This window comes from Ricinus communis, chromosome 7, assembly GCF_019578655.1.
Source record: "Ricinus communis isolate WT05 ecotype wild-type chromosome 7, ASM1957865v1, whole genome shotgun sequence".
NCBI lineage: Eukaryota > Viridiplantae > Streptophyta > Magnoliopsida > Malpighiales > Euphorbiaceae > Ricinus > Ricinus communis.
In genome coordinates, this window is record NC_063262.1 from 26737432 (window position 1) to 26859923 (window position 122492).

General features: G+C 33.3%; 19 protein-coding genes and 1 long non-coding RNA gene across 40 annotated transcripts; 10 read left to right on the forward strand and 10 right to left on the reverse strand.

The window, feature by feature from the left end:
* The first annotated feature begins 6875 nt into the window (after window positions 1-6875).
* Window positions 6876-11508, forward strand: LOC8282586 (polygalacturonase At1g48100). The gene is made up of 7 exons (XM_002525315.4): window positions 6876-7484; window positions 8388-8519; window positions 8741-8968; window positions 9054-9098; window positions 9189-9396; window positions 10087-10277; window positions 10814-11508. Exons 1-7 carry the CDS (start codon window positions 7122-7124, stop codon window positions 11204-11206), a joined length of 1560 nt encoding a protein of 519 aa, XP_002525361.1. The 5' UTR covers window positions 6876-7121; the 3' UTR covers window positions 11207-11508.
* LOC112535770 lies at window positions 8213-12365 on the reverse strand. Of its 2 annotated transcripts, none has more exons than XR_007216645.1 (3): window positions 12234-12365; window positions 8977-9895; window positions 8213-8900 (listed from the first exon to the last, which is right to left on the reverse strand). It is a non-coding gene; the product is annotated as an uncharacterized LOC112535770 (long non-coding RNA). The 2 variants fall into 2 exon arrangements; XR_003079850.2 differs by having other exon boundaries at window positions 8977-9919.
* Window positions 12366-12632: 267 nt separating this feature from the next.
* LOC8282587 (1,4-dihydroxy-2-naphthoyl-CoA synthase, peroxisomal) lies at window positions 12633-15261 on the forward strand. The gene is made up of 9 exons (XM_002525316.4): window positions 12633-12893; window positions 13013-13135; window positions 13302-13403; window positions 13666-13704; window positions 13906-14004; window positions 14230-14277; window positions 14449-14544; window positions 14659-14781; window positions 14882-15261. The coding sequence occupies exons 1-9, from the start codon at window positions 12633-12635 to the stop codon at window positions 14996-14998; spliced, it is 1008 nt and encodes a 335-aa protein (XP_002525362.1). The 3' UTR covers window positions 14999-15261.
* A 622-nt stretch (window positions 15262-15883) lies between these two features.
* On the forward strand, window positions 15884-25426 carry LOC8282588 (phosphatidylinositol 3-kinase, root isoform). 3 transcript variants are annotated; one of them, XR_007216643.1, is made up of 19 exons: window positions 15884-16193; window positions 16316-16412; window positions 16502-16598; window positions 17045-17203; window positions 17295-17504; window positions 18399-18577; window positions 19602-19749; window positions 20010-20105; window positions 20477-20612; window positions 20715-20833; window positions 21448-21642; window positions 21801-21971; window positions 22207-22344; window positions 22968-23122; window positions 23572-23715; window positions 23868-24015; window positions 24097-24280; window positions 24471-24565; window positions 25119-25426. XR_007216643.1 is itself a non-coding variant. In XM_002525317.4 (18 exons), exons 1-17 carry the CDS (start codon window positions 16082-16084, stop codon window positions 24232-24234), a joined length of 2442 nt encoding a protein of 813 aa, XP_002525363.1. In that variant the 5' UTR covers window positions 15884-16081; the 3' UTR covers window positions 24235-24280; window positions 24471-25426. The 3 variants fall into 3 exon arrangements, 1 of the variants encoding a protein (XP_002525363.1); XR_007216644.1 differs by having other exon boundaries at window positions 16132-16193; window positions 17113-17203; XM_002525317.4 differs by having other exon boundaries at window positions 24471-25426.
* Window positions 25427-30770: 5344 nt separating this feature from the next.
* LOC8282589 (galactinol synthase 1) lies at window positions 30771-33669 on the forward strand. Its single transcript, XM_002525318.4, has 4 exons — window positions 30771-31247; window positions 31939-32259; window positions 32974-33108; window positions 33214-33669. The coding sequence occupies exons 1-4, from the start codon at window positions 30921-30923 to the stop codon at window positions 33436-33438; spliced, it is 1008 nt and encodes a 335-aa protein (XP_002525364.1). The 5' UTR covers window positions 30771-30920; the 3' UTR covers window positions 33439-33669.
* On the reverse strand, window positions 33506-39504 carry LOC8282590 (type 2 DNA topoisomerase 6 subunit B-like). Of its 2 annotated transcripts, none has more exons than XM_015723141.3 (12): window positions 39177-39504; window positions 38963-39071; window positions 38738-38821; window positions 38633-38659; window positions 38422-38530; window positions 38256-38331; window positions 37909-37929; window positions 37083-37279; window positions 36008-36149; window positions 35185-35375; window positions 34930-35059; window positions 33506-34676 (listed from the first exon to the last, which is right to left on the reverse strand). In XM_015723141.3, the coding sequence occupies exons 1-12, from the start codon at window positions 39204-39206 to the stop codon at window positions 34359-34361; spliced, it is 1434 nt and encodes a 477-aa protein (XP_015578627.1). In that variant the 5' UTR covers window positions 39207-39504; the 3' UTR covers window positions 33506-34358. The 2 variants fall into 2 exon arrangements, with proteins under 2 accessions (XP_015578627.1, XP_048233168.1); XM_048377211.1 differs by having other exon boundaries at window positions 34359-34609.
* Window positions 39505-41649: 2145 nt separating this feature from the next.
* Window positions 41650-47099, forward strand: LOC8282591 (pantothenate kinase 1). The gene is made up of 11 exons (XM_002525320.4): window positions 41650-41882; window positions 41998-42099; window positions 42385-42600; window positions 43183-43229; window positions 43691-43807; window positions 44452-44571; window positions 44683-44777; window positions 44871-44964; window positions 45149-45280; window positions 46009-46121; window positions 46605-47099. The coding sequence occupies exons 2-11, from the start codon at window positions 42012-42014 to the stop codon at window positions 46825-46827; spliced, it is 1245 nt and encodes a 414-aa protein (XP_002525366.1). The 5' UTR covers window positions 41650-41882; window positions 41998-42011; the 3' UTR covers window positions 46828-47099.
* Window positions 47100-47248: 149 nt separating this feature from the next.
* On the reverse strand, window positions 47249-50939 carry LOC8282592. Its single transcript, XM_002525321.4, has 6 exons — window positions 50690-50939; window positions 49779-49910; window positions 49549-49701; window positions 49063-49185; window positions 48648-48791; window positions 47249-47862 (listed from the first exon to the last, which is right to left on the reverse strand). The coding sequence occupies exons 2-6, from the start codon at window positions 49902-49904 to the stop codon at window positions 47419-47421; spliced, it is 990 nt and encodes a 329-aa protein (XP_002525367.1). The 5' UTR covers window positions 49905-49910; window positions 50690-50939; the 3' UTR covers window positions 47249-47418.
* A 939-nt stretch (window positions 50940-51878) lies between these two features.
* On the reverse strand, window positions 51879-58164 carry LOC8282593. The gene is given in 10 exon segments (XM_048376954.1): window positions 51879-52724; window positions 52863-53342; window positions 53431-53910; window positions 54200-54337; window positions 54777-54786; window positions 54892-54950; window positions 55319-55987; window positions 56168-56647; window positions 56754-57233; window positions 57841-58164. Coding segments are annotated over 10 exon segments (3522 nt in total). The 5' UTR covers window positions 57934-58164; the 3' UTR covers window positions 51879-52091.
* Window positions 58165-60825: 2661 nt separating this feature from the next.
* Window positions 60826-62082, reverse strand: LOC8282595 (glucan endo-1,3-beta-glucosidase-like). 2 transcript variants are annotated; one of them, XM_015723144.2, is made up of 2 exons: window positions 61954-62082; window positions 60826-61849 (listed from the first exon to the last, which is right to left on the reverse strand). In XM_015723144.2, exons 1-2 carry the CDS (start codon window positions 62030-62032, stop codon window positions 61329-61331), a joined length of 600 nt encoding a protein of 199 aa, XP_015578630.2. In that variant the 5' UTR covers window positions 62033-62082; the 3' UTR covers window positions 60826-61328. The 2 variants fall into 2 exon arrangements, with proteins under 2 accessions (XP_015578630.2, XP_048233110.1); XM_048377153.1 differs by having other exon boundaries at window positions 60826-61852; window positions 61954-62079.
* LOC125370654 (glucan endo-1,3-beta-glucosidase, acidic-like) lies at window positions 60889-61239 on the reverse strand. The gene has a single exon (XM_048376955.1). It carries the CDS (start codon window positions 61237-61239, stop codon window positions 60889-60891), a length of 351 nt encoding a protein of 116 aa, XP_048232912.1.
* A 4550-nt stretch (window positions 62083-66632) lies between the features above and the next one.
* Window positions 66633-67636, forward strand: LOC8282596. 2 transcript variants are annotated; one of them, XM_015723140.3, is made up of 2 exons: window positions 66633-66985; window positions 67028-67636. In XM_015723140.3, the coding sequence occupies exons 1-2, from the start codon at window positions 66856-66858 to the stop codon at window positions 67387-67389; spliced, it is 492 nt and encodes a 163-aa protein (XP_015578626.1). In that variant the 5' UTR covers window positions 66633-66855; the 3' UTR covers window positions 67390-67636. The 2 variants fall into 2 exon arrangements, with proteins under 2 accessions (XP_015578626.1, XP_025014259.1); XM_025158491.2 differs by having other exon boundaries at window positions 66636-67636.
* A 1910-nt stretch (window positions 67637-69546) lies between these two features.
* On the forward strand, window positions 69547-72859 carry LOC8282597 (transcription factor bHLH90). Of its 4 annotated transcripts, none has more exons than XM_048376322.1 (9): window positions 69547-69743; window positions 69881-70077; window positions 70155-70331; window positions 70442-70526; window positions 70803-70871; window positions 70968-71513; window positions 71615-71848; window positions 71963-72139; window positions 72234-72428. In XM_048376322.1, the coding sequence occupies exons 2-9, from the start codon at window positions 69962-69964 to the stop codon at window positions 72249-72251; spliced, it is 1422 nt and encodes a 473-aa protein (XP_048232279.1). In that variant the 5' UTR covers window positions 69547-69743; window positions 69881-69961; the 3' UTR covers window positions 72252-72428. The 4 variants fall into 4 exon arrangements, with proteins under 4 accessions (XP_048232279.1, XP_048232278.1, XP_048232277.1 ...); XM_048376321.1 differs by lacking the exon at window positions 72234-72428 and adding an exon at window positions 72435-72859 and having other exon boundaries at window positions 69553-69743; window positions 69969-70077; XM_048376320.1 differs by lacking the exon at window positions 72234-72428 and adding an exon at window positions 72435-72859 and having other exon boundaries at window positions 69554-69743.
* A 100-nt stretch (window positions 72860-72959) lies between these two features.
* On the reverse strand, window positions 72960-77726 carry LOC8282598 (proline-rich receptor-like protein kinase PERK13). 2 transcript variants are annotated; one of them, XM_015723111.3, is made up of 9 exons: window positions 75782-77726; window positions 75183-75638; window positions 75000-75080; window positions 74741-74811; window positions 74531-74607; window positions 74184-74331; window positions 73844-74005; window positions 73464-73743; window positions 72960-73284 (listed from the first exon to the last, which is right to left on the reverse strand). In XM_015723111.3, the coding sequence occupies exons 1-9, from the start codon at window positions 76650-76652 to the stop codon at window positions 73277-73279; spliced, it is 2154 nt and encodes a 717-aa protein (XP_015578597.1). In that variant the 5' UTR covers window positions 76653-77726; the 3' UTR covers window positions 72960-73276. The 2 variants fall into 2 exon arrangements, with proteins under 2 accessions (XP_015578597.1, XP_002525373.1); XM_002525327.4 differs by having other exon boundaries at window positions 72960-73743.
* A 2099-nt stretch (window positions 77727-79825) lies between these two features.
* Window positions 79826-82678, forward strand: LOC8282599 (probable inactive poly [ADP-ribose] polymerase SRO2). 3 transcript variants are annotated; one of them, XR_001535658.3, is made up of 6 exons: window positions 79826-80126; window positions 80377-80843; window positions 80982-81220; window positions 81337-81473; window positions 81603-81794; window positions 82396-82678. XR_001535658.3 is itself a non-coding variant. In XM_015723135.3 (6 exons), exons 1-6 carry the CDS (start codon window positions 80094-80096, stop codon window positions 82432-82434), a joined length of 1011 nt encoding a protein of 336 aa, XP_015578621.1. In that variant the 5' UTR covers window positions 79828-80093; the 3' UTR covers window positions 82435-82678. The 3 variants fall into 3 exon arrangements, 2 of the variants coding, with proteins under 2 accessions (XP_015578621.1, XP_015578622.1); XM_015723135.3 differs by having other exon boundaries at window positions 79828-80126; window positions 81603-81698; XM_015723136.3 differs by having other exon boundaries at window positions 79829-80130; window positions 81603-81698.
* Window positions 82679-88689: 6011 nt separating this feature from the next.
* On the forward strand, window positions 88690-90005 carry LOC8282600 (histone H3.v1). Its single transcript, XM_002525329.4, has one exon. It carries the CDS (start codon window positions 89017-89019, stop codon window positions 89830-89832), a length of 816 nt encoding a protein of 271 aa, XP_002525375.2. The 5' UTR covers window positions 88690-89016; the 3' UTR covers window positions 89833-90005.
* A 1270-nt stretch (window positions 90006-91275) lies between these two features.
* LOC8282601 (AMSH-like ubiquitin thioesterase 2) lies at window positions 91276-100445 on the reverse strand. 6 transcript variants are annotated; one of them, XM_015723115.3, is made up of 9 exons: window positions 100108-100445; window positions 99875-100009; window positions 98882-99167; window positions 98566-98655; window positions 98355-98417; window positions 98177-98251; window positions 97973-98035; window positions 91956-92008; window positions 91276-91668 (listed from the first exon to the last, which is right to left on the reverse strand). In XM_015723115.3, exons 3-9 carry the CDS (start codon window positions 99158-99160, stop codon window positions 91494-91496), a joined length of 798 nt encoding a protein of 265 aa, XP_015578601.1. In that variant the 5' UTR covers window positions 99161-99167; window positions 99875-100009; window positions 100108-100445; the 3' UTR covers window positions 91276-91493. The 6 variants fall into 6 exon arrangements, with proteins under 6 accessions (XP_015578601.1, XP_015578602.1, XP_015578599.1 ...); XM_015723116.3 differs by having other exon boundaries at window positions 99940-100032; window positions 100108-100444; XM_015723113.3 differs by having other exon boundaries at window positions 99940-100009; window positions 100108-100443.
* Window positions 100446-102190: 1745 nt separating this feature from the next.
* On the forward strand, window positions 102191-111140 carry LOC8282602 (carbonic anhydrase 2). 4 transcript variants are annotated; one of them, XM_015723158.3, is made up of 10 exons: window positions 102191-102347; window positions 103072-103153; window positions 106603-106676; window positions 107012-107152; window positions 107557-107605; window positions 108630-108746; window positions 108926-108979; window positions 109394-109479; window positions 110105-110210; window positions 110700-111140. In XM_015723158.3, exons 2-10 carry the CDS (start codon window positions 103100-103102, stop codon window positions 110862-110864), a joined length of 846 nt encoding a protein of 281 aa, XP_015578644.1. In that variant the 5' UTR covers window positions 102191-102347; window positions 103072-103099; the 3' UTR covers window positions 110865-111140. The 4 variants fall into 4 exon arrangements, with proteins under 4 accessions (XP_015578644.1, XP_002525377.1, XP_015578645.1 ...); XM_002525331.4 differs by having other exon boundaries at window positions 106606-106676; XM_015723159.3 differs by lacking the exons at window positions 102191-102347; window positions 103072-103153 and adding an exon at window positions 106054-106196.
* A 284-nt stretch (window positions 111141-111424) lies between these two features.
* LOC8282603 (transcription factor WER) lies at window positions 111425-113856 on the reverse strand. The gene is made up of 3 exons (XM_025158487.2): window positions 113426-113856; window positions 113126-113255; window positions 111425-112160 (listed from the first exon to the last, which is right to left on the reverse strand). The coding sequence occupies exons 1-3, from the start codon at window positions 113541-113543 to the stop codon at window positions 111821-111823; spliced, it is 588 nt and encodes a 195-aa protein (XP_025014255.1). The 5' UTR covers window positions 113544-113856; the 3' UTR covers window positions 111425-111820.
* A 4564-nt stretch (window positions 113857-118420) lies between these two features.
* On the reverse strand, window positions 118421-121066 carry LOC8282604 (2-methylene-furan-3-one reductase). Its single transcript, XM_002525333.4, has 4 exons — window positions 120581-121066; window positions 120046-120369; window positions 119156-119315; window positions 118421-118809 (listed from the first exon to the last, which is right to left on the reverse strand). Exons 1-4 carry the CDS (start codon window positions 120998-121000, stop codon window positions 118544-118546), a joined length of 1170 nt encoding a protein of 389 aa, XP_002525379.1. The 5' UTR covers window positions 121001-121066; the 3' UTR covers window positions 118421-118543.
* Between the last annotated feature and the right edge of the window lie 1426 nt (window positions 121067-122492).

Sequence of the window (122492 nt, forward strand, 5' to 3'; positions counted from 1 at the left end):
GATATAAGAATATATCCGATGTATATATGAATTTAAAAGAATAAATATAAAAAAAGTACCATGTAATTTTAAGTATATTTTTTTAGACAATAGAGGTATATAGTTATAAATTGTGAGAAAGAAAATTATTTTGCTATTAAAATTTTTCTTTTTTGATTTGTAAGAATTTAGCCATTTTCATTTCGATCATTTTATATTATCATGTTGCTTGTATTTGATAATATAAATTTAAAGTTTAATAACTCCTAACTCCATTATTTGACCGTCAAATCGCAGTTTAAGAAGTTTTCGATTTTATAAGATCGATTTAAGGGTTAAATAATCAAATTAAAAATTGTTAAGCTATAAATTTATATTATCAAACTTGAGCAATATGATAATAATAGCTGATAGGACTGAAGATAACTAAATTTTTGCAAATAATATTTATTTAACGGCGATATATATTTATAATCATATACCTTTTTTTATCTGAAAATAAAAATACATATTTAAAATTATTAATCAGTAAAATATTTAAATAAATAATAATTTGGAAAGAACAAACCCATAAATTCTTCCCTCATGAGCATTCCGAGAAGAGACATTATAATATTTTAAGTAATGGTTTGTAGTGTGAGAATGTTAGTGGTCATGGAATGTATCCAATGTCGCTGGTTTTGCTTAGAAGGGATGGGCAGGAGCTACTAAATCCAAATCCAAATTCATGTTCATGTTCATCTGGTGATGAGGCTATTAATAATGAGTATGACTATTTTTGCCAATAACTATAAGCTGCGCTGCAATGACATGGTATTTGTATGGTGGTGCATGCCCCTGTCAGTGCTGCTGAGGTTGTGCAGTGGTCCACATGAACCAAACCTTTTCATGTATTTTCTCTTGCTTGAAAATATTTATCTCCTCCTCCCATTTCCTTATTAGAAGCAACAATCTGGCAATTGCAGATTTATATCCTTGTAACACTTGTAAATCTGCCCTGTAATTGAGTAATTAATTAGTATATTAGTCCCTTTTTAAAAAAAAAAGAAAAGTTGTTAAATGTTGAGCATATTTGTTATGAATATTATAAATATTCAATTCATAAGTAGAAGTATTAATAAATAACACTCTTTTTTATCTCTAAAATCTTAGCCGTCTCTTCTTTTTTTCTTGTTTTTATCAAAGTTTCATCTTTTGGCCGACCGCCGATATTAATATTTTTAAAAGAAATTTTATAATCCTCCGTTATGAAGGTTTTAAATTTTTTTCTATAAGAGTTTTATAGTAATCCATATAGGGATATTGAATTCTCCCTCTATGAAAGTGGTAAAAAAAAAATAAAATTAAATATATGATATCAAATAATTGGACTCATGAAAAGACATTTACAAAGTCGATATGTGCTTAGCACCGTCAAATGGAGCGTTCTTTACGTAGAATTACAATTTCCTGCTTTGTCAACTTGATTGATAATTGTTACGAGTAGATTTCTTTACTTGTATTTTTTTTATGTTTATTACTATCGTTTATATTATTCATTCTCATTAATGGAATATCCTTTCAAGATGTACTTATTCATTCTTATTAATGAAATATCCATATTTTTTCTCAAAAAAAAAAAACTTTTAAATTTATTCTATCATTCTATCATATAATTACATTTAATTTTTTTTATCTAATATCTAAAGGTAGTCTAATTAATTTAGAACGTGTCTAATACGACCCTTATAAATAATAAAACATATCTCAAAAACTTTAAAAGTAGCATAAATTTATTATATGAATAGAATTTCCGTAAATTTATTCCCTTTTTGTTTTCCTTTCCTTTTTAGTTTTCTCTTATTAAAAGTACCCAACAAACTCCTTTATGTTTGTTGGTTGCGTTAATATTAACAACAATAATTGGAATATGATGTTATTAAAATTGATAAAACATAATTAAGTTACTTGCCAATTGTAAAACCTGTTGCTTTTCTTGTGTTTGTTGCTTTGTTAGCAATAACAATTAACTATGTAACTTGGAATCTAATTAGAAGCTTAGTTCTGACAGAGCACAGTTATTTAGCTAACTATTTAAAAGAGTCTCTGAAAGTACTTAATCGACCCAAATCAATTGTCTCTACATGTGAAAGGAATTGGGATTACTAAAAAAGAAGAAAAATATTAAATAGCTAGTACATTTTTTTTTACTTATTAATAAACGTCAAGAAGATCTATATATATATATATATATATATATATATATATATATATATATATATATATATATATTACTATTGGAGAGAGACATCGTACATAGCAAGCAAATCCAACAAATATTATACTTGTACATACAAAAATGGTGCCCTACACGATAAGTATTTATTATATTATAACTTATACATAAGCTCATCAAAATTTTGCTACTATGATATTCATATATTTTTTATTTATTTATTGGAGGGTAAATGACCCATAGACTGCATAACAGAGAATAATTATCATTTTACACTCGCTATAAAAGTAAAAACCACCTAGTGCAAAATAGAAAACTCAAACTCGAGACTTCTGATTACTATCTTTTTATATCTTATTATACAAATGATAAATTTTAGAAATATTGTTTGATGATGAATAAAAGAAACTTAAATTTAATATTTTTATTAGCTTTATAAATGAGATCAACTAAATCGCTTTCTAATGGTCTCAAATTAATTTTTTTTAAATAGATTTAGTTTATTATATCATTCGTAGATGAGTTGAATTAAATATTGATATGTGATGCATTTGCACTAGTTAATTTATTTAGTATTATTAACCATTTATAAAAATCAATCAATACAAATGTAACACTTAATAAATAATGTCACATATAATTATATAATTATTTTTATTTACACATGACGTGATAAATTGAATCTATCAAAAAAATTATGATATAAAACCTAATAATTATCTGTGCATAGACAGGAAAGCCAAGATTATAGACAGTTTGAAGATTGAAAGTGGAAGGTTGGATGGGAGAAATGGTGGCGCAATCAGTGGGTGAGAATAATAATGGAGGAAGAGAAGCTAATGATACGAAAGCAAAGAAGGATCACAGGAAGAGGACTCAAAGTTCACGAGCATAAATACACAAAAAGACGGCTAAAAGAAGGTCCTACTCACAGCCCTTTTTATCTTTTCCAGAAAAAAGTCTAAATCATACACATATTTGGTTGTCACTAACCCAATAAAGCTATTCCTTCCTATCTTTCTTTTATTTTCTTATATAAATTTTATATTGGAATTTAACCCTTATTCATTTTTATATAAGTTTATACATGTATACAAGAATACCAATATAATAACATCAATTTGTGGCTTTTATGTCCTCAGGTACAGGAGACACCAACAAAAGGATTCTAAATCTTTATTATTATATTATATGGTGCAGACTGTATATATATATATATATATATATATATTCTGACTTACATGGCAGGTAACTCTCATATTGTTAATTCAATTTTATATTTTATATTTTATATTTTCTACTTGTGTGTGTTCTATTCACTAAGTACAGACAGACACCAGAAAAAAAAAAAAGAAAAATTAATTTTCTAACTAACAATTTCAATTTTATTATGTTAAACGATAAGCTAGCAACAGCAGGATTCATTTGAAACAAATTTCTTTTTCTTTTTCTTCAAAAATAAATTCTGTATATGTTAAGGAATGGGGTGTGTGACATCTGTACATACCATACATAAAAGAACAACTTGTAATTAACCAAGATTAAATTAAAAAAAAAAAAAAGAATCAAGAAAGAGTACAGCCAGCTTGTAGTGACAAAACACATACCAGCAAGACTAGGAATATAAAATTATTTGTACATTTAATTTAAAGGGTCTTGTCAGAAAGAATAAATTATGTAAATAATATAGAGATTAATGATCATGAAGAATTGGCATATGCTTGCCATAGGCATCTTCCAGGGTTAAAAACATATATCAATCCAAATTACTGCTGCCTCCGATTGCTCCTGTGTAAATAAAAAAAGAAGAGAAAAAGAGGACATGGAGAAAGTGCAGTGAGGAGAAGGAAAGAAGATTTGTGTGGTTGAGAAACGTTGAAGAGGAGAAAGGGACCAGACCCAAGAGATTAAAATAGTCAAAAGAGACACAGATGGACTTGCAGGGTTATGAAAATGAGGTTCCCAGCATTTGTTTTTTTCTTTTTTTGGGTGACAGACATAAAAGACAGCTACGTGGCACCAACAGAAAACTACCAGAAATTCTGTAGCTCTCAGTAAACCTAACAGAAAATAACCATCACAAACTACAAAGCAAAATAAATGAAAAGAAAAGAAAGCAATAAAAAAAGAGAAACAGTATTCTATGTTAAATAGAAAATGGAACTTGTTGGCAGGCAGTTATTTCTGTTCATGCTTAAAAATCTTCTTCATTTAAAAATATTTTTTAAAATAAAAATAATAAAAAGAAAAGTTCTTCTGTCTGTTACAAATATGGTCGTGTTGGTCATTTTACTTTTTACCTAACAAAAGAGATTTGTTGAAAAAACTTTATGATTCAAAAATTTATTCTAAGTTTGACATGAAATCGGTTTTGCAAATCCAAATTGATGAAAAGGACCACCTACCGGACCGCTTGACCGATAATTGAAAAGAGTTAAATATTTTAATTTATTTTATTTTAATAATTTAATTATTTTATTAACAAAAGAATAACATGGTATATTTTTTTTAAAAATTATTTTTACCATATGTTAAATTTTTTATTTATAAAATAATTAAATTAAAATTAATTGATTGGAACTAGCTAAAATTAAAATTTTATGATTATATTTGATAACTATTTATATTATTATTTTTTAATATATGATAATAATTTAGACTATTCATTATTCGGTTATACTCTTGTAGTTCTTCTTCGAATAGACCCTATAAATGCATAAATCAGAAAGAGAAAGTGTGATACATACTAAAATTAATGAAAAATACAAATATGAAATGATATTTTCTTTTTCCTGTTCTCAGCAGTAACCTTCTGCAGGCACCCATGAAATGATAGCAAATCTGTAGATCCATTATTTGAAATGCAGTTACAGTTTTTGCAGGAGACATGCAGCTTTTCGCCATATTCAAGATTAGCTCTTCCATAAGTAATTATTAATGCAAAATTGTTGCAGACAAGAGAATTAGAACAGCTCCCAGTAGCTATCAGAATCTGACCTTCGAGGAACAAAAGAACGTTTTCCACATCAAACACTCGCATCCCTCAACTTTTTCTTCTTTTTTTTTTTTCTTTTTGAATTTTTCATCAATTGTATTCTTATTCTGATCGAGTCGCTATAGATGATAAAAGGATAAAATTCTTCCAATAGATACGATTTTAAGAATTTAATCTCGTGATCTTTAACTATTATTTCAATAAATATGATTTTATAAATTCGAACTCGTGATTTTAGTCGAGTAGTCTGTATTTTAACTTCCAACTTTTATTTTATGGGTCTCAATGCGATATCTTAAAAGGAAAAGAAGAAAAATAACCTAGATTACACATGTGACTTAAAGTGTAACAAAATTTATGATTATAATTATTTTTATTTTTTTTCCTCCAGCTGTTTTACGTACGAAATTGTGGTTGGTCGGAAACATGGATTCTTGCAGAACTCTATTATTTCAGGAACAGTGTCAATATTCTCCAACCAAAGGAAAACCAGGGGCGCATGGAGTTTTCCTTCTTATAGCCACTGTCAAGTAGTATACACTATATTTGCAATTTGGAGTTATATATCTATTCAATCATTTGCACTTTTGGTTTTCTTTTATTCACACAAATCAAAGATTTGATCTAAGTTTTTCTTTTCTTTAAAAAATGTTCTAATGATTTACATTCAAATATTAATGTAAGTTCTGACAGTCTTAAGAAGAAAAAGAAAAGAAAGAAAGGGCAAGTTGAGCTGAGGCCATATATAGGGATTCTGTTTCAAGGCAGGCTATTACAGTGACTTTTTAAACTCTTTTAATATCTGTGCCTATGGATGAATGGGGAAAGGGGAAGAAGCATTACTGATAGAAAAGAAAAGGGGAAGAGGGAAGCATCTGTATCAGTATCAGTATCATATCATGAAGAAACTAACTGGCAATGAAAGGTTTGTTGGTAGCCATGGCTTCAGTGGTCAAGAAAACTCAAAAACTCAACAAGAACAAAGGACAAAGAACAAAACTCAAGCCCGTGAATGTTGCATGTGATCATAAAAGAGCTGTTATAATCAGTGCCTCTTCTTGACACCTTGTAGACCCACTCACGTGTGCCTTTTTGTCTCTCTCTTTTTCTTTTTCTTTTTTTTTTTAAATAATTTTTTCACATCAAAAATTGAAAATCTTTCATCTAATTGTATTTAATTCATAACATATTATAAAATAAATACCCATTTTAGAGAAGACAGGTACACGTGGACAAGAAATTAATAAATGCCAATATAGCAGGCAGCCTTGTGTACCTAAAATTTTGTATTTTCAATAATTGTCAAATAAATCTATGAATTAAGCTTGAAATACTATAGTTTTCGAGTAAAAGCAAAATGAATGTGTCTTAATTTAGTAGTAAAATGAGACCATTTTCAAAATCCATTTCATAGTTAAAAAACATCACTAAACTGAAAATAAATAAATAAATAAATAAGGGTAATCATGAATTCCTTTTTATGTAAATCCTTGGCTGCATAGATTGATCATAGGTCTATAACATTTTTGTACGAAAAGAAATATTGGGTAGTCACATGTAACAATATATTGACATGTGGCATAAAGGCAGGCATATATTGCTGAAGATAATTTAGTCCCAACCAAAATTCACAGAGAGGATAAGAAGATAATTAAATAGAGAGCCCCAAAGAAAAGAATGGAGAATGAACATTAATGCCTATAGCATTATCAAAAACATTCATAACAATCAATCTTTTTGTTTTTTATTTTATTTTATTTTTTATATGCAATATTTTCATAAGCTTTGGACTGCTCTCTCTATATAAACTCAAGTTTCATTTATTTTTTTGGCAGACTCAAGAATCTTTCTTGTAGCTCAAACACACACTATTCCCTCTCTCTCTCTCTCTCTCTCTCTCTCTCTACTCGGCCAAAAACATACACTAAAAACATGACTGGTGTTAGTCTTAGAAGCCTTACATTCATGTTCTTCATTGCTTTTCTAGTCTGGTCATCAAGTTTTGAGACTTGCATTGCTAGAAGAGGAAGGCACTGGAGGCATGGCAGGGGTACCTCGGCTTCTCTGTATAATAAGAGGAAAGGGAAAAGCCATGGCAGCAGCAGCAACCACCACCAACATAATAAAGGATCAAAACCAAAACCTCCATCTCATAAAGCTCCTCTATTGCCTCCTGCTCCCACGCCACCTAAAGACGATGCACCACCGTCATCAAGCTCACCAATCAAAGGTTCTGCAACCTTCAACGTCCTTAATTTTGGCGCCAAGGGAGATGGAAAGACCGATGATACAAAGGTTAACCTCTGATTACCATACATACATAACGTTAGATGCTTTTAAGTGCTTTCGGTAAGAAAAGAGTTATTGCATGAAACATCAATGTGCTTCCCTTAGCTTGTATGTCTCTCATTGCCACAAATTCGAATTGATGCAATTGCAAGTTCAGTTAAGTTCGTTGCATGTTAACCAAACTGCATTTTTTTTCAAGACTCCAAATTAGTTTTCACGTTTTATCTACTAGAAAATGGCAAGAAAAGCTCCATTCAAACACACTCCTAGCTGGGCAAAGGCCATTGGAAAAAGAATTAATTCTTTCGTTATGACATGTTGCCTTCACATACTGTCTCATTTCACATGCAAACATAATTTTTCTTTTTTTTTTTCATATTCCTCTGAAACATGATTTTTTTTTTCTACTGCAAATTCATGCAATTCACAGATGATGCAATCAATGTCATTTTCAAGCACATTTCCATCCATAAATTATAGCTTTTACATTGGCCATTAACTCAAAACTGCATCATGCTCGCAGCAAAAGAGTAAAATGGCCATAAAAACACTTTTTTTAGATCTCGTGAACCTGAAAGAAAAAAAAAAAATTAGTATATACATGTAGAACTTAGTATAGTATTTTTATAAACCAATTTGATTTCCCCCAGGTTATGAAAACTTACACGTGAAAACAACAAAAGAAAGCTAACAAGTAAAAGGATACAAACAAAAAGACAACAGAAACACAAAACTAACCTAAGGAAGGTGGGCTCCACGCCATATATATATATATATATAGTTAAGACAGTTTGGTCTACGGCCACAACAATAATTGTGTACAGTTTGGAAAAAACCAACACTAACAGTAATTCTTTGTAGATAGTTAATGTTACCCAGTAAAGAATGGTGTGTTATGGTGCATAACAGGCATTTCAAGCCGCATGGGCAGCTGCTTGTAAGGTGGAGGCATCAACAATGCTCGTTCCAGCAGAATATATATTCCTTGTGGGACCTGTTTCTTTCTCTGGTCCATACTGTCAAGCAAACATTGTATTTCAGGTAAAGTGACAAACATTCCCATAAACTAATAAGCAGATGCATTCCAATTTAAGTTGCTCAATATCGGACGCTAAATTGTCCGGCTTGACTACTTATATTTCCTTGCATTCGAGTGATGTTTTATGGAAAAAAAATGAATAGTCCAAGCAACAGATATTCTATACTGAAGAAAATTGCAAATACTGGAAATGAAGTAGGCTGATGAGTTAAGATTTTCTCAGCTGAATGGCAAGATTATTGCTCCAACAAACTCCTACGTCTGGGCTAAAGGTCTTCTATGGTGGATCGAATTCACAAAGCTAAAAGGAATTACAATTCAGGGAACAGGCACCATTGATGGGAGTGGCTCAGTATGGTGGGAAGATTATCCACTGGATGATCCTGAAGATGATGAAACAAAATTAATTATTCCACTAAACAACACAGTACAACAACATCCACCGATGCCGGTAATTACCTTCCTTTGTACTTCAACTACAAGACAACCTTTATTATCCACATCTGATCATGCTTCTTTTCCAAATTGTGTGGCAGGTAAGAAGTGAACTCGGTAAGAAGATGCCAAGCATCAAGCCCACAGTAAGGACCACTGATCAACATTGAATATTTCTATTACAGCTCACAGCCATTCATCCACATAACATGATTGATTTTTTCCTCTTTTCACAGGCACTAAGATTTTATGGAAGTTTCAATGCAACAGTCACGGGCATTACAATTCAAAACAGTCCCCAATGCCACCTCAAGTTCGACAACTGCATTGGAGTTGTGATACATGATATAACCATCTCATCACCTGGTGACAGTCCTAATACAGATGGAATCCATCTACAGAACTCCAAAGATGTGCTAATTCACAGCAGTAATCTTGCTTGCGGTAATTACATTTTTACTCAAAGATAAATAAAATTATAATACCATGCTCAATTAACCAATATAGGCCACACATCAAGCTTCAATCCTGACAAATAAGAGTAAGACCTACAGAGTTTCAGAATAAAAGAAAGGTTCACAAGCTAAACACTACTAGAAAAACTGGTGAATTTTAACGCCACTGTTACAGTTACAGACAGAAAAGGTCACATACTTTTTAGATACCTGGGATAGGATTCTGATAAAACAAGGCACAACCTTATCCTTCCAGTGAACTGTTTCCTCAACCTTTAATAACCACTAGTTATTTGACACGTAGCAGCCAACAATCTCTGACTTTTAAAATACTATAGCCATCAGAAACATGACATGTGTCATACCCTATGTCGCCATTGGGATTAGGTTAGACCCTAAAGACCACAAGTGCACATCTTGTGTTGCACTTATCAAGTTTCCTTTGCTGCCAACCCCTCTCCAATTGTTGTCCTCTTCATGTTTTGGGCCTGACAAGTTTTAGCATAATATAGCTAGCCACACACGTAGAACATGTTAACATGTCAAGTCATACTAGAATAAGCCCCATAAACTAGAAATGACTGCATTAGTATTAGAAGATCATATATTAGATCAATTGTTGAATGATATATAAATTTCACATTCATGCTGAAATATACCAATGCCATAATTTATGCAGGAGACGACTGTGTTTCCATACAAACTGGATGCACAAATGTATACATACACAATGTGAACTGTGGGCCAGGACATGGAATTAGCATCGGTAGTCTGGGACGGGATAATACAAAAGCTTGTGTTTCCAACATCACTGTTCGAGATGTTGTTATGCACAACACAATGACAGGTGTCAGAATTAAGACGTGGCAGGTATGCATACCATCTATGATCCAATTTTATCCACTACCTGTCTAGCCAAATTGACTTTCACTAACCAAAACACCTCCAAAACCAATCACGAGAGTCATGAGACTGACCAAGAATAACATATCATTTAACAAATTAAAAATTTGAGTTGTAAAGTCAACAAAAAAGGTTTCTAACATTAATATTTCATTTCATGTAAGTTCAACATTCTCCAAGCACTCTTTTCTTCACGAGTTTGGAATCTGACGAAGTTTAAAAGAAGAAAATCAAAATTTTTGAGAGTCTTTGAACAATTAAGACTTGAAAATGGATGAATATACCAATTAAGACTTTGAACAAAGTCCAAGCTTTTCAATAGCTCAAAATAATATTTTACATTGCTCCTAAATGTAACGTCTCCAAGTTTATACTTCAAAATTAGTGCTAGACAAACAAATTTAAACATAAAATGTTATAGCTTTAGTAAACGTTACCATAGCATTCTAACTTAACCAAGTATCTAGTAGCACTTTTCATATATTTTTCCAAACACATTGCAGGGTGGATCAGGCTCTGTACAAGGGGTACTATTCTCCAACATTCAAGTTTCTGAGGTTCAACTTCCTATAGTGATTGACCAATTCTACTGTGATAAAAGCACATGCAAAAACCAAACAACAGCTGTGTCTCTATCAGGTATCAACTATGAAAAGATTAGAGGGACGTACACAGTAAAACCTGTACACTTTGCCTGCAGTGACGCCCTACCATGTATAGATGTAAGCCTAACTACAATAGAGCTAAAACCAGTGCAAGCACAATATCACATGTATGATCCTTTCTGTTGGCAAACTTTTGGAGAGTTGAACACTCCTACTACCCCTCCCATTGACTGTCTACAGATTGGTAAGCCATCAAGCAATAGACCTCAGTCCGATCATGATGTATGCTGAGCTTCCCACAGATTACTACGGTGTATTGACTTGTGTGGTTGGCATGATTTTCCAACCCCTATTACACCATTAGCTTATTAGGTAAAGGATTTATATAGTGATTGTTCTTCAGCGTGATTACATATTAGATTCCATTGCGTGGGAGTATACAGGCAGTATTATCAGCAAGAGTTCAATAGTATAGTATAAGGTAGTGTTGTTTGCAATTTGTTTAATTGTGAGAGAGTATACTAAGTTCTTGATTTGTGGATGTGCAATAAATAATGATTCAATGAATATCTATCAATGTTCGCAAATACCAACTGACGTGTATGATTGGAGCAAACTTCATGAACCATCCATAATTAACAAAGCAAGTATATTTTCTTAGCAATCACTGCAAGGGTCGATGAATCTCCTGCGTAATCAAGAAAGTTAACCAAGCTAACAAATTCAGATAACTCTCCGACTAAGTGCATCCATCAATGCATATCAGACACCTCGTTTTTCTATCCATGCCAAATTCAACTAATTTCAAGCTGACCATCACATCCCTCTTTAACCAGGATAAGACCAGTTTTGCCACTAATTAAAGAATGGCAGTAACGGGAAGGAAATATAAGAAAGACTCACTGGAATTGCATAAAAAGTTACTCAAATGGCAAAAATCAATCAGGTACATAAGCTTAATCCAAATTTCACTCACATAATTCATTTTTTCCATTTTGTTAAAGACTAAATAAGAGAAAAGAAGCCAAAGACTAAATAAGAGAAAAGAAGTTCATATCTTCAAGAGAATGCCTTCTATAAACTCCAACTGCACAAAATGCTTTGCAACTGACAAAACTGGATTATTCTCTAAAATAAGTGCAGCCACTTTTAAGAGCTGTTGATCTAACAAGCATAAACTCAACTAATCTGAACTACAAAGAATTCAAACCCCCAGATTTTCGTCAAATTAAACTTGAAGCTAACAATTCAAACATCAGAAAATAAACAGATATCAATTAATCAACAATCATGAAATATACTGCAAAAACTAACTTACAAGAGAACGATAATTTCTTCCTTTCTCTTCACCAATCAATTCCTGCCGACAAGCATACGCCTTTAACTGCATTTTTCCCAAAAGCAGAGATCTTTATTAGCATAAACGATTTTTCTCTTCTTCCCTTCGTTCTTTTAACTGTGCAGTCCAGTCAAACGGAGCCACTTGGTGCCGTTTTCGGTTACTATTTCTTTCCTGAAACGGTGCCGTCTTCTCTTTTCTTTTTCTTTTTGGCCTTTTTCATTCTCTTCTCTGCCTTATCTTATCTAATCCAATTTCAACGTCACTGCTCAAAAGGCAAGCTCAATAAAGAAAGCTACTTTTTGGAATTCAAAGGCAAACCAACAATTAAAAACACCTCTAAACGACTAATACAATAGTCAACACTTCCACATTTCAATGGCAAGACTCTCAGTGAATGAAATGGACGCGTTAGGAAGGAGACTTGCTACTGTTACTAACCATCTAAACCCGGTTGCTCCATCTTCAAATCATAGCCCAATTGATTTATCCAACACTTCATCAATAGACAATTCCTATCATAGAATCCACGGAGAAGTTTCTAATGAACAAGTCATTTGGAAAAATGCTTGTGATGAATATGGGAAAGAATTCACTGACATTATTTATGAGAAAGCAGTTGGTGAAGGGATTGCAAAGGTTTGCCATTTCTGTGTTAATGCTTGAAGGGTATTATCCATTATGCTTAGTTTCGTATAAAAGGAAGTGGACTTTGTATAAAGAAGTTTGATTTCTCTTGTTTTATGTTATTGTTGTAGATTACTATTAATAGGCCTGAGAGAAGAAATGCATTCAGGCCACAAACAGTTAAAGAGATGATTCGTGCATTTAATGATGCTAGGGATGACAGTTCTATTGGGGTTATCATTCTAACTGGAAAGGTAATTTCTTTTTGCTTGTTTTCTAATCACAATATGCTTACTCAACTTCTTTCTTATTTCAGTTCCAATGCCAGTTAAATTTTATGCGTATTTATAGGATTTCTTGATGTTAATTTCTGTGGAGACTTGTGTTTGATCGGTTATTATGAAATAAATTTTGCTGCAGGGAACTAAGGCTTTTTGCAGTGGCGGGGATCAATCATTAAGAACCGCGGATGGTTATGCTGATCCTAATGATATGGGCCGTCTCAATGTTTTGGACTTGCAGGCACTAGTTTTACTCTCCATGTTCTGAACTTGAGTTTAGTCTGTACTTGTAATGGGTATTGCTTGCCCTGTTAGATATGAGCTTCACTACAAAAGGCTATATTTTCATGTTCTTCAATAAATTTCTTTTCCTAAAATGCCTCTTTCATCTCATCCTAAAGCCTCAATGCCGTGTATTAAGAGGTTATCTTAGTTATGTTGTTTTGCACCTGCAATCATTGTCCAGTTATTGTGGTAACTCGATTAGTTGACTAATCTTGCAGGTACAGATTCGGCGTCTTCCCAAGCCAATAATAGCTATGGTATGTACTTGTTACCCTGCACATTAATAGTCTCTTGAGTGCTTGAGATTTTCTGGAAATATTATTGTGAGACTGTTTGATCTTATGCCACATCCTTACTTATCACTATTCACAGTTCCTTAACCAGAAATGCAATTCCTTGAGATAATCACAGTTTTATTTATTTATTTTCAGTACTTTATATAATTCTGTACAAATCAGGTTGCAGGTTATGCTGTTGGAGGGGGTCATGTGTTGCACATGGTCTGTGATCTCACAATTGCAGCAGATAATGCTATATTTGGCCAAACTGGTCCAAAGGTATCTCTCTTACATCCTTCTTTTATCTTGTTATCTTATACTTGTTACAACTTTTCCTGCTAGAGCAAATTAAGCATCCAAGTTTCACCAATATTATTCTTTTCTGGTCACTCTACCTGTTTAGTTCGGTGTTATTTTAGTGTCTGTTTTATTCTTCCTCTTCAGGGACTAATTGCTGTTCCTATTGACATAACTTGTCTTCTTTTTATTTCCATAATATGACAGGTCGGAAGCTTTGATGCTGGTTATGGGAGTTCCATTATGTCCCGTTTGGTAAGTGACTAATCACTTCTTTTGCGATTTTGCTGGGAACTTTCTCCTATTCTACTGCTAGTGTGTCCTTGTCTGGTAAACATATATGCTGTATAAATAGGTGATTTGAGCAGATTCCGTTTGATATTTTCTATTCCATGTAATGCTGGAACATGGATTCTGGTTAAAAAGGTTGGACCGAAAAAGGCAAGGGAGATGTGGTTTCTAGCAAGGTTCTATACAGCGTCTGAAGCAGAGAAAATGGGCCTTGTAAACACAGTTGTACCAGTGAGTTCACCTCTTCTTCCCTCTTAAGGTTCAACAGCAAGTAGTACACCTGTTTTGCCCCAAGCGCCCTGGCAATGCTAACTCTCAATGTTTGTCGTGAATATGTTTCAACAGCTAGAAACTTTGGAGCACGAAACAGTTAAATGGTGTCGACAAATACTAAGGAATAGCCCAACTGCAATTCGTGTACTTAAGTCAGCTCTTAATGCAGTTGATGATGGGCATGCTGGACTCCAGGTTCCTCCAAACCAATTGCCATACGAATCGCATTCTTATTGTCTCATCCTTTTTTTCTTTCTCTTATAACTGCACATATAAACAATATTTTCTCTTGCAGGAACTTGCTGGGAATACCACACTTATATTCTATGGTACTGAGGAAGGCAATGAGGGGAAGACAGCATATATGCAACATAGACGTCCAGATTTCTCAAGATTTCCGCGACGACCTTGAGATGCCTACAATCACTGTCGTGTATATTTCATCATTGCTTGCTGAATGTGAATTTGAAGTAAATTCTGATGTTCTTTCCCTTTGTTGTATTGTTCATATATGCCCTTTTGGCGTCCATCATCTTCCCTTTCAACAATAAAACATGGAATCAAGAGTCTTTGTCATTCTTGCCCGCACTAAATTGTTACTTATGAAATAGATGAGCATTCTATTTTTATGTAGTTATTATGGAAATAATAATGTCTTAGTTGGAGTTATCTTTAGCTTTTCATGTTTTAACCCATGAGCGGATTAATTTTCATGTATCACATTGCGAATATTATATTTCCTTACTTTTATGATCCATTAATATGGTGATGAAAAGACTCGAATTCAAGATCTCTCATTTTCATAAATGAGAATATCAATTAAAATATTTAAACATTTTAGTTTTTAAATTGGCTTTTCTATTTAATTACCAATAACAATTTTACATTTATAACTCAAAAATATAAGTTATTATACTTATTTTAAGCTAAATATTAAGCAACTCTTAAAATTCTTGTGAAAATTTTATTTTATTTAAATAATTTAATACAAAAATTTAAATATTTATTTCATATATTTATAATATTTATAATAAATAAAGATAAAAAAATATATTGAAACTATACATAATAAAAAAAGTTAATAGAAATTTTACTTTAAGCATAGAATATATCTTTAAAATACAACTAATTTATGTTATATTTTAAAGTGATTTTTTTTTGAGTTAATAATATTAATAGTTTTACAAAATATAAATACAAGAAAATTTAACGCTTAATATATTTATATATTTTCTACCATACATCTGGGCCCACATCCACTCACCTACAAAAACAGTTTGTTTTGTCCAGTAATCTGAAAACCTTTATTTTCTATCTCCTCTGTTTTTGTGTTTCTCTATTCCACGCCAGCTCTACTTCTCCTCTCACTCAGCTCTCAAGCTTCGAATTCAAATAACAAATTTCCCTTTTCTGATTACCTGATTCCAAATTCACAAATCCCTATGATTATGCAATTCAATTTTAATTAGTTAGCCAAGATAAACAAAAGACAATCATGAGTGGCAACGAATTTCGATTTTTTTTATCTTGTGATATTAATTTACCCGTAACCTTTCGCGTTGAGAGATTAGAAGGATCTTTGCCTTCTGCTAAATCTGCTGATTCAGGTCTCCGACTCTATTTGTTCAATTTCATGTTTTAATTCAACCTTACATTGACTAAAAAGTTTTCTCCTTTTTATTTTCTTTATCTTATATATATAATTTTTAAAGCTTCGACTGTGCTGCAGGTACTTATTCAACAGCAGAGGAGAGAAAAGCAGAGCTGTACGTTGAGTGTGCATTGTATATTGATGGTGCTCCTTTTGGTCTTCCCATGAGAACAAGGTAATCTTTCACTAAATTAATTGCCCTCTTTCTAAAAATAAAAACTTTGCTTTTGGAATTTATGACAGTTGTTTTCTTTCTATTATTAGGTTGGAGTCTACTGGACCATCTTATTGTTGGAACGAACTGATTACTTTGAGTACTAAGTATCGAGACTTAACTGCCCACTCGCAGCTTGCTGTTACTGTAAGTCTGCGACTCAATTTTTCAAGCCTCTGTTCTTAGGTTTTCTTTCAAGTAAAATATGTGTGATTGTGTGGAATTTGAGTGTGTGTGACGGTGGGGTGGATGTGTAGTGGGAATTCTACTTTATGCAATTCGGAGTTCTGCTTGGGAATCTATCAGATTCTTAGATTTGGTTAAGGAAAAAAAGTGTTTCTTTGTAATGCCGTCAACAATTTTACTGTCTCTTGTTAAGAGTGGATTGAATGCCATTTTGTGAGGTAAAAGATGTGTATTTGAAGCACATTTTATATGTGAGAATAACTGAAGCGCTATCAAATATTGATAAACCATCTCAAAAAGCTATCTTTCTGAATGCATATAGAACATGGGATACCCATGAATTTCTTCTCGTCTTCACATATTCAGGTTTCTGTTGTTATTGATAGTCAATCTACTTGAAAATCTAGGTTTGGGATGTTTCATGTGGGAAAGATGAGGGACTGATTGGTGGGGCTACAATTCTTCTTTTTAACAGCAAGATGCAACTCAAAACAGGCAAGCAAAAGCTAAGGCTTTGGCTAGGAAAAGAGGCTGATGGGTCATTTCCAACGACTACTCCTGGAAAGGTTCTTAATAATAGATGTTTTAAATATGGACATAATATATGTTTTCTTGGATAATTTTTGCCTTAAGTTTACTTGCATGCTTTCAAGATAGGTCCCAAGACATGAGCGGGGAGAGTTGGAGCGTTTAGAAAAGCTTGTGAATAAATATGAGAGGGGACAAATTCCATGTGTAGATTGGCTTGACCGTCTCACATTCAGGGCTATGGATAAAATCAAGGATCGCGATAGCTCTAGAAATGGAAGTTCCCACTTATACTTGGTCATTGATTTCTGTAGCTTTGAACATCGAGTTGTTTTTCAGGTACTGCCCATCTACAGCTATCAGACTACTTTTTGGGCTGACTTTCTTTTTTGGTTTGAATCTGCTTCCATGCCATGATAATGTCTAATTATTATAGAAATCTTGAGCTTTTATCTTATGGATATTTTGATATTTAGCAACAAATAGAAATACACCTCTTTGAATTGGCTATATCTGCGCCTTGCTTAGTTGAGTATTCTGATTTGTGCAATTTGATCTTTACCTCAACTCTATATCATTTGTGCTACAGGCCAGACCTCTGTGCCACTCTTTTAGAAAGTGTCTATTATGGACTACCTGTTCATGGAGGTCATATAATGAAAGCACTCCTTGTTTTAGCTCCCTATTATATATCTACCTCACAGGAATGGTTCTGTTTTCACTTTTTTAGAAAGTGTCTAATATGGACTACCTGTTCATGGAGGTCATATAATGAAAGTACTCCTTGTTTTGGCTCCCTGTTATATATCTATCTCGCAGGGATGGTTCCTTCATGTCTTTGTTAATCCCACACGCTTGTATACATAGTCACTTTCTTAAAGTTGCTGCATTGACAGGCCTATTTGAAACATTGCAATAGCTTCGATTCGCACATTCTATTCTAAATACTGTTGATAGGACAATTTAATAGCTACTTTCACTTGTTTATGAAGCTGTACAAATTGAAGAAATGCAAAGAAACAGGCATATGTTTGACAAGAATTATTCTGTCAGTTTTGTGCTGCTGGTTTTGCCACTTGTATTCATGATTGACACCTAATTTCTCAATGAGGAATATTTCATGGTCTTGAAATTAAATTTTTTGGCCATGCAAGCATGGGAAATTAATATTAATCTTGTGACGGCAGTTGGAAAAAAATGGACATGGTTATTACCTTTTTGTTCAATGTGTAGGAGTCAGGAGCAAATTTCTTATTGCCATCTCCAATAACTTCATCAAATGAACTTGTTATCGTGTGGGACCCAGAACTAGGAAAGATAAATCCCTCTGAGCACAAGCAACTAAAGTTAGCAAGGAGTTTAACTCGTGGTATCATTGACAGGGATCTGAAGCCAAGCTCCAATGAACGAAAGTAAGCTTAATCTACCTTAAAAGATGCAATTGATTTGCTTGTTTAATCTGGTTAGGATCATTTGAAGGTAATTTATTTTTGGTAAATGTATTGGTATACATTGAATTATTAATATGTTGAGCATCTCACTCAGAGATGGCAACAGGTATAGGGTATTTAAGGGACCCAATCCGATCCATGCTTAACAGGAAGGATATGGATATGGTCTAAACGAATTTGGAATGGGTACGGATAGGATACTAATATATTTATATAAATAGCTTTATAATAATAATTTAATCTCATTACTATTGATTTCTTATTTGTTAAGATAATTCTTAAAATTTATTTAATACTATGTACACCCTTGGTTCCACTTTGATAGGCTTTCTTTTTTCCCTTCTTTTTCATCCACTCCAAAATATAGTACACTTTCCTTTTCTGATTGTTACTTTAATAGTTAATTGTCAAAAATACCTTTCGTTAATTGACACAAGTATCATCATCTACTATTAAGTTTCAATCTTCTTTATTTTGATATTGCAGCCTTTGTCAAAAGTCCTACAAGGCTATTTTAGAGAGAAAGTGGCAAAAATTAATTCTATGCACCAAAAAAATTCTAAAATTTCTTAATTTTTATATAAACTCAAAATAGCCTTTCAATGTGCGAATGGAGAAAGTATGTATTTTTTATTAAGGTACAAGTAAGGTATGGGTAGAGCTTATTGGGAGGCATCCTATTTGTTGCTATAACTTACACATTGATAGGGTCTGTGTCCCATACTCTGGTGCCTTGACAGAAACAGTTGGATGACGCTGCATTTTGCGGAGGATTCTCATGTGAGAACTCCTGCAGTCTAATAGCTGGACTATTATTTAATTGTGACATAACTAATCAAACTTTAATTTTTCAGTGGGTTTTAACGTGTAGTCATGGATTGATTTGATCATTTGTACCGTATATATTTTCTTAAATATTGATCTTTTCAGCAGTTGTTTTTCTTAAGTTGGAGGTTTATCATTTTAGCTTCTTGTTGTTTATAAGGTCAATACAGAGAATTCTAAAATACCCACCAACAAGGACTTTGAATGGAGATGAGAGACAGCTTCTATGGAAATTCCGTTTCTCATTGATGTCTGAGAAGAGGGCCCTCACAAAATTTCTTCGCTGTGTTGAATGGAGTGATGTTCAGGTCAGCATTCTTCTATTTTTGGTCCTGTCTATTGTTATTCCCAACTTCATGAAAATCACACAGGTTGGAATAACGTATTGGTGTCAATATTTTGTGCTAGCTATTGATTCAGTAGTTGGCTTGGATTAATGATCATATTAGGACCTTCTGATCTTAAAAGAAACAGAATATGCTTTTATCTGCCTATTATTTTATTTTTTTTATGCTGCTAGTGAATGAGAAATAGATCTTTGAAGATTGTTGTCGTGATGCATTTGCAGGAAGCAAAACAGGCACTAGATATGATGGGTAGGTGGGAAATGATAGATGTCTGTGATGCTCTGGAACTTCTATCGCCTGTTTTTGAAAGTGAAGAGGTGGGTGTTAGTCTTCTTTTCCTTGCAGATGGTCTTGGATCATGGTGTTCTAGGGAAATTTCTTTGGGCATATTATTCAAAACTCTGCAAAATTATCCTTTGTAGGTTTTTTATTGGGGGGGGCGGGCCATAACTAGATGATGACCTTTGAAACCTTAAAAATAATTCAAGAGGTTGTATAAAAGAACACACATTAATTATCGCACTGTCACTCTTCGTTGTGGTTCATAAAGGCTTAGCATGCACAACATATCCTAGAGAAGGAAATTGTGAATTTGAAGATTAACCTGGCCTAGCCTCATTTCAATTATATGTAGAATTATAGATTTATCCTGTCATTGATTATTGGTGATTGGAACTTTGGATAACAGGTTCGTGCATATGCTGTCAGTGTTCTTGAAAGAGCTGATGATGAAGAGCTGCAGTGTTACTTACTTCAACTGGTTCAAGCTCTTCGGTTTGAGCGCTCTGATAAATCTCGCCTTTCCCAGTTCCTTGTCCAACGATGTATTTAAGATGCTGGAAATTCAAATATGATGCTTATGCTATATTGTAATTACTATGCAGTTAGTTTGCTGCTGGAGCTGAGACTGTTCTTGTCTTTGACAGCATTAAATAACATTGAGTTGGCTAGCTTTCTTCGTTGGTATGTCGCAGTGGAGCTTTATGATGCATATGCCAAAAGCTTTCGTTCTACCTACGAGATCCTGCAAGAGAATATGATGAAGGTGCGAGTCCTTATGTGTTTAGTAACCATTTCTGCAATTTAATTTCCAAAATATACATTGTCATTAGCCACTAATTCTGATAGATTATTCAGGATATTTTCCTTTTTATCTAATTTATATCAATTGCAACTTATGACATCTTTTGGGATTGAAATTTATTACTATTTGATAGATCCAGAGAATGCTTAGATATGGCTTAATTTCCTTGAAAATTATGATATATCATAAAAATTACACATGCTAATGGAAGTGCTATCCATAAACAGTCGTTGAATGTATATGTATTCTTTCACTAGTAAAGCAAAAACAGAAGTCACAGTATATTAGTTTCTATTACTTATAGGAACTGCTTAAAGATTTCGAGATTTAAAGTCTAGCAAGTATAGCAGGTAACATTGGAGTCTATCTTTCCTGCTGGAACTTCAAAAAATAAAAAAGCATTTGGCTGCACGGAATGTCTGTTAGGAAGAAGATAAAGCAAATTGAGGTGACAACTGGTGCTAGCTTATAATAAATCTACCATATAAAGCAGTTAAATAATGAACTACAGATGTCAATATTACTGATTTTGAATTGTGTCTGTCACTTTGGTAATTATATGTACTTCATCACAGTTGCCAGGTGGTCCAAATGGAGAAGAAGATGGATTCAAGTTATGGCAGAGTTTGGTGCGTCAGACAGAATTGACAGCCCAGTTGTGCTCTATAATGAGAGATGTAAGAAATGTGCGAGGTAATACTCAGAAAAAGATTGAAAAGCTTAGACAACTTCTTTCTGGTCTTCTCAGCGAGCTTACCTATTTTGAGGAGGTATGTGTTGAATTGCAAATTACTTTCTTCATTGATCACAATTCCTATTAAGCTTCTGAAGCCTCTTGTCATTTTATTCTAGTGCCTTTTAAACTGCAGATGGCCGCTGAAATTTATTTATTATTTGCAAGTAATCTGTTGTTCTGCTATATTTTCAGCCAATACGATCTCCCCTCGCTCCTGGTGTCCTCATCACTGGGATTGTACCATCAGAGTCATCAATATTCAAGAGTGCACTGCATCCATTGCGTCTGACTTTCCGAACACAAAGTGGCGGAACTTGCAAAGTCATATTTAAGAAGGGTGATGATATTCGGCAAGATCAACTGGTAAATGCTTAGCACTAGCTAAGAAATCTTAACAAGGCACTAAATCTGATCTCTCTCAAGTTTAATTCTTCTCTCTCTTTAACATCCCCTCCCCACCCACCCACCCATACACACACAAACACATGCAAGCATGCTTATATCCACATGCGTATATTTGAGGAAGAATAGTGGGAAAGGGTGTTGAGAGTTCAAAGGCCTTGCTATTTCTGAAATACTTACCTATATGGTCTTATAGGTTGTTCAAATGGTATCCCTAATGGATCGGCTACTTAAGTTGGAAAACCTTGATCTGCATTTGACTCCATATAAGGTGCTTGCTACTGGACAAGATGAAGGCATGCTCGAATTTGTACCATCACGATCACTGGCTCAGGTATTTATCCTCCAACAGGTGCTACTTTTGATGTCTAATGCAGTCATTGCGTGTAATTTCCTTCTTCTGCGAATTAATTGAGTTCAGAAGCACCCATATTATCCACATGCGCAAAAGATTTACCACATAGTAAAGTGGAGCTATAGCATAGTAAATTCATATTGATATACATGCAGGCTATTCTCCTCTTCATGCCTTAACTGTTGCTTACAGGTAAGTTTTAAGAAATTTGTTGGATTGCAACCATTGATTTTTGCTTTGCCTTTCACACGATTGCCTATTGGCTTGTAAACTGTTACTTGGATCTCTTATGACAGTGGACATGTAACTTCTGTGAGTAGTGTTGAGATCATTATATTTACTTCAATTAGGTCTACAGCATGTCCAGGAACCAAAGGAAGAGACAGGGTCTTAATGTTTTTCAAGATGCTTTACAAACAGACCCATTGGTTACTTTATTTCTTCCATTGTGCTTGCTGAAAATAGAGGGCTTTTTAATTTGTTTGCCTAGTGTTCTTTATTCATGTTCGCCAATGTGGATTAGTTATCAGAAATGGAGCCATAGATGTGGTGAAGAAACTGATTTGCTACATGTTAATAAGATGTGTTCCTCTGAAATCCAGATTCTCTCTGAGCATCGCAGCATTACAAGCTATTTGCAGAAGTTCCATCCTGATGACCACGGGCCATTTGGGATTACAGCTACCTGTCTTGAAACTTTTATAAAAAGCTGTGCTGGCTATTCCGTCATCACTTACATACTGGGCATTGGAGACAGGTAATCATTTTCTGAGGTACATTAAAATTTCTATATTCTGGGGCTATGTGAAATTTCAGATGAATTAAGAATCTTTAATTAACAGTTCAAAGTGCAAAGGGCAATGCCTTGTTGAGGTGCAAACTTGATATACAGATCACCTGTAGTGAAGTCTTAATTGGGAGAAAAAAGAAATGCTCAGTTCTTTTCACAATATATGAAACATAATATCCTTTTTTTTTTCTCCTCCCTTTCAATGTTTCGTTTATTTGTTTGTGCCATTAATGTTCATATGAGATCTGAAACTTCTTGATTATATGCTATTGGTATTGTGATATTTGTGAAAGTTCTACTATCGATGTTCAAACTTGGAATACAATATTCATTCTAGTGCCTTAAATTCCTTGTAACTGCTAAATGTCTCAATCAGATATAGAAGTTTTGGGGTGCTAATTTGTTTTGCTCTGCAGACACCTTGACAACCTTCTACTTAGGGATGATGGGCGTCTTTTCCATGTTGATTTTGGTTTTATTCTTGGCCGAGATCCTAAGCCATTTCCACCACCAATGAAGTTGTGCAAGGAAATGGTTGAGGCAATGGGTGGTGCAGAAAGGTGTTTTCCTTTTACCTATTTTTGGAATTCCTTTTCTTTTGTTAACTTTGATGTCCAGCTTGCTGGATAAGACAAATGGATTTATGACATGACTAAGAGTAGGTTCAAATTGGTAAATTTTTAATTGGTTTTTCCTACTTTTCCTTCCGCAGCCAATATTATACTAGGTTCAAATCATATTGTTGTGAGGCGTACAACATTCTTCGAAAATCTAGTAACCTAATTTTGAATCTTTTCCATCTGATGGCTGGTTCGAATATTCCTGACATAGCTACTGATCCTGAAAAGAGCATTCTGAAGGTAACCCTTTTTACAAGTATAATCTGTGATTCATCCAGGATTACATTAATCTTCTTGTGTTTCCTCTGCTGATGCTTGCAGCTTCAAGAGAAGTTTCGATTGGATTTGGATGATGAGGCTGCAATACACTTTTTCCAGGATCTCATCAATGAGAGTGTCAGTGCACTTTTCCCTCAAATGGTTGAGACAATTCATCGTTGGGCTCAGTACTGGCGCTAACGTCAGAAATAAATTAGGTTTTACCCAAAACTTTGTAAATATATAGGTAATGGTTTCGTTCTCTGTACCTCATCCTGTTTGCCTGGTTGCTTTGTTTGAGTTCTAAAATCATGTTTGCAGAAGATGAAACTGACTCCTTTCGTTGTAAAAGTTCAATTAAAATTAATTCATGAGTGGAGCCTGTGATGCTCTATCTGCATGTGTGTTTCTGTAAATAAATGTTCGTCACTTTGCAGGGAGTATCTAGAACCAGAATGCAGCTCTTCAACGTCTCCTTACTGACATAAGTGACAAAGTAGAAAAAGACAACTCCTCGACAGTGATGACTTGGGTATCATGTCAATCTTTGTCTCTCAATTCACTGCATACAGTGCTATATTCTGATGGGTGTTTGAATTCCTTAATTGTTTTATTCGTCGGTGCGGTTTCCAACTCTACCATTCTCACAGTGTGCTTGCTGAAATTGACAAAAATAGAAGGGCTTTAATTGTTTATATCTGCTACTTGTTGGTCTGATCTAAAGAATTATGTTAGCGACTTGATACCTAGTGATCTGAGGGAGGAAATTCGTATGATAAATGATAGGAGAAAGCAGATTTATATGCTTTAGGAACATATGTATGTATATGTATTGCTTATCTGCTGCTTGTTTTTATATCATTGCTCCTAAAATCTGCACTTTCAATCTCTGAGCCAGTTCCTGTTTTTCCCCTACCAAGAGGTTGTTTATTGACCGACCTGAAGAGTGAAATAGTAGGGAATTCTTGCTTTGTGGCAGCAGAGGGATCAGATGTTTTATATTTCTACATAAACATAGTATCTGTGAAGTAGTGTTGTTGTTTATCAAACATGTAACTTGTTATCATTTTTTCTTGTGTCACAAGCCTGGTTGTCAGTTTCAAGGATGGAAGATCCTTGACCAAATGAAGTCTGTTCCAGATGGAGGTGGAGACAAACAACTGTGTATATTGTTTTTTCTTCTTTTGGCCTAACATAAATTAAATCAAATTCTAGCATATTATCATCACCTTTCCTTGTACCATCATATCATTCTTTTAGGGACCAATTAGATATCATTCCTTTCTTCCTTTTTTTTTTTTTTTTTCCAATTTTTCTTTTGTATGTGAAGTTGATATATGACTAAATTAAGATATTTTTTTATTAGTTACAAAGCAATTCTATATTTCCAGAAGTATAAATATTTCTGTATTTCTAAGGAGATTCTTGGGTGAAAAACTTGCCCTAATATTGTAGCAATTTGTTTTTTGTTTTAAGCAAAACAAGTTTGAATTTGGACAGCCTAGTAGCTGGTATATAAAATTAACATTTCCTTTTCATTTTTGTAAAGGAAGAGTTTCCAAGCCTCTTTCCTAGTCAAATCAAATGTTCCTCGCATGATAGAGAGACGTGGCCATGGACAGTTTTAGATGCGCTGTCCAAACCAAAACTGGACCAGTCAATTTAGAAGCCTGCCCTTAATCAATTGTTCGATTTATCCGGAAATTAATTCAAAAATTAAAAATGAAGACGATATTAATTTTCAGTTTCTTTTGATATCTAATCCCATTGTTTAAAAAAAAAAAAAAAAAAAAAGTATGGTACTGTGATTTTGTTCGAAAATTATGTAATACATTTATTTTTTTGCATAACAATACACATTACGATTATAAAAGTTATAAAATATTATAGTTTAATTTCTATTAATTTTTAAAGTTTCAATTTCCTTTTTAATATTTAAATCTGAGTCAAACTGAAACTGCAGTGAACCTGACCCATCTCTAAATGAACCGTAAAACAGCGATTTCAAGCCAGTTCAGAGCCTTGATCATGTCTATTCCAATATCATTGAGGGGGAATCGGGCCCAGCAGAAGCAAGAGAAGGGGCAAAATAAAAGAAAAGAAAAGAAAAGCAGATTTGTCTCCCCCCTGCAGCTCCTGGCATAGAGTAGAGAGTGGACCACCCATCACCACCACTTGCATTTGCATGACTGAGGCTTCACTTAACAAAAACTACTTGGGTGATAGATAGCCACCTGACAAGTATACTCACTCTCTATGTGTCTCAATATTCTCCTTCAGTAATTACATTAGAAAATCTTCCTTGGATCCTTACCCTTTAATTTTGAGGAAGGCAGCAACAAGATTCTTATTTCAGTAAAGGAGGCAACAATGTGCAAGTGCTCCTTTGGCAAGAGATTTGCATAAAGACAAATTATCAATCTCGTAACACCTTTTCATATAAATATGCAACAACCCAAAAAGAATAAAGAAAACCCAAGTAATATTGTTTTTGTTTAGCTGTTGGATGCAGGAAGAAGAACTAATTAGTTCTTAAATTTTCTATTTCAATTATAATTAATTAAGCATATGATATGAGCATGTCAGAGTTATTAAATCTAATCTAATGCGCCCTCACAAGAAAACAAGTATGATGTGGATGCTGCAATATAACTTTAGGTTGTGTGGTTGGCTATGATTTTGTGAGAGTAGACACTCAAATATGAGAAGGGTTCCCAGCCATGACAAGGCTCCAAAAAACCAGTCAGCCTCAGTTTTTAAGGTATTTGTGGCTGAAGCTGCCCTTGCTTTTTCCCCATTCCGTCTCATCAGCTTTATTATTATTAGCTTCTTCCTCAAAATTCTCTGGATCTTCAAAGCATCTACAGGCGCTGCTGTCCCATCATTTTTATTTTTTGTATTTTCTCCATGTGTTATTTCTGGATTTTGCGATAATGGTGCTTCATTTTCAGGCTATTCCTCTCGAAATCTATATAAAAAAAAAAAAAAAAAATTAACTTATCATTTCTAATCTTTACAAGTAAGCATTTTATTCAACTATTTATGATTTATACTTCACTTCATAAGTTTAAGATTTAAGTTCAAATTTAAGCCTTGATTAGTAAATTCTTGTTTAAAAATCTTGAAACTGCTAAAAAAATTATATATATATATATGTAATTCTTTGAAATTTTTTAAAATCCAGTCATGAAATCTAAATATTAAATATATATTGGACTTATTTTCTTGAATTAAAAATGCAAAATACTTTAAAATTTAAATGATAGAATCCACATTCCTTGCATTTCATTCTTATAGATCATTATTTACTATCCAGTCAGAGATATTAAAAGCAAAATGAAAAAGGTTGAAAGACTAACAATTATAGTCATTTTCTTATATGATATGTTTCCTTCTTCTTTTTTTATTTTGTATTTAAAATTAATATACTTATGTCAAAAAAATACTAATTCATATTAGATGAGTCATTTCAGATTTTAGCTTTTTCCTTTAGTATTTTATTTACCTGAAGAAATAAAATTATATGAATACAGTTAGAATCAAAATAAATAAAGATATTAAAACATTGACAGAATCAAAAAGTTAAACTAACACTAAATGAACAAGAAATCATGATTAAAAAAATAAAGAAGAAATGAAATTTAAAAAAAAAAAATGAATATCATGTGATGGGTTTACCCATTCCAAAAGGATACGGATTGGACGATGATAATTAAATACATAAATATTGTTTAAGTGAAAGTAAAATTTTGTTATATATATAGATGTTGGATAATCTTGAAGTAAGCTTTTGATTTGGTCTAGTTTTAAGGTGACCAAAAATATATATAATAATGTTCAGATGGGGCATATCTTATGATATGATTATGAACTCACGTAATAGTAAGTAGGCTTCACTTATAATAATAATAATAATTATTATTATTATTATTATTATAATTTATTAATTATTATATTATTATTTTGTTTTTGTATATGCACATGTCATAACAGTGATGTTGCTTTCTTTGAGTATTTTCTTGGAGTTATTTTATAGCCCCACTTAAAAATATAATCAAAGATAGTTTTGGGATCCATTAAATATCTTTACATTTAAGTTATTTTATAGCTCCACTTAAAAATATAATTAATAATAGTTTTAGGATCTTTTACATCGTGTGTGGTTGAAATTTATAAATTTCATTTATAAATTTAAAGTTTATGTATTTTAAATAAAATTAAAATTAATTTAGAATTTCATAGAAAACTAAATTTTTATAAAATTGATTAAAGCTAAACTAAATTTTTATACATTAAATTAATATATTTTATAATATTAAAATATCTCTTTCAACTTTATTATTTATATTCATTTTTTCACGCATAGTTTTCTCTTGAAATAAAATAAAATTCTTAATAAATTTCAACTATAATATTAAATCATATTGGACGTATTCAATCTAACCATCATCAGTCGGTCACAGCTTTAGTCACAAATTATTATAGTATTCAGTATTCAGTATTCAATATTATCCAATTATGTACTTGAGAAAATGAAGCATCATTTAGCTGATAAACAAATTAATGCGTTCTAGAATTTTCTATAGTTGCTTTTTGAAACCTTTTGCTTAATTACTCTTTAATTAATCACTATTCAACTCTATCTATCATTTTACTTTTGTTGGGTTGAATATAATAAGATCTTGAGAATACTATATGTTATCACTTGTTTGCTATTCAGAAGATTTTTCCTTAAGTTCAACCTAGTAGCATGATAGTACAAACTCAATCTTTCCCTATACTAAACAGACATTCCTTTTAATTAAAATAGATTCTTTTAGAGATACTATATATATATAAAAATATATACTTAATCAAATCTGTCCCGGTTCGGGAAAAAATATTTTTCGGAAAACTAATACTTTATATATTTCAGCGTTTGGTGCATTTAGAGATTCATTAATAAAAAATAATATATTTTTTTATCAAATGGAAAACTAAGCAATTTTTAAGAAAAATTACTTCCAATATAATTTGGAAGACTTATCAAAATAGAAAAAAAAAAAAAAAAAAACTTATATAGAAGTAATGAGTGAATTAGGATAGCTATGATTTGTACAAGAAATGAAATTACAAGTTTTGAAAGGATAACTTGTATAGATAATGATTCTAGGCTTGAAGAGGAACAAATCTGAACATGGTGATATGAGGTTTAGAAGCATTGGTTTGGTACTCTTTACAAAAGTAATGGAAACATGCAAAGCAAAATCCCATGATCAATGGAATGGATATTATGCTGTGGAGCCATTCAAAATAACATATTCTATGGAAAATAGGCACAGTCGAAAGCCCAAATGATAAAAAGTTGACACTCTCCATTGATGCTTCTTTCTTTTCACCTCAAATCTACTTGTGCTTTGATTTTTCTTTTTTCTCTTTTAATTTTCTTGAACATGATTTTTATTTATATGCATATCACTATTTTTGTTGGTTTTAGTAACCCAAAACATTTTAGAGACAAAGACATATTCTTGTACTTTCAACCAAATCATAACTTTGTTCTCCTAAATTTCTTATTTTTAAAGTGTATACATAATGAAGTCTATCTTTATATACATTTCAGTGCATGAGAGAAAATAACAGAAAAAAAAAAAAAAAGAGGAAAATGTTTGTGGAAAAGAGAGATATATATAACAATTGAATAATATATGAAATTAATATAGCAAAGTTAAATAAAATGAGAATGCTGTCGTCCAGGACCAATTTTAGTATTAAAATTAATATATTAGGGTCTAATTGAATATGAAGTTTGTTTGTATTATCCCATTATGAATTAATATGTTTCTTTGTATCTTTACTTAGCCTTCATTTTAATAAAAAGAAAAACCATAAAACTAGTATCTTTTTTCAAAGGAATTAAGAATATAATAAAATTTATTCTTTTGAAATTAATTCTAAAATTTGATTATCGCTCATTATTTATTTATATATGACCCCTAAAAAAAATGGTGCTACTTCAGCAAAATAAAAAAAAATAAAAAAAAAGGTAAACTTCTTATGATTAAAAAAAATTAAAATTTAATAATAGAAAAGATTAACTAAAGTTAGAATATGATACCATTTTGAAGCATACAATAATTACAGAATTACAGAATTATAGAAAACTAAGATTAACTTTGAAGCTCAGATACTTATAAATGTAACAAATTAATATCCAAAAATCATGAAGCTCAAATATTTTGAAGATGAATTGATAAATTACATATGCAGCAAGTTGGGAGATTCTAAATTGAGCTAAATTAATAAATCCATCTGCTTCATCATCATAATGCAAGACCTCCAGAAGAACTAGCAGATCATTAATTTGCCTGTATTTTTTTGCCACAAAAAATAAAATATTTCCATTCTTGATTTGGTTTATATATTTCTGGAAGTGATTCCCACTCTGTTTCCTTCACATTAATATCAATTTCTTATACTCTGAAAATAATATGTACTTTAATTGCCATCCCATACTCAAAAAATTGACTGTGACTACCACCCATGTCTAATCTCAGCCGTCCATTTTGTTGATAAGGCTAAATGAATAGTAGCTGCATAAAAAATTATTCATTTTTTATTCAAAATACTCACCACCTTAGACTTAAGAAAAATGATAAAATAGGTTATAAGCTTGAAAATGACCAAAATGAGCATTCATTTGAGTCTCATTTAGCATTCATTTGACATGAATTCACATTTTACTTCTATTTAAGGATGCCAAATGCACCATTGAATCCCTCAGGGAAAATAAAAAGGAGGGTGGTCAGTAAGGTAGCATCCTTAGTGTTGCTGGTTTACTTTCGCATCAAATCCTCAACACCAATTCTTCCTCTAAATCCTCCACTGATCTTTAAAAGCTGTAAAAAATGGCTCCAGGAGTGCCTGTAGATGTATTTTCGGGCAGTGGCAAGGTCTCTGCAGGGTACTCAAAGGGGGCTTATGTGACATTTTTAGCTGGTAATGGAGATTATATAAAAGGTGTGGTTGGATTAGCTAAGGGTTTAAGAAAGGTTAGAAGTGCATACCCTCTTGTTGTTGCAATCTTAGGTGATGTTCCTGAAGAGCATCGTGAAATCCTGAGGTCTCAAGGTTGTATAGTACGTGAGATTGAGCCTATTTATCCACCTGAAAACCAAGTTGAATTTGCCATGGCTTACTATGTCATCAACTACTCCAAGCTCAGGATCTGGAATGTAAGTTTTGCGTTTCCTCATACAAACTGCATATTAATTAATACTTTGCATATAAGCTCTTTTCTTTTTCCAGTTAAACATTTATTCAAATTGAGTTTTGTCTTATAAATCATAACATGAAAGATCATCTCAAGATTTTTTTTTTTTTCTATTAAAAATTTCAGTAATTTTAATATATTAAGAATAGTATTGCCTATATTATGATTTTAAAACATCATTATTAATTATCTAATGTTCAAGGCATATATATATATACATCAATCATTTTCTTCACTCTATTAACTTGTGTCTTAAGTTATTGGTTATGAAGTACTACATGTACCTGGCTTTAATTTCTGTCTCTTACAACACATGCAGCTTTAGATTCCAAACCCACTTTTGTTTTGCAAATAAACTATGTAATCTTCCTTTCCGCCTTATATGTAGGTCCAGTTTAAGGTACATATAAATATGTACATGTTCTTTATTGGAAATTCGTAGTGTGTGTATGGATAAGGAATAAGTTAGATGAGATTCATATGAAACCTAAACCACCTGTAGTGCTAGATGATAAAGGGTCGCCATGCACGTATCACATCCATGAACCAACAGTCATGGATTTTTCAAATTTTAAAATCCAAATCACAAATATGTGGTTTGAAAGATGAATCCTGACGGCTACTTGATTTTTGTGGGTGTGTTCTTGTTACAGTTTTTGGAGTATAGCAAGATGGTTTATTTGGATGCTGATATCCAAGTGTTTGAAAATATAGACCATCTCTTCGACATGCCTGATGGCTACTTATATGCCGCCATGGATTGCTTCTGTGAGAAAACATGGAGCCACTCTCGTCAATATAAGATTGGCTATTGCCAACAGTGCCCAGATAGGGTTCCATGGCCTGCAGATATGGGTTCTCCTCCTCCTTTATATTTCAATGCTGGCATGTTCGTTTTCGAGCCTAGCAGATTGACTTATGAGAACCTTCTTCGCACTCTTGAGATCACCCCTCCAACACCCTTTGCTGAGCAAGTAAGTTTTATTTGACCCTTAAAAGCTAATCACCATCACAAGTTTTCCATTTCATTAATCCAAGACCCCACATAGTTGTAGAGTACCAATTGAATTGCTGAAAATTGGACCTCGGAAATTATGAAGGTGGACACTGTAAGTATACATATAATTGATGAAAGTGTTGATGGTTCTGAAAGCATCAGCAGCTTTGGCACTGTGATCATGATTAGAGTCACTTTATCATCATTACAATCAACAATCAATTTTGGAAAAGAGTAGAAAAAAAAATAAGCATTACTTGTAGACAAAGAATAAACAAATGGAGGAGAAAACAAAGTGAGCATTCATTATAATACCAAAGCTGAAGTAATTAATTTACAAAAATAGTAAATGACATCATTATTTTTATAAACCAAAATAAAGTTTAATAATCAAATTGGAAAAACACCACCTAAAAAGGCATTAGGTGATAGAAAAAAGAAAACCCTAGGACTAATACCTTCAAAAAAAAAAGTCAGAATTACATCAAAATCTTATAATGAACATCAAAACCCGGAAAAGAAAAGAAAAAAAAGGGCATGCAAACAGACCCACAGCATTAAATAAAACAGCAGCAGAAGAGATAATCTCAAACCATATTACCGAGCATCTGTGGTTATTGTTACCCAGTTGCAATCCAACTAGAGGTTTCCAACACTAAGAATTTCTTTTCTTTTTGTGAACAAATGACAGGATTTCTTGAATATGTTTTTCGAGAAGACATATAAGCCGCTTCCTCTGGTTTACAACCTGGTGTTAGCCATGTTATGGCGCCATCCTGAGAACATAGATGTACAAAAGGTCAAGGTTGCCCATTATTGTGCTGCTGTAAGTAGCTTATCTTCTTCCCTTCAATTACTTCTTGGTAAACCAATTGTTTTAGCTAATTCTTGTGTTTCCTCGTTCTTCTTATGGGACAAAAAACAAATATAGGGTTCAAAACCATGGAGGTATACAGGCAAGGAAGCTAACATGGAGAGAGAGGATATCAAGATGCTAGTGGCAAAATGGTGGAATATATACAATGACGAATCACTTGATTTGCAGCCTGCGACTTCAGTAACTACAGCAGAAGAAGAAACCTTCTCAAGAACTTCTATTATGGCTTCCATGCCTGAACCTATCATTTCCTACATCCCTGCACCTTCTGCTGCTTGAAAACTATATTGCCTTAAGAGAATATTTATAAAGTTTGGTGTAATCCTACCCTTTCTACCCTTTTTTGGTAGGCTAATTGCTTGGCCTCTATTTGTCGTGTGGCTTAACTTCACACAAAATACGTATAAAGTGTGGACAAAAGAATGTATAACTTTCACCTGGATCATATAGTTATTCCACTTTTATCCTTGGAGAGACTTCATAAAGTATATAAATACATATTTATCTATAGATTTGCTGTATTTTATTGGCAATTCTAATAACATTGATTTGAGCTTTACATATTCGTTAAAATGTCTCTTCGAAATCTTTCATCATGTTCAGCTCATAAGACGGTGTCTCACGACATTTTTATGATCACATACCCAGAAAGGATAAAAACTGGTGATAGCAATCCAATCCGTACATCGCTTCTTTTTTTAAGGATGTGCAGAAGCATGTATGCAAATGTGAAGTTGTTTTTACTATTCTGTGAGAGCTTCCTGAGGAGGCTAAAGCTGGATCATCATGTTAAAATCATCACAAAACCTAGCCTTGTTGGGTGATCCTTTGGTGACGGATTCCTCAACTGAGCCTCCGGATTTGAAAGAATGCCTCCACAACTTCATGGGACAATAGAGCGATCCATGAAAGTTGACATATTCTATTTCATTTGGTGAAAAAGGTGGAAGATATGAAAGAAAGGGCAAAGGAAAAATAAGAAGTAAAAGTCCTCCTACTTCCGTTTTATGCTATCAAGTAACCATTTTCTTATATCAAAATATTAAATGAGCCACATAATAGAGTAGCTCTTTCCTTCTCATATATTTCTACCCAGAGACCGGACAGGAAAATGAACCTGAAATATATACTATTAAACACATTTGCTAAAGGCTCTCTAACCTCCAATATCCATTTTCGCAAGTATGTATGTATAGATGTTAGTCCAAGTAATTAAATGCATATCCACTTTCATCCTCACCTTCATATTCATTGTCTTGAAAGTTTGAGTTCCAGCAGCAGTCATCTTCAAAAAGAAAAGGTGCCGTTGCCATTTCTTTGCTTCCTCGGGACTTTCTATCATTTGTATCTATAATTGAAATGATCTTCTCCTTAATACAATCTTTAACAATTTCCTGTTCGATCTCTCTGGTTTGCAAACCAAGAAGAGAATAGCATTCTTCTTGGAAATCTGGATCATTGGACAATAAAATGAGTCCCGCAATAGACCTTGCAAAATCAGGGGCATAACTCCGAATCTGAGAATGATGGCAGTTCCAAACTTGAAATCGAGTATGAAGACATAGATCACTAGATAAGAGATGCTTGCAATAGAAATTTCATTAACTGCTAGTCATAGCAATAGAAAGCTTCTCAAATCAGGCCCCTTGAAAATAAAAGCCAGACCATTAAATATTTACTGTTACAATTTTATACTAATTGCATATGATTGTAACCTTTTGTTTTTTTCTTTTCAGAAGTTTTAAAAGAAATTAACAGAGAGAGATTCACCTTGAGGGCATGTTCACTTAGAAGCATTCCAGCATATTTCTCTTTCAAATCATCCAATGCAAGTTTAACTGCTCTTTTCATAAGATAACGATCCGTTCGAGTTTTACGCCTTGCTGATGATATGATGACCTTGGCAAAAGGTCAAGGAAAATACAACATACAACATATAGACAGATGCAAGAAACACGTTGCAGAACCTAGCATAGAACTATCTAAACATATTGAAGGACATATTGCAATAAGAATATAGGATATTGCTTATGGTAGGAGTGGAGAGCGATAGCTATATGAGTATTAGGTGGCAAGTTTTCCCATACTAGCAGGTTGCCTTCTTGATCGCCAACATTCCCCAAAGTCATTCCATAACTTTTCCAATCAATGCTAGACAGAGCATTTAGGAATTGGTTGGAAATTGAACAAGGTTTGAAATCTTCAAAATATAATACCTATAATTGATCATGCAGAAAAAAAAAAAGATGGATTTACAAAGAGTGAAATTACAAAGTTAAAAGCAGTTAAACGTTTGCAGAGATTATCTAAGTATACAAATTTTATCTTGTCCCCAGTGTAGAGTTATATGCACCTAATTGGCCAGCAGAAACCATTCACATTATAGCATTCAATGTCACAACTGCCAATATGCTATTACATTTTAAATTCATACTGCAGACATCCAACCATTAACATTTTTAATTAATACTTATAGAGTCTCAAGGCACAATAAAGACAAATTGCAGTCATATAGACTGTCAGAATCCCTTATCTAAATAACTCATAGCCAGTCATATAATTTGTGCTTAGCTTCCTAATTCATGACTCAGTTTATGGTAAGGAACCAAAGCTAAGGGCTAAAAAAATGAGCCAGAATTAGAAAAATTAGAAAGCTTTGTCACATTTGATTTTCTCTATACTGTGTAGTATTTAAGTACACCAAATCTTATTATTATTGTCTGTCACTCTCTCTTCAAATATGCACCTTCCTTTAGCTGACCATCTTACCAGAATATTTGTGATGACATTCTGTAAAAAGAGAAAGGAAGTCATAAAGAATTTGAAAAGGGAAAAAATTGATATGGACCTCTGTTTTTGAGAAGCATTGACTGAAGCAAGGACAGGTTAGTGCTGACTCGCTTATTATAATAACCACTTCCATTGTCAGTCCTGAACCCCTTTGATTTTCCAGGTTGCATGCCATTCCATTCCCAATCTTGAGTTGCTCTCTAACAAGAAATGGAGAAAGGAAATGAGTCATTTTCAGAATAATTTAAGACCATATAACATGTTCCATAAATTATTGAATCATTTAGCTGCATGATCATGCAATCACTGCGTGTCCAAAGAAATCAATATTGAAACTTCAGTATTAATAACAATCCTACTAAAAGCTAAGGAATCTAATCTGAAAATTCAAAAGGGACAGACAATTTAGTTTCTCGTTTTCATCCAAAATTTTCAACAGTTGTGCTGCAATAGCAATATCTTTTCAGAAATTATGATGACCCTAGAGAAACAGATGTTTACAGAATTTAGATGGCACTACATCTGGAGAGGCTGAAAGTTTTGATAGAGACAGTGATGAATCAATCTGAGCTTGTTTGTATCTACGTATATGACCCTAACATCTCTTAACATCAAATGATCAAAACTGAAAATTCAGGAAGCACTTTAGGTTATCATGGCCTGCTATCATTAGATTTCTAGTTGACCAGTTCTTTTGTAATTTATGCTTCCAAGGCCTAATTAACTGTAATAGTATTTGGAAATAACATTTAGAGTGATAACATGTAATTTGAAAGGGAAAGAAAAGGAGGAGAAGCTCCAACTCAACATATGAAAAGTGATGGCTCTATACACAAAGAAAGATGACCACCTTGAGGTACAGTATTCAGTAACAAGAACTGGCATGCAAACAAACACAGGGCCAGCAATGGCTGATAGTATACGTACACCAAAACTAATTCTATAGCTAGCTCAAGTTACTGAAACGACTCAAGGAAAATGCAAAGTTGCATTTAAATAATGAATCCAGAATAACTCGAAAAAAATTTTAAATGTTTGTTAACTGAGCTGAGCACCATCATACAAACTTCTGAATAAACCTACTGGAATCCAGCTATGAACATCAAACTTGCATGAGTGCAGCACAATCTTACCGAGTTCGAAAGCATGAATTACAATTTTGATTTAATATATTTCCATGCTTTAAAACATAATCTTGAAGGCCAGACATCAAACGCTCATCATTTGAAGTTGAAAGGGGCAAGGGATTGCTCTCATTTGCTAAAAAGACATTCACACGTCGTAATCCAGGGATATCCAAGCATTCAACCACCAGTTCAACTGCAACATTCTGGGGAAAAGAAATGAAGCTGATGGTTCAGTACTTAAGTTACCATAACAGTTTAACAAATTATTCCATGTGCCTAAAGTTGTGGGTAAGAATTAGAACAATGCCATCTTTGTCTAAGGTTGAAATAAGATCAATAGTTCTAGTCAAATAACTGTAAAAGCCTATGTAACTGCATGAAGTGAGATGAAGTTTTTCTTAAAAAACTCGATGGCTCAGATGGGTGCAGGCTTTATGACTCAAATATGCAGAGTTCATGATTGCCCAACATATACTTATGAAACTAATTAAAAGCATAAACCCATAACTGATTATGCCTTTTACCAGCATAACAATCACTGAGACACCAATATTACCATCACTAAATTGAGGCTTGCTTTGGATATTAGAAACAAAGGGAATGAGAAAGTAATATGATTGAATTGACCAAGATTTTAGCTACTTGAGAATTTTAGCACTTGTTATTGCTTCTTTGTATGGTTTCCATGAGCAAATGTAGGCAAACCTTCTTAGCCCACCCCACTGACCCCCCATCCTTTCACCTCTGTTTATGAGCTTGCCTTCTGATTTGACACTGCTTATAAAACAAATCGTCCAAATAAATGAGTATTAGAGTTGCAAGCTTTACTTACAGGGATCTTTAAAATGAGAATCTGCAAAAATAAAAAACAACAAAACAACTCAGTAAATAATGGAAGCATTGAAAGAGTTTTAGCAACCACTTGCTTATATATACAGATCTAGGATTAAAAATCATAAGTTTTGAGCTATGAATAAACTAATCAAGTTATCAAACCCATTCTCCATCCTAGTATTGCAATACATAAGAAATATTGAGCCTTAATATCAACCACTTTCTGTTCTGCTTCTAGCAATGCAAAATGAGAACAATCTAAGCAGCAAAAGCAATTCCCAGACAAAATCAAATAACTAAATTGATATACAGAAGCCACAAAATATTTATAGAGCAACCAACGACCTTTTGAAAGAAGCAAACAATCACTGACTCTAAAACATCAACGCTCTCAACAATGGACAGACATACTTGAGTCCCACTGGAGAAGAAAAAAGAAAAGCAGTTATTTCACATAATAAAATAATTAGAACTCAAAAAACATGATATATATTCAAACAATTAAACATGCCTGAATTCTGAACCATTCTTAGGGTTTGAAGGTAACCGAGTCAATCTTCTACTAGCAATGCTTTCTCTCAAATTTAAAAGATAATTGTATACCTCACTATCACAAATACCTGCATGCAATCTCCATAATAGCAAAATTAAACTATATACTTTAAAAAAAAAAAACTATCTATATATGCTAATACATTTTAAACCAGTAAAATATAACTCACTAGTATTTGTGACAGACAGCAATCCATCTGCATTACGATAAAAAAGAAAAGACAAATTAAAACATATTAGAGTAAAAATGAATCAACTGTGTCTGCTTTGCTTACCCCACTTTTGTGTATCAATGGCTTCTTTGGTACACTTTAGATACTGAAACTCTTCTAAATTGCTTCCAATTCCTGTATCTGAAACTGTACATTTAAAAAAATCAAATGACAATAATCTTTACAATAATAATACCAATAACAATATATAATGTTTTGAAAATATAATGAACAATTAAAAACAGATAATCAGAAACTGAAAGTGTAATTAGATTTAAATAAAATTACTTGAAATTTGAGTAATGGGAGAACCGAGAGGTGGAGGTGATTTGAGACTAACTGAGAGTCTGCAAATATCTTCAGATACACGACATCTTTGAAATGCGCTCGAAATTAACTGCAAGTTTACATTATTAACAAGTAAATAAAATAATAATAATGGCAAATGTAAGAGCGATGATCATAAAGAATTTGGAGGGAAAAATGTGATCGGTGAACTCACGTCCAAACACAGCGAAGAAGAAGCATCCATTTGATTTGAGTTTGATGGTTTGAGAGATAAATTTTGAGGAGCAAATGAAACTCAGAGGATATAATAATCTCCCGCGCTCGCAATTAACCACACAGCATTACACTCTAGAGAAATTAGAAAACGCAACTTTGTACGTGTTTGGGCCTCCATTATTTCTCAAACCTGAATCCGGCCCATTTCTATTCCTTTTTTGTTTTTTAGGAACTTTACACAAATATCTTAAATTAATTAAAAAAATATCATTTTTACTGTATAGATTTTTTTTTTTTAAATATTATTTTTTTAATCTTTTTCAAAAATATAATTCGGTTGTTTTTTGGTTTATTTTACGATTATTTTTCTTATTTTTCTTTAGTTGTTTTTTGATTGTTTTATCAAAAACAACTAAAGAAAAACTATAAAAACAATCGATACCGTATTTTTATATTTTACACAGCAAAAAGAATTTACGCTATATATTTAATAAAAAATCAGAAAACATAATTTTTTTCATTTAAGGCCTTTATTTTACCAAAATCAATTTAAACTGGTAGACATCGAGGGGGAAAGTTCATATTAATACTTTTATGGTCTCCTCGTGCAAAAATAAAATTACTTTTATGATTCCGGAATATAAACTATTTTGTATTTGATATTAATTATATATTTTATGGTTTAAATCTATTTTTTGATGGATAATTTGGATAATGAAAATTTATAAGACCGATATTAAAATAGTGTCATAACTCTAAGAACTATCAAAATGGAGTTCTAATAATTTTCTTTTTAATTCTACAAATAAAATAGATTTCAATGTACTCAACAATAACTAAGGGAGTTTAGGGCACCATTTGATCCATGTCTCATACGTAAGAATGGTTAAGAGATGAGAAAACTTAAATAAATACAGTTATTAAGATTAATACCTGATAAAAGTAAGATTTATAATCGTCCATGTGATATTGAGATCCACGGTTTGATCTTTACTAATATAATTGAAATTTCAGCTTGAAATATTAAAATTCTAATTGCATATCCAAAGTGGAAAAAAGAAAACAAGTTGACATGCATGTGTTTTGCTAGGAATGTCAGTTGGTCAGATGTTTTGAGATATATGATTCTACTGAATTCTAATATGATGAATTTAGATAATAAAAAATAAATTTTAATTTTAATTTTATTATCTGTGAATCGAGTTCGAATTTAAATACGCGAGTATATTAATCGAACCCGGTTATATTATAATTTGTTATATTATATTATATTTTATTATTTAAAATATTATTTTAAAATTTATTAAATTTATTTTTGGATTGTATTAATGTATTTAATATTTAATTTTGAATATTTAAATTTGATTAGTTTATATTTTATATTTTTTACATTAATTCTTTTTAATATATTTTATTATTTAATTATTATAAGCGGATCCGGTAAATGGATATATATTTAATTGTGTGAATATTTGTATAAGCAAGTAGAGTACCAGCTATCCATTAAATATCAATAAATACATTTACTATTATTTAATTTAAATGGATTTTAATCAAATTCGGATAATGTGCAAGTATTTCTATTTAAGTTTGGGACGGGTTCGAGTAATAAAAATAGTTTCTTAAAAGGATTTGAAATAGGTTCAGGTACATATATATTAATCGGGTTCAGGTTCATATATTCTTAAATGGGCAAATACTTTATCCGTTGCCATTTCTATATTTTGCTTTAATTTATGATTCCAACGAAACTTTAATAAGCTGGAGTTTGACTCGATTTAATTTGAAAAAAATATTCGAGCTTTTATAACAAGTTTAAGTTCAGTTCTATTTTGCTAAAAAGATTATTGAGATTGCAATTAGCTCGAGCTTAATAAGTAAAAAATTTATTATTATATTAGACAAACTAAATTTGAGATTGGCTCATTAAATAATTATATAATAAAAAAGTTCAAACGTGTTAAGTATTTTTAATATTTATTATTATTATTATTATTATATGATTATTATAGTTATTATTATTATATAAAAATATATATGCATATTATATAAGTAATATATATATTATATTCTATTTTATTATATATATATATATATATATTTAAAAATAAAATAAATTTAATTTTAAATTTAAATTAATAAATTAATATATTTATAAGTTAAATTGCGATTCAATTGACGTGCTTTGTTTAGAAAGTTATTCGTAAATCAACAAACGAGCAAGCTCATAAATTGATATACTAAATTCTATTGAACTTTAATTTAGTTCTATAAAATTACTAAATTAAAAATTAAAAATTTGAATTCAGCAAGATTAAATTAATAAATAATTTGAAACGAGTTTTTATTAGGCGGAATTCTGAAGAGTCCACTTAGCCATAAAATAGCGATGGGCTAAACATTAGGGCCAAATTGTACTTCTACCCATAATCAACCACAAAAGTGGGAGAAAAACAAAATAAAACACACATGCCAACGCTGCGAAGTCGTCTGCGCACTTTTGCAGAGCAAATAGATGGTTAATAAGTCAAAGGATAAAAGCAAAAACCAAAAAGAAAAAAAACAATAATTCTAAGCGAGACAAAGAAACGAACCTTCTTTCCACGTTCTCTATTCTTTTACTTCTTCTGCAATCAGGAAAGCATTGTTTATTGACAGAAAACTATGTAAACAGCGGATAATATCCGTCCATTTGTATTAGTGGGTAAGTAATGGGTTAGGTGCAAAGTGGAGAGGAAGAGGGTAGTCTCAGTTTCTGGGTGTATTGAATTTCAACTCTTTCTGATAGTTCAAGAACACCCTCTTCATTTTCTTTACAGAATTGTAGAGAAAAATGGATCTAAAAGATATTCGACTTGATCCCAATTCCGAGTCTACCCAATCTATTGGTCAAATATCTCATTTGGCTCTTGATATTGGAGGTGATCTTGTAGCATTCTTTTCTTTCTTCCCTTTTAATTAAAGTTTTTTTCTTTAATTGTCTGGGATTTTGGTTTCTCTAACAACCAATTACTTGCTATGTTCCTTTCTTTCCTCATCTTGAATTGTATGTTTTGATTGCTATGTAACTCTATGTTTCATTAGTTAAAAGTTTAACTCTTCAAGAAACATGCAAGTGAAGTCAATGCATGCTGCAGTTTCTAAATAGGTTCTGATTATTGTTAGAGATTTTGTCTAATCACTTGTTGAAAATTTCTTGCTTTCAGGATCTCTAATCAAGGTGGTTTATCTCTCAAGATATAGTAATAATTCTGCTGATATTGAGGGGGAGAGCTCAAGCTCTGATGATGATACTCTTGTTCTTTCCAATGTTAATGGCGAACATCATATTCTTGAAGGAAGACTTCATTTTGCAAAGTTTGAGACAAGCAAGATAAATGATTGCTTGGAGTTTATTAGTTCCAAGAAACTTCACCTTGGTGGTTTGTATTTTATTCGGTCTTTTGGTTTTTATTTTGCAACTCTAGATGGTATTTTCTCCAACCAATTTACTAACATATTTGGATTGGATCCATTAATGGTTTCTTTTATGGGAGATATTTTTCTGGAGTTTTCTCTTTTGGGGAAAATGATCCTAGCTTGGTAAAGTTTGTGTTTACTTTGAGAACCTGAGTCTGACTATTTTAGGCTCAACCAATCTTTTCAAGGTTGTCCTATGTGTGCTGGTTGGGTTAAAAGCAGATTGTTCTGATTTGTTTTTGGAAGAATAGGCATCAGCAAGCGTACCCATCACATATATTCTCAATTCTTTTGTTATTCATTTTGTGTGGATGATTTATTTGTACATTAGAGAAGCTACAATCGGATTCATCTACCAGTTCTTTTAATAGGAATTATTTCAGTTGTTGATAAGAAGTTACTGAGAACAACTTCGTGAATAAATCATTTTGTGATTGATTCTCATTGGAGTTGATTAATCTTAATGTTGCTTCTTTTTCGCATACTTGTATGCATTTTTGGCTGCTTTTTTTTTTCATTTTTCTTATAAATGAAGATGAACTCAGGTTTCCAGCGTCATGAGAATCCTACCAAGGACAGGAACTTCATTAAGGTATGAGGAATTTTTGTCTGTTGCTATACTGTGACTTTTGAAGAAGCTGAGTTAACTGACTGGCCTGCCTTATTGTAGAAGCTAAACCTTGGTTTTAAAATTCTAGCATGTTGATTGATGAAGAAATGAACCTTTTTTTTTAACTGCTTGTTTTATTTTTCTCTTCTTTTTTGGGCCTAGATTTCCTTCTTTTTGTTTACATAATGTCTTTGAACTCCTCGCTTCATTGCATGCCATATCCAATCTAAACATCATGCTGAACTAATGACAAAAAATCTCACAAATTCTTATATATGTGTCAAGGTTACCTTTAGGTTTTGGTTCTACGGAGGAAGTAGAATTCAAAGTTCTAGAACTTATGCATTGAAGCAGTTATTTTTATGTCGTGAATTTTTTTAGCATATGGTATACACCTTTGAGAAGTATGCAAAGCTAATTAACTAGCTACTACTTTCATGAAGGCCACAGGCGGTGGGGCATACAAGTTCACGGACTTTTTCAAAGAAAAGCTTGGGTTTAGTCTTGACAAGGAAGATGAAATGGATTGCCTTGTGGCAGGAGCAAATTTTTTGCTTAAGGTGAGATCATAAAATCTCATCCATTTGGTATGAGCTAGCTATTTAAATAATGTGTAGTCCTCCTCTTGTGCAGAATAAGGTTCCCCACCTTCTGTAATTTTTTCATGACCCTTCTATATATTTTTATCTTCAAATGTGCATGCATATATATAATTGCGTTTAATTCTCTTGAACTATTGTGTTTTTATTGACTGCTTTCTTTAGAATATTCATCTCATTTTTTGTTAATACTTTATGCAGTTCTCAATGACATATTTCATGTTCACACAATGCGAAATGCTGTGTATTAATTGCTTGGGGAAATGTGACCATTAACTATATAGCCAGTTCCCTAAGCCAAAATCTCTTATCAGATACATGTTTTAGGTGTGAGACTGAATAATATATCTTATGATATTCTTATTTTTATTGTTCATTTTTAACTCTTAAAAAGGAGTTCAGGATATTTCCTCCCAATCATAATTCATGTAATACCTAAAAGAAGTTAATGAAAAAATTATGATGACATAACATGGCAAATACTGCACAGCCATATCGTTCTAATTTTTGTTAAATTTTTCGCGTCTGTGTCTGGAAACAATTAATCATACTATTTTCTTGTTTACCCTACAAATGTTTAACCTGCACTGAATTGTTTTGAGTAGGCAGTTCATCATGAAGCTTACACATACATGGATGGTCAGAAGGAATTTGTGCAGATTGACCACAATGATCTGTACCCCTATCTGCTTGTGAATATAGGATCTGGTGTTAGCATGATCAGGGTACACTTATCGGATTTTTTTAATTTCATTTACAATGATTTGTGTTGTATATTTGAAATCTAAGCATTTTGGTATGTCAAACTGACAGATATCAGATTTGTGGTTACATAGGTGGAAGGAGATGGAAAATTTGAACGAGTTAGTGGAACAAGTGTCGGAGGTGGCACCTTTTGGGGTTTGGGAAAGTTATTAACAAAATGCAAGTGGTAATTTGATTCCTTCCCTCCTCTTTGTCCAATTGATTATCCCCTCATTATCTATTTTCTTGTTGGAGGATGTAAATGAATTTTCTGTCTCAGTTTTGATGAGTTACTGGAGTTAAGTCACCAGGGGAATAACCGAGTGATAGACATGCTTGTCGGGGACATCTATGGCGGAACAGATTACTCAAAGGTCTTTTTGCGTCTTTAGTTTAACGACATAAATTTATGAGATGATGATAGTTTTGGCTTCCCATATTTGTGTTCATTATTTTGAAGTGTTCACTCGGAGCTACAATTTACAACAGCATCCTGCTTTGCTTGTTATTTTCCATCTTATAATCGCTCAACTGAGCATTCATTTGTTATGATGACAGTTTGGTCTTTCATCAACAACTATTGCTTCCAGCTTTGGGAAGGCTGTTTCAGACAATAAAGAGCTGGAAGATTACAAACCTGAAGATGTTGCCCGGTCTCTTCTCAGAATGATTTCCAATAATATTGGGCAGGTAGGTTCACTGGGACATGAATAGAACAGAATGATAATGTTGTCAAAACATAACGTGTGCTTATTTCCGAGTTTTTTCCTGGGAGAACAATGATCAAGTGTTAACATTTATGTTTTTTAAAGATAAAAAGGAATCTTTTTCTTTTTGCCCAACCTAGTCCAGAGTTTGGTTGCCAGTCATTGTCATTCAGTGTTTGTCACTCTCTGTAATGTTTCCGTTGATAAGAGCGAATTAACCTATCTCAGACACTATTATGTTGCGGGAATCCTTTTCAGGTGTGTGTAATTTTGTATTATGAATTTTAGAAATGGGTCCTATCTCCTATACTGGTGTTCCATCACCTTGAGAGAGATGAAGCATAGTCGAGGACTAGAAGCCAAATCCAAAATGCCATATAATGTTTTCTTTTCTAATGCCGTACAGAGCACATTTAGAAACTCACATTCCTTTATGATGTATATATGACTTTACTTGTTGATCTAGCTGCTGAATAAGGAGAGGAATCACTGGTCTGTGTTCTTTTTGTATGCTTGGGTTTACGTGTTTATTGTCTCTTTTCCAGATTTTTTTTTGTTTTAGTCTAAGATTTCTGTTGTTCTTATTTTGCTTTATAAATGCTTCCTCAAGTTGTATTGCCTTTATCTGAGTCAATTTAATTTATTGGGTCGCCTTGGGTTTTTCGTTTTGCATACTGTTTCTCACATCCACTTTTTTCCTTCTGCCTCCAGATATCTTATTTGAATGCACTTCGATTTGGGCTCAAGCGGATCTTTTTTGGAGGTTTTTTTATACAGGGTCATTCTTATACCATGGATACAATTTCTGTTGCTGTTCATTTCTGGTAATTATCTGGAACTGTCTTCCTTGTGTTCACATCTTAATAACTGATATAGTTTTCTTTGGAAAGGAACCTGCTTTATATATCTTTTTATGGAGATAAAGAGAACTGTCGAAATTTATGCTGCGTTTAAGAGTGCTTTCTGTTTGCGGTATTATCAGATCCTGGATTATATCCATCCTCATTGTCATCGATGGAGTTGCTAATAGAATTTAAGAAATATAAACTTGTCACAGAAATCCACTTGTTAGGAAATGAAAACATAAATCATGGTGATCGAGAAGTGAAAGGGGAGGTACAAATAATGGCTAATGAGAAGTTAAACGACATGAAAGATCCTGAAATTCTGATGCGTTCCTTTCCAAACCATCTGGGAGTTTCCCACGTTTCTTGTGTTGTTGCTCTGTTCTTCTTTGGCCGGCTACTCTTATGGCTTTCTGCTAAGATCCGCTTGATTGTTTTTTCCTTTCTTTTTTCCTTTTGAAGGTCTAAAGGTGAGGCAAAAGCAATGTTTTTGCGGCATGAAGGGTTTTTGGGAGCTCTAGGTGCATTCAGGAGCTATGAAAAGCGCAGCCTTGATGATTTCGGGGTTAATAAATCCCTGAAACTCCCAGAAAATGCCTCCTACACCGCAGATTCAAATTTTAACCCACCAAGTGGGGATTTGAAGGATAATGGAAGTATACAATCTAGTGTTTATGCATCTTAGCGCCTGCCGGGGCTTTCATTGTGCTTGGGTCTGGTTAGGAAACTGTTAGTACTCCAGGTTCCAGCACCCTGTGCAGGTCAGAGAAATTTTGTATAATGTGTAGTATAGTTGAAAGCGTGAGGACCAATAATTTGTATTAGAAAGATCATAGATTTGGTAGCGTGGAAGTATCAGCAAAGCATAATACCTAAATTCTTTTCCCTCATAATTCACTTCCACATTGTGTACTGAGATGAACTTTGTATCTTTTGTTTAATAAATTCTATTTCTTACATAAGGGTCCTTTCCATCAATTACGAAATAATAATCCAACTGATGTTCTCTCCTACATATAGTAATGACAGATGCTATACAAAAACTGTCGTAGATGTTCAATTCTAATATGGTGTTCGGTAAGTTAAATCTGATAAAGAAAAAGAAATAAGAAAACATATTATTTGAGCATTTACTCCTCTGAAATGGTTTAACATTTGAAGAGTATTGGAAAAGAATTGCTATTTTCAGATAGATATACATATACGTTTTTGGCAAGCCTTGCTATGAAGTTCCTGCATTACAAGAAAGATATAACAGGAATGCAAAATGAAACACTTAATTAGGTAATTCAGCAGTGAACAGCCTCCTATGATGTCTCTTTGCGATTCTCCGGTGATGGGCCCATCTCTCTTTAATGTCAGATGATTTGTCAATTCTGTACGAGTTTTGAGATGTTTCAGAATCTGCGTTATTATTAAAATCTCCCCTGATTCTGGCAGCCTCAGCAAGCAAATCATTTGCAATCATTTCAGTGGTCCTAGTAGTGATTCCTCGCAAATACCAGGAAATGGGTGGTGGTGGAACTAATGCTGGCTGGATTAACTGCTCCAAGCTCACCTTTGATCCTATCCTTCCTTTGCCTCCAGTACACCAGCAATAGTCTGCCCATGTTTTAGGTTTGAATGGATAGCATATATCTTGATCAATAAACACAGGCTCTACTCTCCAGCATCCTTCAAATTGTTTCATGAACCCGGTTTTCACTTGCTTGAATTTCATCTGTCAAGCAATCATCAGATGTTAGAGAATTGTCATTCCTTTGTAATGAATCTGTCTCTGTTTTTTTACAGCAACTAAGGTTAAAAAAGAAAAAGAAATACAAGAATACCAATATCCAGTCCCTAGATAACACCTTGGCGACACACAACTATAATCATAATACTGAAGAAGCAATGGGCAAAGATGAGAATCTAATGAAAGGAACAGTTTCTTTTATATTATGCATACGCCTATGAGATAATGAAAGCTACATATTACAGTAGAATTAGAAGTAGGGCATTGTAAGGTAGAGGAGCGAATGAGGATTTTAGGCCAACTTAATTTCTGGAAACAAACTCCCAAAAGACTAATTAAAGGAATCAGTTTCCTTGGCATATAGCAGGCCATACGTTCTTGTCACTACTTAAAACAGCTAAGAAGGTTAGACAATTTTTTTTATCTTGAAGTTGTCCAAAATGCACTCAGTACCAGAGGAATAGACCAATGTAACAAGAAGCTTCATAATGTACTAAGTTACTGCCTTCCTACTAGACTTCCTTCCCTCCAAGGCCTCCAGAATGTTTAAAGTAAAGAGCTTATTTGAAGACATGAGGCTAACATACATCCGCGATTAGCTGCCTTCAGGGGATTGAATGGATTGTACACATACTCCACAATCCATATTACTCATAGAAACAATCACAATAGTATGAAGACGAGTATAAAATGGAATTAACACATTCTCCAAAATCCATATTACTCATAGAAACAATCACAATAGTCCAAAGAGAAATATAAATACTTACTGTCAAATCTTTTCTGTTTTGATCAACTAAGACATGCACTGAAATGGTCCCTGACCACCACAGGAATTTCCAAATAGCTGCTTGTTCCAATTCAACCACCTGCCTATGACCTTCATCAAGCAGAACTTCCCTAGATATCACTTCCTGAAAAGACAGTTGTTTTTTACCCTCAAATTAAAATATAATTTTGGTAAAGTGCAAGAATTTTTAGAGTAAGACATAACAGTAAACATGAAAAAAGAATGTCAGATAGAAAAGTTAAAAATAAAAGTAAAAACAATTAAAATAAAACAGAAGTAAAGGAAAAAAATTACGAATTACAAATAGCATATCTAACTTTGACCACCTAAGGAATTCTCCATGAAAAAGCTTACAAATTGAAATGAAAGAATAGAGAATGGAACAGTCAACTTACTTTGATGTTTTTGAAAACTCTGCGATTATCAGGGTCAGTAACAATATTGTACACTGCGTCTGGAGGCAACCCAACATTGAATTTCACATTTAGGTTGCAGAGAGAACCTTTTGGTACACTGACCTGCCAAGATTAACATCAACTCCAAGTACATATTGATCTAACCAACCCCACAAGATTCTATGCAACATTTTTCTCCATCTTATTTCCTTTTCCATCAAGCAAGGAATTATTAAGTAATATAAATATACAATATGTTTCAACTGAGATAAAACCTTCCTTGTGGAAATAATGAAACTGACAAGGTGGCAGAATTTTGAAGAGATGTGACAATGTAGGAAAGTGCCTGAGAGTCTTTGAACAAGATCTCAGTCCTTCTAACCGAAAATGTTGAAATCAACTTGCATTTCAAGCCAATTAGCACCAGCTCTAAAAAAATTTAAATTCTATAAAATAGCACTTTTTCCCTTTTCAAGTCCATCTTACCTTTATTTCTGGAGGCTGATCAATCCAGGAAGGATTTTCTCTCCAAGTTTGAAGTTGCCTATCCAGATCAATCTTTACAGCATCAAATGATCCTCCTTCCATTGTCACTGAGGTTGCTCCTTCATTATCTTTTGCTAATTTCCTGAACTGCGACTGTAACAAGAACTCTCTTTCGTCTCCTAGAATATTTAATATTTTATCATAAATAGTCTTCTAATAAAACGACTAACCTTTAAACAATTTTGAAGCTTGTTTGGTAGCTGCACAAGATCAGAGGGATCAAATGCCTTGCGCCTTCCATTTCTCATGCTATTGGGAGTTCCCATGGCTGTTCTTTTCACATCTGCCTCACTCATTAGAACCTAAAATCAATGCAAACAGAGTTTATTTGATGTTGGATTCTCGCTCCAATGTTAGGTCTGGAATATGCATAGACTTGTTGTAGAACAATAGTCTCCATAAAGTTTCAAACTTTTTGTTAGGGGCAGATGCATTATAGAGGGCAGAAAATACATTTCTAAATCTACTAATACTTACAAGAATCCTAGTTCATTTCTGTTTATGAGAAAAATCAGGTAATAAGCTATGAAAGAACAAAATGTGACAATTGGACTGCAGAACAATAAAATCCCCACTGCATACCAGAAGGTCCAGAACAATAAGTAAACTGTACACCTACTTTTAGGCAAGTGAAACAGTACCTAAAGCCCAGTTTAAGCTCAATCAACTACCCAGTCATCAAAACTTCACACGAATCTTCTGACTTCCAAGAAACTCTAAGTTGAACTAACAGTCTTTAATTACTAGATCAAGAAAGCAAGCAATAAAAAATAACAATCCTCAAACTACATCTTTGAAATCCAATCAACATTTAGAGCTTATATTACAATCCAAGGCGGACAAATTCATAAAAGAAGAAAATGCAAGTCAGAATTTGTAAACACTAACGAATCAAATCAGAGGCAACAAAACTCAAGACTGTAACTTTCAATAGACAGCAATAAGAAAACAGACTTCTTTAAGGATTAAGCTTCTTAAAACAAGAAATGGACCCAGAAAACAAATTAGTGACACGGGTGAGAAAAATCATAGAAATTTTAAAAACGTTAAAGAATAAAAGAGAGAATGGATGCACACTTACAGATAAGATAGGATCAAACTACAAGAGCATCCACTACACAATGGAATTAATTTCCTTGTATTTAAGTTGAACTTTTCTTGTTGAGAATCCAGGGATGGCTATGTTACATGTAAACGCAACAGCAAATCTTGAAATTGCAGGGAAACAAAGCAAACAACATTTGGAAGCCCAAAAAGCTTTTCACTTTTTTTGACCGTCTACTTCAAAACACAAGTCACTGGTTTAGAAGACCAAATCCGACGGTAATCCTGGTATCCGTATTTTACATGTATGTCCTGTATCCGTCCACGTGGAGCACCAAGTTCTTGTTACCAATAATGTAACTCCAGCTCCAATTAGTTGAATAAAAAACTAATAGTAAATAGGCATCTTATATAATTAATTATTAAAATATTATAAAATTAAATTATAAATTACTTTCACGTCAAAGTCTAAGGGAAAAAACATATTTAAAACTTAAATTACTTATTAACATTGAACTTGTTAAATATTTATTTACTATTAATTATTCAGACCATGCAAATATCTCACATGAAATTATAATTTCATGATATATCATCATGCAGATTTTTGTCCTTATAAAGACTGATACAACATCGAAAATCTGATTTATCATCTGTTCAAACCTATCTTATATTATACATTAATAATATTGAACAAAAATAATAAGAAGTATAAATATGCTTAATAACTTTATTTTTCACAAAATGAATTTTATTCTATGATTTCTTTAGCTATTCTGTCCCCATAAATAATCTAAAAACTTCCCATGGGCACAACTAGATTTGTGCGTATTAATTTGATTGTATCGGACTCTGTATTGTGCCTTTCATACAATTTTGATGAGGAATTTTAGTGGGTATCTGCTAGATGGTAGTTCAGGGTTTTGTGTCTTTTTCAAAATGATAATTTGATTTATATGGAGCCATTGTCCCTGGAATCAACAGCTCTGATTTCTGCTATTTTCTAGTTGTTGGATAGCACCACAAAACACCACCGAAGGTGGTAGTCTAGTGATAACATGTGTTTTCACTATGTTAAACAACTTGGGAGGAAAATCCTTTGAAGTATTTATAAATTTTTTTAAAAATTACTTAGGTTATCTTTCTTTAATTTATTTTAAAATTAGTATTTAGATACCATTTTAAATATAACTATAATTCTATAAATATTCTACAAAAAATTTGTATAATCAGGTCAAATAAAAATCACTACTAATGATCGTCCTTTCTTTCTTTTTTTATTTGCGTATTAATTAGACAATCAGAAGAAAAAGAAAAAATAAAAATCACACCACACACAGGAGTATTCGTGTCTAAACGCTTTACAGAAGTAAATTGCAAGCAAATAAAGCAGATATAAACATATATTATAGAGCAAATCCATGCTCAAGTTTTAAGCTTTACGACACATCTCCATCGCAGATCTCTCACTTCTTGACCTTTTCGCCATTTTCCTCTTTCTTTAAAGCACACTTCGGGTGGAGATCAAAGTCACATTTCTTGCAATAGAAGGACCAACCACTCCCCGCCTCCTTGCATCCATCACAGCCATATCCATTTCGTTTCATGCGTACAAGCTCGTGTTCCGGATGAAGTTCGTGCCTCACTTTCTCAGGCCACCCCTTTGCTATTTCTTCCTGTTTATCGTTTAGCTGTTTCAGATGATCTTCATTGAATGGATAAGCATCCGCACCGTAAGCTGTTATGTGTTCTCTAGCTTCTTTGGTTAGTGTCTTGCCAGTTGGACTGATTGCTATTGCTGCAGGGATGCCCTTTATTTTGAACTTCCGTTGCAGGATTGTTTTCCTGTCATCACCGAATGGAAGTGCTAGCCAAGGCATTTCCGTGTAGAATTCGTCGAATGAGGATTGGTCGCGATCACTTGAGATGAAGATTATCTCAAATGCATTGTCTTTGGCCTTGATCTCATGGTATGCTTCGATCAGCTTGGGTAAAAATGCACGACAGGGTGGGCACCATTTAGCTGAGAAATACAGGAGAATGTTCTTTCCGACTAATTCGGACACTGGAACCTAAACAAGCATACCCCACCAGAATTTTTCAGTTTATAGCATCTAAGATAAATTTAGCTTTCCTTCAGTGATACTACCAGGAAGTGTGCGTTTTCAAGTTAAGTTTATGTAGTGGAAGGAAAGGATAAAGATTTTTACCTTGGAACCGCTCTCTTCGATTACGAAATCTTTATCCCCATGAACCAACACAGACTCCAGTGTCTGTGCTTCAAGTCTTGCCTTCTCGATCTCAGCAAGCTCAACAAGCTTCTCTGGTGTAAATGGGTAGGCTTGAATACCATGACCTTCAATAAGTTCAGCTACATTTTTATTCAAAGTCTTCCCATCTTCCCCAATTATGACCAGAGTAGGCAATGCACTGAGCTCAAAGTAGCGTGCTAATCTCTCACGGCTCTTGTCCTCAAATGGCAACGCTAACCAAGGCATTGTTTCAAGACCTTGTTTGAAGTTATTCTCATCATAATCCATAGATATCAGCACTACCTCAAACTTCTCCCCTTTTTCCTTGAGCTTTTTATACACCTCCTCAAGTCTGGGAGTAAAATCAAGGCACAACCTGTGAGAATGCACCGAGAAATATAAACCTACCATTTTCCCTTCAAGCTCAGACACGGGGATCTGCCAATGAAAATAGCAGTTTCTTCAACTATGGTGTTCTATTTATCTAATAACAAAACTAGCAAACATAGAAATGAAAAACATCTACCTTAGTTCCATCTTTTGAAATCAGAAAATCGCGCGAGCTTGAAACCAAGATAGAGCTCAAGGTTTGATTCTTCTTAGCATTCTCTTCTTCCTGTCTAAAGTACTCGACTCTTTCTGGAGTAAAAGGATACCCCTCTGCTCCATACTCCCTGATGAATCTCACACCTTGATCACAAGAGACCTTCCCATCAGCATCAAGAAACACAAGGTTAGGAATTCCTCTCACTTTAAACAAGTCCTTGAGGTGTTTGCAGGTTTCCTGATCAGAAAATGGAATAGCAAGCCATGGCATCTTGGAGAAGTAAGCATCGAAAGACTCAGCATCTCTATCAGAGGAAATGAAGACTACTTCAAAGTCGCCTTTCAGTGAGAGCTCTTCGTAGACTTGCACCAAGTTTGGGGTGAAATGTCGACATGGCCCACACCATGATCCTGAGAAATATAATCCCACAATCTTTCCAACCAAGTTGCTGATCTTAACCTATATACGAACATATATCAGATATTGATCAGACTAATATTATCCCTTGATCTATATCTTTGTTAAAGATGGTAAATCATTATAATTCTCTTTATCTCGCTTGAGTGCATCTACAACTACAACACTTAAGAAGCAAATTTATGAAATTCACAACCAAAACGAACAGAAAAGAAAACATAAACTTTATCAATTGTGTTGTGGGAGTAATTGCAAGCATATTCTAATCAATAAAACAAGAAAAGCATGGAAGATAGTTTCTGTATATCAAACAAAAAAAGAAAGAAAAAACCTGATCACCGTTGCTGCGGATCAGAAAATCCCTGTCATCTGAGGAGAGGAGTGACAAGAGATCATGGGAAACATCAATAACAGGGTCATCAGCCATTTTCTTCCTTCTTCTCTGCAACTCTCTTGTTTTTCTTTGTTTCTGTTACCTGCAGTGACAATAGGTCATATAAGTGAACTTGACTTGAGGAGTTTCTGATTCCCGCAATTGTATTGGCCAAGAAATTACAATGCTATTTCTTTCTTTGATTAATCCGCTGGATTAAATAAATTTATAAACTCAAGACTTGACTGAGAAATCCATGTCTTTCTTTTATTTATTTATTTGTTTTAATCTTTTTCCACAAAGAAAAGACTTTTTGAGTCGAAAACAACAGTTACCAGGACCACAACTTGGCTATTAAAAATAAGTTTATTATTAGATTAGGAAGTCGTAGAGCTTCAATGGCTAATGGAAGAAAGAGTTGGAATGGAGAGTGCCATTCTGTCAATAAGTATAAGCTACCAATCGAGCCAATAGAAACTTTTAACTTATAGAAAGCCCAGCTTTATGTTATTTACATAGATGTTAGAACAGTTACAAGCAGATATCTTTTAAAAGAAAAAAAAAACTATTGTCATTATGACAAAATTCCATTGATGGACAACAAATACCAGGAGGTGACTTTAGGTTCTCTTCTTGAAGCGTTGAGTTACAGAATAATTGAGTGGCAGGTTGAGAACAGAGGCTGATCAAAGAATTTCAAACCATGAACCTGAAAGAGAAGACAGCATAACAGTATCATTTTTCACCCACTGCTCTATTTTGCAGTTCAATTCACTTCTTCAAACCCATAACTGGCTAATACATTTTTCAAAGCGCAAACAAACACATCACTACCATAAACACACATAAAAAAAGAACAAGAGGAATTTTGAACCAGACAATATTACATGGGCATGTAACTACATCGGTAGTAATGTAATAGACATAACTTCATCTAAGAGATGCCTCCGAATACATAAAAGAAGGAAATTCTCAAAGGTCATAACCTTAGGTAAACAAGGAAAAGAAAAAGATCCATATCATTATTTGTATATGATAGCTGGGGGACCTCAGATAAAGGCCATAAATTTCTCATGCTTTATAACAGACCTCCCCATCACAAATCCATCCCTCTTTAGAAACTGCTTCACCATTTTCGTCCTCCTTTCCACCATCTCTGGTTTCTTTGCCTTCTTTCAAAGCACATTTTGGATGAAGATCAAAGTCACACTCTTCACAGTGGAATGACCATATATTTCCTCCTTCATTACACCCATCACATATAAAGTTCATTCGACGAGAAAGCACTAGCTCATGCTCCTCGTGAAGTGCATGATTCACCTTCTCAGGCCACCCCTTTGCCATGTCCTCATATTTTGCTTCTATCTCCTTCAAATGCTCCTCCGTGAACGGATAAGCATCAGCACCATGAAGTGTAACAAGACTTCTAGCTTCTTTGGTGATAGTTCGGCCAGTTGGTCCAAGAGCTATGAGCATAGGTATACCCTGGACCTTGAATTTGCGACTCAATGATGCTTTCCTCACATCTCCAAAGGGAAGTGCCAACCATGGCATTCCTGAAAAGAATTCATCAAAAGAAGCTTGGTCCCTGTCACTAGAGATGAAAATCACTTCAAATGCATCATCCTTAGTCTTGATCTCATGGTATGCTTCGACTAGTTTAGGCAGAAAGGCACGACATGGAGGACACCAATGTGCAGAAAAATATAGCAGGATGTTCTTCCCAACTAGATCAGTGACTGGAATCTGAAACATATGATCATGGTCAGCATTTACAGCAAAGAAATGAAAAGATATGAAAAAGGAAAAAAGGAAGAAAACTTGGGAAATTGAGAACCCCAAACAGGGTGGGGCTATGGGGTAAAAAATAAGTCAAATAAAACATCAGGTCGTACTAGTATAGAGTTGGAAGTATAGAAAGCCTACCTTGGCTCCATCTCTCCCAATGACAAAATTCTGGTCCCCTGATACCAAAACAGATTCCAGAGTTTGAGCTGCTTCTCTTGCTTTCTCCATCTCTGCAAGCTCCGCAAACTTTTCAGGGGTGAAAGGATATGCTTGGACTCCATGTTCTTCAATCGCTTCAGCAACATTAGAATGGAGAGTTTTTCCATCTGGTCCGATAACAACCAGAGTGGGCACAGTTGAGAGCTCAAAGTACCGGACCAACTTCTCACAACCCTTGTCATTGAAAGGAAAGGCTAACCAAGGCATGTTTGCTAAGGATTGCTGGAAAGTTTCTTCTTCATCATCAAGTGATATAAAGACAATCTCAAAGTTCTCTCCCTTTGCCTTCAATTTCTCATAAACTTCAGCAAGTGTAGAAGTGAAATCAACACAAGATGTGTACGAAGATAAAGAGAAGTAGAGTCCTACTGTTTTCCCTTCAAGTTCAGAAACCGATACCTTGCATGTGAAAAAAAGAAAAGAAAATCATGTCAGCTGAAAAACATCTAATAGCAAACTGTAGAAAAGAACATGAGACTGACCAACGGTATGAGCATGAGCTAACCTTCTTCCCATCAGATGCAATTACATAGTCACGAGAACCAAAGACCAAGATAGACCTCAAAGATTGATTTCTTCTAGCTTCTTCTTCTTGACCTTTTAATACTTTGATCCTTTCAGCAGTAAAAGGATAACATTGGACTCCGTACTCCTGAATGATCTCAACACCACTTTCACTCGAAACTTTCCCGTTTTCATCAAGGATCACAAAATGGGGTATCCCCTGGACTTTAAAAATCTCATCCAAGCGATCACGCTTATCTGAATCAGAAAAAGGGATTGCCAGCCATGGCATCTTCGAAAAATACTCTTCGAAAGATTCATCATCTTCGTCGGCTGTTATAAAAACAATCTCGAAGTCACCTTTTGGAGCAAGTTCATTGTAAACCTCCACTAATGTCGGAGTAAAACGCTGACACGGGCCACACCATGATGCTGAAAAGTATAACCCAAGCTTCTTCCCCTTCAAGCTGTCAATCTCTACCTGTAAAATGCATAATTATACGAATGAATGATACCCTTTTCTATCAATCCAATTCCATAATTATAAGACTACTTATTGCTCATTGGCAAGATACTCGATTAATTTGCTCAACTAATCTCAGGGCAGATTATGAAACCAACCCAAAAAACAGACACACAAGCACATGGTTTACAAAAGACCAAGACCGTCAAAACCCAAGACGGATTACACTATGCTAAAATATACAATACAAAGAGGTAACACGACTTTCAAGTGGCTACAAAGTATCAATAATAGAATACTACACCACGTGTGCTAGAGTACTTCTAGTTGCACCTCATATGCAACTTTTAGAATTGCCATCACTCACAGACAAGAGAACAACAATTAATAATCACCCAATAATTCCATTTAATAGTTAAGCTGCCCTTAAACTCTTAAAACCAAAAATAGCTCAAATTTGAGACAACAGTATTTACGACTACAAAGTAATCAAATTTAAGCGAACAGAAACAAATTCAGTTAAAAAAGTCGAACACCCCCCACAAAACAGTAATCAATCATATCTCAAAAACAGTTGCATACCAAAAAGAGAAAAAAAAAAAAAAGAAGAAGAGAAGCAACTAACCTGATCACCATTGTTTCGTATGAGGTAATCCCTGTCAGAAGACGAAAGAAGAGAGACAAAATCATGATAATCACCATTAACCATCTCGGCCATAGTTCAAAGTAAGCAATGAAAATTGGGTACTTGGAAGAACAGCAGTTGGCTTTTAGATTGATAACAATTAGTGGGGACTGTAATATGTATATTTGGGAATTAGTCAGGTGTGGAAGGTTTTGGAAGAAGGACAGAATTGGGTTTTTAGATAATTCGCTTGGCGATTAAGAAAAAGTTGACCATTCAGACCTCTGCGTCAAAACTCCGTGTCTCTCCACGTCATCTTCTTCCCCTTCTGCTTCTTTCTTCTAGAATTTTGGATTATTTTGTATTGATATATATTTTAAAAATTCATTATTTAAAAAAAAAAACGCAAATTGTCTAAAAATTACTTAAATCTATAAACATATGAATAATTCTTTTTATGACAGTCCAAAAATAAAGTATTTACAAGATTAAGCTAACAATCTTTGTAGGGGTAGAATAGGATGATAAGTGGGGAAGGAAAAGAATAACCCAAATGACAAGTATGTACTTTTTCTTTATTATGGCCAAGTTTTGGAAATATGTTGTTGCTTTGGCAATATCCTTCTTGACTTCAGGCTTCAGGATTCAACCAGTCATTTATGCTTCCTCTTTGTTTTGTTAAGAAATAATATAGCAAAAGTACAAGAAAATCAATGTCATATTATAAAATGGTATTAGCTCAGTGTGCCAAATATACTATAGCAAAAGTAGAAAGATGAAGAACAATGAATCATTGTCATATAAAATACCATAAGTTACTGAGATTGTGAAATCCCAAATAATAAGCCATATCTGGCTGCTTGTATTTTTTTTTTTTTTTATTTTTATAATTATGGAGAATATAAATAGTATTAACTTAGCGTTCGAAAATATATTATTTTTTCTTTATCATTTAATACAAGATAAGAGAAATTTTCTTTTCTATAATCTAGCAATAAATTAGTAACTTTAATATTGGTATAAAATTTTTTTATTATAAAAATTATAGTCACATTATTTTTATTAATATTAAAAAATAAATAAAAGTTGCATGATAGACTTAAAACTAAATGTAAAGTACATGATATATTTAATAATCAAGCCAGTAAATGATATATTTGAATCTTATTTGATGAATATTATTTAGAGTTAGTTGTGAGAAATATTAATTACTCGAAATGCATCAACTTAGTAGTTCACCTTCTAAATCCAAAGAGAAAAAAAAAAAAAGAGATTTTTAATATATTAGAAATAGTTTTAGTCAAGATTAATGCAATTAGAAATTTATATTAATGCTAACAAGTAAAAACTTCATTCAACTTATAATTTCTTTTCATATTAATTCGTTTTGTATTTAGTTTTAAAATGTTTTAACCTCATGATTTGATGCGCAAATTGTAGAAGACACTAATGCTTTATGTTACCTATTTTACTCATTGCTTGATACACATTGTGGTTATTTTAATTTATTTTGCTTGATATTCTAATTGGGTATTAATATCTTCACTTTTATTTAGTTAATTTTTTAAATTAATTAAATTTTTCATCAATAATGTACACAGAGAGAATATTTTAGAGATACCGAGACTTTTATAATAATAATAATTATTATTATTAGAATAAAACAAAAGGATTGTTTCTATATTTGAGGTCTAACTCAAATAGCATATGAATATTTGTTTTTAAAAAATAAGAGTTTTTGAATTTAAATAATTTTTCGTGCTAAGTGAATTTTTATCTTTATAATAAATGTAAGAGGATGACTACTTATATTATGTAGTCCATAACATATTGGCTTTCCAATAAATAAGAAAAAGAAAGATGTTATTTCTATGAAAGTTCATGGATACAAAATTCTATTTGACTTGTGTAATACATAATTAAGTTAATTGTATCTTATCTTAATTAATAATGTATGACGTGTCAGTAATATTGACTCAGAAACCACTAATTTTTATGACTAAAAACCAACAACCCATTAACTTTTAATTATCTTGAAATAGATGTGAAAGAATCTAAGTTGACTCCAAAGTCGTTCTCCAGTGTGAACCAATTGACATTTCTGAAGCTGCGTGGGTACACTCTGTTGATCAAAAGTTGCTTGCTTCACGGTGTAGGCAGAGAGTTAATTATTTAAATATGTTTCGAACTTGGAGAATTATAAGGTGTTAAAAAAGAATTATACCTCGTGATTTGACTGACCGACAAATTTATATATATATAAATTTTAAGTTAAATTGATATATATATAGTTTTAAATATTAGCCCATTAAATATATTTCCGAAACACTGTTAATAATTGCTGACGTATATGTAAATAATTTAATTTGTGATCCGTTCTTCTTTATATGCAGAATATTGCAAGAAAAAAAAAAAGACGGATTTCTTTAAACTTAAAACTCTAATTTGTATAATTGAAAGCATTTTCCCCTTGTTTCAAATTAAAATTCTTTGAGGTAATGGTCGCCATTCCGAAACTTCCTTGCTCTGCGTTGGACAAATTGGTGCGACCATTTAGTTTCGTAGAAGGTCAAGAATGTGCTTGCTTTTTGCCAGCAAATTGGGACCATGTACAAGATGGAGTTGATGAGAAGGCGAAGAATTCAATAGCAAGTTCAACAAGACGCTTGCCATTTCAAACAAACAATCAAAAACCAGCCAAGGTATTTGAATTTCTAGCAAAATCAAGTAATGATATACAAACTGAAAGATTCAAGACATTGTACAAATAGGTTCATCTTTGTATTTTGATTTCTTTCTATGTTTGTGGTATTCTGTTTCAATTGTGCATTCTTCTATGATCAATACTTATTTATATAAATTACTATATAAATAAATGAAAAAATTTAAAATAAATTATAATCAAATTAAAATTAAGTGCAAATTTAATGATATTTCGTAATATCTCTTTTATAAAATTAATGACTTTTTTCTCTAGTAAATGCATAATCCAAATACCTTAATTGAGATTATCCAGAAACGGTCCACATCATTCACCTAACAAACTTATCAATGGAAAGTAAGATTATAAACATTGTTACCGTCAAGCCCAAAAATCCCAAAATGCTTCTCATACTCGTTTCCTATTTTCATGTTCTCATCAAAAATATCAAACAAGTATGTCTCTATCTCCTCATTAGGCCATTTTGGTGTTCCAACATTATCCATTACCTTCTTCACCACCTCTTTATTATACACAAATGCATTCTTGATACTCGCCCCTTCTCCACCGTCCGTCGGCCACCCAGTCTCCGTCACGACAACCTTGATTCCGGGGAACCCTTCTTTATCCATTGCATATATAAATGAATCAATACTTGCATCAAAAAGACTAGCATATGTTAACTCGCCGTCATGCATTGTATGATCTTTGCTTTTGAATAATGCATAGTCTAAATTCACATGTTTCAAATTGTTTATGTAGCTTATGTAAGGGTATATATTGACCATCAAAGGTGACCTGCTATCGGAAAGAAATTGAAGAAGAGGAACAATAATGGATTCAAGATAAGGACGAAAGCGGCTGATGATGGAGGATACGAACTAGACAGAACTGAAGCAGCTTGAGGTGATGATAGCTTAATACTACTCTCAAGATTCAGCATTGTTAATGCTTCATAAAGATTCATCATTGCAGGAACTACATAACGTGTGTAGAATGGATTTTTAAGCAAGACTTCATTACCAACAGCAATGTACTTAACTCGGGAAGGAGGAATATGGGCAAAGATATTTGATTGAAGCCAATCAAGAGAGGCTTTAACGTCTGCATCAGCAAGAAACCGGAGATTTTCATTAGGGACACCAACCACTAGGCTGATTCTGCTGCCTGAAAAGGCTTTCAGCGTTTCCGGATCCGCGTCGAAAATGCGTACATTCTTGATGCCATTAGAGTTGAGGAGTTTCACAAACGAGGATGGCGGTGGGAGGTTGTTCGCAACCCGGCCGTAACATACTCCAATAGGTGCAGCTGCTGCAAAAGAAGAAAAATCTTACCTGACCTGACCGCTATAAAAAAAAATGAATAACATTATTGTTTTGTATTATAATGTGATTCTGAAAAGAGATTGATACCTGTCGAACTCGGGAGAACGAAGAGGAGGAAAACAATTGAAAATGGATAGAGAAAGAGATGTTGAATTCTGATGAGCATAATTGGTAACAATCTTGATGATGCATATCTCAGGATCCACAGAAATATTTTAGGAGACTTATACTGAGCACTGTTAAAATGGAGGGTAGACGGTAGGTTTAAAATGTAATGGATAGTAATAAAAAGCAGATAAATTTGAATTTTCTTGGGTAAGATATTGGTTTGCAGTACTAAGTGTGCTTACTATTATAAAATGTTTCTATTAATATGTAGCTGTTAGTGTTACAAGGTGTGTACTTAAACGTTGCCGTCTGGTATGGAGGACGGGAGCTTGTGTCCCCCTTTTAGTTAGCCGGGTCCAAATCAGGAAATATCCATTGCGGTTATGGCTCCATTTTAACAAGTTTTCACCCACCAGTCACCTAAAATAAATCATCACTTTTTGCAAATTTGAGATGGCTATGGTTTTCTTGGAGTGGATGGAAATAAATATTAGGGTTCGTCATGAAATTTATCCATTTTTTAAAGTTTAGCCCAACAAACCCTAAAAATTATATTTTGAATGGTTGTTGTTTTTTTTTTTTTTAATGGTAGCTATGAGATACGACCTTCTCTTTATGGGTCTATTGATACAACTTTTTCCCCCTTAACTTCATCAACATGTGCAATAAATAACACACATATAATAGTGTAAAACTCGAATCTGAATGGCAAGGACGAAAAGAAAAAGAAAAGCAATCCCTATTATATAATACATTTTAATATTGTAAAGGACCAATTAATACAATATGACCAGACCATATGAAAACCAATTTTTTTTTTTTTTTTTTTATGAATCTTCATTGATGAATTAATTACTATTAGAAAGGAGTTCCACAGTGATGCTAAGGATCCTGTATTGCTAATTCAGGCAGGGCTTAATGTATTTTATGTTCTTACTTTCTAAAATATGCTTCTAAAACATTTAAATTAATTAGAGAATAAATGCACAAGGATCTAAAAGCATACTTACAGATCAAATTAGACATTATAAAGTATTCCCTTCAGAAGCAATAGAAGAATTCTACTTTACAGTAGGTACACCCAAAAAATCAATTGCAGAATAAATAGCTTAGCTTGGATGACAAATTTAATACCCTTTTCACATGCTTTATGTTGAAATTAAAAAAAAAATAACTAAACATTCATCAATTTAATGCTTTGTGTCTCAGGTCATAACATGTTCATAAGGTTACGCTTTTGCAAGGATGGATTATTTCCGCCATTGTACAATTCTTTCTTGAACATTAGAAATATTGGAAAGAACAAAGTAATGATTCTTCAATTTTGCCTTAAAAGCATACAAAATTCATGTTAAACACATATTTCATATCTACTTTTTAGATATGTAAGGCTAATGTTAGGTTTTATCTCTCTTGTGTCTGGTTTTGTTGTAGAGTATAAAGGACAAATTGGTTCAAGTTGCACGGTCGATTGCTCACCTTTTTCCCTCTTGTAAGAGTACATCACTTGTTAGCTTCATTGGCCTTTAGTTCTTAATCTTCTAAATACCTACTAGTTATTAAGTTATGTTCTTAATTCTGATTCTGTTCGTTGTCACTTCATTTATACCTTGTATGTTGTATCCATCTAGAACAACCACGGTTTTTGTTTGATCTGGTTATGGGGACCTGCACCTACGACAACAACTGGTATAACATTCATTCAGTAGGTAAAATAGAAACAATTAATGCCACAATGGCAAAGGATCACAAATGGATCGGATTAAATCAAGAAAAAACTCAAGGCACTTCCTCATGTATTTTCTTATTATTTAGAATCTACTATTTTGAAGAATTGGTATAATTTTCAATTAGCTTTAAAGAAAGCAACAAGAAAGAAACTGTACTGTAGTGCTTGCAAGTTTTTCTTGTGCCATTAATAAGAAAAAGGTTTCATTTGAACTGATAAATATCGACAAATTTTCCCTTTGTTAATATGTATAATAGTTCGACTCTTATTTATTGTAGATGAATCCCTCTCCACCTTGCTGCTTGAAAAAAAAGAAATTCCAAGTTCCTCTTGCCAATACTTTAGCTTGCATCCTTCTTCTTCATGATTTCTGTATGGGTTTTATTATTCCCAAAGTGAAAAGGAATTGCAACAGAAAATGGTATATCAATACTTCCTGTTGTCTATAGTTGAATGTATGCATTACTGTAGGTTGTACATCAGTGTTCACTTAGCTGCCTTGGATATACTCCGTTCTTTGATAACTTACTAGAGCTGGTATAGTTGGAGATGATGTTAGACGAGAGTTATGATTTTTGGAATTTGAGTATTCCTCTTACATCTTTCTTGAAAAATTAGTGATAGTTTTCCATCCTTTCTAGCCTTTCAGAATGTTTCATGCACCTGCAAGGCAGACGAGTCCTCTTCAAACCAACTCAGAAATTTTGTTTTTGATTCCATGATCCAGAAAAAAAGGTTAAAAATATTCTATTGACTCATCTTTACCCTCTCAACTCAGAAAATTTTCTGCAGTTTGTAGATGACAAGGAAATTATTAAAGTAAAAAGTTTTAGAAGGCTCATCTAAAAATCTCACTCCAGCACAAATTACCTGAAACATGCTTGTCTTCTTTTCAGGCTTTTTAGAAGCTGCCAAGTTTGAGAGATTGGAGATTTTTGGGCTGTTTAAGAATAGGTTGAGGACAATAGTAGATGCCATAGTTTTGGCAACAAAAATAGATGTCGTCGAAAATAATATTTTGACAATAATAAAATTTTACTACTAAATTCAAAAAATTGACAAAAAAAATTTATTGCTACTAATATTATTCTTTTGGCAGCAATTCAAATTTTGCTGCAAATTACTTACGGCAACATTCTTTCAGCAGCAACATGTCACAACCTTTATAATTGCTGCTATATACTTACAGCGACATTTTTGTAAGTTTAGCAGCAAAAGTTGATGCTGCTAATTTCAGTATTTCTTGTAGTGAATGATGAAAATGATTTAGAGAAGTTTTCTGAATTTTATTAAACATAATCTACATGAATTGCAATGTAAAGCGCATTGATCATTGTAAAACTCTTAAGTTTTAAAAAAAAATTCCTAAACTACCCATAAATACGATGTTGAGCATACATGAATCAATTTTAATACATAGATAAAAGACCGAAAAACTAGTATTTGGTAAGACAATGAAATATGTTAATTGATAATTGTCTCAATAAAACTAATAAAACTTGTTTGGAACTTAACTGTTTCTTACCCTATAAATGGAAATTGCTAATATTGAACAACCTCTGCTAGAAAAGGGATTACAAGTTTAGAACACCATCTCCAATTTTTAAGCTTGGAAATTCTGTCCTTTTGCAGGGTCTCCAAAGACAAAAGCACTTGGATAATAACCTGTTGCTAATTACACTATGGTAAAAACAATTCGTATGATTGTATCAATCATCAAAAGCAACAAGAGTAATCATACTATATCATTTCTTTTCAGAACCCAAGAAAGAAAATATAGGAAAGAGGAAAAAAGAAGAAAATTTGATCAAGCTCTACCGATAATAGCCGAATCCTTCAGTGGGAAAGAGAGGAATAAAGACGAGAAATTTAAACATAGAATGACCCATGAGACAGAAGGTGACCCCATTAACCACATAAACTAGTGCTTGTGAAAACCGATATAAGATTTTGTTTTAACACAAATCCCAACATGGAACCCATATTATGTCTTTCTAAAGTTGCTGCTACACTCCGACTTGGACCAAAAATCCTAACAGAACCTAAAAGCCTTTGGCAACATATTTTTCTTTTAGCTTTTCTTCTTTCATGTTCCATTATAGTTCTGAGCTACACTTCAAACCAAGAAGGCACTTACAATTGCTTTACAATAAAGATTGAATACCATCTGCTAATACCTTCCTTTACTGTGTTCTTTTAAATTATGTAAATTGATCTTGTTAATCAGCCTTCTTGTCTCTTAATCTTTTTAGTATTTTTTATTTAGAAGTCTTTCACTTACAGTTAAATTGATTTAGAATTTTCAAAATGTATATATCGGTTATGCTTTGTGGTTTGAGTAGCTCGATTTAATTCGATCCTTATAATAAGAAAAGTAAAAAGACTAAAAGAAAAGAAATTTTAAATTTTATTTTCTTATAAATTAGCTTAACGTACCTAATAAATTTAAGGAAAAATTATTTTGTATCGAGAGACTAGAGAATTTCTTTAGATATAAAATATTTTGAATTAGAAGAAAAGATATATATGCACCATGCACACAAATCTCACATATAGGCACTTTATAATTTTGAATTGTTAATTTGAACCAAAACATTGAGCAGAAGATGAGATTAGGCCAAAAGCCATATACAAGTGGCCTAAACATGAAATTGTTTACATTCTAATGGGGAATAAAAAATGGAATCATATGCTAACTATCTATTATAAACAATTTTACAATGATTGGTATATATAGAGAGAGAAGCAAGTAGTATATAGAATGATGCTTTTCTCACAAGCCTTTGAGATTGTGTATCTAAAGACTACAAAATCTTACTTTCTCTAATAACAAAGCTATTTGCAAGTGCCTTCTTGTGATGGGTAAAGAACACAAAGAATATCTTTATTAAAGAAAAGTTCTTCTCTTTATTGAATACCAAAAGATACAAACACACATTTAAGTTTGAACAAAAACCTCAATTATACATAACCTCATTAACAGGCAATTTCTTGCTTGTAACATGAGAACTCCACCTTAACTCTCTTTCCCTTATTCTGCACTCAAAGAATTGCACACTGCTCTACTAAATTCAAACTCCGGATCACATTCTCAACCACTTCTTTCTTTCTTAAACCTAGCAAGAAAAAAGAAAGAAAGAAAGCAATTAAGAATGTCTATACAACCCCAACAAGTACAACCACAACCGCAAGAACAACAGCCTGTTGATGTTTATCCAAACACCGTTATGGGGCAGCCGCCACCGGCAGCTTTTCATCACTCTCACTCAAACGGATCATTTGGTACTGTATTTATAGTTCTTGCTGTGATTATTGTAATATCAGCTATTGCTTGCTGCCTTGGCAGGTTTTGCAATAAGCGCAAAGGTCAGGCTCAAGGTCAAGGCCATGGTCAAGGTCAAGGTCAAGGCAAGAAACAAAACAAGAAGCAAACCAATAAGCACAGCCAACCAAACCCTAATTTCAGACCCAAAGAAAGGGGTGAGAAAGGTAGAGAAAGAGAAGGGGATCTTGAATTTGGGTTTGAGAAAGGATTTCCAATAGGCAAGCCTGCAGGTGGAAATGGAGATGGTAGAGGACAGAAGCCCTCTGATCAAAATGGTCATCATATGAATGGGATCAATGGTCACATGAAAGGTGAAAGCTATAGTGTTGATCATGATGGGCAGCTAAAGCATGGTCCATAAGATCATGAGAGGGTCTGGCTTATGTAATTTAGTTCATGCATGTTACTTTTCTGTTGGTTGGGGCTTCTATCAGATTAAGTCTTTTTATTACCTTGTTTTTTTTTTTCTTTTCTTTTTTGGTTCTTGCTTTTCAAGATTTCTATCTCTACATGCAGCTTGAAAGATGTAATTAAACTAGGAGTTGATCATCACTTGTTCTCTCTGTATGAGAATTGAATTACTATGAACATCAAATCATTACCAGATCTTGAGAAAGTCGTGTTTTAACCAGTCATCAAGTAGAGAGGTCTTAGCATCAGTCAGTAGTAGTGATAGTGCAAACCTTATATCATTTCTTTTCTAAAATTCTTTTGTTGTTATTTTTCTGCTCCCGGGGTTAGCTCTTATTCAGCCAAGCCTATATATATATATATATATACCCATATTCTTTCTTTCTTTCTTGAACCCAATAAAAGAGAGACATAAACAAATAAGTATTCGCTGTTTATATTGATAGCAGGGTCTGAAAATCTGACATTGAATATCTGTGATGATAATGGTCCAAAATTTAGATACAATTTATAAAATAAAATAAAATAAAAAACTTCCTTGCAAATCCCAAATGTAAGAAATTAAAAAAAAAGAAAAAGGTTTTAGGTTGCAACTTGGGAAAACGACGAATGACTAAACTATTACATTTCAAGCAATTAAAAGATCTAAATGTTCTCGTGAGCCAATAACTCGTAGCTCAAAACATATACCCTAGCCAAACTTAATAATGCCCTCTATATTTTCACAATGCTATCCAACCCTAATGACTCTCTTATGCGTACGCCCTAGGGACGTAAATGAATCAAATCAAGCCGAATTTTCATAAATTTTGGGTTCGATATAATTTACATGAATTCCGACTGAATTTGAATTTAAAATAATAAATTTAAGTTAAACTTGAGCTTAGTAACAATAGATTTGTTGATATTTTTGAATATTCTACCTGATCGAATTCTAATGAAACGAATTTAAATAATAATATATGAGTTTAGAATTTAATTTTACTACTCGTATTGAGTTCGCATTTGAACTTACGGCTACTCGTTACCCAAATCCGATATGTTAAATCTTATTATATTTTATTTTATCTTTATTATTTAAAAATTCTACTAAGTATATGCTTGAGTTGTATTAATATATTTAATATTTAATGTTGATTATTTATATTTAGTTAGTTTATATTCTGTATTTTTTTTATTAATATATTTTAGAATTTAATTATTATAAACGGGTGCTCATTCTCTAAATATTTATATAAACGGATAAGATACTCATTCTCTATATAAATATGTATAAAATATCTTTAATAGCTATTTAATTTAAACTATTTCTATCCGGATTTAGAATGGATTCAAGTAACAAAAGTGATTTTTTAAATAGATTTAGAACGAATTTAAGTATTTTTTAATCGAGTTCGGATTAAATATTCTTAAAGGCAAGAATTTATCCGATGGAATTTCTACTTGAGCCTAGCTTACAAATATACTGAAAAGAAATAAGTCAATTTATAAACCAAGTATTAGCTTTGGGTTTTTGACACTGGCAATATACTGACTCCCCCTTCTTTCTTTTCATGTTTCTTAGCTTTCTTCTTCTTTATTTCTTTATTTTTTTTCTTAACAAGTTTACTGGGCTTTCCATGCTTTCTTGATTGAGAAAATTTGTTATTTAGAATTCGATTTCTGAAATAATAGAATACATTACGCTTTCACCAAAAGAAAGTTGGGAATATATATATAAAACTGTCTGTTTGTCCTTATGATTGTACTGTACAGTGAAAAGCATACACTTATGCTGTAAGTACCGTGCAAATATTCCTTTTTACCTAATATGCTTCCTTTTCATTTCCCAACTCAAACCCTTTTCAATCAAATCATATTTTCTAAATCTAATTACGAAATAAGCACTTGAATTTCACCCCATACTATTAAAATCCAACTACCTATAACAATATTTCAGAGTTAGCTTAATTAATTCCTATTAACATATAATTAACCTGTTTTTCCTGTCTTCAGATATGACTGGTCAAGTTATGCGCATTGTATTGACTACGGTTTGAGAGTTTGATTAGTGATTAAAACAAGAGAGAGAGAGTGGGGACTGGGAAATGAAAACATTCCATTACACCCAAATGATGATTAGTGATTAAAAAGGTGAAGGTGCAGTTATGGGCTGCTTTCATTAATAAAGGAATATAATAACAGCTTTTAAACCATTAGATGGAAGTTCTGTTAACAACAACAATAATGATGATTTTCTTTGTCAGTCAAATAAAAAACAAAAACTGACTCTGCGCTTCCCTGCCCTCTCTGTCTATTTTGCAGGTATCAGATTCCACACTGTCACAGATTTGCTTACTGATTGGAATGATTCTCTTTTACCCTTCCCTTATTTAATAAAAATAACTGTAACAGAGTTTGTTATCCTTGTTCTCGTAATCGATTTTAATAATTTCTTGTAGAAAAAGCATACAGTTTTTATATGTAAAAGAAGACGAGAAAGTTTGTTTGCATCTGATTTTACAACGTGGGGTGGCTTTGTTATGAAAGGAGGGAACATGAAAGGATTAGAGAGAGCACTGGAATTGCTTAGACCCTTTGTTGACTCTAAAGCTTGGGACTACTCTGTTGTTTGGAAACTGGGTGATGATCCTTCAAGGTGCATTTTCAGTGAACACCCATTTGTTTTCTCAGTTCAGTATTTTGGATTTCTTACATTATTGATCGATTTTGTAGGTATATTGAGTGGATGGGTTGCTGTTGTAGTGGTGGTGGTGGTAAAGTAAAGATGGAAAGAGGAGAAGACAAATATTCTGTTTCTCTTTGTAGAGATGTGTATTTTAAGCATCCAATTAGCACCAAGGCTTGTGAGGCTCTTGCTGGTTACCCTTCTTCTATGCCTTTATATTCTGGGTACTATTTATCTCTCTCTCTCTCAATCCGTTAATTTGTTAATTTTACTATATATTTGGTTTGATGATCTTAAGCTTCTTATCGTAAAATGTGATATGTGGAACTGGAAGCAGGATTCATGGAGAGATGGTAACTTCAACTCAATCAAAATGGATTACCCATGCCAATGCCTCCTCGGATTCTAATTCCTATCCTGTGAGTTCTTCAAATCCTCTCCATTTTTTATCTAATGAATGATTTCAAATGGGTATTTAATTATTTTATGCCATTGGTTGTTGATTTTAGAAACTGAACCTTTCTGATAAAAGAAAAATAGAACTGAAGGCATACAGTAGTTAGAAAGTTTGATGAAAACCATATATGCAGTAGTCTTCATTCTTTGATATGGGCTTGAGATTGGTCATCTATGGAGAATACTGTTTTATAATCCACAGGACTAGCTTAATCTTAAAAAAGACATTAATTTGGCAGGTGCCGATTGGAACTAGAGTTTTGATCCCAGTATTTGGGGGACTTATTGAACTCTTTGCAGCCAGACATGTAAGGCTTACATTCTTGCCATTTTACTAATTTTTCATACTAAGATTAAGGTTATCCACTTCTAGCCGATGAAAGAGCTGCTCATTATTTTCTCAGATTGCAAAGGATCAGAAGATTATAGACTATGTTACAGCCCATTTTAATGTTCTAAAACAAGAGGCTATGATTTCACATGGCTACCCCAGCTTCAGTGAGTGCTGTATTGATACATTTCGTGAGCAGAACTTCCAAAACTTGACTTCTCCAAGCCATTTGCTAGGTTTAATTCCTCGAACACATGTTATTTACCCATTATACCAACCCAATACCCATTCCAGCCTTGAAGGATCTTCCAGTGGTTCCAATCCTTCAAATGAGCATCCACCGTTTGATTCGCATTCTGGTTACTTATTAGAGAATGGACTTCTGAAGCAGACAATTGAAAAGTCCTCTGGGCCTAGAAAGTCAAAGAATGATGAGAACTTAATGAAGCAAAAAGCAGGACTGTTTCTGGACCGTAACAAGAAGAAAATTTCCAAAGCTATCCAGAAGTCTGAAAGAGATAATTTCCCATCGAAGAATCTTGTAACAGAGAGGAATAGAAGAAACAGGATCAAAGATGGGCTTTACACTCTACGTGCTCTAGTCCCCAAGATAACTAAGGTTCAAATAATTCTGTGTCAGATAGTCATTATTTATTTTTTGCTCCACTTCACTGAGCAATTATGTGCTGCCCTTCTAAACTTTTTTCAATTCATGAATAGATGGATATAGCGTCTATTCTTGGAGATGCAATCGAGTACATTGGTGAGTTGCAGAAGGAAAAGAAGAAACTTGAGGATGAGCTCGAGGGCATTGAGGAGGAAGAATGCGAAAAGAGCAATGCACAATTACCTTTGAAGTTGGAGCAATTACATGAAGGCAGAAAACCTCTGCCTCCTGTTGAGATTGACAACAATGAAGATTCCTCTGGTTTTGGCGAAAAAGAAAAGATTGAGGTATAAATTTTTCTCTTGTTTAAGCACATGGATCCTTTATATTACTGCCATATATGTAAATCAAAAGGATGAGCCTTCCTTTTTTTTCTTTTTTTGCTTTTATTATTTTTTCAGGTACAGATAGAAGTAAACCAGATTGGCAAAAGAGAATTCTTGATTAAGCTCTTTTGTGAGAAGAAGCGAGGAGGGTTTGGAAGGTTGATGGACGCTATATATTCATTGGGGCTTCAAGTTGTTGATGCTAATATGACAACATTTAATGGAAAGGTTCTGAACATTCTCAAGGTTGAGGTGAGACTTATATAGTGAATCCTAAAATAATTTTGAATCATTCTGTGGGTCTAGGTTCCCTGGAAGTTATAGTTGATATTTAACACAATATCAGGTGCAACAAGATACATAAGAAACTTACTATGTGAAGACAAGAATGAGATAATTGAGATCCCTCCAATGCAAAAGACTTTCCTGCACCAATCTACCATCCCAGAAAAATGATCCTGCACCTGCAGACACCCTTTCTTCTTTTCTGCTATATTTTTTTGTTGAATTTTTTATCATACATACTAAGTTATCTGTCTTCTGCAAGACAAATATGAAGGACATTCAACCAAAGAAACTAAAGGAATCATTGCTCAAGCTGAGAGGGTAGGCAATTCAGACAGCGGACAGTCCAAACAGCAATGTAGGAGGAGCAGAGAGTACTTCTCTTCCAGAAAATGAAGAGTAAAACTAGGAAAGATGTCGGCTCCTCCATTCATCTAATACAATGGACTTGTAGCAATCTACTCCTACAGTTCTAGATCCATATATAATGTCTAGTTGTAAATGTTAGACAAAAAATCTTGGAGTAGCTGAAACAGAAATTTGTTTCCTCTTCATCTTTGCGTTTCTGAGGGCAGATTTTCCTCAAGAGGGATCTTTGTAAATGACCTTTCTTACTTGACTTTCATTCAAGAAAAAGAAAAAAAGAAGATTACAAAAGACTCATTGCAGAGATACTTTGGAAGTTTATATTCCTCTAATTTTTTCTATCCTATTCAATCTAAGCATTTGATCTTTTTCTGCAGGACGTTCCATTTCTTCACCTGACAACTTTCATATCTTAAACATATATTTCAATAGTTATGTAATAAATAATATGAATTTATAACAAATCAAAAGGAGTGCAAACATTAAAAGGAAAGGAAGACCAAAGAAAAAAAGTGGAAACTAATTTAAATAAATTTTTGCACTTGCTTGAACTTTACATAATTAATCAGTAGCTTTTCACAAGAAATTATATGCACTCAAAACTGAATCCATCTTTGTTCTAGTATCAATTACAATAAGACAATCTGCTGCTGGTTATAGTGACACCACAAGGAAGATAATAAATACATAAATTCTGGAGCAAAACTCACTTTACACTTCACAAGCTCGAAACTCCAGTCATTCGTCTGTGGAAATGAAACAATGTAGTCAAATCTCAGTAGAATAGATTAGAGAAAAGGAGAAAAAGGACCAAGTTTAAATGCAAGTTCTTTCAGTTACAGTCTTCTGTGGTGCTGCTGCATATGTAACATAACATCTGAGCACATCATCCACATTTACATATTCTGGCGGCTGCCTAAGTTACCTTGACCCCCTCCATATCTCTTCTCCCCATCATCTCTCATGGCTTGAGTTTCTAACTCTTCAGTAGTGAAATTCGAAATAGGCGGTCCACGAGATACTTCCCTTGAGGTGTATTCTCCGCTCATTGTGTCGAATTCTGAACTTTCAGCACTGCTAAAAGCCATCCTTCTGAATTTAATAATATCCTGATTGTACTGACCAGAATCATATGCGGTGCTTTGGCCATACTTGACACCATTAGAGATATCACACATGTCATCACTGTCCAATGCTCTCACCACCTGGAAAAGAGAACTGTATTTGTTCATTTTGATCCTCTAACTGTATAGAACCTTGATAATATTGGCTGGAAAAAGAAAATGAAGTTTTTTCAATTATCACCTGCACCATTCTAGGCCGCTTTGGGGCAGAATGGCGGACACAAGCTGCTGCTGTTTCTATCATCCTGATTACTTCACTCTCCACATAATGCTTTTCAAGCCTAAGATCAACTATGTTACTGAGATCACCAGTTTCCATGGCACGAATGAGCTGTGGACGAGCCTGCAATTATCATGTTTGAAAGGATTTAGTTATATCATGACAGACGAGAAAACTAAACAAGCAACTTCTTTGCAGGCACTGTAGCTAGAGAAAAATATTTTGATCTCATTCTTCCTAACACTAAGACTGCGAAAAGAAATGGAATTCTATATATGTTTTGTATAATAATTACTCTTACCCATTCAACCAAACTTTCATCCCCTAATGGTTGTGTTGAATCAACAGGTTTGCGTCCGGTTATAAGCTCTAGAAGTACAACTCCAAATGAATACACATCAGACCTATCTGTCAATTTGCCGCTCGATGCATACTCTGGAGCCAGGTACCTGAAAACCAAATTGGAAATCAAATAAAGAGCCTAATAACTAATGAGTTACTGTCTTATTATTGTTATTATTTCGATCAACGCTAGCTATAGGCCAAAGAACTAGGAAAAGGGCTTGAAAATGTGAAAAATAAGCAAGTCTTAAGCACAAGAGCTTCAGTCTGAATAGAGGTTGGATATCGCATACAATCTAAACCTACCCAAATGTCCCCATGACTCGAGTTGAAACGTGGGTCTGAGTCGTATCATTTAGTCTGGCAAGACCAAAATCCGCAACCTGGAATTAGAGCAGATAACAAATCATGATGCAGGACTTAATATTCGTAGTTACAAAAGCCATATCTTGATCAGTAGCAGGGGAAGATGATGAAATCTATAAAAAGAAGAAGAGAAAAACTGCAAAGTCTTGCCTGTGCTTCAAAGTTGTCATCCAACAGAATGTTTGCTGACTTGATGTCTCTGTGAATAATTTTTGGATTACCTACAAATGGATCATATAAAAAGAAGAATTGAATCAGCTCTCTTGGGTTAGAAATAGTACATTAATTGGATATGCTTTCATCATCCTACAGACAAGTTTACCAATCCGAAGTGCAAGAAAAGAGAGATAATCACTATTAAATTAAAGAACACAACTAAAAGAGATACATAAGAGAATAGAATACTTACAGTCTTCATGTAAATATGCCAAACCCTTTGCAGAACCTATGGCAATTTTGAGTCTTTGAGGCCAATCCAGTACTGGTGTTCCTGGCAGAGATCAGCATTTCACAAGCATATATAAGAACAAACCTTTTAGTGAGCAGATGAAAGAACTAGAATAAATTAAAGAAAAGTAAAAAATCACCTTACCATGCAAATGATGCTCAAGTGTGTTATTTGGAAGAAATTCATAGAGAAGCAAGCGCTCACGGTCACTGATACAGTAACCAACTAAAGAGACCAAATGGCGATGATGAACCCGGCTAATAATCTCAACTTCAGCTTTAAATTCGCGTTCACCCTGTCCGCTTCCTGCCTTAAGCTGCTTGACAGCTACAATTTTCCCATCAGAAGTTTGCCCCTTGAAAACACATCCAAACCCACCTTCACCAACAATGTTGTGACGAGAAAATCCATCTGTCATTTCCATCACCTCTTCATAGCTGAAATGCGTCTTACCACCACCTATCACACCTGACTCTCCATTGAACTGTTGACTCCCCCCAAAGCTATCCGGCGACTGGGAAGGTAATTGTGAACCATAGGAGAAATTCATCGGGCCGGAGAAACCTGCACCATGTGGTGGTTGTCCGTAGTAATAACCATCTGCATCAGAAAAATTAAAATAATGTGGTACTATTATTAGGTTAATAAACCGAGTGCCTGTCTAGCAGTGCAGAAGAGCTCAGCCCGTTTCCCTTAAAAAATTTCCGAAGTTATTAATTGACAAATGGGCACAGATATATTACCTGTTTGCACAGTAAAATTTTTGGGAGGCATGTAATGCGGAGCATAATAGTCATTTTTTTTCTTTCTCTTCTTCAAAACAAAAAACATTGCGACTACTGCAATGAGTACAACACCCGCAACCACTGCACCTGCAACAGCCTTGGTTGATGAACTATCAGACGAATCATTTCCATTTCCAGCTGCGATGGTAGTCGAGTTTCTAAGTCCTGTAGTAGAGGCTGAACTACCAGTCGACGAGCCACCGGAGGCTGATTGTTTTGGTGCTGATGCTGCTCTCGATGGAGTTGTGCTCGAGTTTGATGATATAGGCTGCGTATTGGAAACAGGAGATGATGGAGCGACAGATTCTCTTGTTGGAGGTGGTGATTGTACCCCACCTGCTGCACCAGATGGAGGAACAAACTCAAGAGACGGTGGTGTTGCTTCCGAGTCTGAAGGAGGAGGAGGTGATGATTGGCCCGATACGGGCGGGGATTCATTCTTTGCAGGAGTGGGTGGTGGAGAATGTGGTGTTGCTTTTGGAGAAGGAGATAAGGGTGGTGGCGGTGAGGCTGCAGTACTTGATGAGGGTGGTGGACTACTAGGAGGTGGATCAGAATTTGAAGGTGGTGGTGATGATGGTGGAGGTTCAGATGGAGGTGGAGAGTTTGGTGGAGGAGGTGATTGTCCTGTTGGGGGTGGTGGTGAATTACTATCACTTTCAGCAGGTGGTGGAGCTAATAAAAGGGTTTCAGACAACGGATCAGGTGATGGCGGCGGCGGCGACTTGCCATCATTTGATGGAGGTGAATTGGCCGAAGGAGGTGTATTGATGAGAGGCGGAAGTGGAATAATAAATATAGAACTCGGCGACTCCGCCGAGCCTGACATTTCCTTTACAAGACGATCTTTTAATGTATTCAATTTGTTCTTGGATTTTCACAAACCTTTCTCGAGTAAATCAATCATTAAAAGAACAAAAGAAGCATTCAACCCCTTAAACAAGCAAATTCCCCTTTACTGTGTTCCGTAGAAACCATCAAAATCTTGGAACCAACCCAAGAAGGATCAAGAATCCTGAATTAGACACTAAACCAATCTTGATACCAACCAAAAAAATGAAGAATCTTCAATTAAAACGCAGAACCATTCTTGGATCAAGAATCATGAGTAATGTATTAGACCCAAAAAATAAAAACAATCTTGAAACCAACCTAAAAGAAAAATCAAGAATCAAGAAATGGAGAGGGAGGGACAAATTAAGATTTGTAGACACAAAATAAAACATCAGAAAAATGATGGAAATGGTAATGCGTCTCTGAAGAATAGAACAACAACAAATAAATTGTGTCTCAAATGCTTTTTCAAATTAAGACCAATTGTATAAACGCAGTGATGTTGTTGTTAATGATGAACATCTTCTGTCTCCCCTCCCTTTCTTCTTTGTATTACTATTATTATTACTTGTAGGCACGATTTTCCGTTACTCCTAACTGTCTGCTTCCCTCGTTTTTCCTTTTTTTAAATATATAGTATCTCTTTCTACCTTAACTCTCGGCTTACCGCGAAAGTCTAAAGCGCGGGAACTAGTTGCGTTTTCAGTTAAAGGCCCAACTACCTTCTTACAAGAAAAAAAAAAAAGAATTTCTGTTAGGCCCAATCCAATAACAGGTACTACAGCATAAATCCATTTAAAATGTAATTATCTGACTATGTTCTAAATTTATTTAGAAGTTTAATTTTATTATTATATCTGTCTTAAATTTAATTATCCTAACTTTTCCATTATATCTTATACTTATAATTTTATAGGTATTAACTGAATAATGAGTACCTTATCCACTAAAACTCAGTTTATATAAATAAATCTGAATAAAAAAATAAATTCTTACTTAATAAACTCATATAATATATTATTATTAATTAAATTAAAAGATAAAAAATTAAATTATAGAAATAACCTATTATAAACACCCAAAAAAAACTAATGGATATAAATAATTAATAAAATCTGAATCAATTAAATAAAGATTAAAGTATAAATAATTATATACCTGCTAGACATTAATATAAAATTCAAATTTTGTGCGCATTTAGATGTCAAAATGTAAATTCGAATCCATTTCAAATTCAATGATATATTTTTTAAATCCATCGTATTAAGCTTCACTATCCAAAAAAATATTATCTATAATTCAAAGCCTTAATTAAACTATAACAGTTACATATTTATACTCTTCAGGCTCTTGGATATTTACGATGCTCTGAGATCGCACGTGAACAATTTTTAATTGAAACCTTAGAAGGCTACAAAATACAAATAAATAATGATTCAAACTAATGAAAAGAATATAGAAAATGAAAACACAAGATTTATGTCACCGTCATTAGATTACACCTACAAGTTGATTAGAATTTTCCAAGGATTTATCTCTCTTGTGTCTTCTTCAATGAATGTTTTAAGATCTTTAATTCACACACGCAACAGTACAAGTCAAAATCAAAATCCCATAACATCCATGCGAAGAAAGAAAAGAACTCCAATTCACTTTAACAATGGCGGTGGATTGGCTTCTGAATATTAATAACGGTTTAGTAATGGCAGTAGAAATTCCTAATTTTCCTTAGCCATTGGATCAATCAACTTTCTTTTAAAAGAAAATAAAAAATCTGAATATATAAAATGAATTTACATACAAGAGAAATATCTTAGTAAGTTTACTGTCCTCCAAATACAGGAGGAGGCGTGATTTTCCTTAAGTTTTTAGCTAAGGATTTTAAATATTAAAAAAATCGATTATAAATTTAGATTTACACAACTGTTTAAAAAAATTTAATTTAAAATTAATAAGAACTGTAGCGATTAAGAGTTTTAAAAGCGGTTACTAAACACGTTAATATAGTTGCTCGAACCGGTTGCTGGTTAGCCATAAATAAGCATTAGAGATTTGTGCGGAAAGGTCTATCGGATTAGCTGCCACTTGAGTTATATTTATACACTCATCCAACACTCCAATGTCAAAATGCATTTAAGCTTGCCTATATTGAGCTATTATACCATATCTTCCCCACTTGATCTGTTTATATTAATGCCCCTTTATTTCTTCTTCATCTTTTTCCCCTTTCAATAAATTTCCACATTTTCTTTTTGAATTTGTTGGAGCATATTGATTTCTGATTATATAATAGAAATAGCTGAATTTTTTTTTATAAATTATAAAAATATATTAACCATACCATCTTAATTTGTATTAACATTTGTTAAAAATTATTTTCTTAATTAAAAGACTAACCTTATAAATTAAAAATAAATTTTATAAAAATATTATATACCATCTTATTAAAGACTAAAATACTAATGCGCTAACTATTTTTTAGTAAAGTAATTTTTCGCGTTAGGCGCTCACATTTTTTATCAGGATAAAAGCTCACAGCTTGCTTAACTGCATACACGAAATTGGAATCTCTTCCTATATTCAACTATTTTGATCAGATCATATTATATAAATAAAAATTTATATAAATTAATATTAGCTAATTACACTACAAAACCGACTTCATAGGTTTGATACCCATGAGTAGAGTCAATTATGCAAAGGCATGTTAATGGATTAAAGAAATAGAGATCTTTTTATTTTTTTCTTCTTAATAAAGAAAAAGGTTCCTCCTTTTAGGTAGCATTATTCTTTTTCTTTTTTTTTTCTTTTTTTTTTTTTCTTTCTGTCACACGAGGTGTATGTTTTAAGATTCATTACAACTCATTAACTTGCACAGAAAGAAAAGCCAAAAACACAATATTCACACGTCCTACTTCTTTAATAATCAATTTCAACCATTTATTTATTTCTCCTTCGAATTACCAAATTCACCCTTATGTGCTTTTGAAACTCTCCTCTCCTTCTCGGGTTAGATTCCTTTACTTCGCCAACTCACCAGGGCTATCCATGTAATTCACTGGAAAAAACAAAAATAAAATTCAACCAAACCATGGGGGCTTGAAGACAAATGCCTTGTAGATTTAAATATAATATATATATATATATATACATAGAGGTACGCTTAATCCAACTCTGATTTGGATTTGATTTTGGTTTGAGGACTTAGAAAAGGCGGCACGAAAAGCTATATTCAGCTGTTGAACCGCCAAAAGAACCAATCACCGATATAAATACGCAATGGAAGATTACAATGTTTACATTTCTTGAGTTCTCGATGTATATTCCAGTCATTCGATCTCTCTGCGACTCTGTATAGCGAAACTAACCTCTTCTTTTTTCTTTCTTTTTTTTTTTGTTTGTTTCAACTTCTTGTTGAATTCTTGAGCAAGTAATCATGCCTAGTAACCAATTTCCAGCAACTCCTCAAGTACGTACGTTCTTAAACTTATTTTTTCTTTTTCTTTTTCTTTTTCTTTTTCTTTTTCTTTTGTTTAAGTTTATTGATTGATCTTCTTGTCAAGATTCTTTTAATTTTATTTTAAATTTGCTTCCTGGGTTGTTATTAATGTGGATTTGGCGTAATGGGTTGATAAGAAGAAATTTTTTTGGTGGGACTATGATTAGTGGGGTTAATTTCTGAAGTTATTGATGTTGCATTTATTTTTTTGTATCGACAGAGGACAGATCATGTTGAAGACAGAGAGTCGGTGATAATTGATGGTGATAATGATGATGTTTTAGTTTATGATGAGGTTAGTTCGGGTTCTGTTAATGGTTTTAGTGATTTTATTCACAATGGAATGGTGAAGGTTCAAGAAGGAAGCCATGACTATAAAACTATCAAGGAAGTATTTGTTGGTGGTATGGGAACACATGCTAATCACACTAACATTGTAGCTATACACAAGAACGTGGTTTCTGATCCTGCAAGGAAAGCTAGGTGGCTTAGTTTTCAGATTTTTACAAGGGCGGTGGGTGAAAAGTCCGGTAATAATGGTAATGTACAATTTGCTTGGTATGGTAGTTCAAGAGAGGAGCTTTGTCAAATCATTTCTCGTGGATTTAATCGGTGTAATGAAGCTTCTACTGATCAATTACATGGGATTGGGATTCATCTGTCTCCTGCAGGTTTTCCTATCGATTGGTATGTTTGATTTTTTCAGTTAATGTACTCTTCCCAATTGGTTTACTTTTTTCAGGTTTTTCTGCAACCAAAAAAGGGGGCAAAATTCGATCAGTCAGATTATCATTGACTTTTTTTCCTTTGTTATTTGTATTTCAGTATAGGATCATCAGTTGTTGATGCAAATGGGTTAGGCCACATGTTGTTATGTCGTGTGATATTGGGGAAAATGGAAGAGATTCCTGCTGATTCCAAGCAATTTCAACCGAATTCGACAGAGTTCGATTCTGGTGTTGACAATCTCCACAAACCTAGAAGATACATTATATGGAATGCTTTCATGAATTCGCACATCTTTCCTACTTACATAATAAGTTTTAAGGCCCCTAGCTTCAATGGTAAGCAAACTCAGATTTATGTCTTTCTTTGTTTAATTCTTTTCTTCAACTTTAGAGTCTCATATATATATTTATATAAATATTAATATGTAGTTGAACCTGTTTATTGGCATCAGGTATAAAGAGAAATCAATTGAGAAAATTAAGGCCCACCTCACCCTGGTTGAGCTTTCCTGTTTTGTTGCACTTATTGTCAAAGTGTTTGGAGCCTTCTAAGATGGCTTTGATTAGCAAACACTATGATGACTTTAAAGTAAGTGTATCAGTCATCATACCTATTGTACCTTCAAATTTGGTTACATTTCTAGCACTTTTTCTGCATCTATATTCCTTCTATTAATTATAGATGTGCTGATTTTTCCAACTATCTTCAATTTTGCAGAAGAATAAGATTAGCAGGCTACTACTAATCCAAAGAGTGAGGCAGATATCTGGAGACAGGCTGCTGGTTCAGATAATTGGTAGACACAGAAACAGGGTATGAGTCAGTTCTTTAAATCTTGGTGGTATTCTTAACAATGAGGTGTTTCTGCGCTGCTGTACTTTCAGTACAGGCTATCAAGTAATATTGATGGTAATAGCTGTTTCTAATACTTTCTAACTCAAATCTGATTGCTATATAAGAAAAAAGGGCATTATGTGCATGTATAGTTGCATTCTTGAGTTTTGGACTTGTGATTAGATGAAAACGTATGCCTGGAAAAAATATTTCAAGACTTGTTTCTAACAAAAGCGACATGCGTGGGTAGACAGAATTTAGTACTTAATCAAGAAGTAAGCTGAAGAACCCTTTTCAGATTATAACTTGGATTTACATTACTTAAACAAGATTTTTCAAAATAAAAAAAAAAAAAAAATTGATACTTAAATACAATGTGCAAAGCAATACCTAACATGAAAAAGAAAAAGGAAAAGAACACAAATAAAGAGAGGATTAAAGTTATGCTCTGCATAGAATGTCATCCAATTCTTTTTGGTTTCTAAAAGACTTGGTATTGAAACTTTGGACTTGCTGAGTTGGGGAACCTTTGACAAGATGAGCAGGGAATCCACCTTTTATCTTCTATTATATTACAATCATGATATGCTTTTGTTCATTGTCTGTTATGGGTTTAGATCTTTATTTTTCTTTACTTTACATATTAAGCTCTGACAATCTCCTTCTTGTGCTGCAGCTTGTGAATAGCGGATCTTGCCGTGGCAACAAAAATTGACATTATTATTCAGCAGCTTGCGTGTGACAGCAGTTAAAGGCGGCGATACAGCTAATTCAAGAAACATATAGTGTAACAGAGAGGGATATACTACATTTCTTTTAGAATATACAGCACTGCAATTCTTACAATTGCAAATAGGAGAATTTCAACTTCAAAAAAGAAAGGGAGAAAAGAGAAGATGCTGTAAACTCTTTTACCAGCAATTGTCAATCAAATATTAAATAGGAATCATTTACTTTTATACTGTCAATTTTTCTTTTTTCTTTTCTTCTGAACTGGAAGGTCGTAATTTTGTTATCTTTGAAACCTCAATGGGCCTTCAGGAAACAATACAAACAGAACAATGTCGAAAGGCCCAGAAACATCAGATATAATCTGTTAAAACTAAGGCCTAGTTATTTGTTTGTTTCATTTAAAGAGAAACTTTCTTTGAGGTCCAACCCTCAAAAGGGCCATCTGATATTCTGATTGGCAAGTCACATCAGAATGGAACTGAAGTAAATGTCAATGTTCAAACATAAAACTGCATAAGTGAGGCTAAGATCCTAATGAAGAAACATGACATTTTAACAGTAATGTTAGAAACAAAAGACTGTATCTGTCCACCTTGCTGTTGCTTCTGTGAGTGTGCGACCAAATACACTTATAAAAAATAATTAACAATACCCAATTAATACGTACTCTGTTAAAAGAAAAAAGAAAAACCTAAATCTTGCACATAAGCTAACAACCTGCTGGCAGTTTTGGTTATAAAGGACTTTAGATTAGCCTATGGGAACCGTTGCAGGCTTGCCACTCATGTCCAGATAATAACTTCTCTCACTGTCCATTTAGCTACTATTTGAATCATAAAGCACCACTGTTCTAATATTCAGAGATCATTAATTTTATATTTTAAATCATTTGCTTACTCTAAAAAAAACAATCATGTTAGATAAAATCTTCCTTTTCATTTTTCTGTCCTGTTTCCCTTGGCCAAAGTATAATTTGGACCTGGGCCACGAATAGCTATAGGAACCAGTAAATGTCCCAAGTTACACTTCACTTTTCTTTTTGAAGTAATTATCAAATATGTTCTTTATTAATTAACATAATATATTTTAAAATTTAACTTTTACAGAAATCTTAAAAATATATTAAAAAATAATAATAATTAATAACATTAAGGGGTATTTGATAACCGAACTTATTATTTAAAATTAAAATTTTTAACATTTAATAATTTTAAGTTAGTTTGTCAGCATAGTACGAACCTAACTTTAAAATTTCAATTAAATTAAAACTCATAAAAATATTTAACTTAAAATTCATACGAACACGCTCAACTATTACATTTTTAAAATTCTCTATTAAAATAACTTTTACAATCTTAACATATTTTTAAATTTTATAATGATAAGTTAAAATCTCTAAACTCTTAAAAATTGTATAATCGCTCATAATTGTTTGAATTCTTAGATTTTATAACCAAAATTGTTAAACTCTTAAATTTTATAGTGACAAATCATCCAAGTTAAAGTTATCGTCTTCAATTCAATTCTCTTATATAAATAAAAGCTCATTTTATTAATTTCTATAGTATTCATTTAAAATTTAATAATATTTTCTTTGGTAATTATCAGAGATATTATCTTCATATTATAATTATTTTATCTAAATATTTTTATTCTTTATATTTTAAAACTGTATTTAATAATTAAAAATTTAAGATTAGTTAAATATATTCAACTAAAAGTTTTAACAATTTTTAATAATAACAGTTATGAAACAAATTAATTAGATTCAACACTTAAAATTTCAGTGTTTGATGTATTTAACACCTAATTATCAGTTTTATCAAATACTATTTAACTAATAACATTTGCATCTTTTAATTTTTTAGATTATCTTTTAAGAACTGAAGAGCAATTGTAACGGTGTGAAGCAATTTGGCAGTGCCCCTTCGGCCTTCCATAAACAATGCCTAGTTTAATTAGCCTCGCCAACCTTATCCTAATCATCTGCCAAAATCCAATGTTTAGTTAAATCATTAAGATAATCAGCTGCTTAATTAATTACTTGATTGATGTGGATATCTTTGATTATAATTATAGAGACCACCCATACCTATCCCCTTTAATATAACTAGTCAACTATTTGACAATGACTTTTCCTTTTTCTTCTTCTAGATGGAAAATGTAAGAATTCGAATTTTAAATCCATCTCTTCAACTTAAATTATATCAATCCACCCAACTCAATTACTTTGTCATCATGAATTCTTATAAGTTTTTTTTCTATACTTTTTTTTTATTTGTTAGACGGTCTAAATAATTGTTGATGACACGATATGATATGAAGTTGAGAACGATGATAACGAATGTACGTAAATTCAAAATTTTGTTAATTTTCACAATTTAAAAATACTTTCCAAATCCTTTTGAAATTTATTAGTTTATTGAGTTGTTTTAGTTTACCACATCCAAGTTAAACTAATCAATCTGCCATTTCAAATTTGATTGTTATTATATCTGGGATTTCTGAAAATTAGATATAATTAAACTGTATTTATTAAATCACTGTAAAAATAAAATAAAGTGCAGATAAAATTCATATTAACACAAATTTGATCTATTTTTTTAATTTATAAATAAAAAAAGAAAAATATTTAAATTTAAAACTTTATTCAAATAAAAATATACATTTATCGTTGCAATTTGATCTAATCATTATATTATATTTTATAAAAAGAAATAAGTAAATTTTGTCTACCATATGTTACATTATTAATTAAGGTGGCTAACATATGATTTGGTTGATAAAAAATATTCGTGAAGGATTCATAAAGAAACATTGTCTTCCAAAATAGGGTCTGGAACCACTTTGTGCACTGTTAGTTGCCAATATATTTCAAGGTTGAGAATTAAGAGACATCTACTTGTCAATGCCATAAAAAAGAAATGGTGAAGAAGTCCAATCCAAATCCAGAAAAGGAAGTATTAGAAACTTCTTTCTTAACGCCCATAACTTTGAAAGTCTTCTCTTATTGGTTTTTAGGCCAAAATAAATAAAGGCAAAGTTGGTGGGAAATTAGGGTTTTCCCATGCTTTTATTGTATTTATATATAATTTAACAAACACTTGGGTTTGTCAACTACAAAACTCTTTGAAAGATCCACTAACTCTATCAAGAATTGACTCGGTCAATTCCAGCTCTTTCTTTCATAATATATACAGTTTTCTTGAATTTAGCCTCTTTTTGCTATTTACAATTGGAAATTTTTTAAAAATATTTTAAAATTAATAAACATTCATTTATATCATTTTTATTATTTTTTTTAAATTTACAGTGCGGTTGATTTATTTTCAAATTTTTTAGTTATTTTATTAGAAAAACAAAATATCAATCAAATTTATGAATTGAAAAAGATTAAGATATTATATTTTTAATATTTTAACACAGTAAAAGTAAATAAAAAATAGTGTAAGTTTTATAAAATAACTTAAAGAAATGGGTAATTGTTGACATATTTTTATTTTAAGAAATAAAGAGGTGCTTTGTGTCATTACAAAGGATTTTACGTTTTGGCCAAAGTACAATAACAATAGACAGGCAGAAAAGTAGAACTTCTTTCACACATCATTTGGCTTGATTCACGTTGCCAAAAAAGGAACATATTGTCATACTAAACTATCATTTCAATGGCTGAATTAAATAAAAGTCATGACCCTTATCGGTCCAAAAACATATAGTTAATTATTTTGACAGTGTCAAACTTAATAAAAGAGAAATGGGTGATGTTGGTGAAAGACTGAAAGTGGGACTCTTGGGTGGTCTTGAACTTATAAGTTAAAATTGAAATCATAAAAGCTCAACTCCTTTCTTCTTCTCTTTTTCCAGTTTACAGTGGCAAACTCAACTAAAGATGTCTAAAATCCCTCAACTTCAACCATATATTATATTAGTAACATAATTTCAAGAATCACAGAATTACTAGTTATGCTTTACTATTTAAAAATGATATATTTTCATCGTTCTATTTTGTATCTTTATACTAAAAGGTTTTTTTCAGCACATTTTCGTTAAGCTATCGTTAGCTAAATTTGATTTTATACTATTTACTTCTTGATTTTTAATATAATATATAAATTACTCCTTGTATTTTATTTATTACACTAAATTTTTCTTACGTTTTAAAAATTAATGCTATTAAAGAAATAAATTGATGAAAAAAATATAATTTAATTCTTACATTTCTATCAAAATTATGAATCTAGTATGACAAAATTAATAATACAAATAATATGAATTTTAATATTTTATTAAATATAGTTACTTTCAAAGTGTTTTAAGTCTTATTGAGATTAAATCATGCTAAAAATTAGAGCAGGTAGATGAGTTAATAGTTAAGTTGAATTTTTATTTTATTAATTTAGTTTTTTAATTGTTTTGATTTTGAATAAAAGAAGTAACCATTAGTTTTATTAAAAAACAGAGTTTCTAGCATAATAAATAAAAGAGAAGAGACAATTTGTGTTTCACATAAAAAAACCAAAAAGACAAATAATATAAAATTAAACATTATTATTTGACAGAAATTTTAAGGAAAAAACTTTTTTAGTACAAAATTATAAAATGAAAAAATATTAAGAGATAATTAATATAATATAAACAAATGCAAGGAATAAGTAATAATTATTCCAATTAAAATTTTCTTACTTTCATTAGTAACAGTGTCATATTTAACAATCAAAAACGACGAAATTAGCGACGGAAAGAGTTGTACTGCTGTTGTGCGTTTTGCTAAGGCAATATCTGTTAGCCAATCAATCCGAAGCATGAGAACCTTAATTATGCTAAATACTTACTCACCGCCCAATCTCTCCTCTAAAACTCCACACACAAACTATGAACCAGCCTACATTCTTCACCATTGCCACAAATTCTGACCTCCACCCATCGATTATCAACCCACCACAGGCAGGGTTTTATCAATATTTAATAGACCTTCGTGTGCTTTAAAAATGGTTTATAGGTAAAAGATTGTTGGTAGTTGAACTAATTACTTTCTACAGCGTAGAAGACATGAGCTCAATTATTGTGCTGTTTCAAATTTTTAAGAACCCATTTGTTTGTTAGTTATATAGTCCAATATGAATAATATATATATACCTTTACATTCATGTTCGAAAGAGAAAGAAGAAGAAAAAGAGAAAAGATATGTTTGAAATGTGAATAGAGTTACTTCAGATTTCACATTTTAATTAAATAATTCATAGCTAGCAACATTTATTGCTTCTCCACCAACCATTGCCAACAAAATGAATAGAAGAAGGATTTGCATATACTTATGTATATATATATATGCATGCGAACGTGACCACAAATTTCAAAATTTTATTTATAGTTTGTTTCATGACCTTTGATTTGAAACTTGAAATTGAAAGTGACCAAATGGTCCTGCCTTATAAATGAAAAAAAAGAAATTAAAAATGGGTTGAACATCCACCATAGATACGACTCTATGAAGTGATAACTTTCTCATAATAAAAGCCACATGTGCAGTGGCTTCTGGGGAGGGCATTTTTGCTTCATAATATTAGTGACACCTGTATTTCTTAATGTACCAGTAGATGTGATATTGTCTGAATCAGAAACATTACCAACGACCCAAAAAGTAAAAACCCTTTGCTTACTGTTCTGTTTTTGAAGCATAATAATACCTTCATTAATCTCATTGCACCTCAATTCGTAGAAGGTTGCGAGCTAATGCCGTATTACATCACTCGTGATGATGGCCGAGCTAATATAATAAAGTTTCTTGCATCACCTGCGATGTCTCCATCTCTATTCTTTAAGTAAGCCTTGTAATTTTCAGGGAAAAGAAAAGAAAAGAAGGTAAGCCTAATGTCTGGGTAGTATCCAGTGTAAGTCGTATTATGGGTGAGAGTAGATGTTTTTATCCTATGTTTGATAAATAGATTAGGATTTATGGCCTTATATATAGTTGAAATTTGTTAAAAAAATATAAAAAATAAAAAATAAAATAAAAATAATAAAATTGAAGGAGATAGTTTTGAAAAATTAATATAGATTTTATTTAAAATTTTTATTATTTTTATAAATTAATTTTATTTTTTACGATTCATGAACACGTGGGCAACTGACAAGCTTCCGCGTAATATCAAAAACCGTATTAGAAAACGAAAAAAGAAAAAACGTTTCCTCGCAAGCCACTTATGTAAGAATATTCTGCACGAACCGTCAAGATTCAAAAATAAAAACTAACTCATTCTAAAAATATCGCCGATATTTCGGAAATTACCACCCATACATTTCGGCTCTTCAATTACGCGCCTTCTCTCTTTATATACAAGTTCTCTCTAACATCCAACAGACATTCACGGCGAAAAAGAAAAAGGAGAAAAGAAAAAATTGAAAACGCAAAGCTCCAAAAATAACCGCGTCTCAGAAAAACTTTCTACTTCTCAATCTCTCACTTCATTGAAACCACCGTCACCACCGCATCGCCGCCGTCGTCGTAATCGCCGCAACTTAAAAAAGAAAAAGAAAAAGAAAAGAAGAACCTGAAGTAAAGAGCATGCAGGTCAGTTCCGTTGTTCCCGTACATCAGACTTTGAATTATTGCTCCCGCAGTGAGTTCACAGAACCGGACGCTAAACTTGAAGAGGATTTTAGCTTTAAATTGAGATTAAATGAAGATGAATTAGAAAGCTACAAGAACAAAACGCCACCTCCACAAGAACAAGAACAAGAAGAGGGAAACGAAGAAGAAGAAGAAGAAGAAGAAGAAGAAGAAGAATTTAGTTTTGCTTGTACGAATCCAGATGGATCACCGATATCAGCGGACGATATATTTCAAAACGGCCAGCTACGGCCGGTTTTCCCGTTGTTTAACAGAGATCTTCTCTTCGCCGGCCAAGAATCTAAAAGTTCGTCGTCCGCCCGGTCACCGTTGAAGAAATTATTCGTTGAAGCGGAAGAACCAGAAGGACCGTACTGTGAATGGGCAGGAAAAGCGGTGGAGGCATCACCGGAGGTATGCAAGAAAAGTAACTCTACCGGGTTTTCAAAGCTTAGGAGGTTTAGAGAATTAGTCCTTCGAAGCAATAGCGATGGCAAGGATGCTTTCGTCTTCTTACATCATCATCATCAACATAATCCTAACAGCAACAAGACAGAGAAAAACCAAGAAGAGAAGAAAGTGAAAGTGGCGGTTAAGAAAGGAGAGAAGAGAACTGAAACGGCGTCGTCTTCCTCTTCGTCGGCGCATGAGAGGTTGTACGTAAGGAATAGAGCCGTTAACGAGGAGTGTAAACGGAAATCGTATTTACCGTATCGGGTCGGGTTTTTCACTAATGCGAGCGGGCTGAGTAGGAACGTTCATCCTTATTAAATTTTTTTAAAAAGAGTATATAGACTCATGTTAATATTTATTTTTTTCGAAGAGTTAATTTATTTGTTAATTGTTCTTATGTAAATTGGGGTTAGATTTGGTAGTAATCCATAACCCTTTTTGTTATTTCACCAACTGTATTTAAATTAATTTTTAATTGTTGTTTTTCGAAATCTTTTTGCATAAATTTAGCATATATATACCAAATGAGTACACTTTAATATTGGATCATATCATTTAAAAATTAATAATATCCAAATATAGATAAAACATATAATAAAGTAAAATATCTGTTTTATGTACTATATACAAATTTATATAGGAAGACTGAAATTTAAAATTCTTAATAGTATTTTTTGTTAATCATTGAGAAATACGCCAAATTTCAGATAATTCCAGGGATTAATTTTGTTTTGTACTCTCAATAACAGAAATTGCTAAATTAGAAAGGGAGAAGTTTTCAAGGTGACTAGAAAGAAGAAAAGTCGGTTTGAATATTTGATGGTACAGATTCTTTAAGGTTTCCAAAAAGAAAGAAGAACTCAAATTGCTAAAGATAGGAAGTTCTTTTCAAGAAAATGGAGCTTGAAAGCTAATAGTTGGATTTGACACAACATTCTTGGTACTTTCAGTTTGCAGAGAAAAGGAGGTGAGGGAGGGGTTCACAAAAGCATTACCATACAGTAGATGCCAAAGCTTGTTTGTGTTTCTCTGTGTGTGTGGTTGCTAAGTTCTATGAACACTTCAACGCCTACCTACCTTTCAGAAAGGGACCATTTTATATTAACTTTTACTGCATATGGAACACACCACGTTCACTTCCTAGAAGCTCCCACGAAACTCTTTCTTTCTTTTTGGGCTTCTCTTGTTCTAAATTTTCTTTTATTTATTTGGTTACTGCATTCCCATTTCGTAAATCCGGTGGTATTTTCATTATTAAGTATAATCTAATGGTCGATGCAATCTTAAGACTAGAGTCCATCAATCCACTCAAGTCTTTGTTAAGTTTTTAATAAATCTGGAAGAAACTACAGAGCCATGTTTCCCAAAAAGAACAACTTCTCTGTCTTGGTACTATTAGACTAAGGAGAACCCACATAGATAATAACGGATTAGTGTTTCTCTTGCGTATGTTTGATTCAAATGTGCACATTTCCTCTTATCTAATTTGTGCATTTGGGATTTGAGATGCACAAATTGCTATGAACTTGTTAGTACAATCAAATGTCCCTTTTCGAGTACTCTTTTTTATGAATGAAAAGGCTGTTTTCATTTTGCATGCGCATGCTAAAAGAGCTGAGACCCTAAAAAGAAAACTTGATGCAGCAATCTTTTCAAGTTTAAAGTTATGTTGGGAGGTATTCTGGTAGCCTGCTAGGAAGTTAGTTGAGCACTGCAAACTTCGACAGTAACCTTACCCTGCTTTGGAAAGAATGACCAAGGTGACACTTTCAAATCATGGGAGCATTAAATCTTTGTTATTGTGACAGTCCATAGTTACAATTACACAAGCATTTACTTACAAAAGAACATCCCCTGAATTAGCCCATTAAGCATCAGCATTCTGACATGTAGATTAGCTAATTTGATACAAGTGGTATATGCATATGCTCATGTCACGCCATGGCATCCGAGCAGTTGAAAATGAATTGGAGCCATGATCAGCGCAAATCAAAGATTTCAAACCTCAGATTAGAATTTGCGTATACATTAGAGCAGTGCTCATAAATCGGGCCTCCGTCTGCTGGCTCTCCGTGGGGATGGAATCCAGTTTCTTGACATTCTTTCAGAACACCCATTCCACCTGGGTCGGATAGCCGGAACAGCCCATAGCTCCTGCATACCAGAAATAAATTAAGAAGTAGACACGCTCCTGTTTAACATATATCTGTATATTAGCATTTATGAATTGTCCTTGACATTGTTGTCGTATTTCTTCTAATGCTTAACCAGCCAAGCTTGGCAGATTGCACATCCACTTTGTTTTAAATAAATGCCTACAGAATGAATGGAACTACAAGAATTTTAAAGTGGAAAACAGCTATGAGAAGAATAGATGAATTATAATCTAGTCGTCAACTTGGTTTTTGGTTGATTTCTTGTGCTGTGCGACAGTTACAAACCTTGAGGTATCGGTTGGAGCCATGACAATGGCAAAAGCTTCTGGTACCATTACCTGAGAGCATAAGCAGTCAAATTTTAAATGCAATTCCATTGGCAATGAAGAAAACAGAAGAAAGAATTGCTGTATGAAAAGTAGACTTGTTCAAGGGGCTGGGTACCCGCCCGCCCCGCCCAGGCACCAAAAGCTGTGAGGCTGGTAGAAGAGATTCTTCTAGTTGTGACCATGGTTCCTGAAAACCTGGTATCAGAGCCATGGAAAGAGAAGGAGGTGAGTTGTTGGTAAAGGAGGAGTGCCTTTTCACATAGAGTGTCTTTACAAGATAACCAGAGTGTTTATGATCAAAGTTTTTACTGTTCTTTATTATTCATCGTCCTCTTCCTAGTAACTTCTACTTACAATTATCATCTTATTATCCTCTCCCCAGTATCCTTTATTGTTCATCATCCTCTTATCAGTACAATCAAGAGTATGCTCTGTGCTTGCCTCTTTAGAGGATCCTGCACATCAGAAATTGCTAAAGTACTTCTGATCTGAAAGTTTATAGGCTGGAAAACGGAACCTGCAAGAGCTTTGATCCCACAGGCTTAGAAAGCGCGGTTTCGGTTACAACGCCACGAACTAAGGATCTTTTATCCTTACCACCATGGAAACCAGTACTAGCCTTATAGTTCAAACCTCTTCCCTTACTCTACCTGCTTCCTGTAAACAATATATTACAGATAAGATAGATAACCTGGTAGAGATATCCCATATACCTGAAACAGCCCATATCCAAAATTCCCTTGTACCTATACTTAACCCTTACTCAGTCTTCCGCCGTAATCAGTCTTTCTCCAGACAGTTAAGACATATAATTTCTAGACCTTTTATTGCAGTGAAAGAGTATGTACAGTCATCCGCTCTTTCCCAGTGTATTCTGTCCTCAGTAACTACTGAACAGTATGTAACCCTAGAAATCCCTCCACACTTCATACAACAGTGGAGACAACAGAAGTATACACATCTTCATTTTGGAGCAATTAGACTTGTGCTTTCCTACCATGGAAGACAAGGACTTCTAGTCACTGCTAGACTCTCTTTGCTAGATACTCGTTATCTAAATTATGAACATGCGGTGATCGGCTCTATAGCTACAACTTTGAACGCAGGGAGTGTCGTGCTCACATTCTTCCCCAATTTCAACATGTCTTTGGAGGATTCTCATCTTAGTCAGGCCTTAAAAGTTCAAGTTCAGATTACAGGCGCTGACCAAGTCGCTGACACTATTTCAGCCACCCTCCATCATCAGATGGTGTACAGGCTACAAGACCATGCTATAAATCTGCAGACTCCTGGTCTCTCCGTGGAGATGCGGTTTTATCTTCTTGTGGTCTTACTCCAACCATAGTTCAGACTCCCAGGCAACTGCCTCGTGAGGAGTTAGAGAAATTGATTCCCTCAGTATGGATCACAAACTATGAGAAGCTTCACCAGAGTTCACAGCCTGTCCAGAAACAAGATCCCATCTTCATCAAACAACTTAACAAAACTGTCAAAGTCTCTTATCTGTCCTCCACGGCCTCGTCCTCTTCAACACCTCATACTATCTCTATGATCCAACCAGTAAAGAGATATTATGAGAAGAAGATTCCATTCGGTTCAAATGGATGGGAAGTCTATGAAAGCAAAATCAATGGTCATTTTATTTGGGATGTTGATCCCTCTATGTGCGATGCCGGATGCCTTTGTCAAGATGATCTTGATGACTTAGAGATCATATCAAAAGGAACTAAGACTTGGAAAAGAAAGCATGCATGTACTAGTTCTCATCGACATAATGACAAGATGATGATCAACTGATTCAAATTTCAAAGCGGGAAAGACAGACCTTGGATTGGTCTTCCACCAGAAAAGAACAAACCTATGTCCAATAATGATTACCTGAGGAGATGTTTCGAGATACTAAAAGAAGAAGGACTTCTGTCTTGTCCTCCTCCTCCAGTTGTTTGTTCTTGTTCTTTTGAGCCAGTTAAGATTCGGGCGGTGCCTTGCTTTATGGTTAATCCTGAGGAGTTCCCTCCTCTGGAAAGAAAAGAAAATGAGCAGTCCAAAGCTCCTACACGACCTTTCATTATGAAAGATACAATACAACCTGCAGACAGTTTGGCCCCTCTCTCAGCTGCAGAAGAAGTTTTAAACTGGCAGACTAACAATGCCGTTGCTCAGAATCGATATCTGAAGAAGATTGACAACAGACTCTCTGAGGTCTATGAAAGGACAAGCTCCATTAAAACTCATGTCACTTCTTTCAGACAAGAAGCTTTACAAATGCATACAAAGCTTTCGTTCAGGTTATCTAAGCTTGAACAAGAGATGGAACAGATTCTGGCAACTCAGCCTACATCGCCTTTGTTCTTACAAAAGGACAGAGAAATCCTGAGGTTGAAGGAACAGATCAGAGAAATTGAAAGAGATCTGTATCCCAATCAACAACCTGTCTCTTCTCCGCTCAACTTTCCTATTGTTACACCTCATCCTTTCATGTCAAAGGTTATGCCTGTCAAGCAATATGCCACAGTCTCAGATTTGGTGCCTCGGGCATCCAAACCGGCTTCTAAACCTGCAAAAAGGACATCTTCCACATCCTCTAAAAATCCATCCTTTTCTTCTCAAACCTCAAAGGATAGCTCAAACTGAGATAGGTCTGAATCAGAAACATACGACTCTGATGAGGAAGGAGTCCACTCTGTCGAGGCAGAGTTTGTATGCTGTATTGCCAAAGGACTGCCAAACCACGGTTGGCAATACAGCCTCTCATCGAGTCGATATCTCGATTGTTCTTACTCTTACGATCAGAGGTACCTCTGTATCGAATCTCGGACACAAAGTCCTCATGTATTGATGAATACACGAAGAATTAGAATCTCTTGCTCGAACATTCTCTCCCTTCAAAACAGGTTATGGTCCGCAGTTACATTTGAATCTGTGCCTCCATCACAGTGGCGAAACAAGATCTTGGAATTCAATGCTTTGCTTGATTTGCAAATGATAAACCCTCGGGCCAATCTCTGATATTCGCTGGCACATTAAGGGAATGGTTCTCTCACTTGTCGAATATCAGCGGCTCAATTTGTTCAAACCCAGATTCATCAACAATTTCGGGAGATTACAATATGATTTTCATAGAACAACACTTTCGCCAAAGTCTTCTTGTTTTCTTTGCACGAAAATCATATTGTAATCTCCCGAGGTTGATGAATCTGAGCTGAGCAACAGTGAACCGGTGAGATGGTGAATCCGAATTCAATCAACCAAGATCAGATTTTCGCCATTGTGATGGCTCCGAGCAGAGATTCTAATTCTTTAGTTTCTTCCGTGATTTCGCTGTGTTCATCAATACGTAAGAACTAGGAGTCAGAATCGAAACATATGACTCGATGAGGAAGGAGTCCACTCACGAGGCGAGTTTGTATCGTATTGCCAACTGTGGTTTGGCAGGTCCTTTATCCTTCGAGGTTCGAGAAGAAAAGGATGGATTTTTAGAGGATGTGGAAGATGTCCTTTGCAGTTTAGATGCCCGAGGCAGAAAGGATGAGGTGTAGCAATAGGAAAGTTGAGCTTCTTCAACCTCTTGTAAGAACAAAGGCGATGTGAGTTGCTAACTGCTCCATCTGCGCAGATAACTCGAACGAAAGCTTTGTATGCATTTATAAAGCTTCTTGTCCGAAAGAAGTGACATGAGTTTCAATGGAGCTTGTCCTTTCATAGACCTCGAGTCTGCTGTCAATCTTCTCGACATCGATTCTCGAGCAACGGCATTGTTAAACTTCTTCGGTGAGAGGGCCAAACCGCCGCAGTTGTATTGTATCTTCATAATGAAAGGTCGTGTAGGAGCTTTGACTTTCTTTCCGTAGGAGGAACTCCTCGAGAATTAACCATAAAGGCAAGGCACTGGCTCGAATCTTAATCGGCTCAAAAGAACAAGAACAAACAACCTGGAGGAGGAGGACATGACAAGTCCTTCTTTTAGTATCTCAAACATCTCCTCGTGTAATCATTATTGGACATAGGTTTGTTCTTTCCCGGTGGAAGACCAATCCAAGGTCCGGTTTGAATTGAATCAATCAGTTGATCATCATCTTTGTCATTATGTCGATGAGAACTAGTACATGCATGCTTTCTTTCCAAGTCTTAGCTCCCTTCGATATGATCTCAAGTCATCAAGATCATCTCGACAAAGGCATCCCAAGATCGCACATGTAGGATCAACATCCCAAATAAAATGACCATTGATTTTGCTTTCATAGACTTCCCATCCATTTGAACCGCTGAATGGGATCTTCTTCTCATAATATCTCTTTGGATCATGAGATAGTATGGTGTTGGAGAGGACGAGGCTGGAGACGGCTTTGTCAAGTTGTTCGATGAAGATGGGATCTTGTTTCGGACAGTCGAACTCCGTGAAGCTTCGCATAGTTCGTGATCCATACCGAGGGAATCAATTTCTAACTCCTCACGAGGCGGTCTCGAACTATGGTTGAAGTCAAAGATAAACGCATCTCACTGGAGAGACCAGATAGCATGGTCTTGCACCATCCGATGATGGAGGGTGGCTGAAATACAACTTGAACTTTTAAGGCCCGACCAAGATGAGAATCCTCCAAAGACATGTTGAAATTGGGAAGAATGTGAGCACGACACTCGCTCAAAGTTGTATCGCATGTTCATAATTGAAGTCCTTGTCTTCCATGGTAGGAAAGCACAAGTCTAATTGCTCCAAAATGAAGATGTGTATACTGGAGGGATTTCTAGGGTTACATACGCTCACGAGGCACTGGGAAAGAGTGGATGACCGTATACTCTTTCAACGCAATAAAAGGTCTAGAAATTATATGTCTTAACCGATGGGAATTTTGGATATGTGTATACGGGATATCTCTACCAGTTATCTATCTTATCCGTAATATATTGTTTACAAGAAGGTGAGAGTAAAGGGTTTGAACTATAGGGCTAGTACTCGGGTTTGCATGGTGGTAAGGACAAAAGATCCTTAGTTCGTGGCGCTAGAATCAAACCGCGCTTTCTAAGCCGATGGGATCAAAGCTGCTGCTTTCCCTTCGATCACTTTAGCAATTTCGATGTGCAGGATCCTCTAAAGAGGCAAGCAGAGCATACTGATTGTACCGATAAGAGGATGATGAACAATAAAGGATACCGGGAGAGGATAATAAGATGATAATTGTAAGTAAGTAACTAGGAAGAGGACGATGAATAATAAAGAATGAAAGACTTTGATCATAAACACTCTGGTTATCTTGTAAAGACACTCTATGTGAAAAGGCACTCCTCATTTACCAGCAACTCACCTCCTTCTTTTTCCATGGCTCTGATACCAGCACTCCTCCTGAGACTCGAACTCGCGACCTTCACTTATAATTAAGTGTTATATACCACTTGACTACCTATTATTTATGTTTATAATTTTATTGTTATTAATAATATATTGAATTTAAAATTTGAATATTTGTGTTGAAATTAGGTTTAAATTTTGAATATTTGTATTGAATTGTCGGTTTGGTCAAGCCAAGCCCGACCCGAGACCGTTCAAGCCCGACCCGAGACCGTTCAAGCCCGACCCGAGCCCGCCCAAGCCCGATCCGAGCCGCCTAGATCCGACCTCTGTTTAATGCCTAGTCGGGCCGACCGGACCGGCCGGCCATAAAATTTCGGGCCGGGCTCTAAGATATTAAAATTTCTCGGGCGGGCTCGGGCTTCTAAATTAAGTCGGGCCCGGTCAAGCCCGCAGCCCGACCCATGAACAGGTCTAATGAAAAGTAGAAGAGGGGGGATACAAGATTCAGTTAAAAATCATCAATTAGTAGCATTTCATCGTGCATCTGTGAAAGATGTGTGATTAATTCCTTTTAACTATTAAAAAAATAAGAACCTCACAAACTGCAGAATACGAAATAACTTGATATTTTCCCATGCAAACTCTCAATCAATATACACGACATCCATAGCTGAGCTAATTACCTGATATGAGTATTGAGTGTGCAGATCTATTGATGACATGAAACAACTTTGAGAAGGATGTGTCTGAAAATACAACCAACAAAATAAGCATTAATTTTGAGAGAATTTAAAAGCTTTAATTAAGAATTAAAAAATAAAAGGGCACGGACAAAAGAAACATCTGAAATTAATAATGTAAAATAAACAGGAAAGGAACGAACATACATGAATCCATCCCACAGGATGAAGTGACCGTTCATTCTGTATGGCAAAAAACTCTTCCTCTTTTATAGCCTCACACTATCATCCATGATTGGCAGTTGATGAATTAGACTGTAAAAATCATGGCAAGTGACAATTTAAACCCAAATCACAAAGTGTAAGAAGTGCCATAGGGACTTACAGAACTGGAAGTCGAGTTTTGTTTGGGTATTATCAGAGTGGTCACATAATATGTCCCCATTTCCTGATTGTGTGGTGCGCAAAAAGCATATACACGATGTTCAGTTAGATAAAACACTGTCCTAAATCAGTTTCCATTACTCTAATATCAGGAAGGAACATTGTTAGAGCTAGTTAAGATTAATGCTTGGAAAAACACACATGAACCTTACAAGGAAAGCACTGAGAACCCCACAGGTTTCAAGATCCTTCTCTGTATTTTCCCTTGCAAGTTCAAGAAAATCCTCCATCAACCTTTCTGACTAAGAAGAAAATTAAATAATACAACAGCTCAGAGATCAAGTCAATAAATTCCACATTACTAATCTATGAAAACCAGCCAACAGACAGCAATCAAACGAAAGAGGAAAAGAAAAAGGATAGCTTTTTTGCTTATCAAGTAAGACGAGACTAAAATTATTTCCAAGAGTACTGCAAAACAGCAATTACATACATTTTCACACAAACTGTATAGTTCTAAGTTCTTACTATATGTATGTCTTGCAAGATGTTAGATGATGATGGTTGATTGCATGGATTGGTGTTTGAGCCGGCCGCTGGTATAGGTGAAATATGAGCATGTTTAGGTGCTTTCTCTACACATGAGAGTATGGGGGAAGGGGAAGATTGCGTAACCGTGTGGACAGTGATTTGGGGGCATTTGCCCTCTTTCTGAGTCAGGTTCTGGCAGGAAAATTCAAGTGTGTCCAAGCAAGGGCTAGAATCCGAACACAAAGATGCTGGCTCAGCTTCATCTCCATTCATCATAGTCAATCTGCAACATAGCCAAAATCAAAATTGGTGCCAAACGAAAGAGATGGCAATTTTTAGGTAACTAAGCAGAGATCAGTAACATACATTTATAAAAATATGTATAGACTATGTGGCATGGGCACAAACACTTTAACACAATACAACAAGTGGATATGCCGTTTCGATTAGACAAAAGAAAAACTAAAGCATGCTGCAGAAAAAGGTTATCATATTTGTAACGATGTAAATTATTTCAGCAGTATAAATAATCTACTATGCTGATTGTCCTTGGACACAGACAGAAACAGAGATCATTATTAACTAAGAACAGATTTAAAGAAAAATAAGATACATACATTCATGAAACTACAGTTAAACCCCCACTGTAGAATTATTATCTTATGAATAATCCCTTATGTTTTGAACCTAGTACATATTTCTTACAGTTCCCCAAGACATGCGAAACAAAATGGGAAATATTATATTTTGAGACATCTTCAAGAAGTTCCGGGTATAGAATATATCAGCAGCATGCCATAATGCACGTCTAATCAGAAGCAACATCCTCTAGAAGTGATTTTAAGAATACATAACAATCACCAACACCATAAACTACAGGCCAGAGAAAGTAAAACTAAACAATTGGGTGAAATCAACATGTGGAAAGTTCAACTATGAAAAATAACCTCCAGCCTTGGAAGGAATCACTTTGTTTGCATCATTAATTACCTAAAGAAAGCATAAAGATTGGTAATTTCATATTTACCAACAAATCTCAGCAAGCAAGAATGAACCTTCGGAGGGAATTAAGGAAGAAGGATTTCTAGTAACCGTTCTCTGCTCTTCAATCCACTGTCCATGCATCTGAAAGAAAGAGCCACAAGGAACTACATAATTGTTTCAACTTTATTTTCTGTGTCAAAGAAAAAAGGACAAGAGAACTTAAAAAGAAAGGGAGGTACCTGCAAAACTATGCTGTACAGCGCTTATATACTTTTGCCCTTGATCGAACAGAGCAATTTGCTATGTTGCTGATAGGGAAAAACAAGAGGAGAAACCAGAAGGAGGGGGTCGACAAGTGGGAAAGTGGGGTTACTAAGATAAGGATTGAAAAATGGAACAAGAGTCGGTGTTTCTTGTCTTTAGTGGCACTTCAGTTAATGGGTACCAGAATCTTGAGCAGGAGCCGTGGGTCAGCTCCTTTTTGCAATTGCTTGGTGGAACTCAAAGTGGCCCTTTCTTTTTCTTTCATTTCACCCTCCCAAATCATTTCACTTGTGTTATACCATAGAATTCAACAACGATGGCATGTCAGCCATCAATTGTAGTATCAAATAAACTTTTCGCAATAACTATTTTATATTATTGTATAATTGAGCAAAAACTAGTTATTGTTAAATTAGAAAGAGAGAACGGTTTCACTCAACTGAATCCAAGATGGGAAAAATTGCACAATTGAAGTTTGAAACAGAGTTTCTGATTACAAATAATGTTAGTCAGAATTGGTCCCAAAGCTATGAAGCAACTGAAAAAGTTTCAGACACTTTGAAAATGTCAATTTCAGCTCAACCATGTAGTCACACAATTGATCTCCCTCCCTCAAGCCAGCTCTAGTATTTGATGAACTTGAACAACCCATTACTTCGTGTTGAAGTATCAGCAAACAACTCTTCACCAACCATTTTATCATTAATTTAATGGCTTCAAATGTCATGCAGGTGGCTACCAACATATGCATCATGACTAAACTGGCTGCCTATCAGTAGTTTCACCTTAAGACGTCATCAGAGCCACATTATCAGTTCTGAATTCTGTGATTCTAACATTATACATTAGTATGCCACCATAGCACTGAATTGTCACTATTCAATCCTGACATCCACTTGACCGTGTACTTGAAACCGCAGAGCATAGCTAGACATTTCTCGAGCTTCAGAAACCTCGACTTTTCTTGAGCTTCAGAAACCTTCCAAGGTTAACAAGTAGTGATCAGATAAAAAGAAGGGACGAGGAGAAGCATTCATAGTATTACGGTACTACCCCTGCTTCATTTTATTCACCATTAGCAAAAACCCAATAATCATTTCCAGTATAGTGTCAGGACTATTTCGAAATTCACACAGTTTACAAATATCAGAACATAAAAGATAAACCGATTTGAACTGCTCAATGTTAACAATATGTGATGCGGCCGGGTACCTCTCATCCTAAGATTTAACAGAGTTAACCACAAATGCAATCCACCATTACTTGATGCATGCTGTGCTATCCTTGGTGAGGGAACAACCTCTCTTGCACCCTCCAGTTTCCAAATTACATTACTCATTGCCTTCATTTCTGCTACTCGGATTACGTGGATCATTTTTTGGAGAAAGAGTAGATTCAAAAACTGGGATTTAAAGATGAAAAGAAAACTGGGCTGCTAGATATAAAATAGAGCCATGGCCATGGGTATCAACTTTCTGGACCTGAACTTTAGCATAGTTTGTTTGGGCTCCAACTGGATTTTGGCCTTCTTACGTAACTGCTAGCTTAACTTCCTTTTGTACAATAACACCTTTTCTTTTTCTAGTATTACTATGTCTAAAAATATGATTCAGTTACATTTCAAGAACATTATAAGAGTTTTTAAACCATGAAAATCACATCATGAGTTCTTCAAAGAAAAAGGGCTGACTCAAAAGGGAGTTTTTTTTATTTATTTATTTATGTAAAGGGTAATGGGGATATTAATTTCAAGTGATGTTAACCAGTATTAAGTGATGTTGTTGTTGACCAAACTTGAACATAAGTTTTTGTGCACAAGCAAGGTTTTATGGATAGTTAGTAGGTAATAGTTGGATGGTATAGCGAGCGGCCCGATAGCAAGAGAAATAACAAGCAGTGAATTTATATCCACAACATGAGATTCTCATCGGAAAGGATAGATGCTCTTATTATTGCCTCATCTTTCACTATCTTCTATTATCCAGCGAGGTCTAATTCATTTCTACCCTCAACTTCTTTACACTAAGTTTCCTTTCCTGTTATTCCCATTTCTTGGCCCCTTCTTTTGGGTTTCCCTATCTTGCCCTCCCCTTTAAAAGGAAACCTAGCCTCCACTGTTTTCAGCTCCTTGGTGGAAAGAAGAAGTCCATTTTCTTTTTCTTTTCCTTTTCCCTTTGCACCCCAAGAGCTATGCATTTGGCTTCTACTTCTTCTGGTCATTACTCTCTCTCTCTCTCTCTCTCTCTCTCTCTGTGTCAAAAGTAACTATATTTTTTTCTGGTTCGACATGCATTTGCATATTAACCCACCAGGCCAGGCTTAATTCGTTCTTTTTAGGGCAGATTGCAATTGAAAACTCTTGCTTAAATTTTCATGTTACTTACGTTTCCTATAATAATAGTTTTAAATATTGGAATTCTGTGCCATGAGAAATTCCAATAGCCATTAGCATTAAACAAGAAATTATAGCGATGCGTGTCCTAGGAGTTCGCATTCTAGATTCTTGGCTCCTATCATCAATTTTTATGGGTTTGATGGTAAAACAATTGTATATTCATGTAATTCTTGGTAATTTTAGTTAATTTTTTTAAAAAATTTTAATAAAAACAACTGAAATTATAATTTCATATACTACGTCGTTCACCCATAATCCTAATTACTAAAAATTTTCAATGATATTATTTGCTTCTATAAGGATTATCCTATTTTTATTTAAGAACACTCACTTGATGTGGTGTAGATGTGCATTGATGGGGTCAAGAAGTGACCTACTAGGGGATGCCATCCTTTGGCATCACATTCATCATCCATATGAACCAATTAAATGAATCAAAATTAATTGGGGAAAGATCTTTCCTCTTTCCTGCAAATTAAAATCTTCAATTTAATTTGTGATTGAATCTTGCATCTTACCCTTGATTTCTCTTTTTATTTGATAGGTAGGAGAGGAAGAATTGAATAGAAACCATGGCTGGAAAATTTGGAAAATGCATGATGCTATGTTGTTCCAGAAAGGTCTCGGTAAGTCTGCATTCAATCGTACCCCTTGTTTTTCTTTCTCTTTTTTAATTCCAAAATGTTGAATGAAAAGGAAATAAAAATTCTTTTCCATAAATAATTCAATTAAAAATTCCCAAAATAAATGTCGGTCCACATTGCACTAGACAAATTTTCTTATGCAAATCTCTATCACTTAATACTTCATTAGTTTATCTATCATGCTACAAATAGTAAGCTTTTGACTATGTATTTCATTAATCTAATTAGATTGTATTAATTGTGGGTTGAGTAGTCAAATTACCCCCACAAACTTTTAATAATCAAGACGACAACTCCTTTGAATCTCTTCATAAACTAATTTAGAATTTGATATTTAAATTTGTTTAATTGTGTTTGCTCAAGTAAAAGTGGCTGCCCAAACAGGTAAAGCATAAGTTGCAAATTCAAAATCAAAGTATTATTGTTAAAGTAAAATATATTTTTAAATTCTTAAATTTTTTAATTTTATTTTATTGAATCTTTTAAATTTTTATTTTGTTTCATTAAATCCTTGTAACTTTATTTTACTTATATTGAGAATCTAATACTCCTTAATTAAAATAAAAAATATATAATGACTCAATAAAATAAATAAAAATCTCATAAAACATCTACAAAAAGTTATTAACAAAATTAAAAATAAAATACAATAATTTAATAAAATAAAAATTTAATAACTCAATAAAATAAAATAAAAAAGCTTAAGAACACAACAATAGATTTTACCTATTTTCAAAAGCAAGTTGCCTCAAAGTTCAAACTTTATTCTGGTTTTTCTTGACACATTTATTTCGCACGCATGGTTTCTGACTAAATTGACGATGTAATGTGCCACTCAAGTGCTAATTAAATATTTTAAATGCAATTGCAATTACCTGGGGCTAATGGTACTCTGGTTAGGTTATATGTAGTTAAAACATAATATTTAGATTTAATATCTAATTTAAAAAAATATCATTAAAATTTTGATACGAAATAATATTTCCTATCGAACTGTAATTTTTAATTATTTTACATTTCACTTTTCTCTAGTAACTATCATCACTTTATTTTAAATATAGAGAAAATGAAATGTAACAAGGGTCATTGCGCAACCACTTAGTTGCTTAATCGAGTAATTAACGTCATTCTACAATTTCAACTCCTAATAATATAATTTTATACTAAAATATTAAAAAGGGGATATTAAAGAAATGGCCTTTGGGAAATTGATAAGACTTTTGTCCCATGTCCGTCTCTCATGTGATGAATTCTTTTGCCTTATCTTTAAATTTTATTAGAGGTGACATATTGATTTGGATATTCATTTAATAATTTAGAATTGTCCCTATTTGACATTGATATCACAATGCAATCAATTCTTATGTCTTTTACTTTGCACTATTTAGTTTTTGTCCTTTGTTGTGAATTGGAGTAATTGTCATAATACCCATATTAATCAATTTAATTAAGCCATATAAAGTGAGATATCCTCTTAGAAAAATATTAAAGAAGGCCCTTTTTTTAGTATACAAGCAATTAAAAGTTAAAAAGTAGCATATAGTGTCTATTGATATGTTTATAAAGCCACTAGAATCTCAAGTGTAATTGATTTTTCAGCACATAAAACTAGCTAAAAAAAGGACCCTAGAGATATTAACTTGATTATTAACATCTGAATTATTAACTGAAAGGTGAAGACAAATTCCTCCATTATCTAAAATCTAATTTCCTCCTCATTCCCTAATTATATAGAATTGATAAAAGCACCAAATTTAGATAATTAAAAGAATCCCAAATCTCAAAAGTACTTAGCCATAATGTCAATAAATTCCATTAAAATCAAAGCAAACTCACAGAAGAATTGAAGTTGCCAAATATTGAAAAAGTTTGTAAAGTTTCCAAAAGAAAGACAAATCTTAAATAGAAAATTAAAATTAGAAGCTAATATGAGAAAAGAAGGAAGGCAATTATTATGTACGCTTTTTAGCTAAAATTTGCTTCTTAGTCCCAATTCATGAGTCGGTCTCACACATCTTATTCTAGTTTCTTCTTTATCTTCACATAACCAATTAAAAGAAAAAACCAAAAACCTTTTTTCATTATAATTCAAAGATCTGATTAAACGGGCAGATCTCTTCCCCTTTGTTTTAGCAACTTATCCTGCGGTCTCCCATATTAATACGAAAATGAGAGGCACATTTCTCCATAAAATGATGAGTTGATGACGTGATGATCGTTAGCCTCACGTTCTTCCTTGTCTCCACGTGTCAACAATCATGCGTCCTCCTTGGTTGACTTACCACCGAAACTCTCGCGAGGCACTAAAAAATTCCCGTCAGCAAAATTTTTGTATTTTCTGCCACCTTTATTGAACTAGTCCAACCACCGTTGGATCACCGTCCATAAACATCAACGCTCTCGATTAATTTTCTCAATCCGTTACCGTCTTACACCGCGTCATTTTCCTTTAAGAGGAGGATAAAGTCGTCATTTTCTAGTTCGCTTCCCTGTTTCTTTACAGGGGGGTTGAACAATTCTGTCTTAAAATAAATAAATTGAATAATCCATTAATTTTCAATTATTTTAAATTCTTTATCAAAATTAATCATAAACATGGGGACCTTTGCTGTATAAGTAAGACCACTAGATTTCATATAAATAAAATTCAATACTATATTGTAATTTTTATATAACTTAAATTGATTTAAATTTTTTATAAATTCTTGGATGAGATTCTTTCAATAATTCATTTTTGGGGACAAAATAATAGAATCCATAAATTTGGCGTATTGTCTTTGATTTACTACCTTAAACACGAAAACCTCCTTTCTGACAGAATTGTCCATTTTGTCCTACTACGTTGATATGTTTTAACGGCCGTTAAATTATGCAAAAACGAGGGGTTAAAAAGTAAGAGGGAAGAGAAAATGCGCTTATATAAGTGAAGTTGATAAGTGAGTCTGTGCTGCTAATTCTTTCCTCCCAAACAGAGAACAGAAAGCAGAATCTCATTGCAGAGAAAACAAAAAAAGAGAAAGAAAAGGTCCGCAGCTTCAACTAGTAGTATCTGCACCGATCCCGATTCAGATTTTTAACTAAAAGAAACCACTGTTTTATTACTTAAATTCTTTTCTTTTATCTTAATTTTCATTTCCTTTCCTCCTTATTCTAAATTCTCTTTCTCAATTCATCTGTTTAATTACCTTTCTCTTCCACGCATTCATTGTAATCATCTTTTTCTTGACCATCGGTTTTTGGCACGTTCTTGATTCTGGGGACTGTCATCCATTCATTTTCTGATATTCTTGATTTTCATAATTCTTGCTTTCTTAGTTTTCTGTAATTGACTGATCCGGTAGTTGGCAGTTCTCTTTTTGCACTTCTTTTCGTTTGATGTTACTGTTTCATTTCTGAGAAGATGATTCTGTTCTTTTATTTCTGAAATATAGCAGAAGGAGGAAGAAAAAAACATGGCAAACGACTCATACGAGGAAGCCATTGCAGGGCTATCAAAGCTTCTAAGGTACTTTTATCTATATGACTGTCCTTGCATCGTCCGAACAAGCAGATCCTTGTATATAACACCAAAATGATTTCATTTCTTTTCCCCTTTTTAATCTTTCTTCATTAATACGAAAAAAATTATTACTCTTCTTATCTTTCTTTTCTTTTCGTTCAAAAAGTTTTTAACCTTTTAACAACAACGACGTCCATATAAAACGCGTAATCGGATGTAATTTATTTATTAGTACGATAGGGTCGATTGATTCAACGGCTGAGATAAGCTCTCCGGAAAGTTTGGGTCCCGGTTTTGACTAACGGTTAACTACTACGTACTGTTGTTGTCCTCGTTTACAGTGAGAAAGCTGAACTGGGGGAAGTCGCCGCGGCAAAAATCAAGCAGATAACAGCCGAGTTAGAGGCGGCCGGTTCGAAAGATTTTGACGCGGATGAGAGAATTAAAACCGGGTTTATCCATTTTAAGACAGAGAAATACGAGTACGTAAATTGAATAATTGGTTTTAGTCAGCTTTTAGAATTAGAATATGCTGTCCGTTTGATCCTTGTCATGTAATAACCATTTGTCTGCTTATTTGCTTGATGCCCACTTTAGCAACCATTCCTTAATTTATTGATCTCTTTCCCTTTTTGGACACCTAAATAATAAAATCAAATAATATTACTAATTTTTTTTTTTTCTAAAAATCCTTGAATGGAACTGAAAATAAAACTGTTATTTGAAGCCATTGAAGGGATTTTATAATAGAGATTTAAGTGGATGTTACATGGGTATATATGGTCAATTGAACAAATATAAGGGTTGAATAGATTCTAAAAAGTTAGAAACAAAACAGAACAGAAGCAGCATTATTGGGCTGATAATGGCATCTTTCTCTTTTCAGGAAGGATCCTACTTTGTACGGTGCACTTGCCAAAGGCCAGAGCCCCAAGGTTCGTGTACTTTTCTTAATGGATTTTGTATGTTTCAATATTATGGCATTGCTGTCATTTTATTTTTAAATTCTTACTTATTTCTTGTAAATGACACCCAAATTGTTTGCTTTATACTTAAACAATAAGAAAATGATATATTTATACTTGTATAATTATTTCATAAATATAACTCATTCAATAGTGAAATATCATCTAAAGAGTATTTTTTGGTTTGCCTAGTTGAACATTTAAAAGATAGAACTGAGCCGGAAGATGTTAGTAAATTTTGACATATAAAATGAGGAAACACTTGAAAATTCAAGAGTAGTAGGTTATGGTCTACAAACTGATGTGCCAGGTAAAATACGTGGTTTAGAAGCCATTTTTGAGGTCCATTGGTATAAAAGCATAGTTAGACAATATGTGGCTGTACTTTGCTGACGGAAAGGATGCAGCAATTTGTGTGGTGAGAAGTTTGTTTATCAAAACTGAGTAGTGTCACTAAGTGCTACTCAATAAATAAATTGACATCTCCGAACAAATTACAATTGTATTTTTATATTTAATTTGTGTCTAGAAATTACATCTTGAGTATTTGCTAAAAGGAAAAAAAAAAAACAACAATTCAAAGTGATGATAATACTAATGAGAAAACTCAAGTAATCATTAGAGCTATCCATAATGGTTGTCTTGTATATTCATTTTCTAGCTTCTAGACAAACAATTTTTAATGTTTTTGTTTTCCATTTGTGGTTTGGTTTCACAGAGAAAGGTCAACAGTGGCTTTTGAGATTCCTTTCCTTGTCATACATCCACTACTTATGCATTTCTTTATTTCACATTCACTCATAAAATATATGTGATCTCCAATTAGTTAGGTACATTAATTGTCTTCTTATTTTATCTCCAGCTAATCAAGTAGGGTTTCCATGACATAACTCTTACTTTAATCCAATTCCTTTCTTTTGTTTTTTTTAATTTGACATGATAAGAGTTCTGAGACATAATTTGATATGATTTTGTTCCCATTTTATTTGCGCAGTTTATGGTGTTTGCTTGCTCAGATTCAAGGGTCTGCCCATCTCATATCCTCAATTTCCAACCAGGGGAGGCCTTTGTGGTCAGAAATATTGCCAGCATGGTCCCACCATATGATCAGGTTTGTTTAATAATCATCAGAACTTTAGATATATTTCTTAGAAGAAAAGATATGCATTCCCACTCACAGATTGTGTACAGATATAAAGATTATGTACTGTAAATTAATCTTTTTGAAATGTGGTTTCTGCATGTCTATAAATAATTTCTTAAATTGTCTGTATGTTTTGACTCATGCAGACAAAATATTCTGGAATGGGGGCTGCCATTGAATATGCAGTGCTGCATCTAAAGGTGAAAAACTTGGCCCTTTTTGATATTAACCTTTTACATTTAACACATCATTAGGTTAATTTTTTAGAGTTGGTGGCTCTTTATGTACATCCAACATTGGTGGAGGTGAACGTGAAGTCTAGTCATTACTGCTCTTTCACCTTATACTTTTCACCCATTTCTTAACTTTCACTGACAACAATGCCCAACTGGTCCCAACTTTTTCATATTTCATATGCCACTAAATTGAAAAAGCTACGCCCAGTGTCTTCCATTTCATATACTTCTTTTCTTTAATGAAAGATATCTGTTTGTTTTTATGCCTTGCCTGCATATCAAGAGTGGATTATGGCTATATATATATATGATGTTAATGTTACATTAAGTTTTGTCACTTTCCTATTATCATATTTTCTTTCACATCTTTGAGGGCAGGTGGAGAATATTGTAGTCATTGGTCATAGCTGTTGCGGTGGTATAAAGGGGCTCATGTCTATCCCAGATGATGGGACCACTGCTAGGTAAGCCTTTAATTATCATATATGCGTCCTATCACTAAAGCCTAGAAGCATGCCCAATCTGTATAATCCAATTAGAAATGTAAACTTACATACTGGTTTTAAACAAACTGAACATGTTCTAGCTAGTAGCATTTTGGCTTTCTTGAAGTTCCAGACTTTAGAAAGTTTTTAGGTTCTCTTCCCATGTGATATTGTTGTATATCTTATGACTTGTAACAATATATATCCATTACTTTCTCTCCAGTCACTTTTTCTCTATGTATAATCTAGATGAATAATCCAGAATGGCAATAGCAAATACTTTATTCACTGGTGGTGCCATATTCTTGGAGAGGAATCTTATGGAGAAAAAAAAAAAGCCGAAGGAAAGCAAGAAAGGCACCTTTCGAACTTATAAATTCTCATTCCTTAGAACAAAAACTTTTATATATTATAATTAATTGATTGGTCATTTTTGCAACTTGAGGGGTAGACTTAGGTCTTACTGCAAACTGTTTTGGTATAAAAAATGGATCCAAAATATTATTAAATAGGGGTGCATGCATATATAATTTTCAGATTATAAATTTTTGCTAGTACCCTTTTTCCTTTTAAGTAATTAATTTTTCTTTTTATGTTTATGCAGTGACTTCATTGAAAATTGGGTCAAAATCTGTTCTTCTGCAAAGTCCAGGGTTAAGACAGAGTGCAACAGTTTAAGTTTTGAAGAGCAATGCCATAACTGCGAGAAGGCAAGTTACATAATTCTTCAACTGTTTAATTTTCCTTGCTTGCCGTCCATTATAATCACGTTTAGGTTTTAAGAGAAACTTTTGAGCTAAATACGATCCATTGCAGAAGGTTCCCAAGTGATTTAAATATAAAATAAAATCTTAGTGTACCTTTGCTCGAAACTCCATATTTAAGGGCTACCGACAAAATGCAACTTGGTTTAGATTTGGCCATGTGACAATCAGCACTGTGCTGAAACCCATTTGTATCCTGTGAGAAACACATAAACGATGGGTATATTGGAATTTAATTGTCCAACCTACCTAGGTAATTAATGTTCATGTCATTGGACCGGTAGCTTGCGAGTGTTAATGTCATTCTGATAGTTATGTTCCCTATAAAAAAAATGACGAGGTACTAAAAATTGAGAAAAAAATAAGAATAAATTTTGTCCTAAGATAATAGGAATGAAACCTGAGGTTCTTATAGTTCTTGATGACATAATGCAGGAGGCTGTGAATGTATCACTTGGGAACCTGTTGACATATCCATTTGTGGTAGAGGGAGTGACGAAGAAAACTCTGGCATTGAAAGGTGCACACTATGATTTTGTGAAGGGAGCTTTTGAGCTTTGGGATCTTGATTTCAAGATTACACCCACTGTTGCTGTATGACCTCTCTGCAGCATTCCTTCATAGCTCACACCTTTCGCTTCAATTTCATGGAGGCTTCTCCTGCAGTAAATTGCCGTAAATGTCTAGTTATGAATAATCTTTTGAAAAGCTTAAACAATTGTTGCCTGCTTTTGTATTTTGCCTAATAATTGTAAAGTTTGGGTTCATTTTTTTATTTCCTAATTAATCTGCTCCTGTAATTTTTGTTACTGTGTAATACGCGAACAGAAACATCCGTTATATGATATTCTCCACCGCTGAGGCTCTTAAAATTAACAAGCCTATTCTTGCAAGTGGCCACTTTGAAACTAAAAGAATAGTGATACCATGAATAACTTTGTAAGAAATAATTAAATTATTATTATTTCAGTGATTATGAATATTTGATGTAATATTATTTAAATAAAGATGTATCCACTTATACAGTCTCTAATTTAAGGAATAATAATTCATTATATAATTTATTCTGTAACGATTAATTCTTTTCTTCAGAAGTGTTAGAACAATTAAAATGTAAACAAAAGCTCAACTTCTAGGAAATGTCATGTCAATCTCAATTAATCTGCAACAAGTCGGACAATGCATGTGCCTGAACTCTCCTTCTTCCACAACATACGGAGTCTCGGAAAAAGCGCCCGGAATTTCTTGGAAGCATTCGTTAATCATTACACTACACAAAGAAAAGAAAACAGAAAAAGATAAAAAAAAAAAAAAAAAAAAAGAAATCCTGAATAGCTAATGGTAGAGCTGAATAAATGTTGAGGCCAATCGCTTTTCTTCTTACACTACGACCTACTAGAACACTAATATCCTGTTATCATCAGAGGATATCGTGATGATGCTCTCTCCTACAAAATTAAAAAAAAAAGATCACAAAGATTAACTGTACATTATTTGAAACCCCCATCCAGACTAGAGAAAAAAAAAAAAAAAACTAAAATTTGTGCCAAATTGAGTTATACATCTAGAAAATCCACTAAACTTGGGGTGTTCAAATTGAAAAGATCATTATAAAACAAAAACAATGAATCATCATCATCTTCATGCTGTTGAAGAGACAATCTTTCTGCTCCATCGATCGGGTCTTCTTTGCTATTTTGAGGAAGTTGATCATGAGAGTTATTGCCTGGCAACGTTTGAATTTCTTGTATTGCAGTTGTGGGTGAATTAGTTGAGAAGGTCAGAGCTTTTCTGACTTGCTTCTTTAATCCGAGTTTTTTGCACAAATGGGTATTCCAGTAGTTCTTTACCTGGTTGTCAGTTCTTCCTGGTATTCTCCCAGCTATTAGAGACCACCTTCACTTGAAGCAACAATTAAGTCAATTGCTAGCCTTAATTAGAGACCCCCTTTCCCTTTCTTTCAGCATAACATTCGTATTCTGTCTAAGTCGAAAATAAGCATCCTAGAGTTGCTTTGACTATTATTATTGTGATAATGGTATAGAAGAAATTATTTAAAAGGTAATTCAGTAATCATAATGCAAGAAGTTATAAATGTTCAACTCCTCTTTTTATAATTTCTAAATTCAACACCTTTGTTTATTAAAAAATTTAAAAGAATTATAATATTCACAAAAATTTATTATTAACCCTTTAATTTTTTTTAATTTTATTCTATTGAGTCTCTAATTATTTTATTTTATTTTATTAAACTTTTGCACTTTTATTTTTTTTGAATTAAGATTTCTTTCATATATATCATGTTTTCTTTTTTGTTTTATTGAGCCTTATATTTCTAATTTTATTTTTTTAATGAAATTAAAAAAAAAAAGAATACAAGATTTAGTAAAAACAAAAATATAATTTGAAAGATTCAGTAAAATAAAATTAAAAGTTCAAAAACTTAAAATGCATTTTGCAATGTTGCATCCTTATAGCAATCTACTCATATATATATATATATATATATATATACACGAGATCATGAATTTGGGATTCAATTGGAAATACATTATCCCTCTTTAAATTTTCCAATAAAAGAAGACATTACAAGATTTTTTTTTTTTGAATATTTACAAGATTATTGTTTCTTTCGATTAATGCTTCACTTTATACACACTAATTAAGAGCTTTAAAATGGCATTTGGATTGTAGAGTGGAGAAGCTATTCTCATTAAGAAAGATGTTACTTACTGATCTCCAAGTTGAAGTACAGTGAGTGCAACTAGTACTTACCAATGCGTAGAGGAACTAAAAAACACATGAAGTTTCTCATGCAAAGTGTAATGCTAATTAATATTCAGACAGACAGTGGGAAGAACCTGTTTCCAAGAAGGTTATGGAGTCTGATAATGAGATCTTCTTCTTCCTCAGAGAAATCACCCCGCTTTATACTCGGGTTCAGATAGTTCAACCATCTTAGTCTGCAGCTCTTTCCACACCTCTTCAACCCTACGTTATTCATCACAACACCCAAAAGCTACTCTTAGGCAAAAAAGTAATTGAATGCTATAAAATATATATATATTTTTGGTACTGATACGTTTGTAATCCTGATTTTCTTGCACTATGAGACGGACACTCGAGCTAATAGCTCAACTGAAGTCTATACTTGTTTTTACCTGTTAACTGAGGAATATGATTCCATCTTCCCCTTCCATTCTCTCTTATGTATTCCAGTAGAGTCCTATCTTCCTCCTCTGTCCAAAGACTTTTCTTGTATTCATTCTCTCCTTTCATTTCCTCTCTTGTTGTGTCGCAACAGACAGGGGAGGTGGTCTATACTGAGGAGTGGAAGCCCTTGTTAGGTTTTTAACCATGAAATTTTGGTACTTGAGAAGATGCATGTGGCCAAAATTCTTGTGCAGATTTTAACAGTCTGCTAGCAACAATCAAAGCTGTGGCCCTATTTTATGTTAAGGGTTAATTATTGCCAGATGAAGCTGTACCATTTTTGTGGTATTGTTGACAAAACGTTCGGTTCCCACTTTACTGTACTGGCAGCTGCATACACAAACTCATAATTTTCTTCTCACTTACGATTCTCTCTCTCTCTCTCTCTCTCTCTATATATATATATATATATATATATATATATATATATATGCGTATTTATACGTACATAAACAATTTTAATAATTTTATCCAAAACCAAAGGTAATAGCAAGTTATTAGAAATAAATAAGCTTAGCTTCTAGCCAGAAAGTCAGAACCAAAACCAGAATTAAAAAGCACGTGCTCAATACAAACTAAAAGGAAAACCAGAAAAGGCATTAGCAAAAAACCATTTCTACAGTTACTTCATGATTTCAGTTCCTATACTTAATTAAAGCTACCCTTTTATACATATATTTAGAGTTAATCTAAATCGTCTCGGATAAGATTCTTACGAGCGGCAAAACATTTCCTAAAAATTTCTAAACACAGCTGCAAAATCCTTAACGTCTCGGTTGTGTGCTTTTGAATTCCACTTTTAAATTTCATAAATTGGGTTTTTTTTTTTAAAAAAAAAAATTATTCAATAGAAGAATGAGGTAAAGGCAGGGAAATTCTCAAATTTTTAATTTCTATAGTCATAGGTGAAGAAAAGAGTTAAATTACATGAAACCATCTAAGACCTTTGAGGTATGAGAAACTTTGTGTATTTATCCTCTTCTCATGTTTAAGCATCAGAAGGCATAAAATGAATCACAATTTTGGATTAATAAAGAGAAGTAATAACCAATGTGTATTAGCAAGTAATTTTCCTTTGGTTATTTAATTTTTCTTTTTTGCTTTATTTTAGTTATAAGTAGAATTCCTTTTTTGTTTCGATGGCTTCCGGTTCTGTCGGTGCTTGAAGCAATTTTGTCTTTTCCATATTACTATATCTCTAGAGTCAATACTTTTCGATGAGGAACTACTGAACTCAATCACTTGCTGCCGTTACTCTTCAGTTTTCTGTTGAGGTCTATCCTGTAGAGGTACTCAATTTGGATCAGTGATCGATTTCTAGGTTTCGTCGTAAACCTAATCGGTTACTTCCAATTACATAAATCAATAGTTCAAACTGCACTCAAAGGTAGGGCATTTCCCATTTTTATAGGAACTTTAAAATAGCCTGATTGACCATGTCCTATAGAGTCCTGCTGAATCTGTTTCAAGAATAGCATGAGGAGGTACCTGAATATAGCTTCCTTCACAGCAAAAGCTTCTCCTCCAAGCACTGAGGAACACCAAACTTAATTTGGGTCTACCCACCTGATATCATAAGAGTGCACACCTATTGTTTGTCTCCACATATCAGATAATAGCAGAAGATAACTACTTTTGTTGTAGCCCTAGAGAGATTCTTACCACATCCAATAAGAAAATAACAGATATATATAAATATTTTATACTTGACACATATTTTATTATTTAATACTAATAAATATGTGTCAAATATCTATTATTTTGGTGTAAATGTGAGAATATACGTCAAGATTAGACAAGAATTTTCTTAATGGTATCTAAATTAACAGAAATTCTTACATACATTTGATGCATACATTATAGTTAATAAGAGAATGATACGTATATATAAATATTTTATACTTCATGTTACCTATAACATGAGAGACGCATCTTATAATTGAATTGATGGGTCTACTTTCAGGATTGAGAAGCCAAATCCTAACAAATTCTTCTTTCATAAGATGCACCAAAATCTCTACAAAAGTAATGGAATACTATATTTTCTAAAGAGTTCTGAAAGTATTTTTAAAATTCTTTAATACAATGTTTAGTTTAAATTCATAAAAGAATCCATTTCATTGAAGAAAAAAGATATGAGAGAGAAAATAAAATAAAAATGATAAAATTGAAAGAGATATTTTAGTATTATGAAATGTATTGACTTACTAATGTGAAATTCATTTAAAAATTTTATCTATTTTGTTAGAATTTAATTTAGCTATAACTAATTTCACACAAATTTAATTACGTAGAATACTAAATTAGCTTTCACTCTATTTAAAACATATAAGTTTTAGATTCATAAATAAATTTTATAATTTTTATGGATTTCAACCAAACACCATGTAAAACAGTTTTTGATTATTCATTTATTTTATTTATTTTTCTAAACTCTTACAAGAATTTTAAGAAAGTAAAAATATAATCAACTATATTGAATGAAGTTTCATTATAACTTAAGAAAAGAAAAAGATATATGAAACATTTCTTAATTTTTATATTTATTTTACATTCTTATATAAATGTAAAAATAAATCCTTTTAGTTTTATACTTTTGGTTTATAAAATTTATTGTTTGCTTATTTTTTTATCAAATGATATTATCATCTATTTATAATAATGAATTAATTATGTCATATTATTAATAAAAAAATTATCAAAATTAATATTTATACTATATATATATATATATATATTATACTTTTATAATAATATTTCTTTAACATTTTATTACAGCCTCTTTTAGAAAATCTCATATCTCATACCATTTCTAGTTTTATAGTATCAACGCATAAAATTCTCCTGCAAGTAATTTTGAGATCAGAAATGATGAGGTGAAATATAGGTATCATTTCTTTCTGGCAATTGAAATCTGCTCTAAAAACAGGTTCCCCTTTTTTCTAGTTTTCTATAGACATTGCCGCCATTTTTGAGAAAAGGAGGCAAAGCTATTTGGGGAAGGAGAACATCCACTTACACTAACAAATCATATAGTAAGCATATCCTTAGGGGATCTTGCCATCTTTTTATTAAGCACATTCTGATAAACTGGGAGGGCATCCCTAGCTGCTCTCCAAATAAAAGTTTTGAATTTGGTTTGCAATTTACACTTGCATAACAAAAATTTACTATGCAATTTACGGTCTTTTAAATACTCACCGAATTGAAATACTAACTTAAAGCATCAGAGTGTTTCACTTACGTATTGCTTAAACCTCCTAATTTGTTGTTTCATGCAAGTATCCCAAGAACATTTCACTTGTGAAAATATTGGAAGATAAACAGCTCACATTAATGGTTAGAAAATTAGTATGAAAAACTAAAAGAGTGATAAAAGCATTTGTATACTCGGCAAGATAGAACAATTATTGTAACATGCAAAGAGAATTAATTTAATTTCTTTTAATTTTATAAATTTTTTATAATTTATTTTTTATCATATTCTCGTTCTACTTCTAATAATTTTTTTTGATAATTCTTACTAAATTAATAATTAAAATATAATAAAAAGCTAGTAAAAAAATGTCTAATTGTGATAAACATATCTTTATTTATACATTAACCAAGAAATGAATAATATTTTATATTGATATTAAATAATCAAAATATGTATCATCCAATAATTAGCTATAAATTAAGCATTCATAGTTTATATCTTTTACTTATTTATTGCTGTAGACAAACTAATAATGAATAAATTGCTCCTGGAGAAACTTCACCAATGCTGTACCAACCACATGCAAAATCTCTCTTCAACATCAATGCTTTGAACTTTTTTGACAGGTTTAAATCAATCCTAAACTAATTCTTTCTTTTTTTATATTTAAATTACTTTAAATATTTTATCATTTGACTAATTCACCTTAATTTGTAATTTTTTTTTTAATCAAGAGAGTTGCACACACCTTGCACAGCAACTAATATTTATTAACAATATAAAGTACTATCTTAATAATATCTTTTTATTTTTTTCTTTATCTTCCTTCTTTATTAATCGTAATTTATATACCAAATCTATATAAGAATTTTTTAAAAATGTTTATTGCTCTCAAAAATATTACAAATAATAAAAACGACTAAAAAAATCAAGATCTTTGAGTTTTAACTAATTATTTATTTATTATATATTTAGAGTTAATCTAGAGCGTGTTCAAATAGAATTCTTACGAGTGGCTAAGTACTACTTCAAGAATTTTAACCCAATTGTATATTTAATATTTGAACTCGAAACATTAATTAAGCTATAAGAGACCCTTAATATATTAAAAGCCGCCTTAAACTTTAGTCCAAAAAATGAGACTATGTTTTACCTAAATGAGTTTGTGGAATTGAGTGCACAAATCTATGGAAAGTAGACCGAACTTTAATAAGATTTAAGTTTTTCAAATTTTGATCCAAAGGCAGCTTAATCTGATTATGCGAATTTAAGATTTTGACCAAACCATGTAGTTCTTCAGATAAATAGAACTGTGTGTCCAAACTCGTAAATGTTTAGCAGGCCGGGCAGATAGCCAAGCCATAAACAAATCTAATGGAAATCAGCAACTCTGTTTCCTGTTATTTTATTTGAGGGGCAGTTTATTTGGCTCATATTTCTTCAGTTCACAGCAAATTGAGAGTTAATTAACAAAAGGACGTAAAAGTTGCCATAGAAATGTTATAATTGTGGAGACGAATAGAACCAGATCACAGAAATGAAGACAAATTGTTTTCTTTTTGTTTCTTGTGCAGTCTAAGATTTTGTATGTTGACGAATTCTTACCTGCACTAATGGACGTTGCATCGAGCTAAGGAGAAAGAAACAAGTTCTATAAGTAGAATTTTCAATCACTTCTCCTTTTAATTTTAAGATATAAAGTTTGTATTTTTTACGCATATGATATTGGGAACGAGCAGTCAAATTCCGAACCTGAAATCTCTTATATATATTATTTATATAAGATCAGACTCTCTACTTCTGCAGCTTAATACAAACTTTTGCTGGGGGGATTAATGCATTACAAAAAGGCCCTATTACTGCTTTCTTATGGAATTGGATGTATAACTATCTTGCCCGTAGCTCGGTTTGTTTCAATGTAAGAGAAAGCCTCGGCAACCTGGGAGAACGGGAATGGCCCTTTAGGATCAATCACTGGCTTTACCTTTCCGCTTTCCAAATATGGATTTAGTTTCTTCAGGACATCTCCATTGGAAGTGACTACAAATCTAAAACCAGGGGGTGTGACTGCTCCGGTTAATGCCACTACACTGCCCCCTTCTTTCACAGCCTTCACGGCTCTGTCACATTGCCCTGTTATGAAAGTGGAAAAACGTGTCATTGTAACTGTATGAGATACATGCCGAAAGTCCAAAGACCTAATCATGTTCGGAGATCCTCAACCGACGTCTCCCTTTACTAAGTGGTTCTGCCAGTTAGAGAACACTGTCCTCTGAGCTACTTTAGATTTCTGGATTGCTTTCCGAATCCTTTGCGTCTCTTTTATACTGACACTGGCCCAGGGCTCATAAGAACTTCTCATTGTTAAGAGATGGAATATACAGAGGCTGGTACCCTATTGGTATTATCGGCTACTGGCTCAGTGATGGTTAAAGAATGCTAACACATATCCAGAACAAGAAAATACACAAATGCTTACCAATGGCATCATAGACCACATCAAATTTTTCTGGCAGATCTTCAAAGTTCTCTTTGGTGTAGTCAATAGCCAAATCTGCTCCCAAGCTCTTTAAAATCTCCAGATTTCTAGTGCCTGAAGTAGCTGCAACTTTAGAAGCACCGAATACATGTTTCGCCAGCTGCACCAAGCATGTCAAAATTTTATAAACATACAAATGCAAGTATAGACAAAGTAATTCGCTATCGCTTCTAGAACTATCAAAGTAAGTATTGCACTGCAATACCCCAAGAATTTGAGGTTAGTAGCACAAAGTCTTGTTCCCCAGTCTCATTCCTTAACCTCTGAAGATTACAATGTTATATGTTTGAATTTGAAAGCAGAAAGATGCTATGACAGCATAAACAAGTTCAACATGAAACAGAAGTTGAGGGAAGCAAGACACATTTAGAAAATAAAGCAAGCAAAAGCTTTCACAATAGATTGATAAGAAGCTAACAATATTTTTGACAAGCAGCAAACATATTAATGTAAGCAAAGAATCAAGTGGCTGCCACTGACCAGATAGAAACAAAATTGGAATATCGAGAAGATAAAGGCAAAATGATTTTTTTAATGATATCAATTACGACTTGAATTGAACCAATACAATCTTGTACTAAATTCATTTAGTGGTTGCTGAGCAAGTACAGATCAATGTTCTAACGGCAGTGTAATTAGTAAACTAATACAACGGATTTATGTAATACATTGCTGCAGAAGAGAAGGAACAGACAACTTGCGATAATATAAGATGCAAATATGTTTCTCACTTACTGATCAAGCATTCCTCATACACTATAATTAAACAGTTATTGCATGGTATTGGCACAGGATAATTCAACCAATTATGACTGCACAGGATTACATACCTGAATCACTAGGCTTCCAACACCACCAGAACCATTCAAAACAAGGATAGATTTACCAGCAGAAAAACCAGTCCTTTCAAGACCCTCATATGCTGTCTCAATGGCAAGCGGAAGTGAAGCAGCCTGTACAAAATCCAAATTCTTGGGTTTCAGGGCCAGTAACTTCTCTTCAACAGCAGTATACTCAGCCAATGACCCAAATTGTTTAGGCCCTTCTAAAGCTTTCTCATTTATGTCACCATAAACTTCGTCTCCCTCCTTTAGTTCCTTCACTTTACTCCCAACTTTTACCACTATCCCAGCAACATCATATCCTGGAACAGTCTATTGAGCAAAAACTTTAGAACTCTCTTAGCCACGTACTATTATAGATCACTAAGTTAACAGGGGGCTTTTGAATTACTCGATTCACAGAATTGAAACTTAAAAAAGGATAAGATATGAGTAGTTTTACTTAAATTTACAATTTCGGGTCCTTTAAAGAAAATTCATTACTAACCACTGATTAAAGGGAAACAGAAAAGAGTGCCATTACCGGAAGAGGAGAATCAGTGGCCTTAAACTTGCCCTGCCTTCTCTTAGCATCAACTGGATTAAGAGCAGCAGCAACAACCTTGATCAAGACCTGGTCTTCTTTAACTTCAGGAACAGAAACTTTTTCATCAAACTTCAAAACATCAACACCTCCATATTCACCATATACCCAAGCTTTCATTTCAGAAGGTAAAGAAGAGATTTTAGTGGCTTGTGTGGAAGCAGGTGCTGCTTGAGAATTTGCAGACACTCTTAAAGGAATGTGGGATAGTGAAGAAGAAGATGATTGTCTGAGAAAGTTGGGTTTCTTCCTGCTGTTTTCTGGGAAAGTGGGGGCAAATCTAAGAGAAAATGGTGGAGAGAGATTGGAGGAGAGAGAGTGAAAGGGGGTGAGTTTGGGGTTAGTGATTGTGGCTTCCATTGTTTCCAACTGTTAACTGCTTATCTGCAAAACCAATACCATATTATAGACTGGTGTACTGTTGGGCCTTGATGGTACTACTAGAAACTTCTTTAAAATTGCAATACATTTTTGGGTGGAAGGAAATAATAAGAAAAATATCTAAAATTATATGGACAAGGAAAAAAAGGTAAAAAAGAAAAGTAAATTATATGTAATTTTGTGCAGAGAGTCCACGTACATTTCACTCCCATTTCTTCTGCAACAATTCTCCACCCCTTATTCCCTACCTCTATTCCTTTTCCTAGCTTTCTCCCCTTTTTCCCCAAACAATACTAAAATTATCCTCAAATCTGTAAAAAGTCCATAATTTCAATTTCAGTAAACTATCAATATAGAATGTCAAAAATTAAAATAAATGTATTAACATGTTATTAGATTTGATAATTTTAATGCTATAAGACTAAATTTGAAAAGAAAAATAGAAAAGTATCATATTTTTATGTGATTAAGTCCAAAGTTAGATTCGTTATTCAATTATAAAAGTTGGGTGAGAAAGGAAGCTGAGATTTATATATAATCACATAAAATTAAATATAATTACATATTCAAAATTTAAATTTTTACAATCTCATCTATATATATATATATATTTTGTGATTATATTTCTTTTGAAAAATATACATATATACTTTACCAACACAGACTGCAAAAGAGATATTGCCTTTTGCAAATTTGATTTTTAAAAATAATTCGCAGAAAGTGGAGCAGAACCCAGACGAAGGTGATGATAATAATTACCCATTCTTCTTTTATAAATTAGTTCTCTCATTAGACTCCTTTTCTCTAAGTCAGCAAAATGAATCAGTTCAATTTCATTTTAGCACTTCTTATGGCACCCTGCAGTGGCTCTGATGAGGATTCCATGAATTACACTGAGGGTACCTAATACAAAAATTACATTATTTGTGGATATATAAAGTAGGGAATTTATTTTAAAAAATTCTAAAAGATTAGGGAAATAATTTTGTGATAAATAATAATTATATCTTTGATGGATGTATAAATAAAGAATATTCAAAAAATGAAAAACTAAGGGAGATAATAAATACGATGCTTACACAGTACTGAGCAAGGGAAATAATAAATTGCATATCTTAAAAAGTGTCCGCTTGATTCGACCAGTGGATTTTTTACTTTTTGAAATTTAACCACCCAAAAATAGAAACTTATTGAGATTTTACTCTAAAATCGATAATATTTTTTTTTAAATCTAAAATGAAGAAAATTCGGATAGTATCATATAAATTAATAAATTTTGATGTTATTTTGATTTTAATAATTTATTAATATAATTAAATGCTAAATTAGTCAATTTATATATAGTATTTGATTATTAATTAATTAGATATATTATTTTTATTTATTAAATTATTTTATCTATTTTTTAGAATTTAATTCATGGTATTAGACAACTATAAAAGTCAACTATAGCTGTCACGACCCGATCTGT

Bases quoted from the DNA above. Each gene is read 5' to 3' on its own strand.
- LOC8282588 (XM_002525317.4), top strand. From the start codon at position 16,082: ATGAGTGGCAACGAATTTCGATTTTTTTTATCTTGTGATATTAATTTA. The intron at 20,106-20,476 runs GTGGGTGTTAGT...TTTGGATAACAG, and splicing joins CTGTTTTTGAAAGTGAAGAG to GTTCGTGCATATGCTGTCAG. The intron at 20,613-20,714 runs GTATTTAAGATG...TGTCTTTGACAG, and splicing joins CCAGTTCCTTGTCCAACGAT to CATTAAATAACATTGAGTTG.
- LOC8282589 (XM_002525318.4), top strand. From the start codon at position 30,921: ATGGCTCCAGGAGTGCCTGTAGATGTATTTTCGGGCAGTGGCAAGGTC. The intron at 31,248-31,938 runs GTAAGTTTTGCG...TTCTTGTTACAG, and splicing joins CCAAGCTCAGGATCTGGAAT to TTTTTGGAGTATAGCAAGAT. The intron at 33,109-33,213 runs GTAAGTAGCTTA...AAACAAATATAG, and splicing joins TTGCCCATTATTGTGCTGCT to GGTTCAAAACCATGGAGGTA.
- LOC8282592 (XM_002525321.4), bottom strand. From the start codon at position 49,904: ATGAGTGAGGCAGATGTGAAAAGAACAGCCATGGGAACTCCCAATAGC. The intron at 49,702-49,778 runs GTTAGTCGTTTT...TTCTTGTTACAG, and splicing joins AGCTTCAAAATTGTTTAAAG to TCGCAGTTCAGGAAATTAGC. The intron at 49,186-49,548 runs GTAAGATGGACT...TAATCTTGGCAG, and splicing joins ATCAGCCTCCAGAAATAAAG to GTCAGTGTACCAAAAGGTTC.
- LOC8282598 (XM_002525327.4), bottom strand. From the start codon at position 76,652: ATGTCAGGCTCGGCGGAGTCGCCGAGTTCTATATTTATTATTCCACTT. The intron at 74,812-74,999 runs GTAAGTATTCTA...ATCCATTTGTAG, and splicing joins GGCATATTTACATGAAGACT to GTAATCCAAAAATTATTCAC. The intron at 74,608-74,740 runs GCAAGACTTTGC...CTCTAATTCCAG, and splicing joins ATGACAACTTTGAAGCACAG to GTTGCGGATTTTGGTCTTGC.
- LOC125370654 (XM_048376955.1), bottom strand. From the start codon at position 61,239: ATGCATGACGGCGAGTTAACATATGCTAGTCTTTTTGATGCAAGTATT.
- LOC8282599 (XM_015723135.3), top strand. From the start codon at position 80,094: ATGCCTAGTAACCAATTTCCAGCAACTCCTCAA. The intron at 80,844-80,981 runs GTATGTTTGATT...TTTGTATTTCAG, and splicing joins GCAGGTTTTCCTATCGATTG to TATAGGATCATCAGTTGTTG. The intron at 81,699-82,395 runs GTATGAGTCAGT...CTTGTGCTGCAG, and splicing joins TTGGTAGACACAGAAACAGG to CTTGTGAATAGCGGATCTTG.
- LOC8282601 (XM_015723115.3), bottom strand. From the start codon at position 99,160: ATGATGAATGGAGATGAAGCTGAGCCAGCATCTTTGTGTTCGGATTCT. The intron at 98,418-98,565 runs GTAAGGTTCATG...CCACACAATCAG, and splicing joins GGGTTCTCAGTGCTTTCCTT to GAAATGGGGACATATTATGT. The intron at 92,009-97,972 runs GTAATTAGCTCA...TTATGCTCTCAG, and splicing joins ACACTCAATACTCATATCAG to GTAATGGTACCAGAAGCTTT.
- LOC8282590 (XM_015723141.3), bottom strand. From the start codon at position 39,206: ATGGATGCTTCTTCTTCGCTGTGTTTGGAC. The intron at 36,150-37,082 runs GTAAGATTGTGC...ATTTCTTGTTAG, and splicing joins AATTCATGCTTTCGAACTCG to AGAGCAACTCAAGATTGGGA. The intron at 35,376-36,007 runs GTCCATATCAAT...GATCAATTATAG, and splicing joins AATGCTTCTCAAAAACAGAG to GTATTATATTTTGAAGATTT.
- LOC8282603 (XM_025158487.2), bottom strand. From the start codon at position 113,543: ATGAAAGGAGAGAATGAATACAAGAAAAGTCTTTGGACAGAGGAGGAA. The intron at 113,256-113,425 runs GTAAAAACAAGT...TGAATAACGTAG, and splicing joins TCATATTCCTCAGTTAACAG to GGTTGAAGAGGTGTGGAAAG. The intron at 112,161-113,125 runs GTTCTTCCCACT...CTTCAAGTGAAG, and splicing joins CATAACCTTCTTGGAAACAG to GTGGTCTCTAATAGCTGGGA.
- LOC8282595 (XM_048377153.1), bottom strand. From the start codon at position 62,032: ATGCTCATCAGAATTCAACATCTCTTTCTCTATCCATTTTCAATTGTT. The intron at 61,853-61,953 runs GTATCAATCTCT...CTTCTTTTGCAG, and splicing joins CGTTCTCCCGAGTTCGACAG to CAGCTGCACCTATTGGAGTA.
- LOC8282604 (XM_002525333.4), bottom strand. From the start codon at position 121,000: ATGGAAGCCACAATCACTAACCCCAAACTCACCCCCTTTCACTCTCTC. The intron at 119,316-120,045 runs GTATGTAATCCT...TGCTTGGTGCAG, and splicing joins TTGGAAGCCTAGTGATTCAG to CTGGCGAAACATGTATTCGG. The intron at 118,810-119,155 runs GTAAGCATTTGT...CTTTCATAACAG, and splicing joins TGTGGTCTATGATGCCATTG to GGCAATGTGACAGAGCCGTG.
- LOC8282600 (XM_002525329.4), top strand. From the start codon at position 89,017: ATGCAGGTCAGTTCCGTTGTTCCCGTACATCAGACTTTGAATTATTGC.
- LOC8282597 (XM_048376320.1), top strand. From the start codon at position 69,962: ATGAAAGGAGGGAACATGAAAGGATTAGAGAGAGCACTGGAATTGCTT. The intron at 70,332-70,441 runs GTACTATTTATC...TGGAACTGGAAG, and splicing joins TCTATGCCTTTATATTCTGG to CAGGATTCATGGAGAGATGG. The intron at 72,140-72,434 runs GTGAGACTTATA...GTCTTCTGCAAG, and splicing joins TGAACATTCTCAAGGTTGAG to ACAAATATGAAGGACATTCA.
- LOC8282602 (XM_015723158.3), top strand. From the start codon at position 103,100: ATGGCTGGAAAATTTGGAAAATGCATGATGCTATGTTGTTCCAGAAAG. The intron at 106,677-107,011 runs GTACTTTTATCT...CCTCGTTTACAG, and splicing joins GGGCTATCAAAGCTTCTAAG to TGAGAAAGCTGAACTGGGGG. The intron at 109,480-110,104 runs GTAAGCCTTTAA...ATGTTTATGCAG, and splicing joins GATGATGGGACCACTGCTAG to TGACTTCATTGAAAATTGGG.
- LOC8282591 (XM_002525320.4), top strand. From the start codon at position 42,012: ATGGATCTAAAAGATATTCGACTTGATCCCAATTCCGAGTCTACCCAA. The intron at 42,601-43,182 runs GTTTGTATTTTA...AGATGAACTCAG, and splicing joins CAAGAAACTTCACCTTGGTG to GTTTCCAGCGTCATGAGAAT. The intron at 44,965-45,148 runs GTCTTTTTGCGT...TTATGATGACAG, and splicing joins GCGGAACAGATTACTCAAAG to TTTGGTCTTTCATCAACAAC.
- LOC8282596 (XM_025158491.2), top strand. From the start codon at position 66,856: ATGTCTATACAACCCCAACAAGTACAACCACAACCGCAAGAACAACAG.
- LOC8282587 (XM_002525316.4), top strand. From the start codon at position 12,633: ATGGCAAGACTCTCAGTGAATGAAATGGACGCGTTAGGAAGGAGACTT. The intron at 13,705-13,905 runs GTATGTACTTGT...TGTACAAATCAG, and splicing joins CCAAGCCAATAATAGCTATG to GTTGCAGGTTATGCTGTTGG. The intron at 14,545-14,658 runs GTGAGTTCACCT...ATGTTTCAACAG, and splicing joins TTGTAAACACAGTTGTACCA to CTAGAAACTTTGGAGCACGA.
- LOC8282586 (XM_002525315.4), top strand. From the start codon at position 7,122: ATGACTGGTGTTAGTCTTAGAAGCCTTACATTCATGTTCTTCATTGCT. The intron at 7,485-8,387 runs GTTAACCTCTGA...GGTGCATAACAG, and splicing joins GAAAGACCGATGATACAAAG to GCATTTCAAGCCGCATGGGC. The intron at 8,520-8,740 runs GTAAAGTGACAA...AGATTTTCTCAG, and splicing joins AAGCAAACATTGTATTTCAG to CTGAATGGCAAGATTATTGC.